Raw genomic sequence first — 144,179 nt, 5'->3', positions numbered from 1 at the left:
ATTTACAATCTTCAAGGTCTAGTCTTTGAGTCATCAATACAAATCTTTCAAACGCGGCTCATGCTGTAGTGGCCAGTGACCTAGCCTCATCCCATTTCTCTGAAAAAATGGTTAAGTACACGCCCTCACTGTGCATACTGAACACGATTTGTGTTAAAAATTAATGAATATTATCAATACATTATAATCGTACCTAATGTAATGGCTAATACCTATATATATTACACGTTAGTAAAATACAATCAATTATATTTAAAAAAACCATGGTAATAATATATAAGTATATATTATACAACCTTAACACTGAAACTTCATAACTGCTGAAGGGTCATGCAAGATTATTGAGTTTGGACCCACCCTAAAAATGTATTTAAATACTAATAATAATTTGAGATGTACATTATGTGCAGATGACAAAAAAAATTATTAAAAAAACACACAGCACATATCATTTAAAACTAATTACCTACTCAGTTTAAGATCTAAGATGAAAATTTTAACTTAAAATGTTTAACTAATCGGAAGGAGTGTTTCAAAATAAGTGGTTTCAAAAAATTGGTGTATTTATGGCGTTTAATGAAGTCAATGTTTGGTATGTTGTGAATCTAGACTAACTTCTAAAGTGAATAGGTACCTACGTTTACTCAAAGCATTAGTCATCAAGATTTTTTAAATGTTTTTGTACCTAGACATTCTATTGTAACTACCCAATAAAAGTATTTGTAAAAAGAAAAATTTTATTTTCAGCATTCTCGACGTTATAATTCTCACTCGATTGCAAAAATAAATCATTATAATAACATATACATTAAATACATATTTATTTTTTAGAAAACAAAAGATAAATTAGTATACCCCGTTCGACCAAAAATAGCCTTTCGCTTTTCGTCCATGTCACTTTTTGCCCAAATATTTTAAAACTATTTTCCTTTTTCGGTCAAGAATATCATAGTACTTTTTGATCGCTTTTTCTTAATACCCAATTTGGGAAACACTTATACTTGAAATTATTTATGTCCAGTAAATATGTCTACAATATGGTCTGTGTCTGGTTGAGTGTTATAAATGAAATTTAAGCTGAGGTCTACATTAAATTAAACAGTGTTCATTTACAAACTCGTCCCAAAGATAAAAAAATTTAGACCGACAGTGAAAAAATGAGCAAAAAATACAACAATATAAAACAGGAACAATCAATCGGTATGATTTTATTAAATCAATGGCATTTAATCATTATAAATTATAAATTTATTACTTACATTTTGACGATTTATATTTTTTATATTAATTTTTTCAGAGCTTAAAGTATTCTTAATACAAATCCATTCCCTTTTATTATTGACACAATTATAAATACAATATTATAATTTATAAGCAATTTTTTTAACGACCTTATAAATGTTATAAGAATTATTTTAATGTACATTTAAGTTAATTAAATGCACAAAATACATAATACATCTTTGGAAAGTAATAATAAAAGCCACCTCCTTGTGGTACTCTCTGGGTAATGCTAAATGGCTTCAAGTAAGGGTTTCCCAAATCGTGTGTTATAAAAAAGTGATAAAAAAGTGCTATAATATTCTTGGGCGAAAAGGGAAAGTAGTTTTAAAATATTTGGTAAAAAGCGACATGCGCAAAAAGCTAAAAATCATTTTTGGGCGAAAAGAGTCCCGCTCGACAATCGTTGGTCAGTTGACAGTTGACCAGTTGACGTCATACTGTCACGAGGGGCAGGCCGACTGGGTTTGCGCTCTGTGGAGTGTGGCGAAGTCGTGCAGGATGTCCATGCGTTCGCCTTAATTAATATTAAAGCAATAATATAAATTTGAGGTATTAATATTAGGTATAGTAAAGTGTATCGAGCATATTTTTTATAATACCTAGGTAGGTACCTCGAAAAGTTAACAAAACGATTTTTGCTTAGGTATATATCACCTGACAATTGAACACAAGTTCATCAAATGTTCAATTATGTAGATACCTATTTAAGTATTAAATTTTATTTTAAATAATTTACAGGAATGAATTTAAAATATTGTTTTAACTTTCAACTGACTTATGATGATTTATTGATTTATTTATACAACTACAAGTCTACAGCTACATACCTATAATATAATACAACTTATGAGTAGCCGAGTAGGCCTAGGCTACAAGTTAATGATAATTTTTAACTGAGTTAAGTTAAGTTAATATGAAACATTTTAAAAAGTTAAAAGTTAATTCTAAATAAAGTTAATCCTATTAATTTTTTTAACTTAGTTAAGTTAAAAGTTATATGGAAAATTAAGTAAGGTAAGTCATTTATTATAATTTTTTTTTTAATACATAATAGCGCCAGTATATATGGATTGTTTTAATAAAAAGTAAATACACAATATGCATTATCAATAGGTAATAGTTTTACTGTACCTATTTATTTTTAATCATTTATAAATTAACGTAACTTGGATTTGATTAAATGTAAGTAACTACTCGTGATGTACCTATTAAGTTTATATCTATAAAAATCAGTTAAGTTAAAAATTAAATTTATTAAAATTAAATTGAACAAGCTTTGTTAAAAAGTTGAAAATAAATTAACTATAACTTTTTTAACCATTTATGCCCAGATTTTGTTATAAATAGGTATTTGTATAGGTATCTACCTACTTAAAGTAGGTATATGCATACTGTTATTGAAAAGCTGTTTGCAGAACACGATGATTTACATTTTTAGATAAAAATTAAGACCCAAGATAATAATATACAGTGAACACTTTTTTTTATTCATCAACGACTGCACAATAAAAACGCCTGAAACGCCCCAATGATTTATAATTATTAATATTATATTGTTAATTAAATGCGCAACGATGTTTTCGTTTAATGCTATTCCCGGGTTAAAACTGAAAGTACTCCACTAACTGAACCTAGTGACAATAGTCTTTGGATTAGGTACGTATCTAACATAATATGATCGAACGTTCCCGCCATTTCAATTGTTATTTGTTTACCTCGGGCTATATAGGCTGACTGCGCGACGGCAAATGGCAATCCATTTTACACGAGTCGTGCAACAGGCGAACGACGTTACGTCGTATTTCCTTATGCCGAATAATTATTATACATTAATTTAATCATACATCGTATTTTGTTAATTTACGAATTAATTATTAAAAATTTTGCATTTCGTTCTGAACTATTTTTTCCATTTTTCGCTGTTGTTCTGTGACGACCATTCGGAGTATACTGTTGTAAAATGTCTGACGTAAGTACAGTTGATTTTTCGTATAAATATTATACTGTTTTAACAGCCTTCTTACTATAATCGTTGCGTCTCGATTTATAGAGAGATTTCAGCAGTCCGGAACCTTTTGAAGACTTAGGAGGTGCCGATGATACATCGCCGGTACGTAATTTCGAGGACGAAGTGTTAAGTGAAGCCGACGTACTAAGTTTAAGTCAATTTGATGACCCGGAGGAGGAAGATGGAGAAGAACTATTTGGCGATAACTTAGAACGGTAAGGTTACAACATTTTTATAATTTGTGGTCAAATAAATTAATCGATTTGTCTTAAAGGGACTATCGTCCAATACCGGCTCTTGATCGCTACGATGGTGGCGAATTGGATGAAGACGATTATGATTACATGAGTCCGGGTGCAAGAGCTGCAGCTGAAAGAGAGTTACAAAGACGTGACCGAGAAGAAGGAACTGGTCGGAGGGATGCTGATGACATACTTTATGGTGTGTATTTCCGTAACGCTACAATAGTTTTTTACATGATTTAATGTTATATTTTATTCAAGATGAACATGATGATGATGAGGCATCAAGAAAAAAAAGACGAATGGCTGAAAGAGCTGCTACTGGTTTCATTGTTGATGATGATGAAGACGAAGAAGTATGAATGTCATATACTTTTTTTTATGTTGATTTTATTTTTTATTTTTTTCTTAGATGATTGAGTCTATTGAAAATTTACAAGATACTAAAGGACATACAGTTTCTGAGTGGGTTTCCATGTTAGGTCCAAAGACCGAAATTGCAAACCGTTTCAAAAATTTTTTGCGTAATGATGTCACTTCTAATGGTGCTTATTTGTACAAAGATAAAATCAGAAGGATGTGTGAGAGTAATTTATGTAGCTTAGAAGTAGAATTTACCAATTTGGCCAATAAACAACATACACTGGCACTTTTTTTGCCAGAAGCACCTTTAGAAATGATAAGTATATTTAACGATGTAGCTAAAGACTTAGTTATATCCATGTATCCTCAATACGGCAGAGTTACCGCTGAAATATTTGTAAGGATCACGGATTTACCACTCATTGAAGAAATTCGTACTTTCAAGTAATTGATTAAAAATAAAAATTATCTCTAGTACAATTGCTAATTTTAAGTGTACTTTCAGAAAAATTCATTTGAATCAGTTGGTTAGAACTCGTGGTGTTGTAACGTCAACGACAGGTGTGTTTCCTCAACTTAGTATTATTAAATATGATTGTTCTAAATGTGGTCATGTTCTCGGGCCATTTACTCAGTCACAAAGTGAAGAAATTAAGCCTGGTTCGTGTCCTGAATGTCAAAGTACTGGTCCATTTATGGTAAGTTTTTAAAAGTTACAGTCTTAGTTTATTGTTGTATGTTAACAATCAATTTTGCATTAGGTTAACATGGAACAAACTTTATATCGTAATTACCAAAAGATAACAATACAAGAGTCTCCGGGCAGTATACCACCAGGCCGTATACCACGTAGTAAAGAGTGTATTCTTTTAGCTGATCTGTGTGATCAATGCAAGCCTGGTGATGAAATAGATGTAACGGGAATATATTCAAACAGTTATGAAGGGTCTTTAAATACAGGAAATGGATTTCCAGTATTTGCTACTGTTATTATGGCAAATTATTTAATTATAAAAGACAATAAACATATAGTCGAGTCTCTTACGGATGAAGATGTTTCACAAATATTGAAATTGGCCAAAGAACATAAAATTGGTGAACGTATTGCCGCATCTATCGCCCCTTCAATTTATGGGCATGATTACATCAAAAAAGGTTTGGCATTGGCATTGTTTGGCGGAGAACCAAAAAATCCAGGTTTGTTTAATGTGAATTCAAAATTTCTACTTTAACTTATTTATTACTTGCATTTTATTATAATGTCAATGAAATAAATATAATATGTTTTTTGTTTAAGTATATTATATATAAAAACTAATAACTTAACAACTGGTTTTATATTTTTGTCAAATTTTAATATTTAAAATCTTTTGAAGTTTAAATATAAATCTTAGTATTATAATGGGCAAAATTTTGTTTTTTTACAAATAACGCTTTTTTGTTTATTAATTAGTGAGGTGTAGCATAAACTACCGAGTACAATTATTATACCTAAATCACAGCTTCTAATGGATAGTTTAAATTAAATTAATTGAATTTAATGAATGATTAACTTAATCCGTAAAGTATACGTTATACAGTTACAGCTTGTATATTAAAAAACATTTAGGGTTAAATAGAATAAAATTGTACTGTTTTTATAAACAAAGCAAAAGAGGTGATAGAGAGACAATGACCTTATTATGGTGTGTGGGTGGCCAATGGTTAAATTTAGTATGAAGTAATATTTTTGTATTGAATATGATAGGTAGTTAAAAATATGACAGTTAATGTCTTCGTCAGGTATTGAGTGGGTGGGTGGATGGAATATTATACTTGCCTAATTGCTTCTGAACAATTTAAAGTCTGCTATGCCACTGATTCAGCTTAGGTAAATTATAACAAATTTAAAATTTAACATTAGGTATACTTAATAATTTAAAGTATGTTAGTTGTTTACTTGTTTATTAAAATAACAAATTAATTGTTTTGATTAGGTGACAAACATAAACTTCGTGGAGATATAAATATACTGTTGTGTGGTGATCCTGGAACAGCCAAATCCCAATTTTTAAAATATATTGAAAAAATAGCTCCACGTGCCGTTTTTACTACTGGACAAGGTGCTTCTGCTGTTGGTCTTACAGCCTATGTTAAACGTGATCATCAGACTAAGGAATGGACATTAGAAGCAGGAGCTTTGGTATTGGCTGATCAAGGTGTCTGTATTATTGATGAATTTGATAAGGTATGTAAAAGAAAGTAAATAAAAACATTGTTGGCTTTAATTAGTACAATCATTATTTACTTTTAGATGAATGATCAAGATAGAACTTCAATTCATGAGGCTATGGAACAACAAAGTATTTCAATATCGAAAGCTGGTATTGTGACCTCGTTACAAGCTAGATGTTCTGTTATGGCTGCAGCTAATCCAATTGGCGGACGTTATGATCCGGCAATGACTTTTTCTGAAAATGTACGTGTGAATTTTCTATTTTGTATGGTGATGTGCAAGACGTTGGCTTTGCAAGTCTAGTTAGGTAGAATTTTTATTTGGATACCTACTATCTTGTAGGTGTTGAGAGATAGTTGAAATAATTAACACACATTAAGTGACGAGAACAACACTTTATTAATTACAACAGTTGTTACGTTGACAATGTTCTTAGCTAGGCTGATTATTGACTGGTCATCGGACTTCAAAAAACACACCTCTGCTGTTGTGTTAATGACTGTGTTAACCCTTATTTTCTTTTTCTTCATAATATTGATATATAAAAACATATAAATATTACAAAAAATGTTTTCTCTCTAAACCTCGTTTGTTTATTATTTTCTGGACTCCAGTAGAAATTACTTGCTGACCCCTGCGCTAGACAATTGCCTACCCGGAGAAATATGCCGTCAGTGGCCAAGTTTGATTTGACAGTGGTGTGCGTCTGGACTATTGCTCTCGGCCACTGTATTCCTATATTAAAATTAAATTCAAGAAATCAAAATCAACTAATTGTTTATAAATCTTATTCTATTTTTTAGGTTAATTTATCAGAACCCATTATGTCAAGGTTTGACATTTTATGTGTTGTTCGAGATGAAGTTGACCAGGTCAAAGACAATCAGCTTGCAACATTTGTGGTACAGTCACATATGCGTAACCATCCTTTGAGCAAAGATAAAGAATGTGAATTGAGAAATCCTTTTTCTACTACTGATATGGAGCCAATACCTCAAGATTTGTTGAAAAAATATATTGTCTATTCTAAACAAAATATTCATCCAAAACTTCATCGTATGGACCAAGACAAAGTAGCTAAAATGTATAGTCAACTGAGACAAGAGTCTATGGTAAGTACAACAGTGATTACTAAATATATATATATTTAAATCCAATGACAAGTGCTGTCATACAATTTCTAAGATGATACCATACTACCGTACTTTTTATTCTAAAATCTGTTGGCTTAACTATCTGACTATTTACTGTAAAGATAAACTTAAATTAATCAAATGGAGTTGAAATACTTGTATATATGTATTTAAAAAAAGTAAACAAAAAATTTAAGCTTCACAAGTTAAATTTAGGTTTTATACTTTTATCATGAACAAATTTTAACATTATACTATAAGACTTTTTGTTTTGGTAAATTCCATTCTAACATTCTTATTTTTGCAAAAGATTTTTAGTTGTACTTGACACATACCTATTGTTGCAAAGCTTGTGTTATGTATAACATTTAATTCATTCAATTTATGAAGTCAAATGTTTTTAAGTCTAATCTTTATTATTTATATGAGTTATTGAGATGATTAACTAATCATCCCCTTTTATCCTTAAAATATAATGAATTTATTTAAATTATGATTTCTTGGGATTTTCAAATAGGGTGCACACTTATGAAAACTATATTTTTAATACTTTTTCTTTATACCTTTTTAAGAGTGGCGATACAAAATAACATTTTTCCAATGAGTATCATCATTTTGACGCTATTGTTAAGCAGATGATTTTTGTTTATGTTGATGTATCTACATGGGTATTCAAACAAGGGTACTTGTCTAATATCCTATCTACTGTAAATCTTTTATCTACCATAATTGTATGATAGTTTAATATGATATTTATCGTATGTCTGTATGCTGTATATTATATTATATACTTCATCATTTTGCAATTAAGATTAAGCTTTTTTCAAGACCCCAAATTATATTATATTTATACCTTAGTAGGTTAGGTAGGTTAGTAGGTGTACCTTCATATTATACCTGTTTGTGAGTCGTGTCGATTATATGTGGTTTTACTGTGATTTACTTATTATTGTTTATTAATTATTATTATGAGTTTGTCAACTCAGAGTTATTTATATCGACACATAAATCAAAATGAAGAGATGTACGAACATTTTTTAAACATACACGGTTTATTACCAATCGACCAAACATGTACAAAAATTAAAAACCAAACAATTTGTGGTGGTGTGTTGAAAAAAGTTCTAAAAAATAGTCAAAAACATGATTCGGAAGGTAATATTTTGAAAACAATTTATAATCGATTTACAAAAAAAGGGTGCTTAACATTTTACTCCATGCACAAAAACAATAACTTTTTTACGTATGTGGATTAAAATGGGAAGTGTAACAGTGGTTTAAATTGTACATTTGTAGATAGTAAGTACATGTTGATATCATACTTCACCAACATAAAATGACGGTAGGTAGCATACTAAACCATCAAATGTACAGTTAATAGCATATTGGACGAGTACCCGAACAGATTGTTTCAAAGTTGTTAACCTTTAAAAACAATATTAGTTACTTTAGCTTAGTATATAAATTAGTTGTAATGTTTAGTTAGTCTAATACATTTTGCAATCGAACAATTTTTTTAAATTACAGAATGTTAACAGATTAGTATCAGTTAACATAATTTTTGGATCATTGTATCACCCATTTTATTAAAACTAGTGACTTGTACTTATTTTTTTCTTTAAATGTATAGATATACCTGTTAAAATTTTTTTATATTCAATATAATCTTCAAAAAGTTCATCATCTTAACAAATTTTTGACAAACAAGGGTAGTTGATATTGAGAAAAAAAGTTTGTTTTACTATAAGGTATAAGAATTTTAATAAATGTAATATTAAAATATACAATTGCAGTGAGCTTGGTGAAACATCATGTATCTATTTTGAATTGGATGTTGAAAAACAGTGAAATAATTTTTTTTAAATAATCATACTCATAATTATAGTTTGAGTCTTATAAATGTAATGCTTTTGTTCCCCCAACTTAGATTTTAATTTTGATCAAATTCACTGACTTAGACATGAGATACTTAACTATAGTCTTAGAACTTAACTTGATTTACTTATTATTAATGCTGCTAATATTTTTTTTTTATACCACCTGTAACTATAACATTTTATATTTTACTGATTTGCCCACAAGTTGTTATATGTAGATAAATATAAATAAATACAACATTTAACAGTTTTAGGCACTCTTATATTGGTACTTATCCGTTATCTCGACTACCGTGTTATAATATAAAACATAAAATCATTATCTACAAACTATTTAAAAAAATAATCACAGGTTATAATAACAGATATTATCACAGCAGTTGAGAGTTAAATAATAATAACGGAATTGTGGCTAGCAGTAGTCATGACATTGAGGTGGTAGTCGAGACTCACGGTAGTACGGATAATCGATAAGTACCCTATTATGAAGTAAAATGTAAACTCTTATTTTAATTTAAACCTATTCAATATGTATTAAATATAGATGACTGGAAGTTTGCCCATTACAGTCAGACATATTGAAAGTATGATTCGTATGGCAGAAGCAAATGCTAAAATGCATTTAAGAGACTATGTTCAAGAAGATGATGTCAACATGGCTATTCGTATAATGTTAGAGTCATTTATCGAAACCCAAAAATACAGTGTTATGAAAACGATGAGAAAAGTAATTGATTTTTATGTTATACTTACTTGCTAGACAAAGAAGTGAAAAAACTAACCTAATTAATTTACTTGTATCAAAATTTGTAGACATTCCAAAAATACTTATCTTTCAAAAAAGATACCACAGAGCTTTTATACTTTATATTACATCAAATGGCAACTGATCAGTTGGCATACATTAGAGGTATACATGGTGTCACAGTTAACACAATTGAAATACACGAAAAAGATTTCAAAGACAGAGTAAGTAATTTAACATTGTCTTACAACATATTACTCTTTTATGATGAGTTTAAAATTGTCCAATAAATTTTTTATAGGTAAAACAGATAGATATTCACGACTTGAGACCATTCTTTGAAAGTAAATTGTTCAAAAATAACAATTTTGTGTATGATGAAAAGAGGCATATGATTATTCAAACTTTACTTCTCGGCGAATAGACACATGGTTAGTGTTTGTCCATTGATGGTAGTAAATACATTGTTAAACTAATTTAGTTTTACAAATTTAAAATTGAATTATTTATACTGTAATAATATTATCCATATTACCCATGTACCTGGTATTTAGGTATTTGCGTACCACTTATTTTATATACAGTTTTTTTTATTAGTAATAATGATCAGATATCAATAAGTTGTATATTGAAAATTATGTTATCAGCAATTGAGTGTTAATACTCACGTTCCAACCTACTAGACATTTGTCAAGATACCAGTTTGTGTTGAAAAATGTCTAGATAGTGTATGTATATTACCTTGTATTGCCCATGATTTTTTTCTACAGTTATGTTTATTTTAAAAGACTATTTTTTTAAATGTTTTAATTAGTGATTTTTTTTATTAGCATTTTCACATTATACCACTCAAAGTGTATTGTAAATAAATAATTCAAAATATAAATATATTTTTAACTGTAATTTGAATAAATTTAAGGTTTATTGATACATAATTTCCACTTGCAACATAAGATATATTAAATTAAAGTTGAGTCTCAACTTGTATCTCAAATAGCTCGATAACTCCAATTTTTTTCTTGTTCTCTGAAGTATTTTTAAGTTATGTTTAAGGTATAAAACTTGAAAAATACATAAGTTGAATTTATTTTTATTCCGCTTGAGATTGGAGTTATTGAGACTAATTGCCTGATACAAAATCAGAATTCAAATAAAGTGTTTTTGTTTTAAAAATGTTGATTTTAATTTCTGGGAGAGAAGATTATAATTATTCTTCTGTACTATACTATACTAATGTACTTAAATAATATTAATTTAATGATTTAGAATATTTCCAATTGATGAAGAAAATTGCCCTTGGTATCTTGATAGATCTATATATATATTGTTTGGCTTCAAACATGATTCATTGTATTATTTAAAATATTTTACAACTATCATAATCCAAACGAGTGTGTTCTAGAATTGGTAGATTTGTGAAACTTACACTGTTGTGAGTCCACTAGTTACACTGTAAATTTGTTCAATAATATAACTATTTACTAATTAAATAAAAAACTTGCAAGAATTTTTACATCGATCAATGAACAAAGGCCAACGTGTTTCTCTCAATGGCCTGATACAGCAGTTATTTTTGTTTTTTAGGCAGCAGACTCCCTATTTATTTATTTGGTTTCACTTTTCGTACATTGACCATTTATTTGAACATCAGCATGTACAAATGAACATAGAATTGTTTAATTTATATGGCTAATTGCCGAACCCATCATTTCAAACATTTTGTAAGCAATCAATCAATGTCCAATTTACTCCTAAATATTTAAGTTAAAAGTATCTAAAGACTTAGCAAATAAAAACAGTTTCAAGTATTGTTTATTTTGACAAAGTTATTCCACGGTTGATTAAATCTACTCCTAATATTGTATTGTTTGTAATTGAACAAACTAAAGACATATTTTATTGTCGTTTAAAGAAAAATATGACAATTTTAGGCTTTGCGCTTCTTGAAATTTCAGGAAAATGTAAACATATATATTTAGGGTTCTGTGATTGTGCAACATTAAAAGTGATAATGTATCAAAATGATATTGTAATTTGTGTGAAGGTTGTTGTAAAAGTAAATTTAATACATTGTGATTCACCTAGCATTCTCGCCCAACATTTTTCCTCTAGTTTTTTTTCAAATTCTAATTTTTGGAATTTTTAATTAGACCAAAAGACCATATTTTACTCCTTAAAGAGTGTCCTGTGGGCCGTAATGATACAAACTTCTGTTTTCCAAATGAGAACCACTTTTGCTGTAAATTATTTAGTGGATAACTTTTTGCTAATGTTGATCTACCTATTCAATTTAAAATTTGAATGAGTAGTTTCTTAGTTAATAAAATGTTTATACATAGGTAAATTGTCCTTAATAATGGTCGTTCAAAAATATAAAATAGATGTACTCAAAATTGGTTCTAGTATTTATTGAATTTCAACCATTTTTACAAATTATTAATTTTGTTAGATTAATGTTTTTTTAAAATTAAATTTAATATTTTAACTAAGTACATAGATACAAGTAGGTATATAAATTAATATTAAGTACTTAATACATATATTAACGGTTATTGATTAGTTTACTACATTTTTCATATCACCATAGCGGCATAGCCTCTATATCTTCGAAACGCATTGTCGTGGAACTAATTATCCTTAATACACAAAGTTAAATGACTACTATTCGTTTACTTCCCCCCTCTTCCTTAAAGGAACTTATTTAATTTTATTGTTTGGAGTATTGGGTACCTATTCAATTTATAAGCTTAATATGCATTCATAATTATTACTTATTATATCTCAAGCATTTGTCTTGCACACGTGTCCTTTGCAATGTGCTTTTATAATTCAGTATAACAATATTCGACTAAGTTAAAATACTATTTTACTTCAAAAATGAAAATGGCCGAATTCAATGCGAGATATCTATTAATACGATAATTACTGTTGACTTTTTTAAAATCAATTAAATAATCTATTACATCTACGACAATTTCTAGTGAGTATTAAAACTATGTAACCCAACCAAACTTTCAAAAAATAAGATTCTTTATTTATACCTCCACATAGGTATAAACTTTTGAAACATTTTAAAGATATGGACAGATTTTACATTATTGAAAAAATCATGTAATGAACATAATATTATGAATATGAATAGTAAATTAGACACTGTAATATCTCTTGAGAGCACGAGTCTTACATATTGTATCCTAATATTCCACTTATGAGAGTTCAAAAAAATGTCAAATTAAATAATAACAACATGGTCGAAGTAAACGCGTGCATACGTACACTTCCAATGTGGTGCTCCTTGAGGTGCATTCAATCTACATAATATGTATGTTATAATATTATGCAATAATTTTTTGAAACGATCTTCGACACAGCTACGTATTTAAATTGTCTATACATTATGCCGTGTTACATAAATTTATCATATTTCCATAATGTTATTTGTTGTAGCCGGAATGGGTGTATTTTTTAACTTTGAAAAGGAAATAGTTTTAATCCGTTCACGTCGATGTCTTAAACAAAGATAAACGTTTTTGGGTGTTACTTGGTCTTAAAACCAAATTTCAACAGTTTTTTTATTTTATTTTTGGCTTAACGTATTTTACCAATTTGATTACATTTGAAACAGAATTACATAGTTATTTATACTTTTCAGAATTATTTTACATTTATGTCTTAAGACATCTATGTTTGTTACTTACATGTGAATTATTACTATTATTAACTATACTTTATACTTTTTATAATTGCGTTTAGACAACTTTGTGTCTTTTTGTCTACCGAGTTGCAAGGATATTAGTTTTGTTCGTTTAACCGATACATCAAAGATCAAACGTTGAGCCTTCAATGAATTTTAAAAAAAAACGGTTCGTTTTCGACCACGCCCGAAGGAAATACGACGAGGAGAGGCAGGAGAGCCTCCAAAACTCTTTCAGATATGGTTAATATCAAATCCGTTATTTGCAGTAGGTATCTACGATTATCCACAGTTATGAACACTATAATTACCTAGCTACTATATGTCTATATAGTTAATATCAAATCCATTATTTACAATTAACAGTATCCACGTTTCAAGTCATTGTTCTTATAAATTAATAGATATAACAATTATTTAGGTGCACAAAAAGTTTGTTATTCTAAAGGTAAATATTTAAAAAAAATTGTTTTATTCTCTGCATGGTATTGGAAAGTTGTTATTAATTATTAATTAAGCAGGTCAATTTCCAAACATGCTCACCCTGATTTTTCCATTAACTTTGACTTTGTCCAAATTCTGATTTTTGGAATACTTAAATACTTAAATCAGATTTTGAATAATTTCAGCATTATTGAAGGTAAAAATGATATAAGCATGCTTGGTAAATCACCTTGTATCAGTCTGCTTCAAAGTTCAAAGTTGTACTATTTATTTTTTTAAATAAATTTCGGCAATGTAAAATATTTTTAAAAAAAGTGTCTACAAATAAATATTGTCTAGGAATTGTAACAAGTTGTACATAATTTCAGTTTTGATGATTGATAACATGGAACATAATTAATTGTATTAATTTTTTGTATAGACGTCCATACAAATTAACATACCTACAATAACAATATTATTTTATTTTACTTTTTGTTTTACTATTATTTGATATAGTTATGAGTCAACACATCAGATTGGACGCATGCAATAATATACCAAGCACACACAAAACCAATTAATACGCAAAAATATTATTTCGAGTTCTAACACGTTTAAATGTTTAAACAGTTCATTGTAATTGAAAAAGAGATTTACAAGTTTGTCATAAATTATTCATAATTATACATAATAATATGATGTTGTCGGCTGCTGATTTGTAAGTTAATATTATAAATTATATAATTATTCATATCTAATAATATAAAGATTATTATAGTTCATATAAAATGTACCGATATCTACTTATAAGTCTGTAAAGGCACTATAGGGATCGACAATTGTCTATTGTTATAAAAAAAAAGATTAAAATATAATACGTATTATGCATAACCATGCAATTCATATTATTATAACTTGAGACTTTTATACTTAAGTATATTAACACAATTTATACACGCAATGACCTTTTCAAATTACATTTTTTTAGAAAAAATTAATTCAGCTTACTGTATTATTACTTAGTCTAATTCTTAATAGTAAAATAAATTAATATCAATTATATCATAAGATATACTTAGTAATACAAGTTGATCGACCGTTTTCACTCGAACTCGTTTTTACTATTTCGTATACATTAATTTTATATCATTGAATTTTAATTTAAGTATTTAATTGACCATTGGCCATCGAACATTAAAGTGACTCTTTAGAGAGACCTACACCTAGGTACTGCACAGTAGAGGGGCACCCACTTAAACAACTTTTTTTAATGTTATAAGTTATAATGTAAGGTTTACCAACATTAGCTATCTATAAAAACACAGTGGCTGAAGTAAGTGGTGAAGACGTTGATTGATCCCCGGGAGTAATTTTTGTATGAGCCTGTGGTTAGTCTTAGGTGTTTGAAGTCAGAAATTAGAACACTGTTTTTACTTCATAAATTTTGAAGGAAAGAAAAAGAAACATAAAAATCATTTAAGTACAGCATAAAATAATTATCGTCGTTCTTTTATTAATTACTACACCATGTAGCGATAACAGTACAAATTACAACAGTGATAATGATAAATCATAAATATAATATTTAGTCTTTTGTTATTTATTTTGTATGACGTATAGGTGCCTATGGCGTTTGAATCTTATAATAAATACATCGTGATTATGCCAAATTCGTCATTTGGTTATCCGGGCATCAGTCAAAGTTTCAAAAACATTGAGTTCATGCATAAATTCACATATATACACACTATAATTTTTAAGGTTCAAAGCAAAGCAGTCATGTATTGATACAGTGTTTTCGTTAAAATGTTTGATTCACATTAACTTTTATGACATATTAAATATTCAAATATCAATCAACGTATCAATGGACGTACGAGTATAAACATATATATTAGTATATATACTTATTATTATTATTAAATATTCTTAAATATCCTTAAAATGTGAATTTTTTTCAATCTTTACGTAATGCACGATTAGAACATTAGCGGAATCACTATTCTAAAAAAATATGTAAGGACAGTTTTTATTTCAAACTTAAAGTTCATTCGTTTTGTCATTTTTGAGAAATATTGCGACAAGTAAGTAGTATTTGACTTTTATAAATGTTATAGATTAAAAGGACTAAGGAGTGTTGAAATAATGTGTTGAAAATGTACAATATAAATTATTTTACTGTTTATCAGTTTCTCAGTTATTAAAATATTAATATGAAGAACAATTATCCTTAAAATGGGTTTGGGCTAACTTAAGTTATCACAATAAATAAACAGAATTAGGTGTACTAGAAATAAATACTATCGCGATGTATCTTCAACTGATCATTTACTAATATTCCTCATGATTATAACATCGATGAAGATAGACAATGGCGTTATCGCTTCCATATATGGAACGATTGATATTTTGTAGGGATGAAAAATACTCAATATAATTACTAAAGCAATTATGAAAACAATATTTCTTGATATAATATTTTAATTTCCAAATGTACACAGTGACTCATACAATGTACTAATATATGCACTAAAAATTAATACAATTATCTTAAATGCCCTCAGCGCCCCCACTCTCCCATCCACCACTGGCATCGGGACATAGTTCTAGATTTTGTTGAGTTTTTTGGGGAATGAGAACTGAGAGATGGGACATTAGAGAGTGAAAAAATATCTGCCATGATGTGAAGAGTGGCCTAAAACTGGAGATCTAATCAGATAATATACGAAAGGTTAATGTGGCCATTGTTTAATACAAAACGGTTAAAAAATATAATATATTCGATCGTGGCTCTGACCCAACGTTAGGAAACAAAGAATTTAAATCATACTATTCGGTTTATAATAAGCCATGTAATAATAATATATCGTCCGTCTTATTGACAGTGTGTTATATGTAGCTGAGTAATCACGGACACATTGTAAAAGGTTAGTATTCCTCAATGAATTGACACTGCTTATTTAATAAAGAAATTAAAATTATATTGAAAATGTCACAAGTCACAAAGACTACAATAATAATATGTGTATAATATATTATGTGTAACGTACGTGATGTCTCAAGTTTCTCAGAATCATTCCAATCAACTGCAATTATAATAATCACCTAATTACAGAGTATACAATACAGATATAATAACGTTGAGTAAAAATAATTGTAAATTGCACTATTATTATTTTAATTATTACCTATTAATTTAACGCGATCGATGCTCACGAGCATAATATTATGTGGCGGACATACAATCTGAATTCCGAACGCATCAGACGGCGACTGTGATTCGTCCGAACAGTATTTTTTATAGCATTGTTGGTTTTTTACACTATTGTAATCGACTGCTGCAGAGATTACTGCCATCGCTGAATTTACGGATTTCAAAATGAAAACGACTGCGTTCAAAGTGAGTGCATTCCTATGATCTGATATAGGTACCCAGGCGCCTAGTTCAAAAGCGTGCGCATGGGGTACGTAGGATGTGTGCTAAAATCCTCTGTAAGTTGGGGGTTAGACCATTGGTTTAAAGGGCATAATATGAACAAAGTTCCAAAAATTACACATTTTAGAAAAAAAAAGTAACAACATATTTTGTACGTATAATCTATGTTCACAGCTTAATACTTTGTGACGAGTATGATTATGAAATTATTATGTGCTTTTCAATTAACACGTCTGTATAAAGTGTACTTATTTTTTAACATAGAAAAAACATTGTTTTGTAGTTAAGTAAGAATCAGTGATAATAAAAATGATTATCATAAATATTTTGAAGACAATACTGCATGCGCATTAGATTGGGGGGCATTTATGCTTTAGTGGAGCACATCTCGACATACCCTTGCGTCCAAAATCTACACATCTCTATAATCTAGATGTATACCTTTGCGTTTGGATATTTTAGTAATTATACCTATGCTGCTATGTATGTTGTATCTATCGTTTTTTATAGATCTTTGCATCATGCGTGGCGATCGTATGCCTGGCGTCGTCACCAGTGACAAGAGCTGCTCCAGCACTGAAATTGGTTTCGGGTACCTCCGAGAATCCGATCGTACAGAAACCGGGTATCAAAGATAAAAATGTCGTCGGGTGAGTGAAGTTATTTTATTTTTTCATTGACTTTTTTCAACTTAGTACAAAATAACTTGTAGAGGGCCGAGTATAAGGGGAGTTAAATTAACTATTATTACCCTGCAATGGAACCCAACTATTTAATCAAAACCATAATCACCTTCCCACCCAGGCACTAAAATTAATTTAAAAAGTACCTAATCCAATTTTAGGTAAGCAGCGATATTTTTAATTAATTTCTTCGTGACTAATCCCCCTTTACTATTTTCTGAAGAGGCAGAGTGACTGACGGTCCCGCAATAATTGCAATGTAGAACCTTTGCTCGCCACTGAACCTACCTGTTTAGACTCTATATATGCATAATCTTAATACGCATAATAAAGGTGTACAATACTTAAGCGAGTACACGAATAAAATTATATAACTCATAAGTCATACAGATTTCAGTACGCCCATTTTATTGTATCTCCAATATAGTCTAAAGTCTTATAATTATATACGCAGGGAAGTCTGGCCACGAGACACTTTGATGAGTTTTGGACAAGCAATAATCTGTTATTTTTAGGTTAAAACATTTTATTAGTAGATTGCATGACATTTCATTTTTATTATAACACGATGCACGACTTTTCATAAAGTTCGAGTGGTCGCACTTGAGCATATTGGTGAGCATATCGTTCAGAGTGGGAGTGCATTGTTTCCGCCCAAACATTTTTCTTACATAAATTATAATTTGAGATCCATTAGTCATAATTTTGGTTTTATGTTGTTATTGTTTATTGGTTCTCATTCATTGGAACATTATATTTCCGAGTATAGTACATATTTTCGCAAACAATGTGGTCCAATTTAAGTGATAGTTTATGCAGAACAACAAATATTTTCGAATCATTCCATGCACATTTCAACTAACATTTCTAAAAATCATCTCCTAATATTAATACATTTTTAAAAATGTTTATTAAATTAAATATCTAAAAATATTTATTCAAAACAGATCAACACACGTCAACTGCCATAACGAAGTATAATGTATAAATATAACAATTTTAACAATACAGCATTTTTGAAAACAGTAATTATTTAAGCCCAGATTTGGTGGAGATATCGAAAATCAAACATTTTTCACATTGGCTGGAGCGATAGTAGTTTTTCTGGTGGAAACGAATGTGTAGATAATACAGTCTTATCTCTTAATAATATGCATCATAGTACTTTTGTATAATAATCACAAAATTTGTTTAAAAAAAATGTTATTACCATAATATAATCAAATATTATAGGTAATTATATAATTATAGTTTTTTTTTTTGGTAATAAGCACAGATATTATTTTTAATCGTTATAATTAAAATAACTTTTATGTAACAGCGAATTATTTTAAAATAAACTTATTTCAGCAGTGTTATGTAAAATAATTATTAGTTATACTTTGTAAGGTGTTCATTAGTGTTCTTAATACCAAAAATTCATAGTTAGATAAATTTAATTTAGTTAAACATTTAAACTTAAATCTTTGAAGTGCCCAGTAATCACAATATGAGAATGAGTGCATAGATTATACCTAGGTACAATGGTACAGGTATCCAAGTTAGATTGCAAGATAATACTCTCCCCAAACGGTTTGTTTCATTTATAGTTAAATTTATAATGGTTACCTAACCTAACCGACATTATTGTCATTAATATATTGTTAATATACTACTGTATTGTTGTGTTTCTTATATAAAAAAAAGATCGATTGTAAACTCTCCCGATTTTAATGGCATGTAAACTCTCTCGATTGTAAACTCTCCCCGGCTTACTACAATACTACCTGACGGGAAAATGTAATCTCTCCCGGGCCTACTTCAGTACTTCCTGACGATAACATGTAAACTTTCCCTGATCCAAACCAGTACTACCTGACGAAACTATGTAAACTCTAACGAGTCTACAATACTTTAGTACTATTAAGCTAGGGGAGCATGGGGCATTATTCGTATTATGCAGTTGGTAAGGTTAGAAAACTTGGATGAACCATTAAAGTTTATATCGTTTTAAATCTTTTTGAAAATTAAAAATAGGTTGACGATAGTAAAATGTATAAATATTTAAATTACAAATATAGCATAACGTCAATACAATTTATAATAAATATTTAAAATGATAATCACAATTCCTGCACTATAGCCGATTCATAGTGTATCAATAACATTTGAACAACTCAAGAGAGTTTACACATTTACTTCAGGTAAACATAATATTGACCCTGGAGAGTTTACCATCGAGAGAGTATACTTGTTAATTGTTTTAAAAATCGGGAGAGTTTACCAGTGCCAAAAAATGTTGAATTATAAGTATGGAAAAATTGTTAGCCTATGATTCAGATGCTGAGGCTTATCTGTAAAACAATTATTAAAACGAATGAAGGTTGTTGCAATACAATTTCGATAGCATTTATGATGATGTACATCATATTATAATTTCGCAGTTATTAATTTTAAAAACTATGATGACAATCTGTTAAATAAAATCACAAAATATTTTCACGGTTTTGTGACTCAGATTTTTGATTACAACTTCTTCAATAATAATGGCAAGACTGATTACGATATAATATTATATAATATGATAATTTTCATTAAAAAATCATATGGAATCCGTCCATGATTATTTTATTTATTTGTTACTAGCTGTACCAATTTCGCTCTGATTATAACTAATTTTGTATTTTCCGTTTTTCGTTAGTTGAGCTATACAATAGTACAAACACAAATAAAATGATTAACTTTATGATTTTCCACTAGTTTTTGAATCTATAGAGGACAATCAAAAAACGGATCATTGATTTAAATGTATTATATATTTATATAGGTAGGTACACAAATCCACAAACATGTTCAGTAGGCCCATTATCTTATTGAAGAATAAAAAAAAAGTATAATAAATAAAATGTACACTAGCTGAACCACCCCACGTTACTCGTGTAAAAGATTTTTGGTTTTGATAAATATATTTGTAAAAAAATATTTCTACTAATTGTTATAGTAGGTACCTAATATAATATGTATTCAATAGCAATCATATACGAGTAAGTACTAATAATTATTTTATAATAATATAATAATTTCAGGGAGACCACCTTCGTGATGGAGGTATATACTATATACTGCGGTCAGTTTATGTGAATATGATTATGTTCAGAAGTAGTGCTACACTACTGATGCAGTATAGGTATATGCGTAATAATTCCATAATATATAGCCTTAACATCTAGGGCCCAGATTTATATGTACTAAAAATAATCAAAAAGTTCCTTAAAAAATAATCAGAATAAATGACCTATAAAATGCGTTTCCAACGAAATAATGGCCAAATAACATGACCCAAATTTTGTTGATAGACACAAGGCGCGAAAGCGAGATTAAACACCATGACTAAACTTTTGGAATTTTTAACACTTCCACATCTTAACGTAACTAACAATAACACAAAAAGTACCGAACCCGTAAGCGGCCGATAAAAAACAATTCACAATAAATCAACAGTCAACAGTATACTCAAAAATCGAAATAAACTCAATTGCGTTATAACTCCAATTGACCAATTAGTTGTTATTTGGTTGAGACAAACTTTACCTGGTAAGACACTGCCATCCAATAATCTCTATTAATATAGATAAATACGTTATGATATCATATCATTGTATACGAAAAACGATTCTGAGCGAAGACTGTATGTATCAGTCTAGGATATTTTATATTGTTTTTATTTATTATTAATATAGTAGCCGGTAGGTTGAATTAATATTATTCTTAAACTATCGGTGATGCTGGAAAAATATTAAAAATATCTATGTAAAATTGGGCCGTTTTTGGAACCGAATTATAGCAAAATGATAAACGTTATTCTTTGTATTAATATGCAATTTTGTCCAAATTCGAACTAAAAATATCTGTAAAAAATAACTGTATTTATATGTTTTTTAGATTTTTTAGTTACAGAAAACATTGCTTAAATGGAAACTTGTTCAAAGGTTTAATTTTTAGCTATAAACATTGAACATTTTATACATTTTAGACTACAAAATAGTTTTAAATTTTCAATTTGATACATATTGTCAAAATTTGAACTTTAAATCATTATAAACAAAAATCATGCATATGTATTTTTAATATTTTTCAACTGCTATGGTAAAAATATATCAAGAGTCTTGTATTAAATTTTCATAAGTTTTGACCCAACCAATACAAATTTATTGACATTCATTGAAAAAAAAATGAAAAAAATGAAAATTCAAAATGTCCGCTAACAGCAAAACAATTCAAAATATTTAAAAAAATTGATCAAGTATGTGAATTGATGGAATACATATATGATGTAAATTTCAAGTGTCTACAGTAATTCGTTTTTGAATTACAATAACAATGTAAGAAAATCGCAAAACATGAGAAATCGACTGAAAATACAATGTTGTAAAAGTTTTAACTTCAAATGGTCATAAAAATTTTAATTCGAGTTTTCAGTAGAAATTCTTTTTTTGATAAAAGGAGACAAACTTATAAGGAATCTTGTATTAAATATTTAAATCTTGGATATAAAAGGAAAATTTTTTATGAATTTCTTACTCAAAAAAATTGATAATTTTCGTGAATTTGGTTGAAATTCTAAGTTCAAACGCTCATCAAAAATTATTTTGGATTTAAGCTAACCTTTTTTTTAATTTTCATTAATAACTGATAAGGAACCTTGTATTACATTTACAAGTTTTTTGACGGAACGAAAGATTTTTTATCGACATTAGTTTAAAAAAAAACAAATAATAATTGAAAATTTCAAATGCCTATAATAGTTCAACACTAATCAAAATATTTTGGAACTTTATGGTGAATAGAAAATACTAACACAATCGTTCAGTGAAAATTTCATGTATGTGCAGTAATTTTTTTTAAAATTGCACTAAAAACTAAAGTAGACTTTTTTGAAAACTGGTTTAGCGTAAAAATTCTCGTTTTTCTTTAATTTTTTGTTGGTTTTTCCTGTCGATTTTGAAAACCATTGGACATTTTAAATGTCGACCTCCCGAATGCACCAATTAGCTAGATCCACTTTCCTACCAGAAATATTGCCGTTGAAGAAAATCAAAGCACTTTAACTGCTCCAACCCTTGATGACAGACACAAAAAAACGAATAAATAAATATAAAAACACACATCATTGTAAAGTAAATACATTCATCTCTAAGCTCAGAATCTAAAATTTGAAAATCATTTTTAATTTTAACTAGAAGGATTATTTTAAAATCAATTTAAAAGAGTCAAATCATTCCAACATTCGAATTAAACTAGTTAACTTTCTAAGTTAGTGAGAAAATTATGTGATTTTAAAATTTTTTAAAAAAACCGATCTAACTCAATTTGAACTTTTTAACTAGTCATTACTTACCTTTTATATTTACTACATTTTTGCTTTACAGACTGAATTTCGTTGAACTAAAACCTCACCATTCCAAGTTGACTGCAAACGAAGTGGTACAGAAACTTACGATGGCGGTATATGAGTCCATGGTGTCACAGAAAATGCACCGACAACGCAGGTCTTACGACCCCGAAGTGGAAAATCGGCTGAGAAAAGAACTGGAGGGCGAAAAAAGTAGTGTTTCTGTAGACTCAAAAGAAGCAGTCCCTGTATTGCCGGGTCCATTGAACGAACACTCCAAGCAGATCCATTACTCTCGGTCCAACGAGATCGAGGACTCTCAACAGTCGAACGAGGTCCAAAACCCTCAGTCCGACGAGGTCCAGAACTCTCAGTCCAACGAGGTTCAGAACTCTCAGTCTAACGAGGTCCAGAACTCTCAGTCCGACGAGGTCCAGAACTCTCAGTCCGACGAGGTCCAGAACTCTCAATCCAACGAGGTTCAGAACTCTCAGTCCGACGAGGTTCAGAACTCTCAGTCCGACGAGGTCCAGAACTCTCAGCTCGACGAGGACTATGAACAGTCTGATGATGTGTACAAGTATCGAAAACCCTTTGACTCCCAAGAATCCTACGAAAGCGAAGGGTCCAACGATCCTGATGAGAACTCCAACGATTCAGCATCCACTAACGATGACAAGGAGGAAAGAACTACACTTAAACCAATTCCATTACAACGAACAACTACATAATCCTTTATTAATCGTTGCCTACATATGTAATCATTTTATGAAACACTCATTTTTTGTGGACGTTCATCATCCTAATCTAAATTAATCGAGCCGTAATAATAACAATAAATACTTCAACATTAGTATTTATAATTTTTATTTTATATTAATAAATCTGTTGTTTTTATGTCAATATAATTTAATGGGTACTCTGTGACTTTCATATTATAATAAATTATTATATGCACTCGGATTAAATGTCTCGTAGCCTAAATTAAAAGTTACAATATAACCTGTAAATTGTTATTTACCGAATTCTGTTATAGGCAATATGGTTTCTCGATTTTACGGTATGGAAAATATTTATTAACTAATAGAGTAAAAACCTGCTGTTGCTTCTTTTTTTGTAACCCGTCATTCTGCACCTAAGTATCGCGTCTTGGTCCGTGTACTTAAAACTCATTTTGATATTTTGTCCTGATCTTTGACATGAATTCATCAAGGCATTTAAATATTATATTGTGTTGTACAAGGACGTTGGAAGTCAGAATTCAAAAATTATGCCCCATATGATATTATTATCGTATGGTAACCTGTACGCACGCCTGCACAAATGTTAGGTTACAAACATTTTGGCGAGCATTGTTTGTGCGTTTAAGAGAGTTAGACATCGTTTCCTGAAACTCTGAAACTGTTCCATTATTTTCAAGGGTGTACGACAAAGTGCCTGTTTTATTTTTGTGGTAGGGGAGGGATATAAGGCTATATAATCTTTTATATATCTTTCATATATATTTAGGTATACACAAAGAAGTTAGTATTGCATAGATAATTTCAAAAAAATGATTATTCTATTCTCATTTAAAGTTTCAATATAATATTATATAACATTCATTTTTTAGATTCTCGGTTAGGTTCATTCTGTGTGTGATTTCGTTCGTGTCTGAAGATACTTTTTACAGCAGGAAAATTTCTCCGATCTTCAACTTACTTTTAGGGAACTTTCTGACAGCAAAGTGGATATAGTTTGTACTTTGAAGTACGTCTCGAATAATCGGAAATAATAACAATAAAAATGGTGTGCAAGGGGGTATCACTCTGATGTACAATAGATGTCGAATGGGTCGCTTTCATAGATGTGTTAAATTTGAATTCAATGATATGTACACTGTACACCTTGTATACATTCAAAGAATGTTTTGGAAGCGAATCGGTGTTTCGTCCTTGGATATTTTATATTATAATATTAATATTGGTTTTTGTAACAATAGGTATAGGTAAATAATAAAAACTAAATATATCTGCTCGGGGCGTCTCTAGGTGAGGGGGTTCTCATATAATAGCTAAAAATACTTTCGTCATTAAGAGGATGCCCACGTCTTACAAACATACACGACGTACCAAATTTGTGTTCAGCAGTTCCCTGCAAGTTGGGCAGTAACTTTTAATATAAAATAGAGTGAATTTACCTACTATCAAACTTAAAAGTAAGAACATTCTCTGTGCTTTCGTTTGTTTTTTTACGATATTTCAATTTTCAAGCAAGTTATTACTATGTGAAATAAAAAATATCGTAAACGTTCTTATTTCTTACCTTTAAGTTCGTTTTAATAGCCAATAGGCGAATTCATTGTGAGATTAAAGGTTACTACACAAAATATTGGAACTGCTGAACACAAATTTGCATTGTTATAAGTTTGTAAGACTTAAGCAACATACTATGCGGAATGCGGATGTCTTCTGAACGCGAATTGAAATTATCAGTATTTGTTTTATTTAAATTCCCACAGGCTTTAAAAAGCGGAGTAAACGATAAACGAACTTCATATCTACTGTTTAAATACCAATAATAAATATGATGTAGAAATAATGTCCATCATACCTATATATTATATTGTGTAGTACCTAACTTAACCTTTAAACTTACCGACTTGTAATCTACACGAAATTTAAATGACGATGATGATAGTTACAATGTCACACAGTTATTATAAAACAAATGTGACCGGTGACCTGAACTACTTTTAACCATTCATACATACCCAGGGTGATTCATTAAACATAAGATAGACACTCATTATTAATTGAAAAAACACTTACATTTTTAAAAATATTTCTTTAATATATTAAATTTCAAGTCGATTTAACGAAAAAACATTTTTAGAAAAAATTATATTTTTTATCGTTTTAATTTGTTAAGGTTTTTACTATTTTGAATGGTAGCATAAACATTTTATCAGAATATTATTCAGAGTGTTTCGGAGATGTTCTATCTATAAAAATGCAATTTTGGAGCAGTAAAGTTTATTTATTGCAACTTACATAGTTACATGTACCTATCTAAAATGTATACTAGTATAGTAGTAAGACATTTTTTTAGGTACTCTCTTTGCTCTCAGCTCTGCTCGACTAAACTTGAAATACTTATAACTCGCATGAACTAAACAGGTCAAAAATTCAAATTTTATACATAGAATAAGGTACTCTTACAAATATTCTGCTTTGGAATAAGGAATTAAAAGTGCATGTTACTAATAACTATTATAAAAATTTAAAAATTTAAAATGATAAAAAATATATTTTAGCTTGTTTTTTAATATATAAAATTATGTATACACATTTTAGTACTGTTTTTTAAATAATAAGTGTAAGAAAGTAATTCATAATATTTTTTTAGTATTTAAAGTGTGTTTTGTAGTGATAAAAACTTCTGTTTTTCAAATGAGAATCCTCCTCTTTTACTGTAAATTATTTAGTAAATAACTTTTGTGAAAATGTTGAAGTAGGTATCTAAGTAAAAATTCAAACGAATAGTCTTTATTTATTTCACTTTGTGTACTAACGATAATAGGTTCACGATAATGGGTTTAGAACATAAAAAAAAGTTTGTATCTCAACAGGATACTTCATTAGTAGTACAAAAAAATCTCTATAATTTGAGAATATGATATTTAATGATACATTTAAAAATACAGAACTTGAATTAATTGATCATTATTAAAGGAAAAAAAGAGGATGAGCAATGCTCACCGAGCACACTTGGTGAATCGCCCTGTATATATTATGCATATAAACATTTTTTTAAATCAAATATTGATTGCGACTTGTGTATAACAAAGTATTCCTAGGTATGTAAGTATAAATAAGTATAGTTTAATGGTCATCATAATAGTGTTGACTCTAACCGTAAAGAAACCTATTATGACAACAACAGGTTGTATACACGATGATAAATGATAATATTATATGATGAACAGCGTGCACCTAACTATCAATCAGATTATCGTTGACCACAAATGTTCTCTTATTCTCTTATAGTTATGTGGTCCATGACAAAGTGATGATACAGTTATTGATGTATGACATATCGTGGTGAAAAGAAGGCCATTAAAATTTTTTGCAGAAATATTCGCAATATATACGCTGAAAACTATAAATAACTGATGTTCCAATTAATTAACACACTGTATATTACATTATTATTATTATTATTATTATTTGTCAACAAAATAATTATTATAATGATTTGATATTTTAAGAATTTAATAGGTACCTACCTAGCCGTCGAGTAGAACGCACCTGTATACGTTTGGGAGGTGTATCTGTAATAATATACATTTTCGTTTTCGGAAGTAAAATCTTTTAATTCCATTATTATTATTTGTAGAAGGAGTTTTAGTGTATTTCAACGAATTTTCAGTCAGTTTTTACGATTTATAACGAAAACATGAAGTCGACGGCTGCCGTAACGTTCTCCCAGGTGAGGTGCATTCTTGTTTTTATCATAATATTTACCCTACCACAGCTGATACCTAATGGCTAATAGTGACGGAAAATGTCCAAAAACTATCATTTATTCAAGCAGAAAAGGTACCCTTGAGATGGCCGATGGGAAGGAGCAAGTCTTCCTAAAAAAGCACCCGTTTTTTCATCAACTTAAGATGATTATGTCATACACCGGTTAGACACATCCTGCAGAAATATATAATAATTTTATAATGGAATTAATTAGGTATAAGTCCTCGAAAGTATTGTGACGTTTGAATGCGTATTTTGTGAGCTTTTAAGTTCAAATAGTTTTTATAGTAAAATAAGTACCTATTAATATATTATATATCTTTTTTTGCTTTGCCACATATCTGGCTGAATGAAAAATTTTAAAAGAAATAGTTTTATTTAATGGACATTTTGATAGCTATTTATTTATTTTAAATTTATTTTAGAACTCGTGTTTTAAAAATGATCTAAGCACCTATTTAGTATAATTAGTATTTTATAACTTTTAAATACAGGTATACATATAACTGTTTCAACTAACCTACGAATATTACAATATAATAATTGTTATTGAAGTTTTATAAAATATTTGTGTGTAAAGAAAATGAGTGCTAGTTTACATTTTTTTAACCCTACAATAATGTATATTTAGTACTCTTCTTATAATTAAAAGTACAGATCCCTAAACCTATTATTATCATATAGTCATAAACTATGTGAAACGCCCTCAAAACTAATATTCATATAATAATATAATATATATAGTACCACAGTATTGTAATTAATCTAAATAACTCTCTAAATATATAGGCACTTGACTTACTGTTCACCCACTTCTTCGCTCTTGTTAGCAGTATTTTTTATTGTAAAAATTCCTTTTAGATCTGTGCGTTGTACGTGGTACTCAGATGCAGTCCAGCGTCGACTGCACCACACATGAGCACGGCAGTAGTGCTGGACCAATACAGGTTGAATTCACACACGACCATCAAACCATATTATGCCTCTTATTCTTATAACAACATCCTGTAAGTGGAGACGTCGTTTTTTTATCAGTCACTCGCCTACCCATGTAAATACGAAAAATGTCGATATTTATTTTAATTTGTTCAATATTCAAAATTATTAGACCGTATATAGTTGGTGAACCCAGACAGCTGAAAACTCTCGACCAGAAAATTGAGGAAAATATTTCGGCCACGGCTTCGGATACGCCACCTGTTATTATCGGTGTAATTAACGATGATAAGACAAAGAACTACGATTACAATAATTGGTCTAAACAGGTGGACCTCGCATACGATCAGTTGCAATCATTGTTAGAAGCTTTGACTTCTGCGAAAAGTAAAATTAAAGCCATGTCGATGAGGACAAAGCAATCTTTCGGGGAAGAACTTACCACTAACTCGTTCAGCGATTTAGTCACGTGAGTGAACAAAATTTTTTTCCGTGTATAATACGCATAATAATATTAATACGATATATTTTATAATTTGCGTTCGTGTATATTATATTTATGTTAATGTTTATTCACGTAAACAGGACGATTCACCAAGTATGCTCACTACCATTTTTTCCTTTGGTATAATTTATTTAAATACAAATTTTGAAGTAAATGTATTTCTATAGGTACCTACTTAGTCTATACCTACTTATAATATTGATCATATTTGAAAATTAAAATACCTACTTAGATTTCTTGTACCATTTAAGGAGTGTCTTGTGCCGATAGAACTTATTTTTTCTCATTATTAGTATAATATCGATATAGGTACCAGTTGATCTATTTAACGAAAGACATTTATTATTTCAAAAACTATTTATGTTTTTGAAAATATTATTTTACTTCATTTTAAGTCGTTAAAAAACATTTCGCCATTTTTAATTTTTTCAATTATTGTTTATTGATAAAAATATTCATTTTTATTTCTTAGTTAAAAAGTTGAAAGCAGAATATTTTCTGGAGCACTTTGATATTATATAAAAATCGAATTTTGGACTAAATATTATACCTAGTTGTTCGAAATTTGGTTTTTATAGATAAAAATACTCTAAATAATATTCTGCTTCAGAATATGAGTTTAAAAATGTATGCGTTGTCAATCAAAAGAAAAATTTACTTAGAAACGATAGATAACAATAAAAAATTAAGAACAGTCTAGTCGTATGAAATTGGTCGCTTTCAAAATGATGTGTATTATGTACAAATAATAATTTTTCGTAATTTCTCTTGAAAATTATTAATAATACACGTGTTAAAATAACTATAAATTATGAAAAAAAAATATGCGTGAACATAATTATAAGTTACTAACTGATCCCGTGCACTCTGTTGCCCGTTAAAAATGTCAACTCTATATGAGACTCGATGGTGATAATGCGAGCAGTATATTATGCCTACCTGTTTTTGTATTATTGAAATAATATGTTTTATATTTATTTTGATTGCGGACACGCCGATGAGCGGCTAAAGTGCAACTCAGCCACCTTGGTAGGCAATGTGCGAAAATTCAATTGTATGCATGCTTATACCTGATCTGCCCGATAAACCACTGCAGGCAACAAATAAACAACAAAAATAACCATTTCTACTAAATATATTTATATTTCTCCTATAACCAATACCAACCGTATGTCTGCATATAAACAAATATTTTCTTCGTAAATCTTAAAATCTCCGTTTGAGCAACTCCCCGGGTCGGACCTATCGGGTCCAATTGTGAATCTAAACCATCCAAGATTGTGTCTTGATAGATTAGTAAAAAAAAAATTTTTACAGAAAATGGAAAACGAAGTTGTAATAATCGAATAACCATATTTCATATAGATAAAACCTAAATGTTATCTTTACTATCGACTATTGCGTTCTATGTAAAGAGAATATGACGGCTATAAATAAAATCGAACGGAATAAAAACGATGCGAAAATTATCACTTTACAAAATTTAAGCTTTATTTTATAATATATAGTGAAACATAATATCAATAGTTAATACCTAATATTCAATATTAAAATAATTTAAAATTATCATTTAATTTCAATAAACGTATTTCTCCGTGTTGATCCATTTTTTTGGTGTTGGCCGGGGGCCCCATTTTAACGATTAATTATGTCATATGCAATTGTATAAGCTAAAGCTTGCTGTTGCTTTTTTAATTCGAAAAAACATTCCGGAATTCAAAAAATAAATCATCGAAAAATTTTTTTAAAAAAAGCGTTTTTTTCGTAAAAACTGGCAATTACGAACAATTAAAAAAAAATTTGAAGAAAATCAACCCAGCCGTTCTCAATTGATGAATTTTTATACATATTTGGATCCATTTTTATACAGTGAAAACTGTCTAAAGCGGACCCTGAATAATACGGAAAACCATCCAATACGGAATTTTTCTATGGTCCCGGCACGTTCCTATAGTTTTATATAGACGCTCAATCTCAATAAAACGGAACCTTCATAACGCGGAAACGGAACGATTTTGTAAGTCCCAAGCAAGTCAACCTTGCATAAACCGGAAAAATGACATGCGCGTGTCAAATCTAAACCAAAAATAAGGTATAAAATATAGATATGTCGATATGCGTACAATGTACATCGTTAAATAATGATGGATAAAGAAGATAAAATTGTTACAAATGCCTCTTTACATCAAGATCTCAAAGTTCAATCCATCAACCAAACAGCAATTACATTCTACTCAAGACTTCACTGCAAAATGCTTGGCCACCCAAACAAATTAATATCCAATCTTCGCTCAAAACATCTTCCCGGCAACCCCACCCGTCGACTCAACAGAAATTGGTCCAGAGACCTTATCTAAAATACTTTTACATTTAATCAACTAGATTTAAGACTCATTAAAAGGTAGCTCAACTGTGAGCTTCCCTTCACTGCCCCATCATTGTCATTCCTCCCTCCAATTTACTCATTGTACATAACTTGTATAGATTGTAAATTTTTCAATAAACGCTATTTAAAAAAAAAAAAAAAAATTGTTCTATAGGTACATATTTGTACAATATATGTACATTGTACATACAATGCATTATAGCATAAATTGTATCTTAAACGATACGACATTTCTTCTTTGTAACTGTGAAACAGTCTTACATCGACAGCCGTATTTACACTTTTAATTTTATTTTATCTCCAGTCCATCGCATTAAAATATTAAAATGCCAAAATATAAATGTCTTTCATTAAATGAAAAATATATATATTATATAATATTATAATCCTCTATTATTATTTATATTGTCCATACTCCATTTGTACTTACATTAAGTTTTTAAACCAGTATTCACGTCTCGTACAGCTAATTGACGTTCTCATAAAAAATAATAAAAACATAATTTCTTTTTAAAAAAACTACTGTTCTAATAATCTAAATATTGAATAATGGTGACATCGAAAAATGTGTAAAATCCCAGCAGGGGCGGCTCCAGAGCCAAGGTTAGGGGGGGGGGGCAAGTTATAATTTCACAAAATCTTATAACAAAAAGAAAACAACAATTTTTACAACACAAATTCAAGACGTCTATTTTTTAAATTTGCGAAAATATCAATAATATTATCTATTTGATCTAGAATATTTATTTTATCCATACAGAAATATGTGCTACGCAATAATTCAACATTCATGTTTTGAACATAATAAAATAATAATATCATAGTATCATACCATAGTATATTTTATATTAATATAGTTTATTTATAGCCTTATTGGTTCTTCGTAAGAATAGATAGCAACCAGCGGGTACATCGTATACACCGTCGTAGGCTCTATGGCTTATTATAGTCCATATTATGACAATATTATAATATGCATTTTTTGTTAACAATATAATTTTTTTATAAATACGGGCTTGGGGGGGCGGCCCCTAGGCCCCCCCTGGAGCCGCCCCTGAATTCCAGTTGGCTGTATAAACTTTTTATTTACTTTTTCATGGTCTTTGCCTGCATTTATAAGGATTGTTTGTACTTTGTAATATCTCCAAAATAATTATTTTATTGTTGGTCAATAAATCATGATAATTTTTATAAAATTATCCATTGAGTACATGCAATTATTAGGATTATATTATAATCCAAGTCCTTCTTTTGTGAACAAATTAAAAAAAATTGTTTTGATATCACTCTCAGGGTAGTGACCATCGATGTTCATGTGACACCCGCAAGGGTTACGCAGTAGTTACTGGTTTACTGCGGCAGGAAAAAATAACCTAAAAGTAGTATAATTACTAATAAGTAATTCATTTGTCTTGGAGAATAAATTATGATGTATTAATATCCAAGTTACTTGGGCTTACTTGATAAGATCAAAGCGTATATATCATCATGGTATAGTTTATATAATATTTCGACAATATCTATAGAATATTATGTGTAAAAAAATTATATTGTGATGTTTGTGTGAACAAAACAGAACTGAAATTCCACATACAAGGCACCAGAGTACGACAAATATGACTGCAGTGTGGCTGCATTTCACAGCCGAATCTACGAATGTATCGACACCCTGGCCGCCAACGACAACTACCATCATGCCCTACACTACGACTACACAAATGCCGATCACCACGACTATGCAAAGCCCAAAACAGAATAAATTTATATGCACTTTATGTGTTATCATTGTAAATGAATAAAAAAAAATATAGGACATTAACATATTGTTCTGTGATATAATTGCAGTTACTACCACTGGTATGCATAATGTACAATATAATATTCTACTCAAAAAGTATAAAAAATATGTTTTTCTTTCATTGCCGACTAATTATAATAATCCTTCCCTAAAATACCTAATTATATCATAGAAATATACTACTTAGTACTTACACAAATAATATGTGTCTTCACATATTGTGTGATAATAAATAAAAGGGGCCGTGTGAGTAAAGCTTTATTGTATGTTAGGTTAGAGAAGTTACTGTATTGAATGTGTTAAATTCAATGGATTCAAAAATATAAGAACATGGTAGCCGGTAGATATGCGAAAAAATGATTCTGAGCGAAGCTGTCAGCCTAAAATATTGCGAAGTATAGGTATATTATGGTATTGCGATTAAAGTAATTTATTTAATTATTAGACATTAGAACTACAGTAGGTTAAATTCTTTTATTCCGAAAAAATTGCATTTTAAAATGACATTGCGTGTATAAAATATAATAATTCAAGTGCTTATCATAAACAATATTTTTAAAAAACTAGCTAATACCAACTGTTCCAAATCATTATTTTCTGATTAGATATATTCTAATTTCGTCCAAATTTGAATATAAAATGTCTATAAATAAAAACTGTGTTTATACATTTATCAAATTTTTTGTTCACAGTATGAATTATTTGCTTCGAACGGTTATTTTCAATACTTATTAGTTATACAAATTGAACATTTAATACATTTTTAACTACAAAATAATTTGCAAATTTTCAATTGGAATTTTTTTCGGGAGTCATTTTTTCGTCGAGGCGATTGGTCCCTTCGATCCAGGCGGACTGGTCTCCAGGATGCTAGAGAGTCCGGTAAATTGGGAGGTGGTGGCCAAATTCGGGATGGACGTGATGTCTAAGAAAGAGGAGGCTGAGCGTGAGAAGCAGTTCCGACAGGGTGTCGCTCTGTCCAGGCGTCGATGGTGACGGGGACTGCATCTAAAAAACTTAAATTTAGCAAAAATATTTATTTAAAAATAAATAATTAAAATTAAAAAAATAAATAAATCTTTATCTTTGTATTAGAAAACAAATTAACTTCACTTCCGAAAGATTTTATGGATTTTATGTATTTTCTGAAAAATAAAATATAAACGATATTTACAAATAATTAAAAAAAAAATTAGTTAATTAATTAAATACGTATATAAGATAAGAATTATTTTTTTTTTAATTCTATCAAAAACAAAAAAACACATGTAATAACACCATTTCCATACATTTCTAAAATCAAATAACTTACTTACATATTTTATTTTTTTAACTTTTTTGACATTTATTGAATGATCATCCTACTTGTGTTAAAAAAAGATTTTCTCTTAAAAGCACAAAAAAATAACTGTCCAGCAACTATGGTAGCTGTGAAATTTTTATATTTCCCTGATTACACTATTCAAGGAAGCTCATCAACTAATTGGAGATCTATAAAACAGGTACATGAAAACCCAAAATAGTTTACTAATTTAAAGAATTTAGCCTATTTAAAAATTATTTTAATATTAGTTTAAATGATAAAAGTATAAAACACAGGTAAATATAACTTTGTAATTTACAGATGATAAAAAAGTCTAAAAACGAGTTAAAATTAGAAAATTTACAAATAAATGCTAAAGAAAAATATTTAATACCTCTGTCACTTCCTTCCGTACACAATCATGCTATAGGAACATCTCTTTTAGATCTACCTATTGATAGTTAAATATTAAAAGAAATTTCCCGTTTGGTGAATAATGGATTTTCTAATATTAAGATTGTGTCATCTATGTTAAAGGATAATATTGAAAGAACATGTGCAACTGCACTTTCTTCAATATCACGAGCGTTTTATCCTGATATTATTATTTATATTTTTTTTTTAGTAAGTACAATTGACCAACATTTTTATCGAAAGACAATTTTAATTACACTATATAGGTATATATATTTAAATTAATTAATACTGTTTACAGTTTTGTACTGTTAATTTAAATCATTTGTATATTTTATCATTTTTATATATCTGTGGTATAGACAGACCCAGTTCACGACCGTGGTGGTAGTGACTACATCGTGGTTATGATAAAAAATACGCTTTGTAGAAGCTCTTTGGTCCCAGTGTCCCACTGATGGTAAGGTTGATGTCGGGAGGGAGTTAACCTTATACCTTATACCGCAAGATAAAACGAACGATGGGCCAACGAAATGAACAAACGTTGTTGAAATAATAAAATGTGCGTATCATTATTCATTATTATTTATTATTATTATTAAAATACTAATAACTCCTATCAGAAACGGTGTCTTATGTTTTAACTTCTGTGTTCGGTGATATAAAGCATTTATTATTATATTTCCAAATAATTTCATTTATTTGAAATTTTACAAAATATACATAAGTATTTTTTTTTCACCTATCGAGTTTACAGTTATTATTTGTTCAATCTTTCTGTTTCTTCATTAAAATCGATTACATATTAAGCTCAACGGTTTTTTGTAAGATATTCTCCGTAGTTATAAGCCACCAATAATAAGGTACGTATCTATTATACTAAGGTATATAATATATCTTTAAATGTTGATATTACACACGAAATTAAACTATACTAGGTTCACATTTGTAAAATACATTCGGCGTCATCGTCGGTTGTACCCTACTGTGTTGTCTGTGGTATCTTAGCTGGAAACATGATAAGTGAAGAGTCAGAGATTTCCTTGATTAACATAAAGTTATGTTTGGGTACTATGACTATGCACACTTTTTCGGTGTACATAGATCTGCAATCGCCCGTCAGCATATTGAGAAACAAAATGTATGAAAAGGATGACACTCTGAAGAAAGATAATTTTATATTGGTTTATTGTGGAAATATTATGGAAGACCATTCTCCTATTTATATGTACGATGTTATGAACGGAGCTACTGTGCATTTATTCAAAAAAATGAAGATCGATACTAGAGAATTTCCAAAATGTGGGGAATGGGATGGTCCAGGACTCGTGAAAGTGGGTGTAGCTTTACGTTCACTCTCATTGAATTGTTCATACAAATGTGCATTGATGAAAATTAGCAAGACAAAACTGATAAATGAGATAATCTTGCATATTCCTGAACTAAGAGAAGATCCTGTAGGAATTACTCTTCTTCAACATCCTGAGCTTTTAGTCAAACTCAATGATATTGATGCGGTGAAACGCCTTGCGGACAATCATAAAGGTTTGGCAATGGCTGCATTTCAATTGACTGCAGTTGTTCATGAGAGAGCTTTGCAGGTAACTTTATTGAACATCTTTAATGCCTGCTTTTATTTATACTAATGTGGACGTTTTTTCATTATGTGTTAGAACCACTTGGCATCAGATGTGTTGGCCAGATCTATGTCTGCTGGCAGTGATGATGAAATGGAAGATCTAGATGATTCATCCCCTGGATCGGACACTAACAATCAACCATTGAATAGAAACTTACCTTATGCCATCACTGCCGCACAGTTGGCAACAGCTATAGCAAATGTAACGACTCAACAACCACAGCCAAGCACTAGTGGTGCAAGTACATCAACTGCAAATACAGGAAATGTGCTTGTGACTCCAAATACCACACAAAGTCAACCGACTACGCCAGCAGTTGATTATACACATCAATTAGGAATAATGAGAGAAATGGGTCTGTACAATGAACCTTTAAACCTTCAAGGATTGCGACTAGGAGGTGGTAGCTTGGAAACTGCTATTGAATTAGTATTAAGTGGTTTTGATATTTTAGATACAGATGATTCAAACCCTCTATTTTAATATCATAAAACAATGATATGTATAATATTGTATTATAATGGTTTTATAAATAAGCAATAATTAACATTTAGTTATAATTCTTGTATTCAATTTTTATCTTTAATTTGTCAACATATATTTAAAGACAAATAAAATATTATTAAATTACATATTTATTACTTATTGAATTTAAGTATAAATATCATAACTTTGTAATGATTTAATTTAATATTTGGACAATTTAAACAAAATATTAATTTTCATTCAACTTATAAGACATGTTTCCAGCTAAGTTTACTGTGTTTTGTGTGTGATACCATGAACTACCTATACTATTATATTAATAATTTTATTTTGTATTTATTTATATAATATCTACATAATATGTTAAAGGGATGTTTTATTTATTATATTATTTATCAGAAAATAAAGATAAACAAAAATATATAAACGATAGCTGTAGGTATTCATAGAGCATTATGCTATTTTAGTATCGTTTTATATTGATGTAATTTGTGTATTAGAGATACATATGTTTCAAGTGGTTCAGCAAATAATAATGAAAAGACAGTTATATATTTAAAATAAAAATGAACAAAATATTGTATATACTTAATAGGTACTAACTTTATTTTTATGTGCATTAACTGAATAAATGATTGTGGCAGTAATTTAATTTTTAAGATCATATTTTACCAGGGTTATTGACGATAAGAAATCTATACTGAACATAATTAATAAATATCAAAAATATCAAATTGAGTTGTAAATACATTTAAGTTCATACATTTATGATGTATGTAACATAGTTTATCATTTTATTTTTCACTGTCTGTGTATTTTGTTTCCCTTAATAATAATTATAAAAATTGTCAGGTAAAACTAACATTTATCATTTATACATAAATTATAAATTTATACATCATTTATAATTTATGTATATTATAATATATAATACCAGTATTTTTTTTCTATATATTTAAGTGTTAATTTAGTACAGTAGTGCTAGTGTTATTGGTGTAAGTAAATAAAAAATAGGACATTTATGTTAAGTTCTTACACAACGTATTAAATATAGTGGTATAGATTTTAGATTATGATGAATATAATACAATTTATCATATACAGGCATACAGCTAAATTCAATTTTAATAATTGGGCAAGTTACTTCTTTCAAATGTACCTTATTATTGGTTAAGTCTTAGTTGTCTTCTAATGTATACCATGATTAATTATTGCACACAAATAACGATTCTGAACATTGCAGACTGTATGTTAGGCTCTTTTTCTATTATTTCCGCATACTATACTTATAATTCTATTAGTAATTTATTTTAATACATTAAGTTTTATTTGTTAGATTTAGCTAATTTTTGCCTGTAATATTACTTACCTAATATTAATTATAATAACATTTTATATTTTTATCACATATTATTGTTATAACTTATAAGAGAATACCAACCAACTACTAGAAGAACACTAGAACGGTTAGAACTAACTAAAAATTATAGTTATAGAAGTTATAATATGCATTTTAATAATGCACAATATTTGTTAGGTGTCTACCTATTTTTCTATCCCTTTTTAATGTAAAATGTAAATTCGGGCGTTGACTCGACCAGAAAAAGTTCCTGCCCCTCCCCCTCTAAATAGGTATTGGACATTAAATTAGTAGAATAGTATTATAATTATGGTAGCAACCAAAATATAATTTTAACATTTTTTTTGAAATGTGTCAAGTAAAATTGTTGACAAAATTACGAAATTTTTAATTTCTGATACATATAGCTAATATTGATGATTGGACATTTAATACAATAGGTTTCTTTAAGGGTTTTACTTACAGCAACCTAAAAATCTCAAAAATGCAATCAAACGTTTTTTTTTCTATAGACCTTTCAAGTTCAATAATTTGTCATATTAAATATTTATTGAAAAAATAACGATTTTAGTTGGGTATTTGGTTTTAAATCAATTAATACTATTTGGCGGGACCTAAATTTTTTGTTACTATGTGTATAATAGTATTATTATTTACTACGATGACATTTTCAAAATATTTAGATTGATTTTAAGCTATTTGATATTTCTACAATTATAAAAACACGAATGTACCTTTCAACGGTAAGCGTGTCGGTATTGATTTATAACTTGATATCAGTTATTGTAATATCAAGCATGAGATTTGTTTTTGTAAACAATTAGTCAACCAAATAACGAAAATAATAGTCTTTTGTTTTGAGAAATGAAAATATGTATACCTACACACCGTTGATTTAAAAAAAACTCATTATAATATGTGAAAGTAGAAAAAAATGCAGGTTTTGACTAATTTGTTATGCAACCGAGGGTCAGCTAAATGGTTAAAACTGGAATTTCTATAATATTTCATTATTAACATTTTTTGAAAACTTGCTTAGGTAGATATTAGTGTAGGATTTACCTTAAAATTATATCTTTAATAATTCGGAATTTGATTTTCTAAAAATTGCATTTTGTCTCAAATTTCTTTCCAGTGTAGCTTTTATTGTATTGGAGATTATTACAAGACTCGTAGGAGCAGCTTGTACACGAATGCAATGTATTTAACTAGGTGTCTAGGTATTATTAATATATTTATGAGTTATGTATTTAAGATTTTAATGAGTGAAGTGGTACAAGGGCCCTACGTCCCCGCAAAATGTTGGTCTACTATAGTCCGCCCATGGAGCATAAAGACTTTCCAAATATGTATTTATGTTCTAACTACTTACATACAATTTTAATCTTAATTGATAATGTAAATTGGCTTACTACTTGGTATACTATGAATTTCCACGACCATATTAAGCAAACATATTATTTGAAAAATTAAAGGTCTGTTTTCTGGTATTTGAACGGATAAGTACTGCTGTGTAGTGTAGTATTTTATACTTACCTGTTAACCGTCATAACTTTATAAGTAGGTATAGCCGGTAAGATGAAAAAATCGGTCAAGTGGCGTTCGTAGTTTAGATGGATTTTTAATCTTAAACACCTACACGCGACTGAACTGGTAAACTAATTTTTTTTAACTCATCAATATAGACAAATTTAAGTCAAGTTTTAAGTTAAACATCACTTAAATTTTTATTTTTAACTTGTACCTATAATTAGTTTTTTTGCAATTTTAGACCAAATCAACCCAATAAATGGTCAAAACTCAAATTTCTATAATATTTCATTATTTATTTAAATTTGCTATTCATTTGCTAATGTAATCATTACCTAATTTCAAGATGAATCCGAAACTTAACCAGCCGTAATTGATCAATGTTTACTTAATTTAAAAATTGGTGTTATGAAAGTGTGAACAACAATGAAAATGAACTGTATTATAAAGCACACATTAAATATAATAATAGGTCTTCCTAACGTAGTGCATGCCCGTACCACGATTTCGGAGAGGCTCCCTGAATATCTCCCCGTTTGGTTGTCTAAAATGTATTTAACATTTTGTTGACTCAGCTTATTTACTTCATTGATCTAAATGTATGTTGCCGCATACAACAAGGGTTATTTCAAGAAGAAAAATGTTTTGATTTTTTGATAGTTGTGAAATTGTTATAAAAATTAGAACTGTTTTAACTACCTAGCGTTACGGAATTTCGGTAATATATTATTATGATTTATAATAGATATATTATGACTAGAGCTTCAGCCTTCAGGTACAAACGTTATAATTTTAATCTGTGATTTTTCTGTCAATATTAGGTACCTTTTATAGATTCGTTATTCATAGACCTAGCATAACATATATATGAATAAACCAGAAACAACAAAATTGTCTCCACTCAAACAGCAGACATCATAATAATATAAAATAATATGTGTATGTTCACTGTAATATACAATATAATCTAATTTGTTAATTGTATACAGTCAGTTGTACATTTTTTTTGTGTATACCTACATTATTATATTTTATAAAGCGTATATTATTATTGTCGTCTGACCCCGCGGAGTTAGGTCAGAATATGATTATCCGCAATGTTGATATGTCTATGCACGTACTATGACGTAGGTATGCGATGAAAACGTTTAGAATGAGTAGTTTCCACGAAGAATTTTGCGGTCAACGAAATGCCCGGAATTTACTTTATCATCATAATAATAATTACTGTACAGGATTCCGTGTGGAGGACCGCTGTTATCGTTATACGCGTTCTTAACCATGCGGATTGATAATTCATATTAACTGGATGTACTACCTGTTGTACCTACTACCTAGACAGGTGCATAGACAGAAATTATAAACAATCTGTTTAATAATGCAAACAATTAAAATACATTGCAGTTGTTCAATATTATATTTAAGAAAGAATGAAGTGTAGTAAATGTCGAAAACTATAACGATAGGTATACTGTAGGTGTATAGCTCTAGCTAAAGCGGTGGTTAATTAGGGGGGTAGTTGTCCCCTTTGGGATTCTTATATACGGTTTTTTTGTGTTTCATGTCTTTGGTTACGAGTCAATCATAATAGTTTAATCTATATTATTATTGCAGTTGTTGTTTGCTGTTAGATTATTTAACATTTGTCATTTTTTCTAAAAACACACCGATGAGTTTCTGTCAAAAACTACCGAAGGAAAACTCTTCACACTCATTGTACTTGCACAGAATTTAAATGTGGCGCTGTGCTTAATGTATATATTTACCAAAACGTATAGGTTAGGTATCTATTTTCACTAGGTAAACCTTTTGGTGCCGTTATCGTCATTTCGAAAACGAATGTTGACTCACGGCATATAGGTATATGTACACAATTATTATGTTGTATTCAAAATATGTAATTATAAAAGAAAATGTGTTTGTTCGCAGATTTTTCGAGTTTAACCGCGTTTATCGATTAAACACCATATTCCGTATTGGATAATGGCACCACTTCATATTGCGAAAAAAAAACCGTAAGCATACCTACCGTTATATTACAGCATAATATTGTCTACAACTACACTGCGTTGAAATTCATTGTGACAGCTGTACATAAATATTAATCAAATTTATTTTCGCGTCTTTGTAGAACCTATGTACCTCCCCAAGGTGTCCGCTGCCAAAAGTGCCTGGAATTCGGTCATTGGACTTACGAGTGCAAAGGAAAGAGAAAATTTGCCGACCGCCCTACTCGCACGACGTTACTCAAAAGGAATTTGAACAAGGACAGGCCCGCCAATCAGTTCTTATCCAAGTACGTGGTTTAACACAATTTTATAATTATGTATCGATATGATATGGTTCTGATGTATATTTTATTGAAGAAACCGTTTGTGATTTTATTCGTATTCAAATATCGTGGTGGTTTTTGATTTTCGAACAAATAACAATCGATAAATCATGGGGCGTAGTCAGGATTTCGTTCTGGAGGGGGGGGCTGATAATTTGTTATTTAGGATACACTTAACTAGGATTCCTCACGTCCTCATAAGTTTGATATGCTGATGCCGTAATGGATATTGGCGTATAATATATTTTAGACTCTTAATATTTATACAAGTTATGATTTTTATACATGATTACGTTTATTTAATACGTTTACAGAACAATTAAAATGTGCTTATCTTTAAATTTTCGTAAGATTTCGGGGAGGGCTTCATCTTCCCCTAGACAATGGCGGTATATGTATGTATTTTATTTTTATTTTTTTATTTTATATTCATCGTTTTGCTTCAACAACAATGGTTATTACTTATTAGAGTAAAGTGTGTTTAATTTTTTTTTAATTACACATTTTTTCTTTATTATATTTCTAAATTAGTTTGAATAAATCTGATTTAAAAAAAAAAAATGTTGTTCAATTCTGCTTGAGTTCATAGGATTTCAACGAGGTGTCTGGTAAATTGCATTCTTTTCTTGTGTTTTCATATTTGAGACGATTTATTAGAATATGCTTAATAGTAATTTTGGTTTCACATGCGGTACATATTGGAGAGGCTTCTTTGGCCATTAAGAAACCATAGCTTTGGGTGGCCTATTCTTAGTCTGTTTAAGACTGATTCTTTGTATGTATTGTCTAATCGAATAACGACATTATTTGAAGGTCCTCAAAAGACGAGAAATCAAAGAAAAAACTGAAAGACGCCAAATGGAAAAAGAAAAATGTAAACTCTTCCGACTCAGGAAGCGACAGTGACGGTTCTTCGAGCAGCGACAGCAGCAGTAGCAGCAGCAGTGACGATAGCGACACTGATAGTGGCAGCAGTAGCAGTAGTAGCAGCAGCAGCAGCAGTAGCAGCAGCAGTGACGATAGCGACACTGATAGTGGCAGCAGTAGCAGTAGTAGCAGCAGCAGCAGCAGTAGCAGCAGCAGTAGTGGTGGCAGTAAAAGTAGCAGTAGCAATAGCAGCAGCAACAACCGCAAGAAGAGAAGCAAATCTGGAAAGAAAAAATAAACTTTAAACTATTATAACTAGCCTTACAATGCGATGTATGTATATGCATTATGCACGGTATGTGCTATTGTGCTCGTCCGCACTACGCACCACCGTTTATTATGCATATAGTATGTTTTTTACTATATTTTATACTTATAATTACGATAAAAAAATTAAATGATATTTTTGAAACGAAACTTAACTATTACAAAAAAAACTATGTTATTGCGACGAATCCGCAGACATGCCGATAATCTGTGACCTATCATCTTCGGATTCTGACATAGTGGTGTCGCCACTGCTGCAGGACGAGCAGGACGAAGTGCTACTTGATGATGACGACGACGACGACGACGACGACGAAGAGGAGCAGTCGTCGTCATCGTCTCCGTCCGATTCCTGCACACCACAGCCAATGGTCTTGTTTGATTCGTTGTTCGTCGTCGATAACGTCTGCTGATGCTGCAAACTTATCCTGCAGCAATATGGGTTTAGGAAACTCACGTTGGTTAAAAAAATAACGAAAAACAATTATCTAGTTAATTGTATGCATATAGATATAATTATATATTAATATACATGTATATTATATATATGGACGTTGATCAGTAGTAGTATAGTTATTGAAGTTCAGTGGTGTATTTAAGGTGTGGGCGATGTGTAGTGGTTATTTTTTAATTATCATTAAATCAAATAAAAAATAATATACACTTCGTTGATTGGTGGTGAATGTGCCACATTTGCTTTAGCCAATATACTCCACTGTAATATTATAAGACTACCTATAACGTATATAGAATATATATATATTATAAACCTACTCAATGTATTATAATATAGTTATAAACATATAGGACATGATGAGTTCTAAAATATTATTGTAGGTACAAATTATATTTAAAAAAAAATTGAAAACCCGAAAACCTTTGTTTGACGATTTAAAAATAAAGGATGAAATCGTTTGAAAGTTTGTCTTTATATGTAGTTATACTACAGAGTACAGGACAATATTATTGCAGAATATGCGAGCAAATAAACTAGGTTTTTAAAATTGGTTCTTTGCCTCTTTGGGAATGTTAACAATTCAAAAAACAATGATTTGATTAATCCACAATTCACCTAAGCTTAATTGGTGCCCACACAATGCCTCATAATAATATTATGCTGTATTGTCTCCGTCTTAACCACCACATTTTGTTGTTAGTTTTTAATGTTATAGTAAATTTACCTATATTATCAACATTAAAGATACGAATGTTATCCGTGTTCTTTTGTCAGATATTTTTCGTAAATTTAATTTCAAAACGAGATATAAGCATTTTAAAATTTTAAAATTTTACACGCACGTAACTGCTTTATAACTCAATTTAAAAAAACTGACAAGAGAACAGCTAAACCCAGATTAAGTTCTTACTTTTAAATTGTATAAGTCTGCAGGTGCCAGTTTTTCAACGAACTATGATTAGTAAAGTTACATTTTTTCATTCATATCTTGTATTATATTGTATTATGTATACATATTTTACAGTATGTGTCGACACGTTTTTTTAAATCTAATATGGGGGTACACCATACACGAAGTCAGTTTTTCGGATGGTCTGATAGAGCCGACTGGCAAATTCTCTCAAATTTTTGGCGTCTCCCTTAACTAGAGCGTGGGCTGGCAATTTCGTGAAAACATACGTACAGTCTACATGTTTTTTTATCATGATGAGGGATGAGGGATGAAATTGCAAGAATAAGAAAAAAACATATTATGGACGAAAGACGATAATATAAATGTATATAATATTATTATATTCAGGAGCAAACATTTAAACATATAAAAGAAAAGTAATTTGGATCGTAGGAATATTGATTGTATTGTCAATAAAAATTATAACTAATAAAATTTTTTCCTGTTTTTTTGATTTAAGTTTTTTTAATTATTTATTTATAAGAATAATTAAAATCCCTCCCCTCAAATGTAGTATGTAAGTTCTGGTGACAAAAATATGAATGTTCCATCATATTCAGTGTAAAACAATATACATATCTACGACTTCTAAAAAACAGATCAAAACAATACATCTACATAAATTATGTTATTATTGATATTTTTATTGACGCAACAACAATTTTTGAAAGCCCATTTTTTCCAGTTTTTAGTATAATTTTTAATGTAAAAAAAGAGTGGATTTTTTTCAAACACTTTCAGATTCAGTGCCTTAAAAGTTATAACATTTATAACAAACATAAAAAAAATTTAATGGGAATAGTAACCGCTAGGAAAAGTACTTAGGTACTGAGGTTACTAAAGATATTTTAATATTATTCTGTATTATTGTAAATTTTTAAATATATGTACTAAATAGATCTCCCCTGTTCCCCCTCAAATGAGGCCCTGCAGCAGTGTTCTTCACTTATTTTGTCCGTAAGAAAATCAAGTCAAATCAAACACGAATAGTATGAGAAAAAAGTGTTGTAAAACGATTACACTATTATCTACATTCAGACAAGCGGAACAAACTTTTTTTTCCTGAGGACCAACAGCTGCAGAGCGGCGGTCTTCTTGTTGTGAGGACACGTCTCGTCGTCGGGGCACGTGCACGCGTCCGCGTTGGACACGACCGCGATATGTCGGTCGCGGTCATACGACAGGCAACGGAGGCACAGCTGCGGTGCCAGACACTGTTCGTCTTGATCCATGATGATGATGCGCGACCACCCGTAGTACAATATATATTGTAATATAATAATATGTAATGCGAATATAATAATAATAATAACAATAATATGATAATAAATTGTTGTAATTAATAGTTCGTTATTTGTACACGATTATTAGATTAAGATCTTACGTCATAAGACTTGTTATATTTATAAAGTTTATCTGTTTAAATGTAGTATTATAGTATTGTACTGTGATTACTGTCGTACAACTAAGTACAGTGACGACGACGACGACGATGAGGCGCCGCGCCGTCGCCGACACGCGGCCGTCTGTCTTATGTAATATATATTATTGTACTAAAACGGCTTTTGGCTTTTATCAGGATGTTGCCGATCAACACTGGTGCGACGAGAGTATCCGACACATTTAGAATCCCAACCCTGTATCCCCACCACGACCCCGACCATGGGTCGATTTTTGGGCAAAATTTCAAAAAAAAAAACGTATAATGTACAATTTTAATAATAATAATAATAATAATGATAAATGTGTGAGTATACAACGGAAATCATGAAACATAATATATGCCATGCAGGCCTGGAAGAGGGGATGAGGTGCGTTTAGAATTGTTTGACATAACTTGTCGTGTATAAATGGTCTTTTTTACACCTCGACTTCATAATTTCTTGTTTATTTGACAATTTTAAATGCATAAAAAAAACTAGGCTCGTTTCCAAATGGGAGTGAGGAGGGGATTGTGCATACATGCCACACGGTCACTCTAATAAGGAGGAGCGATTTATATATAATATTTTATATAGTTATCATACCTATTCGTAGATAATAAATAATAATACATAGAAATGGATAGGAAATCACTCAATCTCAAAATTGCTGACCATTATTGGATTTTTAGAAGCTAATGTGTGTTAGTAATTAAATATGGTGCCATGGTGGGATGGGGCATCGCCCTCTCGTGGCACCAGAGTTAAAAACCAAAAATATGTACCAAATTATCTATATTTCAAGAGAATTTGTAGTTTTCAAAAACTTTAAATTTATCCAAGTACCTATTTAACTAATTTATTCCGTATTTTCCAGAATGGAAGTAAGTTGACGGTGTTCAAAAAATATTTCGGAAACCTGAAACAAAAATTATGATGTAAAAACAATGCCGCCGAGTGCAGATTGCAGCAATACTCATCTTAATACTACTATATGTAGTAGGGCTTAATAATTTACTTAATACTTAATTATTTAATAAGAGACTTTTTTTCAGGGTTTTTTTTTCCCGCATTCGCTTTGAGTGGGTCCCTCTGCACTCTCTCGGAAATAGCTGTTAGTAGAGGTGGTATTTTGTACACAAGTATAGATAATATATTGCTATCATATAGATATCATATACGTATAAATTATAGAAGTTGTGCAACGCGTGAAATAAAAAATGCAATTTCTGGGATTAAATATACAAAACTCGTTTCGTCCAACACGACTGTTTACTATACAGTGTATAGCTATACGAATAAAAAAGAAAGTATACACATTATAATAATATTTTTTATACAGGTATATCCTTTTTTTCGATTTATAAATATTATTAAATATATAACGCAATAATAAATACCGACAGTGTAAAATAATATCATTTAGCTGGGACTCGGGGTGACGTTAACTGCACCTGTTGCAGTCCTCGGCGAGTCGTGATAATCCACTCGCAGACTTGTCGGATAATATATATTACATATATTATATATACCTATAGTTCCTACTTACCTACCTATTAAAGCATTAATATGTTTCCGAATCGATTATTACAGAGTGTAAAATAAAACCTATATCCGATAATTATCGGTTCTCGCCGAATATATTTAAACGAGTGCATATAAATACACGCTTAATTAAATTTACTGGTAAATTATTATAGTTCCAACTGTGATTTGTTGAAGATAATATTTTATAACTACTATACCTAATATTGTACGCACGATTACACCTATATTTCCATACTTTATTGGTACACTCTTTCGCCTCGAATCGAACATATTAATATGTGCCACCCAATCATAAATCATAATATCATATATTTATCAAGTTCTGCAGTCATTTGACCGTGCCCGGTGCACAAACTCGAATAACTACTAATTTAACCTAATTAAATTTATTTTTTCTCCAAGATTGTTTTATGCGGTTTCTCAACTTACTGGTAATCGAAAATTCGACCCGACTGAAAATTTGGCCCCCATGTTTCTGCCATTTCTAGACATTTCAACTCCTCTGAAAAAAAATCTATACTTTTTATATGTTGAAAATCTATTTTATGTATGATAAGTTATTATTTTGAATTCAAATTAATAAAAGGAAATTATATTTTACTACCTAATATTTAGATCGCTCACAGTTATGTATTTATGCACCGACTTTTAAAACTAGGTAAATGTCTTGTTAGAAATGGGTAGTAGGGTCTTATTTATACAAAACGTACAATCAATATATTATAACTATGGAAGACATATAAACAAATCAAACATAGCATATAATATAATAGAAAATAAACATTTTTCTCTGAGGGCTTTAGTCCGGGATTTATGTCAAATATATTATTTGTTTACTTATAGGTAAGATGTAAAAGAAAAATATTGAAGAATAATCTGATCGACAGCGTGAGACAATAATTGTCTACGAGTTTACTGTATTCATAAAACGGAACCTAACTAGGCTGGTTTAAAACGATAAGCTACCATTATGTCTAAAACAACTCTTGAATATTCTGTTTAAAATAAACTGGGAACAAATCCAATTCGGGTGTACACCATCGAAAACCGATTATCGAACGTTATGTTAGTCTGCAACTGAAGCTAATTTTTCATCTGAATCGTGTGTATGGTTAAAATTTCTCTCATTTTACAAATATATTTGTTCGCCGAACTAATATGTTTTAACTATACAACAATGGTTGGAGAAAATATTCTTAAACATAGTGTAGTATTATATGTAATTAGTTTACTTTTAAAAATTGGTACTCGGCAAGCCTCAATGTTTTTTCTTTAGATCCTTAAAATAGTTTAGTGTTCAGATCTTCTATTATTTCATGGCATCTACTGGTTTTACTGATATTCTGCCAAAAAAAACCCCCGTGTAGCTACATATACTTAGCTGCTCCAGGTGCGTCGGAACTAAAATAAACAGTTTTTAATTTTATTAATATTATAATAACATGATATCGAATGTATAATTTTCCATTAGTCATTACTCATTACCTAACTATAAAATATATTTAACCATTCATCAAAGCCAAAATATTAATACATACAAAAAATATTTATACATTATACAATTATATGTAGTCAATTTATAATTAATAATAATAGAAATAATGAATATTATTTTTTTTTTAAAGTAATGACCTACATTTGAACAAAATCTGTGTTTTCCTCTTTCGTATTTCTATATTTTATTTCAAACACAGTTGTGTCCGACTAAAGTTTGTTTCCTGGTCTTCTGTGTACTTATGTTTCTAATTTTAATGTAAATATTTCATTGTACTTCCGATAAAACATTTAAAAAATTTTGAATACTCGGATGTGGAATTTAGAAGTTGTTTTTGAAACGTCATTGAAAAGATTCGACAGCATCATATTGTTATTCGTTCTATCGTTAGTCTCTATTATGAGCTATATTATGACGCATGTGTGGGAAATCTCACATCGTCACAAATATAATTGTCCAAAATGTAATCGGCAAAGTATGTTATATATTTACTGTGACATATTACTCAAAAAGTCACCAAGAAGTAGTTACCAACTTCGTCTAGATAATACTAGATTTAAACATAAAGGCCGAATGACGGATATTTTAAAAATATACTTATTACCTAGTCATTTTTAACAATTATTATGATATCTAAATAGTGATTAGTGACAATACACCTCACCGTAAGCTCTTATGCTCTACTATAAAGGAAGTTCATAAAAAATAGTTGAGTGGTGGCTCAGTTACCGGGTTACCTGCTGTAGGTACATTTTATAAATGTAAATTTTTAGTGACCCAGTTACCGTACTCCTTTTTGGCCCGATTCCCGGGCTCCCAATATTATAACAATTGTCATAAAAAATAGTATTCTCTAGAAGGTTTTGTTGCTGTTTTAATATTCTAAAACGATAATTATGAGCATTTTTAAACTATAATATTAATTATTGTACGTATGCATAAAAGTTATAACTCACTTTAAAATTAGAATATAAAAATAAAACGGACAAGAGATCAATAATATTCTTACTTTTAAATTTTAATTAATGTGAGCGATAGTTAATAGGTAAATGAACTGTAATGTTAGAACTAACCAGACAAATCGGACCCTGCTGACTGCTGAACGCAAAATTACGTGTTGTACGTCTGTAAGCCGGAGATAATCATACATCATGTTTTCTTAAACGGAATAGCCTTGCAATTTCGATGAAAAAATATGGCCAGTTTAAAGTTCATTAAAGTTTACGAAGAGTTCATATACATGACGTGTAGATTTTACTTTGAAACAGGCACTCCTTTATGTATTATCTGCTTAAAGAATTAATAATTATAAATAAATACATAAATGTAGGTATATAGGTATACGTTTTAACAAACCTCCTTCTTTGTTTTTAAATTTTGACATTCCGTAAATGGTAAATATTGTGTTATTATTGAATTTAAAGTATTTATTATTTAATCGTTAAAATTTTAAATATTGCCGTGTGGAAAAAAATCAAACGTGCTGTGATTCAGATTTCTACCAACAATTAATGACTGTTCTAGAAGTAAAATGCACGTATAGATATAAATAATATAAATATTATAAAGTGCATATTATAGGTACCAGAGGTACCTATATCAAATATTTTTTTAATTTTATGATTTATAATTATATCATGAATCATGATAAATATTTTAACTGCTCATTTAACATACATTTATTACACAGATCTATTAAATACTATTAGTTTGTTTTTAATAGGGAATTAATTAAAATAGTATTATAATGTGGGGTACTATGGACCTTTAACATAACATAATATTAAATGCTATTTAAATGACCCATAATTCATAAATATTAAACATTATATTGATAAAAGTTATTTAATCAAATTAATCAAATTATTATAACATAATTCAACATCGTTAAAACCTATATAGGTTCCTATAAATAAATATTGTTGCCTTTAGCTTAAAGGGGCTTGATTTTTAGACACCTATAGACGAAAACAAAAATAAATGTAGTTTTATTTCGATTTTGCTTCTCTTATAATTTATATCGTGATAATATTATTATCAGCCATTAGACTATTTTAGATTGTATTATAGGCAGTGGCGTAGCCAGGATTTTTTTTTCGGGGGGGAGGGGGGCTGATCATTTTTTTACACAGCGGTGGTTTAGTTTTTGATCGAATACCATAGACCATTAAATCATTTTTAAATTTTATTAACATTTCGGGGGGGGCTGCAGCCCTCTCAGCCTCCCCCCTGGCTACGCCACTAATTACAGGCCGTCGTAAACGAGTACCATTGGCCATTATATACTCAAGTAGTATACATAAAGTCAGATTTTAAACATAATTAAATATTTTTCTTTCTACAGTGGACGCCGCTTATAAGACTCACGGATATAATAAGGTTCAGTCGCTAATTAGACTCAAAATTGCCTGATACGGTCCGGACGCATCCAAATACGTTATAAAAAATTTGGTTATAAGACTCAACAATTCGTTTATAAGACTCAAGTTTTGTAAAAAAAAAATGGTAAAAAATAAACATTTTTGGTCAAAATTTAGAAATAAATTAATGTTTTTTGCTTTATTATGTGTGTATGTACAATAAATTGTATCGTCTTTCACATTTTCCAATATATTTCCGGAATATTAGTTTATAACTAAAAAAAAAAACAAAATCACAATTTTTTTCATAAATAATAAATAGGTACATTATACATCATACATCTTTCATAATTTTTTATTAATGCATATAATCATTTTTTACATGTATTGTAATTTAAATTTTTTTAACCATTAACTTTAATTAGCACCTATACTTTTGGTCGAACTGTAGATACTCCACAATTAATAACAATAATTGGTGCCCAATACTGTACCTATATTGTATGAAAGTCAGACATGTTTGTGTTTAGCGATCATCATTTATGAAGTTAAGAGGACAAAAACCCTCGACATAACTTTTTTATGGATGCTTGTCAGTTATGGATCTATTTGACGGAAATATAGAAAGATCTAGTAGATTCACATTACGCATATTATTATTCACCAACATAAGTGGAAATCCATTAAAATTTCAGAGGGGGCAACGTTTTTAACACCAGTGTGAGCCGGGGGCTTTGATTCCATGCAACTAAAAACTGTCTGTTTTTTTGGGGAGAGGCTAATTTGATATTTAGGGATGCTAAGCCCTCTCTCCTGATTTTCGTCTATTTATACAAGCATGTTAACCTCATACTATCCTTTAATAATGCATTTATTACAATTCTTAACTCTGGAATTCTTGTTATTTAGGCATATAATGATATATTAGAAGACCTTATTTTCAAATACTTAGATTGTTTTAACATTTAAAGACTGTACTGTGGCAGTAAGCACAAACTTTTATTAATTATTAAGCAGATGAAATCGTTGAAATATCTCAATTTAAATTCTAATAAGTATTTTTAGAGTTATTGAAGTCTCTTATTTATGTAGTAATAAGGATAATAGTTCTTAATAATAGGCAGCCAATAGGTTTACGTAAAATATGAAGTACTTGAATGTAATATTCAGTCTAGTAAAGTAGTAACTACCTACTTTATTATAACAGGTCCTCATACCATTTTTACAAATTATACAAATTCATAAATTAATATTATCAACTATACTTCTCAAACCATAATTCTTCACCCTCTACATATTCTAAGTATTTTTTTGGAGACTACTAACCTTAGATTAGTAATAGTTATTAGAGGAGAAATGGAGGATGTGATAATATTTGGCGAATAAAGCTAAATATTACATACATATTATGTAATATCGATATACATATAAATATTAAATGCTAACAAATAAGAGTACCTATATACCTATTGTGAGGTATAACGTGAAAAACAATATAAAAATGTATTTTGTGTCAATTTTTTTTATTATAAGAGTTATTATCTGAAATCTATAGGCTCGGCTATGATTGCAATTGCGAGTAAATTTTATGTTACTAAAAATTATTGTTATAACGATTTGGTACCGAAATCAATTACGCAAGCACATAGCAAAAGTATATTTTCTGTCAAACTTATAATATACTTAAACTATTCATTTACAAACGAACTTGTCTTGGTAAATAGAGCAATGTTTAAATTACGAAAATTGATGATTTATCGACGTTTATAATCACAGTGAGCTTATACTTTAATGGTGTGAATTACAGGAATGATGTTTACGAGGATAAATGTAATAATAATTATATAGGATAGAAGTATATCACGAAAATAATTGTATTATGTTTGATATTTAGACGTTATTCAGGAAAAAAAAGAAACCAGAGGCTACATATTATATTTATATAACATAGCTGGTGGTGTTATGCATTTATACCTGTCCATGGCACACCCCTATCGCCTAGTGAACGTCCCTGAAAAGTATGTAAATGCTCTATATATTGTCAAATATAAGATATGAGATATCGTGTGGTTAATGACTGTATATTGATATTTGTAATCGAACGGTAATTAGATTTAAAATCATTTTGGACATGTTGTACTGTCTGATGGTCAATTATTATTTAAATCTGTATAAACTGCAGAGCGAATATTATCACTTTTAATATATTCTGAGATTTTAATAATTAGTAATAATGTTTTGGTTCTGTGAAATTATAAGTGTTTTAAAATTCTTTTGTGATTGTGTACTTGGAATTTTGTCTTTAAAAAATTGTTTCTGAACTAAATATAAGATTCCAATCGGTTTATTGCTTTCAAACAACTCGTTTAAAATAATGATAAATGACAATTTTTAAAACAATAATGTCGTTTACTGTGTATCTATTAAATAATTTCTCTAATATAATATACTATTCTAGTATTATGTATAATTTGTAATTTATAAGACCATTACATTATTTTTAATATTTATTATTTACTCACTTTTTAATCAATAGATAATAGAAATGGATTTGTATTTAATTCAACATTTTTTTACTAAAATTGATATAAACATTTTTTGTCAACAGAAGTTGTAAGACTTTTGAAACGAACATATTAACTATTGTTATATTAACTAACAAATTAGTTCATTGGGATATTCAATTTATTATACATTATATCATATTTTATCATGGTATTGGTATAAATATAATTTTTTATGACTATAATTATTTATTATCAATTTTCTTCAAAATATTCAACTACTTGATTGCATTATTTTGCATCCAAGAACTTCTTAATATTTAAGTAAGTATAGAGTACCTATAAACTTCTAAAGAAATAGTTAACAATATATTGTTATAAAATATCAAGTACTTAGTTTTAATAATAATACTGATTCAAAAAAATGATGTTAGAAAAACCATGTGACAATATTTATGTATTTAATATAATTTCAATCAAATCTTTTTAGAAGTTTTATCGATGGGGCATAGAAGTAAGATTCGAAATAATGTCATGATATTATAATATTTTAATTTTAAAAAACACTTTAGTAGGCACTCTGCAGTAAACGTGATAATTTTTTACAAGTTCCTGGGAACCGGTCCGACAACCGTTATAATTTAAAGATCAAAAAATAGCAAGTTGCTTTTTTAATATACGACTACCTCGTTAGTTTTCATGTTTATTGCAGTTGGTTCCTTTGTAAGCCAAAATATTTTTCTTCGTTAAGATCGACGGCAGTAGATATAATAACATAATATATTAAGATATTAAATTTCAGGACAATATACTATTATAATATAATAACAACATGCATGGTACATTGGTACATATTATAATATACGTATGTATAGCGTATATTAACTAGAGCAGTATTATTGTATGAATGTTAAAATGTTAATTATTGCCTTGTGCGTGTATAATGAATAATAATAATTTGTATTATAATGTGGATGTTTTTTATATTGTATGACAGAGATTATTCGGGGGCCACCGTTCTAAATTGTAAAATGTAAAATGTAAATATTATGCCCTCGGCCGGATACGAATTTTTTATTCCGTATTGCAGGCACATATGCGATGTATTATGCTTTCCACGAATAAGAGCATATGAGATAGCTTATATCACGTACCTACAAGAGGGGGGCATACCCATAAAAAAAATATTGAAGGGGGAGGGGGGAATTTTTAAAATACCTCACTTTAAAAGCTTAAAACTATCAAAAGTCCAAAAGTAAAGCAAAATTAAATATGATTTTTTTTATGCTCAGCGAAAGAGGACTTATTTCAATGTTGCCCAATTAGATAATATGGTGAATGTGAACCACTAGTGTTATCAGTCGAAAGGCACTTGGCAGGTTTAATGCATCATTCAAATGTTCGAAGACATGCATGAATGCATTATGGGAGGTAGGGATGTAATACTTAAAAGTGCGTATGACACTATACGGCACATAGGTACCATAATATATTAATATATTATATAAATATAAAATATTGTTATCGTGGAAGTGGTGGCTATAATATTTCGAAAGAATCCCAATTTTCAAATTATACTTTCACGACGACGAAGTGAATATTTACCTAAACATGTTAAATTATGTTTCAAATACCTTCAATGGCAGGTGATTGGTCTAGAAACCAACAGCGGACAGATTAAAATGTCTACTGTAGAGTTAATTGTAATTGTTGGTATACTTACTTTGAGCATATAAAAATTAGTAATATTTCAATTAGGTAATAATAAAATATGTAAAAATCAGGAGTAGTAAAAGAATTCATTGTACAATTGTTCTTGTCATTAATTCAGGTTGTATGTGTATGAAACACATAAGTTTTATATAGTTTATCACTTTTACATTGCAAGTTCTAACAGTACAGCGCATATATATACAACAATTTTCAGATTCATGTGAACTTTCCAATGCATAAATTTCGCAATTAATAATAAATATCTGTCTTTGATTCTTATATAAATTCAACAATATTTTTATCATTACTTACACAAAATTAGAATTTTATTTTCTTATGAAACGTTAACACACAATATCGTCACTGTAAATACCACGCGCGATACTATACTTCAATTATTCGATATTTCTACAATACATTTACTGATAAACCAAATTAGGTGCGAGATACATAATATAGTATTATAGTCGAGTAATCTGTCTCATCTTACTCATTATTAGTAGAACACAATAATATTATATTGGACACGTGTCGGTATTATATAATTTAGCATAATATAACTGATGTGAGTAAGTAAAATTTATCAGGTAAATTCCAACAATAGAAATTGAAAGTGTGTCGCAGATTACGTTATATACTCGTATGAGTCGTATGCCATTCTGTTGTGGTGCGAATTACCAAAAAAAATTAGGTGTATTTTAGTGTTTAGATGTATGCCTCTAAGACTTTAATCACACAATACATTAGAATCTCAAGAAATCCATTCAAGAAGAATCAAAACCTTATTACAAGTCTCCACAGCAGTTTATAACCACCCACCCGAATCCACATATAAAAAAACTAGTAGTCCCTATGTGATTCCAGGTAATCCCCCAAGACATCTCAAAAAAAAAAAAATGGGGTCGTGATCTGTTAGATATGACTTGTCTACCAACAAAATAAGGCTAAAAGAAATTGTTAATCCAAACTAGGTATTAAAATAGATAGGTATAGCTTGTAAGCTTTGGTCTGGCCCAAAGGCAGGAAATCAATTTTTTAATTATTATTTTTGATGGTGAATTAAATGAGGGTTTCATTAATTTAAATTATTTTTTTATTTCGGCTTTACTTTCTCTGGATCAATAAGTACATTACATTTTATTGGCCATTGAACATTTCCTGACTTCCTAAAGAGCCCCCCCCCCAAAAAAAAAATTAATTAGTGACTCCTGATTAAACAAGTACCATATAATTTACCTGACTGGTTTATATTTTAATATATAAATATATAATTGCCCATATTACAATATATTAAATCTACGGAACCTTTTGAATCAATAAAAATATTATAATAATGGTCGTACATGTTATAACACATAATATAGAAAACGGAAATATGTTTATTTGTTTCGTTTATCGATACCTACAACAGATATAACACTATATAATATTAAGAGGCCGATTAAACGCGTGCAGCGCGTGGCACGCAATCGATCGAGCACACCACGGCTGATGTATGTATAAGAAATGCATTAATATAATAGAGATTTATTTAGGTCGTCGTGTTCTCGTGTGTGCCTAATTATAAAAACAATATTGTTTTATATTATACGAACAATAATTATTGTTAAATCGTATATTATAATAAACAGACGCTCGTTTAAAACGCGTGTAAAGTTACTCATTTATAATATACCAACGTCATAAAATATGCATATTATACAGGTGCAGATATTACGTTATTATATTATTAGATTGTGGTTCACTCGTCGCGTGCACGATTGACGGGTCTCGTCATTCATCGCTACGAGGCAGCCTAGCGCGAGCACGTTCGTCTTCGTGGCCGCTAATTAATCAATTATGTATAATATATCAAAATAATATCATAATATAATAATGTTACACGTCGTTTCGCGTCGCACTATATAGTCTGATACGTCCGTGTTGTATGCGCATTGCCGCCTACATATTATGTATAAATATACGTACCTATGTAGTGCAGTTGACGCTGTATACATTTCACTCTAGAATTAGGTAGGTATAGGTAGCAGTATCGTATTTGTAAGTTACCGCCTACAAAGTTGGCGTGGGCAGGAATGTCGGACGGAAGAGGATCAACGTGTTTATAGTGAAAAAAAAAATAATAATAATAAGAAAACAATAGTAATCCGCAACACTTGTGGTTTCATACTTTTATGACAATCGATAGGAATTGATCAATATAATCGTCGTTTGGTTTTTATAAACATATTATACAGCGTTGGTTAGAGTGTGCTGCAGTACGAAATTGGAAAGTATGTATGCGGTGGCTAGAGTGGCCTGCAGCGACTGTATAATGAAAATTAATTTTTATTTTCAAATTTTGTCGTGAGTTTTTGAAACTATTGTAAAAAAATCTAAAATTTACTTTTATTAAATTACTTACAAATTAAAAGATTTTTTGATTTCTAATTTGCAAGTAAGATATCAGAATCGATTTTATAATAATATTTTTTAACATATAATATAATTAACCGTCAACGAAATTTCCTATGTACCTACAGCTATAAATTATAATTTATAATACCATTAATTATATGAATAATTTATTATACAATCAATGGTATCAGTTAGGTGTAGTATCATAAAATGCAATACAAAACATTGAGGAAACAAAGTTTTTTTTGTGCCACTTATAAGACTTAAAGGGTAGACAAAAATTTGAGTGTTTAGAATGTACTAAATTCATTTTTCTAAAAATATTTAATTATATTACTTATTAACCTCATTTTTTAGGTTTAAGTGAATTATTTTTTTAATATTTAAATTTTAACGACACTGGGTGTTCTACAATATTTTTATAAATGAGACTATTTAATTTACCAAACTCTAAAAAAGTACGAAACGATTAATCAAAAATCAACGTCTTCAATAATTTGCGTAATAAATATTATAGGCATCTATCTTTAGTCAATCGTGTTCCAACGGTGTGACCTACTTTACTCTTATAAGCAACTTTACGAATAAAAAAAAAACTTGTTAGCCCAGGTCCAATGGTCCCTTTGATTCTTTTTCTCCGAAATGGTGATAAGTTCGTATCACATATCATGCTAATTTGGAATCATTGTTGCCAGAATTAATAGATAGAATCAGCGTTTTTTTTTGAAGAAGCAAACTTATTTAATTAAGTGATTTTTATTAATTTCCCATGGATCATTATACAAATTATACCTCCCCCCACCGATTAACCATCAGAAAAATGTAAAATATCCACGATCTGCAGACTGCAGTCGACGGTTTAGTATAATATAATGTATTATGTATGTATACAATATGCAAAAAAAAAAAAGAGACGACTATACAACATGATCGTCTTGCACGTAACAATAAACTTAACAATTATTGCACATACTTATAGTTTTAGACAGTGTTATTGTATATATTATATAAATCAAACGCGCGTGTGCCCTTGATCACCGGTGTGGCCGGTGTAGGTGTAGGACAAAACGTATATGCACATATTAATAAAATTATCATCACATCACTGGTATGTACAATATATATTAGGTTCGATATTTATTTAATGCAAAAGTGCAGTGTAAACATTTAGTACATGCGTACATTAGCGGAGGGTGAGATTAAACAGAACAGGTTATACTGTTGAGATTGATATTAAATGACAACAACTTCGTATGTATGTTAAAATATTGATGATACATCGTATCATAATATACTGTAAATTATGTATAAATAGTATTGTTTGGTAAAAATAAAAGATAAAACATTGTTGTTCGGAGCCAAGGTTGGTATTATATAGGTACGTACGATCTGCGTATATCGCGCGAATAACAAACGTATGTATAACGTTTTACTCTGTACATATATAGTCATAACAATGACGTAGGTAATATATATGATTCAATTGGTTCAATCGAGTCGGATAATGAGAATAATATATGGTCCAACAGAGAAAATACGGAGACAGACCTGAAGGAGATCGAATAATGAGTGCCTGTAAATAATGGCTGTGCGTATACAATACAATATTATACGTATATATAGAATACACGCACGCAGCCTACACAATATGGAATGCAATCGCTTGTACTATACGATCATTGTACTGCAGAAATATTGTTGTAATATTGTATGTGCCCGATAATGATATATATATATATTATTTAATATAACATTATTACGTGGTACACACTTGTGCGGTGTTGAGCTGTTATTGTTTTCACGCGCGCCGGCCATCGTCCGCCGCGATGTACACCTATAGATATATACCTATATACAAACCGCAGATATACCTATTATGTTATTATAATTATGTATACTATGCCTACGTGTGTGTGTGTGTGTGTGTGTGTGTGTGTGTGTGTGTGTGTGTGTGTGTGTGTTGCCTCCCGTATTATAAATACTACGCGTCACAATCGAAGTCCACGGCACTCGTTTTGAGTACCACTTACGTCGACCATATTATATGCGGCGGCGGCGGTGTTCCTCCGCGCGATTTTTTATTACATAATTTCAAGTTAATATATAAAATAATAATATCCGAAATCACAGGCTGCAGTGGTCGGCGGCGGCGCGGTGCAGTCGTAGTGTTGATGCGTTGTTCTAATAATTTGTAAATAAAAAAAATTTAATATTCCACAGGTAGAGTAGAGCTGCGGTGCCTATTCTAAAATACAATATACGTCGTGCTGACATTATTCTACACTCCCGCAGTATAAGTGCGTCTTCAGAACATATAAACCAGCCACGGTGGCCATATAAATTATAGTTCAAAATACGTAAAGTGCATCATCGGTAGATCGGCTGCATCGACCCGTTCATCAAATATGACCAAGGCGCAGGTCACGTCGTTGTCTCCGCGCGAGTCCTGCTGCAATAAGGGACACGGCACCAACGAAAACAATAATGGATACGTCGTAAGTCCGGCGAATGGTTGCCGGAAAATATCGGCTGTCGAAATGGTACGTACATAATACAGCACTGAACATAATCATGACAATTTGACGTAGTGTAATTACATTGTATTTTAATGCGTGTCGTTCGCACTGCCCCGACGATGTATCGGTGCATATATATGTACGTAATTAACGTATTATTGGTTTATAATAGCCGGTATTTTACTTGCATCGATCGTTGCGATAAGTACCATAAACTCTTACAGTGTCCGTGTGCATGTTATGGTAAACCATCACCGTTATTTATGTACGATGTGTCGATGAGTGATTATAATAGCTGTTACCTTGTCGAGCACACAGGTACCTTGATTATATTATATTGTTGTAAAGTACAAGTACGATTTAAACTTGTACAGATAGAGTGAATCACAGAGTTTACTCACCTCCCTTTAATCCTCATTAATCAAGCATTCATCCAAACACCTGCATGTAACTTTTTAGATACCTAGATTTTTTATGCCGTTGTAAGTGTGTCCCGTTGTGTTCTTTATTTTAAAATGAGAACCTCCTATTTTTTTACTAGATATATTTTATGTATCGAAATCGAAATGATACTAGTTCCTGCAGGCTTCCAAGTCCCTTCTTAAACTATATTTATAATAACTCATAAATAATTCTTAAATAATGATAATGAGTTTAGTCGGTTCAGAATATAATGTGGGGTTCGTAATCACCCCGTATAATATTTATCATGCCGAGTATAATTAGAATGAAATAATCGTTGTACTTATATTTACATAGATACAGCTGTTACCCCCATACAGGTGAATAATTTTAAAATTATTATTTCAATTCAAAACATTGTAATTTAGGATTAATATAATACGGTGTGCTTGTAAAAAACATTGTTCTTTTATTTTAGTCGTTCATTTAATCCAATTTTTCGGTAAAGGGATGATGAATTCTAATCGAAAACAGTAGACCGCAATAAATGCTGACGGTTTTTAATTTTTATCTAATGGCGGTTTCCATCTGTTTAATAATAATTTGATTATTGGATATACTGACTCAGTGACACTGCTATAATATTCCCTATGGTGAACGGGTGTACCTTACAAGTGACTACTACGCTATTCTGGTGTAGGACAAGGATAATGTAAAGTAGAACATGTTATCAATATTGAATATAATATCATTTGCGAAACAACATCATCAAAATGCACGCGTAGATAACATTTGCACTGTACCATCAGCATACATTTAAAAACAGTATATATATTATATATACGTGAATTGTACCAATGTACCATCATATGCAATGTATGTTATCTACTGCCCTAGTGACACTAATTATTATCATGCAAACCATGTACAACAGTGCAATCAGATGAAAAACGATGTTAAAACGGATTTGGATACCTATAGCTAATAAAGTTCTGTTTTACTTAGTATAATAATAACGAGGGGGGGGGGTGGGTTTAGCAGTGACCTATCCATGAATTTTTTTTTTAATTTACAAGTGGTAATGAGATAATTTATAAATATTTTAATGCAACACCGGCCATATGATGTTGAACCGATACATTGTATGTTCCACGATAATGCAAAAAATGACTATTTACCCCTAATAATATTATGACCATTAATCGTTTGACGCATAGGCGACTGTTGCGCTCAGCTTCTCCAATATATTATAAGTACTATAATAATTGATATTTTATTTTGATACATGAAAAGAAGATGTCTTAAAGCACTATGCACTATACAGTTTGAAGTTTGCACATAGATAGCACATTACAAGAACTTAACTAATTATTACCTTCGATATAAATATAAAAGATTTAAAAAATAGTCAAGTCCATTTAATTGTATATTCAGTCAGATAAGGTTAATTGGGTACCTTATTTTACATGGCATAATATTATACAAAATTATAATACAAGTATAAATATAACAACTGTTTGTATACATAACATTTGCCTACCAATCTATAATTACACAGAAATTCATAGTTAATATTTAAACGCAAATTCAACCAACACGTTTGACAATGTAGAATTACTTAAAATATTGTAATATTATATAGTGGATCACCTCTCACGAATTATTTGGAGAAATGTTTTCCTTTTTTTTCCTTGGTGTTACTCAGTTTACACACTTCTATAACTTAACCTCCTTTTTACGTGCTATTTTAAATTATAAAAAACACGACCATTAACCTATATACATATTTCAATAGAAGAATTTCAAAATGCATCCTAGGTTGAGACGTCGAATTTTGGCATTTAATATACAGGTGTTTTAAAATGTAATATAAATATTATTATAGAGTTTTAATATTATTCTCACGAATCTGCCGTCAAAACGCATATACAACTTGTGTGTGACGGAGTTAAAAAAAAAAATACTCACTCGGTCACGTGTGAGCTATACACATATAATAGTATACAATCCTCCTAGTTGCAATACCACAAGCATTATATATATATATATTTATAAAAACTTGTTTGTTTATTGATATTTTTATTCAACTGCATCAGCTTAGATTATTATACATAGTGGTCCGATCGTTGCTTATTTTCTGTTCACTACTCTCGTTCATCGCGACTTCTGTCATATACGTCATTTATTATATAATATTTAATAATTATTGTGTATAATATATATGTTAATTTAGTCAATATAATATGTTATTTAACAGACATGTTCGACGGCAGTCTGATTTCGCAATCTCACTGCACCGTCTTTGTGTTATAGGTACCTTAAGGAATAATATATTATACATTAGATATAACATATTTTACCGTCGGTTTGGTTTTAACATCATAACATATTATTGTTATTTATTAGGCTGGTAAACATTAAAGAAATTGGCATATTTTGAAATAGTTTTAAAAAAAATTAGCTTAGACGTGAGTGATATACAAATGTGTTTCATAGAGTTCATACTTGCATAGCAAAACAATTCATTCTGCACGTTTTACTGTTTTTAAAAATCATATTATTTTGAAATTTACTCATACTTAATTCCCTCAAAAATGGTTAAACATTGTACCTACATTGAAAATGATTTGCAACACTCTTTATAGACGATTATAAACTATGGTGTTCATAAGCACTTTAATATGCATGGCCACATGGGTATTAAATTTAACGATTTCCTATTTATTCTTGGGTGCGACCAATAACTTTTGTAGTTGCCTATAGACTGAGGGGCGCTGATGTCTTTTGAAACGCCTATGACATAATTATTTTTGAAGCTTAAACACCCACCTACCTACAAATAGGTACTAATGAAAAAATTTATGTAAGAAATTTGTCATAGGCAAAACCAACTTCTGCGCCTCTTCCTATAGTAATACATATACGAATCTAGGAAAAATATGTCTGAAAGAAAATTCAGGAGTAAAAAGTTATTTTGAATAGAATCAAAATACGGTAAATATAAAGATGAAATAGATTATTATACACATATATTTAACTAAAAATACATTTATAACATATAATTTACTCGTATTTAAAAAATAAAACTATTAATGCTTATTATTTTTTTTTTATGTCAGATAAAATTTTACCTATTAATAATTGTCTTTACATACTATAGGGACTTTATTATTTTATTTAAAATACAATTTCTGGTTTTCAAAAATCATCAATCTTATTGTTGCTACCACGACGATCGCATTTTTAACACAATTAGCAAGAAAAATGTGAGTTGGAAAATAATAAAGAAAAATAAACATACGTAATATAACCCATATTTTTTTGGTGAACATTGAGGTTTAACCAGTTTTTAAAATTTTTTTTTATTCGTTTATTTAAAGTATATTTGGTGATTTAAAAGCTATTAACTATACGCCTATACATACTCGTATATCAAGTTTATATCCACATAAATATCTGTTGATTGCCTAAATGACTAAACAGATCTATAGTAAAATATCAAAAACCTTCATGCTCATAAATATTTCATCAAACTTAGAGTGGGTTTTCAAAACACCATTGTCGACAATTCACTGGAATAAATTATCATAAAGAAATTTCAGGAACGAATTATAGTTTCCACGACATATGACTCGTAATGGTGTATCTCATTTCAATATTTAAGTTTAATTTCAATTTTAAAAAAACGCTCAAGTACTTAATTATTACCTAAAATGTAAAAAACACAAAGTATTAAATTTCAATTGAGATATGTGTAGGTACCTGTTCAGGAATCGATGCTGTATATTTTGTAGAGTCGATGGTTTCTATATTGGCCATTGGAAATTACAATATTCTCTGATTTTTTTTATTACATTAACATAAGTACAAACAAAAAAAATACACATTGTAGGCACCTACTAAATAACAATTTAATATAGTAAATCTCTTATAACTGTTTATAAAAATATAATATGAATAGGTCACATCAGAATAACTCATGGTTACCTAATGTCCCGAGAAGAGCCCCCCCCCCCCCATGTATGACGCGTGGGGTCGAACTCACAATAAAACACATCCTCACGGAATGTTTTGCATACCTCGATACAAGGAACCGCAACCATTTATTTGGTGACTTATATGACATACTTGAACCAAGCCTGTCGTCATCTAACATATTCGTGTTCCTCCTATAAGAGACAGGATTGGACAAACTCACAAACTCATTTAACCTTCTGAACAACACAACTTTAAAATTGAAACTCTTATAATAGTCTAGTCTAGTCTAGTCTAGACATTTGCTATTATTAAACCTTTTATATTATTATGTAATAGATATAAAAAAAAAATGTATCTTACCCAAAGGCCTAGTTACCGAGTGTTATTTCTTTAATAATAAAAAAAAAAATACTATATCTATAACAAAGGTAAATCAGCTTTTTTGTGTATTTCTTTGATATTTTGAACATTTGAAATCTCATTGTTAAATAAGTAGGTAGACGAGGTCCTACTGCAAAAAGGTAGTAACAATTATCAAATGATGTCTGATGAAAAACTAATTTAATATTCGTTATAAGTTATAACGAATTCAATTTCTTGGACATAGGTATCGAAATCCTGATACAGATTTCCGGGACTCCGTGAAAAACTTTTAAAAATCTGGATGTCTGGATACGCTAGCAACCTATAATATACGTAAATCGAGGTGAAATGTATAACTGTGCTTTGGTATTCATGATGGTAACAGAAATAGATAATAGATCGAATGATAAAATTGCGGAAGTTATCCTTTTGGACTATGTGTGTGCCATATGAATATTTTTATTCTTTATATTTTGGCCAACCCTGTGAGCTGCACCATACTTGTTATAGATTACGACTCAGGCCATATACATAGTAGTATTGTCTTATTCTGTGGTATAATTATTGTGATTTTCGATTTTTTTTGCATCATGAAATCTTAATAATAATAATAATCTTATTAAATAACAAAAATGGAATTTTCAAATTATTGATGGATGATAATATTACTTACAACGGAGAGAAGCTGATCTATCTATTATATGTTATTTCATGATGTTCTCCGTTATATGTATTTTAATCTTTAAACCCACTAATCAGTGATATTATATTGCTCAGCAACAAACATGTTTTTGTTATGAATGAATATGTTTATACCTTAAATAGTGGGTAATGATCGGTGAGTAAATGAAAGTAATTTTAAATCACCTGAATTAATATTTTTCTCAAATATCATTGGCTTGACCATTCTGTCACAACGGGCCGCGCATGCCTATGAGTATTATACAAGTGGAGTAAGATCGCCCACATGGCCTTGTAGACTGACGTATGGCATTAAAATGTTATGTTTTTTGTTTAATGATCATTTCATTTGTGTATTAAATTACGGGTGTGTACTTTTTATTATTTATTATTATAGTGCATACTGTATACTGTATACTGTATAGGTATAGCCGGTATAGGCGTATATAAGTATTTGTTATATCAGCTCAACAATCCGTATAGTTTATTTATAGAACGACTCAAACACAGAGGACTTTGTATTTTTGGGTCTTGAGCCCAACCTAAAACTATTTTTCGTACACTATAATAACCTTTTCTTATTATATATATATACCTTAAAAACCATTGAAACGCCAATTTTTGTTCTCGCAGCTGATTAGGTTTTTTCCCACCGATCTCCCTCTGTTTTCCACTCACACCAAAGGTGTTAAATATGTATAATATTCTACTACCGCACTGCGTGTTCTCATGCACAATAATAATAATAGAATATTATCGTCGACCATATTAAATTTTACACTCAAACGTTATATTTTTCCTTGCGTTGGTTTTTATCTGTACTATATATTTACCTACCATTCGTATTCTCGTGCAGTGATTGCTGTGTTTCGCACGTGCAAAAGATGATGAGCGATGGCACGAAATTCCATCACATCTAACGAATTCAGGTGTTTATTTTTAGCAGTAAAAATTCAGTTAAATGCGTCAATTAGTTCGATGACATATTGTCGACTTCTATTTCTACATCGTGACCTCAAAGCAAACAACAGACGATTCAGCGGCAGCTAGACATAATAATATTATATAATATTTGCAGTGGATAGGTATATGCGTCCAACTTGGTTATAATATTATAATACACTTTACTGACTTCTTTTTTTTTTTAATGTCCAACACACCAAAACTATTATTCATATCACAAAATATAATGACTTACCTATACGGCTATATGCCTAATATAGGCAGTGATATACTATACAAGCAGGCTTTCAAATCTGAAAACATAAGATATTATATTATTTATTTTCTTCTCAAAAGAACGTTTTTTAATGCACTTTTGTCACTTCGCAGAGGTTCCTTTTATGTTCATTTCGTGATTCTTATAATAGGTATAATACGACAGGTCTTGTATCTGTGTACATTGACAACGTTACTCTAAAACACTATTCGTAACTACACTGGTAAAAGTATGACATTCGAATATTCGATCACAATATTAATTTTGTGGCGGCACGTGTTTACGTACATTATTTCACATTTTGTCCTTTAAATAACTTCTGTAGAGTTATACTTATGCAATACGCGCACGTTACACTTAGTGATTGAAAAATCGAATTAAAAGTAATGTATATTATAATATGACACTTACTTTATATTTTGTTATATAATATTATAAAAAAGAACGACACGTAGGTATTTCTACATGAACATCTATGTACAGTGTACACGTTATAGTATGTAAATATATACATTTTTTCAATTATTTAAAAAACATTCTGTAATTTATAATACAATAAGTATGACGTATTTAAATCGTCATATTATAAACTCATAATCATATATTATACTATTTTACAAGGCTTACAAACCCTTATAAGTTCGTAAACAAAGCAAACAAATGGTTGTAAAAATAAATTATTATTATTGTACGAAAATACCTATATAATCACTCCGTTCTACGATTTAAATTGGATACTCGTAAAACTAATACACCTCACACGTGTACAGAATACAGATGACAATAACGTGTCTAAAAATCATTAAAAATATATAAGTACCTACTCATATATATATAAACAATAATCGTATTAATTTATTTTATCTTTTTTTGTTCTCCCACTTGTAACAGGTATTTTGTTATCGGTACCTACCTTAACACGTTATACTCATGAAAAAATCTGAAAGTGCCTTGTATGATTCGCGCTGTTCAAAATAAGCAATTATAGTTGTGTTTAGTGATATCGATCCCGATTTATCTTAATGCGTTTTAATATCTCATTATTACGTAACATTTTAATCGAATCGGTTTTTTCTAGTTGTTTTTTGGTCGAAATCGCGAATGTTTTTTTTTTCAATATCGCGGGTAGACAACATATACCTACTATTATATAGATAGTAACATGTCGTTCCGTTCACTGGCCTAAGACAATAAAAAACAATTTAACATATGTGGTTAAGCACCAAGGTGAGTGAAATCTACATCAAATAATCGCCAAACCGATTCGATCAGCCTCCCGTTACTGCAGCTCATAAGTGATCTCCAAAACGATAAGCTAATAGGGTCGTGCCATTTGATGTATCTATTTTCAAAGTACCCATGTTCGTGAACCTTTGATCGATTTCTGAACTTGTTCCAGCGGATGCACGTCCTGCACAATACATCGATGATATTACATATTATTATAGCAGTGCCAATCCATTTCACAATACAATTGTATTTTTTATATGGCATAAATCGAAGTTAATATTATTGTCAGGATTATTCATAAACCTACATATATAACACATATATATACACCGTATAAACGATCGCAAACGATGTCATGTATCAGGTAAAAACAAACATATTATGTTCAATATCTTTTTCAATTTTAATACTGTGTACAGTATTTACCTACTTAGTACTTACACTATTAGCTAACCACATATATAATATAAAAAATGTATTTAACAGTTGGCGTTATATGTTATAAATATAATGTTAATCATTATTGAATAATATACTTATAATATGAGTAGAATGATACAACATGTTAATATAATATTACGATTCATGATAATACTTAACTATTTAATTAGTTATATCTTATGTACCCACCTGAAGTAGTAAGTCATATATTTTACACTGTTCAATTGTTGACAAAAATAATGCTAGGAAAATTATTCTTATTCAATACCTAATCAATATGTTACTAAAGACCACCTCATTAACACACATGTAAATAAATTCCAAACGTTTTTGTTTACTTAACCTGACCTTAACAACATGTTGTTTTGCACATTTTTATTTTATATGTACAAAATTGTTTATATGTGCCGTCTGTAAAACTAATAAATAATGATTTTATATTCCATTATTTTTTATAACGTATAAAACTCGATTATCAAACTATAAACTATGGACATATCTATTGACTGCGAGATGAATAATAATTTTAATTAAGTTAATCGGATTCAGTAAAGTAGTATAGAACAAAATAAGAAATTAGGATGTCGACTTGAAATTTATGGAAAGTCTTTTTTATTTTTCATCATTAATTAAATTATTGGCTGTATTAGTAGCGCCTAATGATGTGTCAGTATTGTATTTAATTATTATTTCAACATTATCTTAAAATTCGCCATATATATATATGTAGGACATATGAGTATAGATGATATAAATACTAATTTATTTTTTCTTATTTACACATTGAGAATTGAAAGTTAATATTTGTATTTCATATGTGGATATACAAGGTGATTCATTTAATGTCTTCCCTCATATTATTTTGAGAAGTTTTAACGTTTTCTAAACTATTCATTTTACATACTGTCATTGCAAAACGAAGTTTTTGAAATAAAATTATATTTTTTACTTTTTTTGAATGATAACATACATTTTAAATTTAATATTAATATTAATATACAGTATATACTTATTACTATTTGGAGTATTTTTATGTATAAAAATTGAATTACCAACGTGTAGTTAATAAGTTATATGTATTAAATTGTATTAGATTATCTGAGTAGAGGACCAACGATTTACTGTTAGGCTACTCTCGTGTCACTCATTCCACTCGTTCCACTCGTTAGAAATTTGATTTTTATGTGCCGATATAGGTACTCTGAAAAATATTCTGCTTAGATATAAGAAATAAAATTGTAGGTTGTCATTCAAAAACCAAAGTTAAAAAATAATAACGATAAAAAATATAAAAAAATTAATTTTCAAATATGTGAAAAAAAAACATTTTCTAAAATGTAATTTTTAATAACATTAAAATATGTGAAGAAATATTTTCAAAAAAGTTATAACTTTTTGAATAATCAGTGGAGACACTTAAACGGATCACCTTGTATACCTACTGTGGACGGTCGATTTCCGGTTCCAAGTTCCAATTGAGATATAATTCAATAAACAACAAATAGATTTTCAATAATAATTAATTAAAAGTTATAATAGTTAAATAACTTACAAACGTAAACCGACTTTATTGTACCTGTATACAAATATACAATGTGTACTTTTCTAGCTTGATGAAAATTGATATTACTATCTCATTTTTAATTTTTCTCATAATTTTTCGATTCCTTAGTGTTATACCGAAATGGATGTCTATTAACAATGGCTGTTCTACACTTGAATGTCTACAGACTTAAGTTTGAATGTAGTTAAACTTAATCGTTTATGATTATGATATGAAATTAATTGTACCTATTCAGATCGGCCATTAAACAAACATTATTGGTTTGTAATATAACTTTTAAACAAATGGTATTTACTCGTTTTAATTATAGTAATAAAATGCTGCTAATTTTTTATAAATTCCATGAATATCTCGCTAGTAATTGAAAAAATAATTTATTGGAATTGCACAAATGTAAACACTTTTCTCACAAAAAACATTTCTATATTTAGTTTTTTTTTAATGTATTAATGACAAAAATAACGTCCATCGCATTAATTTGTATCTATATTTATTAGTTTTAGATATATTTAAAATGGCCATTTTTTAAGTTAAGACAATTGTTGAATAATTATATGTATATACAAAAGTATATATATAATGGACAGTAATTAAGTTACAGAGCCTATGCTGAATTATAGTCGTTAATTAATATTCTATTTGAATAAAGTATAATATGATTGTTTAATGTTTATACCATAAACAGTTTCTATGTTTCAAGGTTCAATACTTGCCGAAAAAAATCAATTCATTATTGGCATAATATTGAAAGTTTATGAGGTCACAAGAATTAATTAATATTATGTATTATATCAATCATTATGTAGTAAATGTATCGCGGTGTAATTGTTGCATGCAATTATTATTAAATTTCTAGTAAGAAAAAATAAAAAATCTAAAACCATGGTTAAAACTATTAAACGTCTCCCACAGAGGCGCTAACAGCAATCTTGAACAGTTTAAATTATCAACACTGATATTGACTATGGACATACGCTAAGCAGTCTCGTTAGTGTTATGGTAACCAGTTAGCTCGACTGCGAATGTGGTAGCTCGTGTGCTTCACAAGACTCTCGACCAGTTCATCCTAAGCAATTAGAGGTAATATAATAATTATCACTAGTAATATTTTTGATACATCATTTTTTATTAGTTGTATGTATTGTACTATTATTGTAATATTATACTATAATATATTATATTATACTGTAGACAAATTTTTTAACGTCTGCCGCTCAAAAAACAATTTGAATACGTTCATGAATATTCATAGGTACCTGTATTGATAGATGGTGCACATTAAAGTATACGTTATTTATACATTTATAATACCAATATGTCGTTATGAATTCGATCGCATGTAATATTATAGTCTAAAATATTCGAATAAACTCGCACCGGGCAATAAAACATTTGTTAAACGCACATTAGGTAGGTACTAGGTTGGTTTGTTCAGAATAACTTAATTTATGGTGAGTTAATAACGCTCGATGTTTTTCATCAAGAATAAAAAATTGATATTTTCGAATACACTATAGTTTTTGATAATGTTTATTATGATTAACTCACATTATAATATTAAACGTGAATTTAAAATGTGATTTATCACTGTTTGTGAATTGTGATTATCTATATTTTAGAGTAATTTGTACATATTATTAACTATATACGTAAACCGAAACCTGCAACAGATATTACATATTTTATTTCGATGTATTTTGCCTAGGCATGTATAATTACCTACATATGCATACAAATATTATAAACAACGGTCGAAATCGAGATTGTATAACATTAATATGTTATAATGATTTAAATTTGAAGTATAATAAATTTAATATACAAATTATTGTCAACCATTTATATATAATATTACAGATCGACCCTTACGGTGACGATCGGATCGCGTTATAAATTCTTAATTTCGGATTCGTGTTGCGAAACAATTCGAATAGTTGTTGTGTACATGATTATTACCTACCTACCTGTGTTACGCGGATACAAACCGCCGCTGTGCCGGTCTATAATATTGGTAAGCCAATAATAATAATTGTGCAAATCGTAATTATTTTTGCCTGGCATAGGTACTTACAAAATATTTAAATAATATAATACCCACGAGTGTCGTATTATTATAAGATATTATGCTAAATAGGTTTACAATGCACGTGTGCACATAACCAAACAGGGGTCTCGTGGTGCAGCATTTAAACACAGCTCTGCAGAATCGGACTCGTCACGATAATCATTACCTGCTTATACCCACCTACTTAATATTGCGTTTGTCTTACATTTTAGTCCTGGCTACTTTATGTTCTGAGAATTCCTAGTAATTGTTTTTTCCCCGTCCGTATACAGGTAAAAAAAATATATAGGTGCACGCACAATAAAACTTATAAAACAGTACCCATACGTATACTATCGTATTGTGCATCGCGTATAAGACGATGGCTATCTAGACGACCGTCATTATTGTTGTTATTATTACGATTTTAATTTAATAACATATAATGCAGACGTGTGTTCGACAGATCTAATAAAATATCTACACATAATAATATAAAGTATTGTGCAGCGCGTCTACGCCTACAGAGATTTATTTCTATGTTCATTTACATTGTGTGTTATAATATTAAACAGTTTGGTTGTGCCGCGGCCAATGTTATTATTACAAGGCGTAATGTGCTCGTATGACATAAACTGTCGATAAAGTGTACTGCCGGAAGCCGTTCAAAGTTAATTTATCATGTACGACAATATATTATTATTATTACATTTTCTTGGTTTAGATATTTGTTAGCGTAATATCGTCGTTAAAATGCGTGTTGGAATTGCTTATTATTTAAGTAGTATAATGATATTATATTATATAATAAACTGCTGTCGGTATGTTATTGTCATTACAACTAACACTGAAAAGGGTAATTATTGCTTTACTGCCACCCACCACCCGCATGCAGTGATAATTTTCGTGATCCCTTCTAAAATATATATTATATGTGTGAAACCTGTAGAGATTAAAGTCGGTTTTTAAGTTTTTTGTTCATACTACCTTGCATTAGGTCTTTGCTGAATAGCCGCATAATGTTTTGATACCGAATTTGTCTATGTTGTATAATGTTTACATTCAATTTTTATCTCGTTCACGGAGGTATTCGAATACTTAATTTTTCTTCACTTCACTTTCTTGTTCATATCATCATTGTTATAGTGCCTAAAAATAATGACTATACTATAGTATAATATGCATTATAATTCATAATAATATATATATTAAACAATTGTGCTTTACGTCAAGACCGAACCTTGTTTCATAATACAACGTAAATGTTTTTGTATTCTATTAATATTTGTTGGGTGGATGACTAAAACAATTAATGTAAATTAAATGTTGGTTTGTCTTGTTAAAATTATAAAATACTTCTCTAGCGACTTGACATTTACATAGCTTATAGACTTAGTATGTTACAGAAGCTGTTGACTCAATAATATAATACTCTGAAATGAAAATAATGCATAAACCTTTTACTGTTTTATTAGTTATTGATTATTTTAGTTTAAAAGATGATTTTGATTTAATATTATAACTAAAACACAGCAGTTTAAACGGTCTAGTTATCGTTTTTTTTCATAAGCATCTATTTGATTTAAATCACGGACAAATGTATTAGTTTTATGAATTAATATGATGATTTTTTTTTTTTTTTTTAATAAAGTTTTAGTTTTGAATATTAAGTCATAAAATGAAACGTTAACTTACTCAAATTCCTTAAATATAGAAAAGTTTTCTAAATGTAAGTATTTATCATTGCTTTCAAATTAAATACAAAGTATTGTGATAATATATTTATAGTGTTTTTTTATAATTTTTCTCCAATGACTTCAAAACTCTTAATAGTTCGTAGTTACCAGTTACTATAATAGTCAATAGGTATATTATCGTAATCGAGACGATTTCAATCGAAAACAAAATATTGCAATAATAATCGTTAGAAAAATAACATTTTCCATGAGGAAATTTTCTTGACTTCGTACACATTATATGTATCCAAAATTCCTCACATTATACTATATATGATTTATTTACTATATAGCTATTCTACTGCGATTTTAAACAAATCAAAAAGTTTAACACCGCAGCGGTACAACAGTCAAATGTCAAACGACTGTTATTATAATCTCGAATGACTTGTTTTTCGCAAACATCAACGGTTTTACGCACACAACAGAATTATACACATTATGCTATATATATATATATATTATATATATTATATACAGGGTGATTCACCAATGAATATAGGCAGTGAATTTAATTGAATTCTAGTTCTTGGGTACTTAATTGTACTCAAAGACCATGTTTTCAGATTCTTAAGTTTTTTTTGTACACTTTAATGTTATAGGTCTCCAATTCAAAGTTCGAAAGAGTAGTTTTTCAGTTAGATATTAAAATGTTTATACTAAGGATAGTATCCTTAAAAATGGTTTTACAAAAAAATAAATGTCATATTAGATCTACTTTTTTATTAAACTAGGACCATTTTCACAAATTATAAATGTTAATAGAAAAGTATAAATTACTAAAATTTACAAATTTACAATTACCATAGAACCATTAATATCTTCTTAACCCATTATTATAGACCTATAATCATCATTAGTTCACCAAGTTCAATAACTCAAAACTGCTAGTTTGTATTTTGATCTTGATGCGTCGACATTTTCAGAAAATTTGTTCACTGAACTACATAATAATCAATAGTAGAAGAAAGGGTTTGAAGACAGTATTTGAAAAATAAAAATTGTTATCTCTATATTACCCTCTGTATTAAATATTGGCACATGGTTCAAAAAAATCTCTAGTATTTGAAAATATGGTCTTTGAATATCACATTTAAAAACTCCAAAAAATCAAATTTTGAATAACCGTAATTGAAAATAAGCGGGAGTGTCCGTAATTATTGGTGAATCACTCTGTATATTACTGCAGATCATATTAAACGTCCGTGCTTATTACATATCAGTAGACGTGCTTGTTTTTGTTTACTGTATTCGTTTATTATATAATATCCTCATGCGAATTCACAAGGATTTAATTAAATTAATATTAGTACAATATAGGTGTATCTATAATTTTGTCCTATTATAATGGTTATAGATTATTAAATACCGTATTGTGTTTTAATCAAATGTACGTCAGTATGTTTACAAACCGGCCGGCAGCAGGCCCGATCACGTCTACATAAGACGGCATAATACGATTTTTTTAATTATTATTGGGGACAAAGGTCAACGGAAGTTCTTATAGATATTTCATATGTACACGGATGTATTGAGTTCGACAGTTTCGGATTAAAATAAATAACACTACGGCCTACGTATCTTATCACATCACGTGCTTTGTTACAAATGACATACTATTTATGTAGGTATGTTATTAAGCTTCTTCGTTTTTTTTTTTCAAACGGTTTGTCTATAATCGGAGTAGGATAGGACAGAAATTCCATAATAATTCTATAATTCTATAATAATTACAAAATAATATTTTATTACATGAAACCTAGACAAGTTTTTTGAGTGTAGTTTCGAACTGATTGCATTTTAATAAACACGATTTAGGCGCTTAACAATATCAGTGTACATAATGCACTCCAATATATTTTATTATTCATTATTCCATATTGTTCTGTTCATGTTTAGAGTCATAAATCAAACTGTCTACTAAATGATTAGATAGACGATAAATAATAATAATTACAATACCTAGAAATTCAAATGAGAATTTTTTTCTGTTTTATCAAGATATAATTTTTGTCTGTAATAGGTAATTCAATCTGGACAATTAATTATTTCCCGAAGTTTTAACTCATAAAATCATTTTTATGAATAATACATTAAAAAAATGTATTTAGGAGCGTATAGATATAATTAAGTATTTTATTATCTATCATTACTATCATCATTTTGTATGTTATCGCAGAAATATTACTGACTTCCAATTGCTTAGAAGTAATATCAAAGTCACTTTCCATTTTTTTTCTTATCTATTTAAATTTTACTATGAAAATTAAATATTATTAAAGTATCTATTTAATATTTTTAAGCTACCCAATAAAACAACTATGACAATAATATACTTTTTACATAGAAATATTTTAATTTTAAATAATTTTAAACAGTGTTCATCACTTATATATCTTATTTTGTTACCAATTAAAAATGGTTTTATTTATCTCGTAACGAAAAATATATTAGTTATTATGTAAAACATTTACCATACATTTTAAAAGACTTTCATAGCAGTTCATTATATTAAATCTCAAAAAGATTCTCATAGTTTATTTGAATAACTAAATATAATGACAAAAATACGTTATATTTTATTTAATTGTCACAAAAACCTACCTATTTGATAACGTTTTACACGAGGCGTGCAGAATATTTATTATAATATATTATTTCCTAATATTATGTTCCTTATTTAATATTTTTAATCCAACATTCCAACACTTAAAATGTTTTAGAATGTAAAATTAATTTAAATAATACTGTTTTATGAGTAGAATTATAGATAATCAGTTTTTTTAATTCCTTATTAAAATATACTCTGACCACTACGGTGCTGCACTATGCAGATATATCATAATATATTAATATATAATATGTGGACGGTGCTGGTTTGCTGTAAAGAACTACAGGCCATCAGGCCTATAATAGCATTAACTAAATATTTCTTTCTAACAGTTTTGTCGTAACACTTTTAGTGTTTTTTGATTTTTCAAAAACCTGTTATAATTTTGGTATAGGACGTATTGTGCAGTAAGCGTGAATATAACAGAATACATTTTGGACAACCAAGTACCTGCCTATTTACAATTTCTATTCCTCGTAATTGTTGATGGAAAAAACTTAGATGCAGTCAAATATTAGACTACATCTCTGTGAAGTGATATTTTTCAATAATATCTAGTAAAGTCAAAGGGTGTTTTTTCCGTTGTTGGAAAACGAAAGTGTATTTTAATTTATGACCAAATGTTCGCGTTAGTTTACCGTAAAATAGTGTATCCAAAACAAATACGAGTTTATTGTTTAGCCATTAGATTTTTTTTCTTTGGTTGTTTGTCTTCTTGACGCGTGACGTGGTCTACAAACATAATATGGGTCTCCGTTATAATCGATGATCGCTGCGTAATAACATAAGAATATTACATATTATACATCAGGGGTCACCAAATGCGTGGTGGCTTGTGGATGAACTTTATCTGGCTCTCAGTCAAGAAAAGTTTTTTAAAAATTATATCATTTTCGATGTTGAATTAATTGAATAGGGTTTCTTTTATACTTCGATTTCGACTCTACTTTCTTCAGACAAACTTGTATACGTTACGTTTTGATGGCCACTGAAAACTTCCGGAATTCCTAAACTGGTCCTCCAGAAATATTAATTAGTGTTCCCCGATATAAATATGCGTTTCAATTGAGTAGTTTTATATATATATATTTATCAATATGACAGTACATAATGCGTGCGTGCGCATAGATCATTATTGTAACACAATACATCATTGATTATTTTAACCGTACCCTTGAAATTTAGTCTTATAATAATCTATATTGATTGGTCGTTTCACTTTTTCGCCATGCAACCGACCCAGAAGTGCTGCCTGCTGCAGTTGATCCTATATAATGATATGATACTATGATGTAATTGTTAATTACTAATTATCGAATAATAAAAAGCTTTGTCGCGTCAATTATAATGTACGCGAATTTGACAGTTACAAAAAAAAACCTCTCAAACTATATACCTACTATACGTAATAATATAATTATAATCATAATTGTACTTTACACGCTCACGTGTCGGACTTACACTTATAATAAATATTAATAATATACTCGTATAAGGTATAGGTAGGTGTATTCGTGTTATAATCCGCCAGCCGTCGAATTACATTTTCTAATACTTCATGTCTAATTTACACATGAAATGTTGTTGGCATATAATACAACGATTAATTATATCGATCAGAAGAATATTCCAATATCGCCTGTAGGCGCAAAGAGTAAAAAAATGTTGCACGTTCCTATATGGCTCGTCAACTTATAGGGCGAAGAAAATATAAATCAGTAAAAGACGTTCAGTACTAGTTGTTGTTAAAATAGCTTAATTTTGACCCAATTATCCAGTGCGCAATAATAACTCGAAGTATGTATACAGTTAACAATAATTATTATTGTTATATATCATGGAGTTATTATGTAACGCCGAGTTCCCTTTATTTTATTATCGTGATTGATTTATTAATTATTGTTTCGAAAAAACATCGTTTGTTTTTGACAATAATTGAGGCGATAACACTGTTATAACAATTATGATATTGTATTGATGTGCATGCGTGTGTTATTAAGCAATTACCGTTTTGTACACTTTACGCAAACAAATAAACAATAAATTAGGTATTATGTCTTTGGTAATTTATATCTTGTACACATTTGAATATTTGATTATTCTTTACAACCGTCTCACGTCTGTGGCAGAGCACGACATCGTGACACATATATTAATATGCAATATAATATTATTTTGTTTATTGGAATTAACGATATTAAGATTTAGGTACGAAAATCATTCGATTTGTTTTGGGTTATGGACATTTGTCTTTATTAAAGGAGTGACCTACTGGTAGTTTAAATGATTCCTGAAGCCTGGACGTCGCATATAATTTAGAAGACATGTTCTGAGTCGTTTTAAAAAACTGAGTGAAATAGATAATGTTAAAATGTTTAGTTTATAAATTTAGTTTTTTGTAATTTATAATAATTACTACCTTATTATTATAATTAATATTGTGTTCTTATTCTATAATCGGTATTGTAACCGTGTATATAATATGTTGAAGGCAATTAGTACATTTGGTTGAGTGTAACAGGTGAATTTTTTAAATACCTGTAGCAGCCATTGAAGGCGACTGGTCAACACCCAATCACTGTTCACAAAAACAAAAACAACTGGAGATCTCATGGCGTTCAGATAAAGTGTTTTATTATTAAAATACGATACGTAGCAGAATAGATTAATAGACTTGATTTCATTGTTTATCTATCGAAACTTGAAGGTGTCTTACATTTTGAATTTCAATTATACTTCCGATTTCGTTATAATTCACATGAATAAAAATATTATCATATTTCAATATAATCAACTGTAATCAAAATCGTTTCACACGTGAACAATGTTGACGTTTTACGAAAATCAGTGTCTATATTATAGCCATTACATTTTTCGTTCGGCATATACGATATTAGATGTTTTCGCTGCACTTCGAGTACATGAGTACCCTACCTAGCTGGACATTTTTATTCAGACGTATTTCTGACAATTTGGAAAAGTCATATTATTGTTGTACTCTACCTATACCTGTTCCGAAACAGTAAAACAGTCGTCTTGGTAGTGTAAAACTCGCACCACCGACAACACATTATATTAGGTATTCGTGTTTAGACGATTATTATCGATTTATAATAAATTGGTGTGCAATATACAATATAGGTTTTATCCTGTAATTCGTCGAATAATATAATCATATTTATACTGTAATATTATATGGAGCTGAAAATCTAATGTGATCGTGCAATTATTTAACTGCGTCGCAGAAAACGGTCCGCTCTGCTTATTGACCATATACATATTATATGTACCCTATACCCGAGAATATACATATAAATAGGTACCTACTCCAGAAATATTTTTGACTATTTATAAATCTGTTATTTCAATGTCATACAATCATTGTACAAGTGCCATAATACCTTTTACAAGTAAATTATAACGACAAAAAAATATAGTTCACTTCACAAATCATCATCGTTTTAAGACCACCATCAATCCACCGCGGATGTATATAAAATCGAGTCAATTTAATGAGTGCGTCGTGTGTGTGCAATAAATCACTTCAGAATAAACCCAGGTACCTATTATGATGCATATTAAGAGCTTGCATTTTATGGATTATAGGTACAGGTTTTAATAATAATATTGTAAATAAATAACTGTTATAATATAGTACTTATTTATTTAAGTAGTTATGAGGTTGTTACAGAAAACAAATATTATATAACACAGGTACCTATATTTAAATATTTATTGGCTGTGAATAATTTAAATATGTATAAACATTGATTGAATGCTGCATAATATTAATATTAATCATAATAATTATTTTTAATAATATTAATCTGTTAACGCGCATTCTATTATAAACGTTATTCGCCTAACATTAAACCATTATACATATTATTATTATTATTATTATCACCTATATTTTTTTATGCGTTATCATGATTGTATCTCTAAAAACATTTTTATTTGTTATGTATTATCGAGTATAAAATCTCAAGAACCACACGACGCCGTTAACACCCACGATCTTTTGTCTGATAAATCTGGATTTCGCTGAAATAGTTATTTTGTCAGAAATTATTAGTTTTTCTATTGCTATTAATTGTTTAAAAAAAAAATATTCTGATCGTCTAAAAAAAAATACACATATATATAATATATAATACTTTGTTAAGCCGGTCATGCCACCGATAATCTCAAGTGGTTTTCGTTCGTTAAATAAAAAATCAATTTGATATTTGCTTAATTGTTTGTCGGCTATACCTTACAACATTCTAATTTATAATGAACACAAAATTGATATGCTTTAACGTTGTTATTATTATTGTATTTTTTATTTTCAGATGAAAAAAGGAGCCGGAGGATCGTTGGCGATCGTAGTCGCTCCCGATGGCGGCTGGGGATGGGTAGTAGTTTTCGCTGCGTTTTACTGCAATGTCGTTGTAGACGGAATAATTTATTCATTTGGCATGCTCATGAATGACATGGTGAACACATTTCACGAGCCGGAGTCTAAGATCACAATAGTCGGATCACTATTAAACGGATTTTATTTGATAGCGGGTAAAATTATTATATTATTTTGATTTCACGACACAAATATGTGAATACAGCGCGGTGACTATTTCCGGGTTGCATGAACAATCACTATAAACATTTAACGAATCAACAGTGAACTAATGTTCCCTTCAACATAATTTTGGTGGCCATGATTGGTCCATTAAATTGCATTGAACCATGAAATACATTTTTTCATGCAACCCGACATATTATATTATGTTCAAAATTACATACATATATAAGAGAACTAATTTTCAAAAAAAATCCCATTAAAGGTCCGTTTGTAAGTGCACTTTTGAATAGTGTGGATTTTCGATCAGTCACAATAATTGGAAGTGTAATTTCCTGCATTGCATTCGTTTCTGCCGCTTATGTAGAATCATTGTACCAATTGATGTTCTGCTATGGCTTCATTGGAGGTAAGTCATACTTGTTTGCTTTCATTCAATACTGCGTAGTGTATATGTAATCAATCATAAAATAGGTGGTGACATTTTTAAAAAAATGTACTAATATAATAACGACATTTGAAATATTCAAATATGCACTTTTTCTAAAATATGACAAAACATACAAAATACAAAGTACAAATACTTATAATAATAATTGTAATAATTATTGTGCGTGTGCGGTAATTACTATTTTATTTTACATAATTATGACCACATTTTAACAAAAATTACACTATGTAAAAATAAAGTGACCATTTCATGAAATATTTTAATGTTAAAAAGCTGTTTCCATTTCTTGAATTGAAAACTGTTCTCAAAAAGATGAATTATAAGAAATGGCTACTACATACACAGATACTTTAATATTAAACAATTTTTAACTTTTATTAATATATTTTATTTACCAATTTATTACATCGTCCGTGTATCGTGTATGTGACAGATTGTGTAATAACAACTTCGTATCTGCAATAGATAATTAGTAACTTAAAAATTACATTGTCAATAGGTAGGTCCCTGCATTCAAACGGTTTTCTCAATTTATAAGGGTCGATTATGCATAATATCATTTCAATGATATAATAAACCATATATTTTACTGTTAAACAACCTGAGGCATTCGAATATAAAACTCATTGACATTTAGACGACGTATTCAAACTATTGAAAACATGCCAATACATTTTACTTATTAGTTATTTGTTCTAGATTATAATCACGTTGTTTGATTATAATTTATTAGACGTGATACGATTATAATATTATTATTATAGCTTGAGGTCCCAATGTTCATTAGGTCAAGTACAAAATTAAACTTTCAACGATTGTAGATTGTATACTTATTTTATGGTTTCAAATTATTTTCAATTATTGCTTACTTGTATTCATTGTTGTATCAATAAAATAAAACGGTTTCCGATAGTTAATATTATTCCATTGTTTCTTTATTGATCATCCTTATTTTAAAATACACAGGTATCTACAAAATTAAATGCATACTCTTCTATCATTATTACAGGTATCGGATTCAGTATGATATATGTGTCTGCAGTATTAATACCAGGATTTTATTTCGACAAGTGGAGAGCACTTGCAACTGGTATAGCTGTATGCGGATCCGGAATAGGAACGTTTGTACTTGCACCATTAAATGCGCTTTTGGTAGAAAACTATGGTTGGAGAGTTACCATCATGGTCCAAGCAGGTAAATAATTATTTTAAAAAAAAATATTTTTATACTTTTAACTTTTAAGTATGTTTATAGTTATGTAAGTTATATTTGTTTATAATTAATGTCATAAACTTGTTTTCTAAGTATTATATGATTTGTATTACTTTCACGATCGATGAAATATCATAAACCTTTTATAATATAAGCTAATTGAAAATTCATATTTTATTTCTTATTACATGTCGCATGTTCAAAACTCTTTAGTGATTTTGACCTCTGAGTAAAAATTCCACCTTAAATTATAATCCATAGTCAAAAATAAACACAATCATTCTTTTTTAAATCATTTAACGTATAAAGATTTTAAATAATATTATATAGGAGATGAACAAAATATGCCTATCGAAAAACATACAAGAGAGTAGAGTTCGTAGGAAGGATAAATTAAAAAATCTCAATATGATTTTGTTTCTTAGGTCTTGCATTGAGCTGCGCGGCCGCTGGGATACTTTTCCGCCCATTGAAGCCAACCATTGTCGAAGTGCCGACTATCAATCCGGTTGTTATGGAACCGAAGTTACCCGAAGACGAGCCTCTGTTAACAAAAAGCATCACTGCCGAAAGAAAGATGTCCCTGGACAGCAAACACAACGCTGTCAAAATCGGAGCTCCGACGGCCGAAGAAATTTACAACCACCTGTCGGGTCGTCTGACACCCGAACCTCGGCCCACAAGCATATCATGTCATTCGCTCAACACCCACAATCAGTACCTGAAGGATAAATTGTCACCTGACTTACCGGAAAAGAAATTATCCGCCGTCAGCCTGAGGAGACCGTCAGTATCAGCGCATTTGATGGACAGGGACGACCGATTTTTCGGTGGAAGTCTGTCGAGACTGCCGCAGTATTCGTCGCAGGTATGTTTTTTTCGAGAGGTCCCAAACAACAAATTTCTCCGTCGCTTTTTCAATCTCATCGCCTGAAAGTATGATACATATATATAGGTACCCCGTAACGTGCGTCAATCCAAAACTTTATTGTAATATCTATTACGGTCAACTATAATAATACCTATCTATAGGTAGTTGTCAAAAAAAGTTACACAATTACACGCTACGCCCGCGCCGTAGGGTAGACTTATTTATTTCTTTCAGGCATTCTTTTAGGTGAGCTCTTTGAACTACGCAATGTCAGTGACGAGAATACCAGCCTGGAACGACGCTGAGGAGGGGGATAACGAAGAGCCTTGTTCGAAGAATAATTCAATTCGGAGAAACATGAAGAAGTATTACAAATCAGCTATGCACACGCTCACGACGATGTTGGACTTTTCCATTCTGTCCTCTCCGTCCTTTTTCGTGTTGACGTGCAGCGGTTTTTTGACGTTGTTGGGATTCTTTGTTCCGTTCATGTACATTAGCGGTAATTAAAAGTCACCTTATATTATGCTTATACCGCATACCTACATAGTATATATAAATAAATGCAAATCCACGAGATGTACCATCAATTACCAAAAAAAAAAATAATATATATATTTTAATTTTGAATTTAGCGAATTAAAAGTCATACATATCCGTTCGTACGTACTTCCATCTGTATAAGTACCAATATATATTTTTAAATGTTTGAAATATTCAATTACAATTCGATACAAGCATAAAAAATTAATTAAAATTAAAAATAATCAAACCATTTTACTATTCAAACAGCACAATTGATTTTATAATATAATTAAAAATATAATCATAATATACAACCCTTATGAATATAAAACAGTAAAATACATTTTTACAGTTAATTATAAATTGCATTTTTATAGTTTCACCCGAAACAAAAATGTAGGTATCCATCTTTTTTGGCTGATATGATAAATCATAAATGTCCATCATCAATATTAAACTAATATGTATAAAGTGAGTCTGCAAACACATTGTATCTATTTCCTACCTAGATTAAGTTTCAGTTTTCTTTTATGTCATGATTTATGTAAAATTAATTTTAAATTATACTAATTTGTATTTCTGCGAGACTTTAAAAATTTCATACATGATTATAATTTGTAAACGCCCGCTTCGGTGTTCCTAAGCATGTGTGGGAAGATATTCCACTAGAGCTGGTGAAGGCCAATCTCAAATATTTTTTACGTATCTACTCGTATCGATTTATTGATTTTGACTATTGACAATTTTTCTACAGAAAAAGCCATCAGTATGGGCATGGACAAAAATGTAGCAGTATGGCTGGTGTCCACGACAGGTCTGACGAACACGTTCGGGAGAGTGATTTGTGGTTGGATATCCAGTTATGAATCCATCGATCCGATCCTGGTGAACAACGTGTCTCTCACGTTTGGAGGTCTCTACACTGTATTGCTGCCGTTTCTCCCTTACTCGGTGTTCTCATACTACTTGTACGCGTCGCTGTTCGGATTTTCTATGGGTGAGCACTGCGGTTTTATGCACATCAATTACGATCACTTATACACCCAGTTATTGTGCAACAGTTAAATGCATTTATCTAGATACCTGCCTTATCCTGATCTTATCGAAATTAGTTACAAAATTGGCATCTATAAGCTTCTATTTACGATGGAAGTGATAGCCATCTAAATACAGTATGACATCTTGTATGATCATTTAAATTGTTTAACGCTTTTATCCATAATAATTTATTATTACTATCTTCTTAAACTAATATCCATTAAGAATTTCTGTTTTATAGGTAGCAAAAAAAAAATATGAGACTCAATCATTTCTTAAGATTATAAGATGTAAAAAAAATATCTGATTTCTAATTTTTATCTATATATACTTATCTCGTAATGTTTTATTATCTATATTCAGAAAATTGTTGAGTTTAGATATCTTATCTAGGTACATATATCTAGATGATATAAATGATCTGAACACAACACTGCTTGCTAACAGGGCGCACTTCATGGCATGTTTATCCTCAGGGCACCCGTTCAAACTTTAAGCACCATTCGTGGTCTGATTAAGAGTTTTAGCACTTTAGGGCTTTTTTTCACTATGATGTCCCTACGTTTTCTCTGTGTTTACTTTAATTCTACTCAGAATTAATATTTTTGTTTTAAAATCATGAATATATATATTGAAATACATATGAACATTTTTTTTGGAATTGAAAAGATAATAGCTTTTTGCATTAACATTCTTAATACTAGGTCATGGGCTACTTAGGTTATAACTTATAGGTAATAGGAATATACCATGCATACGTTGGTAGTTTTTGAAGTTTATGAAATATTGAACTTGAATAATATTATTGTTATAAGCACTTTTATTCACGTTTTAGTATGTTAAGAATTCGTTACGTGAATAAATTTGAAAGTAAATTCTACCAAGCCACTGCAACTAAAAAAAATTGTTTAGGATTTGTATTGGAGCATGTGTGTATGCGGTTTACCATGTGGTATTGATAATTTGAACTATAAAATACTCTCATACTCATATTTAATTATTATATTTATTTTACTTTTAACTCCATATAATATATTGGCAGTCTTCGATTATTAAGTAATACGAAAATAAAAATTAAAAAACATTTTTTTTTTAGCTTGTTTTGCGTCTTTGAGATCAACCATGATAGTCGAGCTGACAGGTCTCGAATTACTTACGAACGCTTTCGGCGTCTTGTTGATGTTCCAAGGAGTTGCAGCTGCCGTCGGATCTCCGTTTTTGGGCAAGTGCAGTCATATAATCAAACTTATCAATAAATACACTCTGTAACATATAGACAAGAAATTGTTGAGAGCTCACGTGGCTAACAATAAAAGTTCTCATCCATCTTCTTAGGTCAGTCCAGGATAGGTTTAATTCTGAGATGCAGCAGAGGTGTAGATTTCGCCCCTTATTTCCCCTTTTCCCAGATATTTAGTTTTAATTTTTCATAAAAGCTACAGCAGTTATTCACTTATTCTTAGTTTTCAAATACATCAACTATTCCATTTTTCATAAAAAATGATCAACAATATAGGTTACCTATACCAACCAAGTCATCTATTACTATAATAGACACTAATGACAAAAGGCTTTTGTCAAAACAAATGGTTTTCACAAAACAAAGGACTCAGATCATGATTATATTATATGGAAATTATCAAATGTATCTGAAGTATGAAAATTCTTCTAATATGCCATCATATTTAATTGGTTTTTGATGTCTCGACATTTTTAAGAATTTGAATTTTTTCTCCCACTTGAACTTGGATTTTCTGTTAAATAATAATCTGCTGTATTTAAATAAACCAGTAAATCACTATCGACAGAAACTAATAGGAAAAACGATACCTTTCAATCTCGTAAAAATGTTGAGAATGGAGGTTGGCCAGTCCCACAATTACGCCATTGAATTAATATCAATCTAATTTGCTAATAAATACTCGATTATTAATACCCTTACCTTTTATACATGTTTGTGCGCGCAGGGCTGTTCAAAGACTGGACTGGAACTTACGACATGTCGTTCTATTTGTCCGGAATAATATTGACCATGTCGGCAGTCATCTGCTACCCTCTGAGAAGAGTCAAAAAGTGGGAAGACGGCCGAAAACTGAGACGACCCAATAGCGTTTGATCGCGACAGCGCCTATACATTCCCTCGAGGAGAAAAATCAAATCTGACTCTTACCTGCCATATAGTTTTTAATTGTCGATCGTGAAGACACTTTATATAATATTATGATATCCGTCGAGGATGTTTTATGTGCTCATTATTATATAATATTAAGACGAATAGAAACGTGTATACATTGTGTCCTCGATTTACAATATGTTGTGTATACGCGCTACCGTTCGAATAGATTTATTCGAGACGATATATCATAGTATAATATTATGTGTATTGTTGTCTCATACAATTTAACTTTATATTATTGTAATTGTTATGCGTTATGAATCATTATTATAATATATTATTGTATGTTTAAAATGTATATTATGTTGAATGTGAAGAGTAAAATAAAATAAAAATTGTATTCCTTTTTAACTGACCTCGTGATTGATTTTCGAAATGTACCTATACATCAGCTAGCTTTATGCAAAACTATCTTGACTGCAACTATTTATTAATAATATACTATTAATCGATAGAAGAGAGTGTTTATTGTAAGACTGATGACAGTTATAATGTCTGTGTAACGATTCTGGTCTATTGGTCGTAGCTGACTCTGGAGGTGTACCGGCCCACAAAATTAGTAGAAAAACCTAATCAGTGGATACGTGATTCACTTAATTGTCTAATACATAATCAGAAAAATCTAAGTTATTGATAGGAGTATTTTTAAATTAAATATGAAAAGACGTCTCCACCTAAATGTTAACATTTTAACCAAATACCTATTTGTGATTTTGAATTGTATTATTTTAATATGTTATTGTTGCTTTAAATTTTTCTATCCAAACGTCTATTCATAAACTTTTTTTTGTGCACAATAGTGTTGTATTTGGGATAGGTAAAAATGTAAAAGCGAGCATTCGCAGCACGCACCAACAATTTTAACGCTCCCTAACATGTCGGTCTAGTTTCGTCTGTATATTGTACCTACTGACCTTTATTCCATTACTTAAGGGGCATCCGGAAGTCACACAGCCCTGCCCAGTTCACCCCCTGAGTAATATGGGATAAGAAATATAGAGCATGTTTCTCAAAAAAGAATGGCACTGCAGCACACATATAAGTAGGTGGTGCTTAGCTTTTGTGTATACACGAGTGCCATTGGCGACAATATCGATTTAACTTGACCAACATGCCAAGGTAGGTTTATAGGTATGAATGCAAACGCATAATATTTTGAAATAACACAATATCTAGTTAGTGCGCTTTGTGGCTTGTATAGTAATAGTTGTCTCGATCTGATTCCGATAAAATATACCATCTACCTGTATACTCTTGTCAATGGAAAGGTTGAGAAAATATTCAACGAGTGAAGCGAAAACATTGCAATACATATATGAAGTACGTACCTATATATTATACTATTTATTTATTTAATACCAATGGGGATTAGCCCTAGTAACAAAAGTGGTATAAGATAACAAAACAACACGCAATAAAAACAATATAGAACGATGATTAATTGAACCTTAGATTTTGAAGAAGAAATCACGGATCATCATTGGCTATAACTTCATCATACGAATGTTACGCTCATTTATTTAATAACATTTTTTGTGCAATGCTGAATGAAAAATGTAGAAGTTAGTTGAACTTCCTGTTAACCCTCAGGTTACTTAGTGCATGGAGAGAAGGGGAGTCAACAGAATATGAGAGGAGCTTATAGAGAAAGGGAAGATAAAGAAAGGATAATTATATTTTCGTTGTCATTATTGTGTTGATACATATTGTATTAATTTATTATATCATAAAAATCCGCACGTACCTACATAAAAAATATAATACATATAAATAATAGAGTATTATAATTGTTTTAATAATTTTTGACGAATTATAGTACTCATTAAGAGCGTGGCAGAAAATATTAAAGTCACTTAGCCCCGACGCGATGGTGTAATAATAGTCAGTTTTTGAATTGAGAAAAATCAGATGGGGGATTCAAAAGTGTAAAAAAAAATGCACGTCCCTGAATATTTAAATGTTTTATTAATCAATATATAATTAGAAGGAATAAGTATGCACAAAATTGTTTTTAAAAGATCAAGGACTCCATTCCCTACGTCCTCTTTAAATGCAAGCATTGATAATAGCTATAAGCTATAGGTAGGTACTGCGGATGATATAAAATAGTAATTTTATTGTTATTATGATGATTCCCCGAAAAGCTAGAGATTCATCAGTAGTGGGTTGTCGAAGTCAATTTTTACCACTACATATTTTATATTAATGGATTTACAGTATACAACGAACGAATTTTTCAAAAAATTTAATTCAATTTTAAACTATTAACATACGTCATACATATAAGTATATAACTTACCTACTTACACCGTTTAATGGCATGTTGCCATGTCGGTATTGATTAATAAGTTATAAAACTATATAATATATTATAATAATGGCTTTTTTTTAATTTTTACTTATGACCCAGTTTGACAAACTAGACCAAATAATGTACTACCAGAAACCAACATAAATAGTCGGTGGCCGGTGCATTTTTTTACTAAAAAAATTATCCCCAGACACGAAAAAAACAAATTAAATGATTAATGCATGAAAGATGTAATTTTGACAATGGTATCAACTATCAATCCATTTGTGAAAAAGATTAATTTCAAATTTATTATAGGTAAAGGGATGGAATATTTAAATTTATTTTCGAGAGTATTTTTTGATAGTCTACATTATTATTAAGTAATTTATAAATATATATATAAATATAGAATCATAATGACAATACTAGTTTGAATATTAATTCTTATTCGTCAAAATATTCAGAAAAATTTGACACCAAATAATTTACGGTAGAAAAAGGAATTCACATTTGAAAAAAAGAAGTTTGTATCTCCACAGGACACTATTTGAGTAGTACAAAAAATCTCAAGTATTGGAAAGTATTAAGTCTTTATAAGCATAACTTTTCCAACATTTTGATTTTAAATAACTGCATTATTGAAGAAAAAAGAGCTGGGTTAATCACCCTGTAAATAGCTGGTAGAATAAACTAAAGACCAAAACAACAGTACTTTCACTAGTGCATATTGGGATTGAACCAGTAGCGCGCAAGGGTAGTTTTTCAGCTTATGCAGTTAAAAAAAGTTACCGAATTTTAAAATAATATTCTTACTGAATTCCACAATTATACTCAATTTACTAAATAGTTAATATTATAAATTTATAAAATTCAAGTTATTTACACCCTCCCCTCTCGGGAGGACATGCAGTTGCAGTATTTGCTATCCTCTCTGGACGCCACTGCCATTGAACGATTGAATATTATAATATAACATTGCCATTGTTATTATTATTATTATATATAATATTGACCAAGTGCGTCATTTGATTGTTTTCCAGTTCTTATTGTCCAATAACATGACGAAGACTTCGGCTTGTTTCATCGAAGAATGTCACAAATTGAATATGCCAGTACCGTCTGTTGCTGCCGAATCGACCGAAACTTGTAGTAACAATCCGGTCCACCTGTCCAAAGATCGAGCTGCGACCATTATTCAGTCTTTTAAATCTGCGTCTAGGTCAACGTTTATGAAGGTAATAATATTATTATCGGTTATCACTACTTACCTAAGGAGTTATGATTTATATGCAATATCAAATAGTAAAGTATTTTTTTGTTAAATTATATAATATACTCCTTCATACTGGAACTATAAAATCTGAAAATTATGTGAACAAAAGAGTTTAGTTCAAAATATTTTTTTTTACAGACATTGCAGGAAGTTCAGATTCGGATAAAATTAGATATTAAACAAAGGATGATGATTTTCGTTATCTTTTCGTACCTTAATCTCAAACATATCATTAGTAGTGAATTGAAACCTTTATGACATTTGCAAATAATTCAGAAAAAAAAGTTCAACCCACCATATTACTTCCTCTTTTTTGTGTCTGTCATCGTCTCTTGGAGCAGTACAATGCTAAGATTTTCAACTTCAATATCTTTTCTAGTAAAAAAGCTAACTAGTTGGTACTCTGAGTGGATTAAAATATTTGAAGATTGTACAAAAATGAATAAAATATAGTTTATAATACTGCATGGTTGAAATAGATGATTTCGATGCCGGTGATAGCTAAGGTACCGTTTTAGCCTTTGGAGACGCGTGTGGTTACTCTAATCTATATTTTTAATAGACTATCAATACTATGTGAATATTCTACGCTCCATTGAGTAATGTTATTTTTTATAACTTTTATATTGTACCTACAACTATAAAAATTTCAAAATATAATTTTCTATTTGTTTACTTAATACAAAAATTAAAAATTAATTAATTCATATGGAACGATTAATATACTTACATATATTGAGAACAAGAATTCTTTAATAATTTCTAATATAATAAAAAACACTTAGTATGTAATTAATGCAATTTTGTAAAAAATATTATTATTTAAACGAAAAAAAAATACCCAAACAACTATGTGCAATTGTGTGGTCTGATACCATGTGCGTCACTAAAGGTTAAATCAATGCCCAGGCTTACGTTTATGAAGGTGAAAATTATTATCACCACCTTGGGCTAGGATTTATATGTACATGTAATATAAAATAGTGAAATATTGATTTAATTTAGTTGTTAAAATATGTAAAAATATGCAATAAAAATATAATAAAAATAAAATGCAAGGCTGGGTAAGTTAACTATTATGTCGATATTAAAAAATGTAAGTTAATGTTTAAGTTACTTTTTTTCTGTTTAATTCGTAAAAGTTACTAGTTAAATAGAAAAAATATAATTTACTTAACAGTTATAAAATTATCAGTTAATTTTTTTAATGTCAATATTTACAATTTACGATTTAAGAGCAGTATAAGCAAATTAGATAAAAATAAATACACGAAATAATAGTTTATAAAATTAAAAAAATATATTAATCATAAATCTACAATAACATTTTTATTTCTTTTTAAGAAATCAACACTATAATCATTATAAAGCTGAAAACTTTAAACATCATCCAAATAAGATCATATTGAATATTATACTATTTTCTATTACGGCATGGACCTCTGACTGTCTTCCGTTGACCTTAGACTTTCGGTCACCTTAGTCAAATACTGACATCGTTTTTTTTTTGGGGGGGGGGGGGTATACTATTATACACTAGGTGCATATATTATATACCCTTCTATCTATATAATAGTATTATATGGTGTATATTTCTATATAGAAACTAAATAATTAGGTCGTGGAGTTGAGTCATTCACCTAAATCGTCACCCTCAAGCTGACCACTGGGTCACCTCAATATTGTGGTTTTTTTCCAATTAATGAATATCTATATACCCATATAACCATGCACGACTATCATCAATTTTGACCAAGGTTTTTGAATAATTGCTCTTTTGACGATAATATGTAAATTTGTAATAAAAATCAACAAATTAAAAGTACCTATCCTAAACTATTCAAAATACTTTTCAAATGTATTTGTGTTTTTATTTTAAATATGAAATGTTTTTGAAAAGTTATTGAAATAATAACGCTATATGAAAATGTGGTTATATATAATTCAATATTTTCAGACATGGGGTGATTTAGCCGACGAGATAAAACAGATCGACGAGTATCGAAAACTGACGTTTTACCTTCACGTCTACTACACCATACTGGAATGTAAAAAACGTGTCAACAAATCGGAAAACTGCAGTGATGATAGATGTGATGAGAACGACGAAAGTTCGATGGCCGCTTTTCGCACTTTTCTGCTCCAGAGAGGTGCTGAGTTCAGTACTGAAAACGAATTTTTACCGTATTTTGCATTGCCATACGTGTTCGAACCGATGCAACACCCTTCGTTTAAAAATTTGTTCAAAGTACGACACATTTTTTACTTATTACAGTATGAGTGTATATCGTATATTATTAGTACTATGCACTACAGCGTATTTCAAAAACGTAAAAAATTCGAATGGTTTTTAAACATTTGTTCTTCTCAAGGAAAATCGATGGTGTGATTCGCTAAAAAAAAGATTGGAGGACTTTATTTTGGACATCGCTATTAGCACATCGGTTATATTAGTACCAAGCAAAGAAGCGGGAAAGCGAAAATTTACAAAAAAAAAATTTAAAACGTTGTACAAGGAATACAAACCGCTGAATGGTTTGTTAAAATTCTACTACGCCTTTACATTTTGTATCAACAAAAGTTTGATGAAAAACGGTGTGTAATTTATTATTATTATATTAGCTTTGGCCGCTGAACTTTTAAATGCTTTGGAAAATTCGATTCGGGGACAGTCGATTAATTTGGAAATTATTTTAAAAAATTGTAATGCTGTGGTGGAAAACAACGACAACAGTGAAGTTAGTGTTGTTTTTGTTTTTTATTGTATGTACCAATAATATACAATTTTAAATAGTTACTCATCATTATATTTCTATCCTATTATTCTTCTTTTTGATGATATAATATATCTTAGAAAAATTTAGAAATTGCTGACGACCAATTCGATTTGTCCATTTTTAAAATCAAACTCGAACTCCGGGACGGTAACAGCACCAAGAACAAATTACTTATCTTACAAGCCTTGCGTTGGGTAAGTACGAAGCCATATTATAATGTATTATAGGTATTATATCTATTAGTCATATTACTAGGTAATTCATTATATTTTCTAAAAAACTGTATCTTAATTATAACACTAGTTAGTTCATAAAGTACCTATGTACTTACTTAGTAACAACTTGGTTTTTTAAAATTAATTTGAATTTTTTTTTGTTTAATCACTATATTATATTCAATAATTTTAAATACTTTTTTTTTTTTTTTATTTTAACATATATTTACAATCTATTTTACAATAATCAGTAAGTATGATGACAAAGTTTATATGACATTATGAAATATTCGAATAGGAAGACCCTCAGTAGTGTCACCTGACCAGAGATTATTTTTTTAATTTTAAATACTTACAAACAAATAAACAACTATTCCTTGATTTAATAGTTTTATTGACACGTATAAATATACATGCAATGCCCTAAATCCAGTTCTGCAATAATATAATATAAAACGCAATATTTGGTTATTATTTAAAAAAAATTGAAAATTGCACATTCTCTTTAATATGTGTGGCCCAAGTTATAATTAAATAAAATGAATTAGCTTCTTTTCAACCTGAAATAGTATTTAACTTTAAGTTTTTAAAGAAATGCATTGTTTGTTAATAATTAATTTGCTGCTTTATGTTATTATTAACATTGGTTTAACTTAATCAACTCAGGTTAATTTTTTTTTTTTAACTTTCCCAACTTAAATTATTTTTATTTTTTATTAACACATACTCAAATATTATGATCAATTTATATTTTATTGTAAATCAAACATTTACAAGGATCGAATATCTACGCTTAAGCATTATGATAACGTCCAATTTTGTTATGAATTTTTTTGGAAGAGGTTGACAAAATCGGAAAACAGAACTGACACGGTAGTGATGATAAAAAAATACGACTTACTGGATTTGTGCAAATCGAAAGCCGAACAAGGACTGATGAAATGGCTGATGATGACAAACGGGCCACATCCGCTACAACAAATGATATCAAGACTGCTGAATGCCCTGGCGTCATTCAATAGAGGCCGCAGGTATTTGGCAGGCTCTCCGTTTTTACTCCGTCTAATCATATCTCAGCTCATATCTTCACAACACTTTTGGGACACGATCACGAGCAACATGCTGTTGGGAACGTTGCAGAAGCTGAGTATGGGGTATGTCTATGTGCGTGAAGTTGCCCCCCCTCCCCCGCCATGACCAATTTTTTTGAAAGTGATGTTAACATTTTACAAATAATATGCAAATTGGTTTTCAGAATTTGCAAATAAATTCCCTGCCAGGAATAAAAAAAATAAGACAGGGGGCCAACTTAACGCAGCCCTCCTATATGTAGCTAGCGGTATCAAAATACTACAAATAATTTGCAAATTGGTTTTCAGAGTTTGAAAATTAATTAACCACGTGGTATGAAAAATATAAGATGGGGAGGGGGGGCAACTTCACGCTACACCCTCTTGAGCCATGAATTGAAAAATGCTGCTAACATTTTGCAAATAGCCGCTACCTTATTTATAATTTCGAGTCTAAAAATCATACCAATCATTGATGTTTATACGTAGGTATAGTTTATAGTATAATTTAAAATTATATTATGTAATTCACAATTGAAGTATTCTACTTACAGAAATATTTTACATAATATATCGGGCTACTATTTAATATAAGTTTAATATAAAATAATTGTTTCTTACCCTTATGTCTTAATACATGATAATATTACAATAAACATAAATTAAAAATTTATTATTTTAAATTTATTTATTAATTCTTTTTACACTATATTTGTAGGAACATAACATAGATTATTGAATATTATAAGCTCGTGGCCATCAAATAAGAGCTCACATTAATTAATAACAATTTCTATTTTGTTTTGCTAATAAATTGATTATGTTTTTCGGATCTTAAAATTGTATTAATTTTAAATTTACTTTAGTAATTTTTAATTATTAATGTTAGAGATCGTGTTTCGTGGTTAAATGGTTCTCGTCATTTATTATAAAACGTCAGGTCGATACATCTAAAACATTGATTTCAATTGAAAAAAAACAACATCTCTTATTACTATAGTTGACTAGGTATGAATTTTGGACTCGAAATTATAAATAAGGTAGCGGCTATTTGCAAAATGTTAGCAGCATTTTTCAATTCATAGCTCAAAAGGGTGTGTAGCGTGAAGTCCCCCCCCCCCCATCTTATATTTTCCATACCATGTGGGTAATTTATTTGCAAACTCTGAAAACCAATTGCAAATATTTGCAAATTATTTGCAAAATGATAACATCACTTTCAAAAAAATTGGTCATGGGGGGGAGGCAACTTCACGTTTATGGTATGTCTGCACATATCGCATTCTATATGTTAGACATATTATAATTAAATTGTCAATTAATTTATTATTATTACTCTCGATGTAAGAGTGTAAGTTACGATACTTATATTTATATAATATTTACAATATATTGATCAATTCATCCATAATTCCTGTATGTTTTACCCATAGGGAAGAGTGGTGTAAATTGATTTACTTTTAAAAATATGTATCAAAGGAGCACACACAACACAAAAAAATGTATCTTTAAATTATTGTTAAAGATGAAAATACGATATGGGTGAAGTCATATTGGGCCGACCTCGCCACAATTGGCCAATCTAACACCTGTAGTACAAGTTGCCAGTACAATAATTTACACGCCTACATAATATTATGAACTAGGTCTCAATAAAAACTTTTAGATCAAATAAGGTAGGTACCAGGTACCTGATTGTTTTTAGGTAAATACTAATTGAGTTCCATGCAATTTCAAACATAATACATAAAATTGAGTCCATGTTTATATACATATTAACTGAGTCATATAAAATTTTTAAAAAATCACCTTCTTTACATATTTATGGACTTCTTTAATAAAAAATTCTGCAGGTGTGCTAACAAATTTCATTTTAAAAAATGCGTGTGTAATATATTATTATGTATAATTTAGTTGGACTTCGTAAACTATAGGCTAGAGTGTATAATATAATATCTGTAATTGTAACTATCGACTGACAAATAAAAACCAAAATTCCCAACCTACAATGTTATGATATCATTATTGTTTTTAAAATTACAAAACAATTTATATTGCGTAATTGTCTTCGTATGTCACTATAATGTGGTTGATTATTATTTTACTTTAAATAATCCTTGGACTCAATTAGCATATTATTTTTCTCCGTTCAGTTATATGTGGTAAATAATATTTTTGATCCTTAATCTATTTGAGAAAAGATGATTAAAAATCGTTTGTGTAAACAATCGAAAGAAGAAACAGAATTTCAGTGTAGTGTTTAGTTTTTGTTTTAGTATTAAAAATACTTTCCGTACACAGGTGTTCTCCTTTAAGACATCTAGTGGTTGTAGATCATAAAAACATCATTTGTAACTAACGAAAAATAAAAATATATTTATTTTTTAAAGAAACACTTAGGGTGTTTACAAAATTTAAAATTCACCTCTTCCGCCATAGTTATGGTAATAGTTTTAAGTGCCGTGTAATGGTGGGCGTTAACTATAGTTTACTGCGTTTCTTGAGCGCAATATTGTAACATTTTTATGGTGTTAAAGATCTCGAGCACGAAAGCGGATGATTGGAAACGGTCTGACCACTTGGCTGGCCGACCAGCTCGTTCGTAAAAGCGAATTCACCGGAGATCGAAACAAATACGAGATGTACGATCTGGAATATAGTCTAGGGCTGTTTATGAACCTTTGCCAGTGCCAGGCGGCCGTCAGAGCTTGTGGCTCGCGTTCCCGCAACCTGTTCAAGAGCTTGGGAGTTTTCATGACGACGTTGGACGTGGATGTAAGTGAAAAAAATATATACGACACGAGAACCAATAAAAAATAAAACTACTTTTATTATTCGTATGACATGAGTGTGTATAGAGCCAATATTTTGAAGCAGAAAAAATTATTTATCAGGTATTCTACGTTTGTACATTTTTTTTAGTACAAACGGCAGTTTTTTATTATCGGTGAAATGCCATGAGTACGATTGCATTTAAATTTAACGTATGATGCTTAAAATAACATTTATCATCAATTATTACACAAGTACGTCTTGTACTCAACGTCAAGTCACGTAGGTTTACTAATTTACCGACAACTATTAACATACTATAAGGTCTTAGCGATAACCTATAGGCCATATACTTAAATTATTTAGCACCTATATACATGATATATTTAATTTAATGTTTTAATTTTTTAATGCATCTTAAAAGTAATAACACTAAGGCAAGAAAATGTATTTTTAAAACTTTTCGACACATTTTTTTTTTCATGTCTAAGTTTTAATTATTTTAAAACGTTATATTATATGAGATGCCGGAAAACGGACTACATTATAGCAGTTATGTACCTAAAAAGCCTATCCATAACGCCGTGTGTTCATATTATTATATTAATATTAAGTATGGGTCGTTCAGTTGATGTGTGTGAAATAACGCACCCCCCCCCCTCCTCTATCAAATTTTCAAATTATATCAGACAAATTTTTACGTTATATTGATTAAGTTGGCTTTATAAATTCGTGAGTTTATCGATTTAAAGCTCTCGAGGAAGAGCTAACCTATAATTACTTCCAAATTGAGACTTAAACTTACAGTATTAATTTCCAGTGCAATTTGAACAAAGTAGGAAGAAATGAGGCTAACTTAACATACGTGTTGAGGGTTGTACTTATCTACTTAATCGAATATTGTACACACTTTTCATTGGTGTTTAGATCATGCCGTGCATATCTGGCGTATTGTACAATATGTTCAAAAACCCGGAGATGATGGCGGTAGCCATAGAAGAAGGGATGACTGGCGTCGTTGAAAAAACGATCGAGAGAAATATCAACGCCTACCCTTCAGCGATCGAGCGATTAGTAGACGTGAGGAACATGTTGTTGCAAAATGAGCATCCGGCTTTCGATCAGTCGTCGTCAGAAGACGAATACGATTATTACAACGACGACAGTGGTGAAGATGAGGATGACAGCAGTAATTCCGACGAAGATGACGTACATATTAATGTTATAATAATTATATAATATAATAGATTTACGTACAGTTAAGGTAGAAGCTTAGGATTTTTGCGATGGGAGAGGGGGATTACAATATTCATACATTTATAATAATCGTGATGAAATCGAATTTAATTTTAAATTAAAAATATAATTATCTAGGCAAAGTTAAACCTCATTTGTAGCTATGTGTGTACTTATTTATTTTTCTCGGTGGCATGAAAACAAGGCCAGCCCATGTCTCAAATAATATTAAGTCCATAACAAAAACAAAAAAGGAGAAACAATGGATAGATGTAAGTTCATTGGTTAATGTGAAAAATATGGGCCTTCATTGACAAGCATCAATATATAGACGGGTAAACGGAGAATTGGATAGATATAGTAAGTGAATGATAGAGGGATATTAAAATTGAGAAGTGTTTCTGATTGGACGTTTGAAGCTCGAAAGCTGACTTAAGGCTGGTGAAGAAGGGGAATCAGTGAAGAATTAGAAAGTAGTTTCGAGAGAAATTTTCGATTGACTTGAGACGGGGATCCGCAAGATTACTTTTAGATAATTCAAACAATTGACTAACTGACGCAAATCAAGGTAAAAAGTAAAAAGTCCTAAAAAAAATTAGTTGTTTTTAAGTCAGTGGGTAAAAAATAGTCCAGTATTCTTATAGTAAAATTAGTAAAGATTATTTGTTAAAAAAAAAAAAGAAATAAGTACAATAACTATAATAACTACTTAGGTTTTGTTCTATAAAAAAAATCGAAAAGTACAAATAGAATATTACTGGAAAAACAAGACTCGACAAACAAGATAATGCAATTTAGATATTATAAGGGAGTAACTAGAAATTTCATCAGGGGGGAGGGGCAACCAAGTGTATTTTCTAATTTTTACCCGAATTTAAAATTTTCTTACATATTTGAGACTATAGTTGTAGGTATTTATAATATTTGATGGTGTTGTCTTATGTGTAGGATGACATCGACAATTTGGAGGCGGAACTGGACGAAGACGATCCACTAAAAATTCAGCCCAACGGTGAAGATTTTCTCGCTAACTACAAAACATGTGACATCTCAAAGCATACTACTTCAGATCGTTGCAATAATAATAATATATTGTTATGATAATTAATAATGTGTTAGTCGGTCAAAACGCCGCGCGCTGTCACGTGATGAACATACAGGCAACTCAATATATTTTCAATACACATACATAATAATATTTATGTATTATAATGTTATAATAAACTTACTAATAAGTATATTTCTTTATTTTAGCTCAGTACGATATTATATATAATGAATTATATTATAAACTTTTTTACTACCGACATAGGACCGAACACGAAAAATATCAAATCAGATTTTTGTTTTATAAATATGATACATTTTTTATATAAACACTAGAAATTATATTTTTGTTACATTGTAGATATCTATATTATAAATGTTATGATGAATATGAATAAATAAATAGGTGATTATTTCATAATTTATGAAGGCTTACATCTTATTCAGAATTTTACAATATGCACTTACAGGCATATATAGAATTTGATTTAACTTTAATTTGAACCTTTGAGGGCATTGTAATATTAGAATGTAAGTTAAACACTTAAATGGTCGCACAAATTGAGTAGCAATATAGTGACGTATGTCATATAATCATATGTCATATTGGCAATATTGTAAAAACTACTTTTAATACTGTATTTAAATGAAGGTATAAATACGTACATTCAGAAAGTATTTCAAATATATTTCAAATACCTTTCATAAAAAGTATTTAAGAACAAATACAAATACTTGGCATGAATTTAAATACTTTTTAATTTTACAAATAGATAAGTAAACAAAATAATTTTTGATAAGTAATTATTAATTACATATTTGAAACTGTAGTCTCATACATAAGTATCATTAGAATTTAGAAATTTGTACTATCTACCTACTTTATTTTGAACTGAAAATGAAAAACATTTACATATCAATTCTGATAAATATTTCCTATATTATGATATTAATTAATCAATAGAAAGTTGTCAATGAAATATAAAATATATGAATACCTATTCAAATAAATGTTTAATAATTGTATTTTAGCTTATTATCAAATAATGCGACGAATAATTCCTTTTAATCTTGAAAAGTAATTGATTTTCAAATATAAATATGGCCAAGGCAGTATTGAAAATACTTTCCAAATATACTTAGTTAAAAAGCTTTAAAAATATTCTAAACGCTATAAAAATATTTAAATACGGGTGCCGAAATGCTTTACTAGTCAATATAAATATTGATTATATATATGTATAATGTACACATTCATCGTATGTAGGTGCCTACACATTGGTTGCAGTATACATATTTTAATTTTACACTTATTTCGGTGGTATATATAGTGAGCATAATTTTTTTTTTTTATAAAAAATAACGATTTATTCACAATAAGCATTTTTGGTCATTTGTGGCGGGAAGGCAATCTCAGTAGTGCCGCTTGTATATAATATAATTTAATACATTTCTTCATACTTATGTGACTTCCCGAATTGTATTATTTCATTTTTCTTTAGATGGTTTTTTGGTGTCTTACAGTTATGCAAAGTACAATATAAATATTATTTAAAATAATTTCTGTGATAAGACAATACATACGAATTTGATTTTAATTCAATTTTAAATTTGATATTAGCCGAATAAATAATATATTTGTTCTAAATGCATATGTTTTAATGTGTGGCTATACAAAATACTAAATTACTGGAGATGAGGTGGGTACACAGGCAGCTTTTTTATTATTGGATTCAACTTGTACTTCTACCTGCTGTATAGGTATATAGTTGAAAAGATGAGTCTATCAGAGAAAATGTTTGCGAGAAGCGGACAGAGGCGCAATTTTAATGAATTTAGTAAAATAACTAAGGTGTCCTATTATTTTTTTCGATAGCTCATATAATAATGTACATGAATTAAAAGATTAAAAATTTTTTAATTTTATTGAATTAGGTTATCGCAACTGACGATGTGGAGGAAAGTCCTAGTGTTCATCAGCAAGTTTAATCTTTAACTTAGTGTTTACTCCTTAATATTATTTATTTAATTTACATGTAAATTTCAAATTTTTACCACCATTATTATTTTAATTCGAGAACTAGCGTTTATTTCTCCAGAATTTAAGCCATGTTAATTCATTGACGTAAATAGTGGGAAGCTTTAATAGTATTTTTCTAAATTCTGCAATGTCCCCAAAACAAGTCCTCGTCAAATAAGCCATATACTAAGTAAATATAACTTTTTCCATAATTTTGAAATTAATTTCGTGGGCACATTTTGTTTATAAGCGTTTAAGTCCAAATATTGACAAAAATTCTCTAAATTACGAACATTTGCAAATTTTAAATAGCGCTTTAGACCGCATCCAGAATTGTGATGACGAGCCCCCTCCTCCCTAATATATGCATACGAAGTGTACTTGTTAATATTGTTACAATAATGTATGTCTCAACATAAAAGTAATACGAGACCCTGTAAGGTTATTATTCTGCAGTATTGTAATATCGTCGACACGAGAGCGCTTTCGAATCAAATAATATACCAGACTTTCTACTGGAAATAACATAATAGGTACTCACGCTTGCGAAAAAAATAGTTCCTTTTCTGGGCGCACATAAGATTATAATTATAATAACGATATTAGTATAAAAGACTCCTACTGGGCACGGTTGTCAACGCCGCAGCCGTGGCATTATATTAATATTCAAATACGTCGAGCGTACATACTATAATATAATATATTTATATATATATATATATGCTCGGAGGTACTTTAAACCGCATATTTGATAAATATATATGTGAATCTATACCTATAGTCTTTTCGCGTGAATGTATAATGAAGTTCGACCGGTTTAGGTAGGTACATAGTCGTTTATTATTATTATTCCGTTTTTTGTTTTCGTTTTTCCATACCGATAGAAAAAGATCATTGATCTCGGTCTCGTTCTCGTCGAAACAACATCACAGTTTTGCTACGTTTATGCACAGTTAGCTGTATCTGCGAATAGCACAACTTTGTCCAACAATAGTAATAATATGACGTCTGCCGTCCGCGTCTCGTTGGCCGCCGCCACCATCGGCCTGTGTGTGATGGCCATCACTGTTTCCGGTCAACTGCTACCGGAAAATGACATATCAAAAACCACGGAAATCATGACCGATATTCTGCTGAAGGTATGTTGATCTGCAGAACGCAGTATACGCGAGAAGTCATTCTTCTTTAATAGAATCAAAATGTATCACCTCAATTCTATGTTCCACTCTTTCAATAATATGTATATTCACCAAGCATGATCACCCCATTGTTTTTTGGATAATGCAATGAGCAGTTATTTAAAAATCCAATTTTCGGAATTTTCACATTTTAAAATTCTTAAGATTTGTTGGAATCCTACGGAGGTCAACAAACTTCTGTTTTTCAAATCAGAACCCCTCTTTTCTACGTTGTATCGTTTATAGCGAATAATTTTTCTGAAAATATCTTCGTAGATTCAAAATTACAATTCGAACTAGTAGTTTTTGAGTTATTTCATGTTGTATCCGAAGGATAACAGCAGGTCTATGATAATAGATTTGGAAGATACTGGAGACTAGGCGGGCTGTGATGATTTGAAAATTGTAGTAATTAGTATTAATTTGTCAACATTTATAATTTTTAAAAATAATTTATGTATAATAAACACTAGATCTACCATCTAACATATACCTTACATTTAGTACAAAGTGCAACCATTTTAATCACTGAGAAACTACTAGTTTACTAGTTTAAACTTTGAATTAGGTTCATCAAAATTTCCAATGACTTATTTGTTCTTATTTGAAAACAGAACTTTGTATCATTAAAGCACACTTCTTAAGTAGTAAGAATAATCTTAAGAATTTTAAAATATGGTTTTAAGTGTATTTTAAAATTTCAAAACTCAGAATTTGAATAAATTTATTATTAAAGGATAACATGGGGGGAAACATGCTTGTTGAAACGCCCCGTATACCAGGTATACCACACCTATTGAACCCAGGCAGTATTAGAGAAAACAAAAACGGTTTTATAAATTTGACTTAACTCTTTGCAGGCCACATCTGATGATAATTTCAATTATGTGGTGTCCCCGTTCGCGAGTTCAGTGATTTTGGCACTAGCAGCTGAGGGAGCTGACTCGGAAACCAAGAGTGAACTTGTGGCGACCATGGGCGGTGAGCTACCAGACAAGAATTCCTACAAAGAAGTGCTCACGACCATCAAGGTATGTAGACATCTTAAAGTTAATACTGAACACATCCAACAACACGTCGTGATAGGTAAATAATAAGTAAATCATCACATAAGGCACAAAATATGGGTAGGTACCTACAGCTAAATAACAATACCTGTCTATAAATAGTTATGAGGACAATAAAAGTGTATACCTATACAATTATAATATTGTATGGTATATCAGCAAAAAGCTGAGGTGCTCAAACTGTGGTAAGCGAAAGGCCACGGGCTGTAGTATGGAAAAATAATGAATAAATATTCTTACTATAATGTATATACCTAACGTATCTTATATTACTTTAAGTTTTCAGTTAATACTAAATAATGTAAAATGTACCGGAATTCTGAATAGTTAACTAGTTTTAGTCATTAGTGGAACATGATTGATTCCTAGTACACATGGGAGGTATACGAGAAAAAAAATTTGAGATCCCCTGGACTATATCAGAGTTCTAAATCGTATAGGTAGTTATGGTGTGCTGCACAGCTCGACAAGACTAAAATATTATAGACTAAAACATGGTCTAATTATTTTATTCCAAGAATTTATCCATGTTTCCCTTATAGTATCAGTCCTGAGATAAAGTCTGATAGGATAGTAGACAACGTGTTCACAATATTTTATGTTTGTATTTTATAATAAAGGATTGAGATTAAATGAAAATCTTCGACATTAAAATAAAATAATCGTTTTGTTACTGTAGCACATTTAATATTTCCTGCTGCAATTATTGTCCCGAAGACAATTTTATAAAACTTTTTTTAATATAAAAGTATTTTCATGGCTCAGGGATATTCGTTGGACGGGTTCGCGCAGAACAAAGTAGTGCTGAAGAACTTCTTGTACGTGTACAAGAACTACAGCGTTCACGAATCATACGCCCAACTCGCCCGTGAGTATTATCTGACGGATGTGAGGAGCGTCGCGAGACCAGACCTGGAAATGAAGCGAGCAGCAACCAACAGCAACGCTGCCGATGACGATTACACAGCCGGTAACTTTTTATGATAGTATACTTAAGCTCATAAATCCCTGGGGTTAGCTAGTAAAAACAAAATCATTTAAATAAATAAAGAAAAATCGTATAATTATTCAATAGTTTCGTTGGAAATACAATATGTGCCCTAACTTCCCTAAGAATAAAGGGCGCTGCAGAGAGGACACTCGAGGGGATATATGGAACAATTTCATGAAAAAAATAGTGAAAAAGTATAGTAATCAGATGATGGTAATATTAAAATAGTACGCACTTCAAAACTCTGTTATTATACGTATATAAGGATTACGTGATTTTAATTAGAACGGTAATCAATGTATGTGAAATCTGGACGTTCATAATACATTATTGACCTTTCCAAAGTACACCCCCCCCCCCAAATATAATATTACCATGAATACTGAAATACTTAAAAATATACTGATTATAATAGACTTAAATAAATAAAATTAATAATAATTTTAATAGATTATACATAATTCTTCGTTTTTAAAAGAGCCCCCTTTTGACAAATATAAATTTAGTGAATATTATAAACTATAATACACCCACAAAATCTATTTTTAAATGAAAATAATAATATATTATCTATAATCCTTATAAATATACAAAGAATTATTTTCTCTGACGTTGTACCTACCTAAACGCGAAGATACTGAAGAACCTGTTTTGCAACATACTTTTGGTGTAGCCTCCATGTCTTTATTTCGCACATAGCCGAGAAACTAAGACTGAGCTAATTATTGGCAATGTTATAATGTGGACACTTGGTATCTAATAGAGTTTAAATAAAATAGAAAATATTATTTTATTTTTTTAAATCGTCACAATTTATTTCATTTTTGGACGTTCCCAAATTGTACAACGTTTTGTAAATTTATTTGTACACTAAAATAGTGTAGTCGGATACTAGAGTAGTAGTGTATCAGTAAACAAGTCAAAGGCGTTCACATGTATTTTTTCATTCGAGGAGGTTATCAATTTTCAATTATACTTAACTATACCTATTTAATATCATCATTTTTTTTGGATAAATGTATAGGTATTCTTATTAATAAGCAAATAAAATACAAGAACAATAATTTGAAATTGATTGATGGCTCATTTATTACTTAGCATACTTTGGTCTCATTACTGTATTAAATTGTTACAATAATGAACAAACTTGTTAACAACTTGATTAGGTAGGTCGTACTTGGCCTTAGTTCACAAATTAAAACTTCTATATAATGGGCAACCATTAGTCGAAAAAAAGTATTTCTGGCCACAAGTTTTACCTCTATGTATAGAGTAATAAAAGTTCTTTCTGTGAACTGCTGGATACAAACGAGTTTTAGTGGCTTATTGATGAGGCGTGATCGTACGCTCAATCTGCAGCAACGCTCTGAGCGTACGTACCGGCCGTCGTTGCAAGCACTCGGATGGGTGACCATCCGGGTTTTTAGCAACACATCCTTACCACGCATACAAACGTGTTCCAACCAACCGTTCTCCCACACAGTACCAGGCTAATGACCTGAGTAGTTGAAGACTTAATTTAAAAAAAAAAACGATTTTTATCTGATAAACTTATTATGACAAATTGAAAACAATATTTTTAATTTCAGTTCTACTGATAGGAATTTCTACCTCCTAGTATGGAAAAAATGTATGTTTGTGAATCATCTATCAGCTCTGTCGTACAAATAAATCGGAATGTCTCTCCTTGAATAATATAATAATAATAGTCTTTATAATTTATGATTTATCCCGTTTTGCGAATATTGAAACCGGGTTTTAGCGAACGGCTGCTGCCGAACAAATCCGCCTACGATCACGATGAGGCGAGTGGTCTCGTCGAACTGGATTCGACAAGCATTTTCGAGCCAAGTCGTGAATCGTGACACTGCACAATAGACATGTTGTACATGCACATAAATCGTATTCAAAATGGGTGTAAATAAAATATATAAATTACAAACATCATATTATTATAATTTATAATCACTCTGGTCGGGAATTAAACGGATTAAGTGCAGCATAGACCCCCTCCGTATATATTTTAGTCGACAACACTGGAGCTGTTTGATGTCGACTCGCATATTTTTTACTGTAATACAATCAATATAATTTTACTCGATGTTTGAAAGTGACTTTACCTGACTGGCTAACCCACGATATAGGTGCGCATATAAAATATTTCTAATTTGTTTATGCTAATATCAAATCGAGTTCATATTTTCTCATCCCGTTAAATTTACTTCGAGTTTTAACTGAATAATTTTACACCGTTATAATTCATATTATATTATATTATCAACCGGTTTAAATAATTGTTGAAAACTACGAAGTCGATGGCGCCAGTTGATTTGTAATTACTACGGTATGGCATGACTTATGCAAAAAACATTATCGAACGAATATTTATTATCTATAGGTAGCATTGATTATTTTGGGAAAATTTTTCCGAGACTACTATAGACACTTCTGCAGTAAATATAAATACATCGTTATTTACTGTCAGTCCCAAAATAAATGTATGCCTTTTTTCTAAAACACACGTAGAACGTACACGTATGAACAGTTTATAGTCGGCCAACTCACAATAGTTAAAATTTTCCAAAATATTGTACTGTTATTGTTATGCTTTATTATGTTTTCTATAATTCAACTAATTTTCATGTTCATAATCAATTTTATTGATGTTAACAATAGTTATAGATTTTATTTTAACATGGAATGTAAACGAATTAATCACGTGATGAAATGTTATTTTCACTGTTTCTTAACAACTTAAAATTATGAACAAAAACGTTGAAAGTTTTTGAAATAATTATGGAGTGTTATTCGATTAAATAATATGTTATATTTTTTACTTATAAATTGTTTTGCGTAAATTATAGATTTCAAAGAGCACGCTCTGTTGATCTTCAACGGTTTGTCATTGGAAATGACTTGGCCGACAAGCACGTGGCACAAGACGTCAATGTCGTGGAACGGCAACGTGGTCAAAGCGTTCGGCGCAGCAGGCAATTTTGCCATTGCACAAATACCTTCCCTCGAATGTACAGCATTGAAATTGCCCTACAAGGTACGTAACCTAACCTAACATAACATAACCCTTAATTAAATAGTTTAGAAACAATAATCGATATTATGAGCTAAAATTGTTCACTTGTCAGTCATTCATTTATTTATTCCTGTTCCAATGATGATGTAAATTTTTTTCAGTTCTATTGAACCTTATATAAATTATATAACTAAATTGAAATTAGTATTAGCCAACGTTTTGGTTTTGCTATAAGTATTGATAACCGAAACCGAAAAAATTAGTTACCAGTCATTGTATGAGTGCATTATTAGAAGAGGGAGGGAATTCAGTGTTCATTTGGCTAGGTAATTTGAGTTATAAGCTATAATTGTATATTTGTATAAGTCATATCGAACTAATTTATTTATACAAAAAATTTACACACGAAAACATTATTAAAATATCTTTTGTATTAAAATTTAATTTGTCAGCTACAGTGCGTACAATGTGCATGTATGCCGAAAATAATTTGCACAAACTGAGATGTATGAACAATATAATATATATAATAATATTATTATTGTGAATACTCAGTAACAAGTGAACCAAATTGTTCCCAGTTTTGATCTTGATACTGTTATAGTTAAAAATTAAGAGATTCAGTTGAAAAAACTTTCAAGTTTTATTTTTTTTATGCTAAGTGTTAATTATATTTTTAAGTTAAATGCAGTAAAGTATCCAGGCTCATTATAAATTGTTTACCCAATATTGAATATATTATGTGTTTTATGACACTAGGCTAAAAGTGTTTGGAAAAAATGTTCGCTCTTTTTACATGTTCCAAGACACTGAGAATCCATTGATTTTTTTTTTAAATCATAGTAACTGATAGGTATGTTCAAAAAGTTGTTAGATTGATTTTCTTTATTGGTTTATGTTTTTACAATGAATAATGAATATGATAGAACAATTAAATATTATAACCAGCATACTTACTTACTTTTAAAATTATAGGTAGATACTTACATAATTGTAAGTTAAATTGCTTTTGCCATTAATTAAATAGGAGTAGGTACTGTTGTCAATCACCTCCTCCTCCTCTTCGTGGAGTTTTTTTTTAGTTACACTTTGTATTCCTACACATTAAATAATCAGACAACTTGACCAAACATTTTCAGGTTCGTAGCCTATGCCCGATATAAAATGTGTAAAAACAAACATTTTGAAAAAAAAATTAAAAATAAGCATAAGTACTAAACTGCATAATATTTTGTTTTTTATATTTTGGACCGACTGGAGTTATTTTCTGCTGGCACCCTTGCCTTATACTACATTAATATACCACATATAATTATAATTTTTGTTTATCCAACTACAATAATTATTATTTTTGCTCACGTTTCAGAACACTGAATACGCCCTGCTAGTGCTTTTGCCGAAAAACAAAGACGTCTTGCTGAATGATGTACTGAAAAAACTTAAGCCAGAAAACGGTATCGAAAAACTAACCAAAGCGATGACAATAAAGCCCGGTTTCGTAACTATGCCGTGTTTCCAAAGCAGTAACATCACCCACCTGAAAGCGGTTTTGCAACAGGTAATTACAACTTATAATAGTCATCATTATGGTAGGTAACAATATTTATACCATAACAATAAATAACAATAGCTAGTTTTGATGCTATGAAGGGAGGATAAAATATTTATTGATGTGCCATGCACATTATATTACATATTATTAGAGTTGATATGTTATCCAAACATTCTGATATCTAATATATTTTTTCTTTAGACCCTTGAGCGCATTCAATTTATATTATAACAAATAAATATACGTCTCAAAAGTTATGCCATGGGTAGCGTTTTACTACGTTTTTACCACCATTGTTTCTTATGTATTTTGTAGGGTGTTTATCTTATATGTGAACCAACGTATTTATTATATAGTTGTTTAGGACTTAGGTACTTGTTTAAAAAATATGGTGATAAAAATGAGACGTATATACATGTTACGGGAAAAAGTCGGTATCGCGCAACTTCAGAGATGCCCGGGTACAAGCTTTACGTGCATGCAGCATAGTGGACAGTCGTTACATGAATTGTTTTTGCTTAACGATTGTTATTTGTGTTCATTGGGGTGTTTTGATATTACTTATTTATTCAGTGAATAATTATTATTTTATCATCATCAATTATTTGTAATATCACCTGCAGGGAACCAAAACGAATGCCGTGTTCACCGAATCGGCGGACCTGTCGAAATTGTCGTCGGACAAGCTGTATCTGGACGACGTGGTCCAGCAGGCCAACATCCGAGTGTGTGTCGACGGCTCCTCCTCCTCCTCGCTGACCAGTATGTCTTACCGCGATACGTCGCTGGCTAAACAAGCGGACCGGGACGACCGCCGTCGTGTCATCGCTAACGGTTTACCAAACGTTTCAGGTTCCGCATTCACGTCACAGAGAGTCATCAAGGAGTCGGTGGTCGTGGACCGTCCGTTCGCGTATGCGCTGTACAACGTGGCCAACGGGATCGTGTACGCAGCCGGCAAGGTGGAGCGACCTGTCTGGGAGGATACCGACGACGATGGAAATGGTTCCGACATCGAGATGATCGACATTTAGACAGCACCAAAGCGATTATGTACATTATAATAATTTACTGGAGTTCGGATCGTGTTGTAGGCCTAAAAAAAAATAGTAAATACGTTACCTACAAACTCCTCAAAAAAAAGCAAAATACGCGAAATTGTGCGTATTTATAATGCGAGTAGCTAGACTGAATGAGTTTTTCTGATTTCTGGAATTTTTTCCAATACAAAATTACACAATAAACCCGAATCGTTTAAAATATACTCTGTGATGAGTGGTGACACAGTGGGACGGTTAACGTACGACTGAATATTTTTGTAACGTGTGTCTATTGCCACACGTAATTTCTTATCCGTATCATAATATTACTATCAAAAAATTAAATATTACTATATGGAATTAACATGGTGCATTTTCGCTGACATTATATTACAATGTGGTGTAAAAATAAATGTTAACCTTTCAATAAACAATACAAATTTGTGGATAAAATATAAAATGTAGGTAAAATGTAGGTATAATGAAAAAATAATTAAAATAAAATAACATGCATATTAATTCTGATTCTGAGTACATAATGTACTATGAAACAAAATATGTACTTATATAGCCGACCTAATTTCGAATACTAGACCAATGGCAAAATAAAACAAATGCTTAGGTATTCTACGACACCCGAACTCCGTAATTATAAATTATAATATAATGATAATCCGTATATCCATCCCTCATGATTTGGTGGACGTATATAATCATCGTAATAAGTTATGATCTACAAACATTTGATGACGACTAAAATAATTGTGATTTTATAATGTCAGTCGGACATTTTAAATAATATTATATAATTCCTATATTTCGATGTCGACGTTACGTTTACATGATATTTATTATTAAATTATTAAAAATATTTTATTTATTTCTCTGAGTATAATAAATTACATTGTATTATTTTAATATAAATTATAATATATATGAAACATTGAATTTGTTATTATTTTACCACTGCAATTTTGGTTATGCGTATATAAACAGGGTGTACCCGGAAAACCTTTAATTGTATAAACATTTATTCAAGTCATGCAGCTTATATTTTAGAATTTTTTTGAAATATTATTATTTTTGTTGAATGGTTCAATCGTAAAAAACATTTTGAATTTTTTAAATATTTTATAAGAATTTTCATGTGGTGAAGAATTAGAATAAATTGTCACGATCAATAATTATAATCTTCAATAATAAGCAATTTAAATGGCAATAAACAATTAATGTTAATGACTTCAACAATAGCACATTACTCCAAAAGAATTCAATTAGTACAATTAAAACAATTTATTAATTTAATATAAAATACAATCACCAAAGCATGTGTTTTTATACGCCTCATCAGGAAATATTAAAACATATTAAACAAATATATTATTTTTTTATACTATAGTAACGTATTGTTATAATGTAAATACCTAATATTAACTTCCGAATTAAATTAATTTGTGACATGTCTGATTTTTGTTTTCTATCATAAATGGAAATATCCATATATGTTTTCTGTACATAGTCAACGCGAATTATTCTATACTTAATTAAATGTTTTCTAATTGTAAACGAAAATCGAACTAACTAAAATTATGATTTCAAGTAATACACTAGCGATGTTCCGAGCCATGTCTGCACTGGCATTGCTGCTACTGCTGATCGTCGGTGGCCTGCCAATTCCGATAAATAGTAATGCTTCTAAAACACTTAATATTCATTTTGACATAATATAACTTATAACTTTTATAGCATTTATTTTTACTAAGTTTGGTATGCCGCACAAAAAGTATTACACAATATTTATGCACAATATGGTTTAGATACATATGTTCGTTCGGTTATATTTTCAGGCGAAGAAAATGAAGATACGAAAAAAAATAACGTGAACGAATTTCGCAGTGCACCGCCTACTGGTGATGGAAATTTCAGGGACCCACTCGAGATCTTGGGTTCGTTATACGTACCTACGCGTATTTAATATTTTAACTTCGGTTTTTTATAAGACATCATAGTGAGCTTGTCTGTGCGTAGGTAAAATTTAAGTGTAAAATTGCATAAAATACTTACTGAAATTTAGGTAGTGCCCTAGAAGCAGCCCCAGCCCCCAGGATCAAAATTTAATATAGACCCGGTTAGGTTATACTTAATTTGTTTATAATTGATACTTATAACTTGTAAACAGATTATTTTTTTAATTTATTTTATAGTCTAGTTGATTTTAGAAAAAATTTATAAAATTGACTAGTAATTTTGTTTTTCATTTTATTAATTTGACATATAATACATTGTTATAAATTAAATGAAATTAACAATAAATACACAAGAATATAAATTTCATAATATTCATCGATGTGTATTGTGTATCACAAAAAAACAAAGACACAAAATTCAAAACAACCGTTTGGCGGGTCACTCACATAATCCCGTCTTTCTGTATCAACCGTTTCAAATTAATTGGTAGTAGGTAAGATTTAAAAGGTACTAAACCATTATTTCTAAAGTCGTAATTATACGCCGATCACTTCAATGTACACAATGAACGAGCAAATAATATAAACACATTTAATAAACACTGTGGTTTGGTGGTAATCGAGTCACACAATCACCACCATTGACCCCCCATTTGTCTCATTTGGTAAGACTTACCAGTTAAGACTTAATACTAAATATTGTTACATACATGTTTACTTAATCTAGTTAATATTTGTAATATTAATAATTTGCATATTTATGCATTTACAACACTAACAGTATCGTTTTATTAAAATGTATTGACGACGAATGCCTAAGGTTAAGTGTTCGGCCTAAATATACAAAAATATATTTTGTTCCAATTGGTTTTACTTCGATATAAGTAGATTAATAAAGTCGTGTTATAACATAATAGATATACCATATACCTAGCGTTTTTTTTTTTAAATGTAATTACATAACGGCATAATTAAAATGATTATAATGACTATAAACCGTATTAGTTTAGAAAACAGGGTAGGGCACTGGCCGAGTGTAGTGCTCCATTTTTGGAGTGGTTATAAATGTTTTTAATTGAGAAAAACTGGGTTAAATTATGCACTCACACAGTTTGGCCGGATTTTTTATTTTCTCCGAAATTTGTTTTATCCTACTCCCGACCCGGACAAATTTGTGAGGACCGGTGAGAACACTACATAGAATTGGCAAATATCATTCACTAGGTAGGTGTACTCGAATAACAACGTATCGCATATGCGATGTATGCCTAATAGTTGTAAATAGTAAATAATATAATCGTAGTCTCTCCGCTCAGTTTTTTAATAACACGATCGTTACACCTTGTCTTACAGGCGTGAAATTCCCGGAGTCGAAAATTATACATTTGTGCAAGGCAAATGTGTACATGTACGCCGATTTCGTTTCGGACGTGACTTTTCCGACGGACGCCAGCAAACTTTGCGGGTCCGTTTGCAAAAGTTACCGAGAATCGATGTACACTGAACAGGGGGTAACGGTGTCTCTGATAAATTCAAACTGTGATTATACCGGTGACACGATCATCGTGGAACATAATGCGAACGAAACTCACCCGGCCACGTGTCCCGACCTGAGCACCGCGTGTGTGTGCGCGTACAACGTTCGTTGCAACAGGAAAACGAAACTTATGAAGTACACGTTGACGCCGAACGAAAAAGGATACCTCAGGGTGTTGGCGGCAGACTGTGGGTCGTCCGGTTACGTCACTTGAACCCTCCCCGGCATTGTGTTCGACAAAACAACAGGGGTAATACTAAAACCCTCGACAGGACTAGACCGAGGGGGGTCCATGACCACTATCTACTGAAGCGCTATTTGAGCCGTTACAGTGTGACTAATTATAGAAATATTTTTAACAAGTATTTTTTTTTACAATAATACTAGAATAGTAAATAGAAAAAAAATACGATGTGAATAGATAATAAATTGTTGTTGACGAACACCATGTATGAATTATACGTGGTATTAATATTATAATAGTAAAACAATACAGTTTTAATTGTCACAAATTAGGTACCCATACCACAGAATAGATTTGATCTATTCTGTGCCTATAGAAACAGAAAAAGTATTAATATAATAATAATTACTGTCCCTAAAAACCAGCGACGGATTGGGCCATAGGGAAATCGGGAAATCCCCGATGGGCCGCGTACTAAGTAAATAGCAGAAAAGTAGACTTAAATATAACCTAATAAATATTACCGTTGATTTTAAATTATTCATTCTATAATCAATGTTATTAGTGATATTACGTAATAACAGTCTATAATATTATAACGTAAAGCGTTGTAAATTGTAATAATATAATGTCTACAACCGAACTGAATAATAATATTAATTATCAATAAGAAATATTAGAAATAACAATAACTATACAAAAAATCAACCTCCGTGGACAGTAAAATAATTGGTTATTCGAGTTGTCGTCGATCAGATGGGCCGGCGGGTTGCGGGTAATCACGGCTTTGAATGATGCAAGTCGTTAAATAGGAATATTTTTATTTTTTATTTATAAATTATATTATTTATATAAAATATCAATCGTCATTCAAAACCTCAGCACTTATCAGCACTCGGCAGTCAGCAGTTCACAATTTGGTTAATTTTACAATTTAATTACTAAGTACTTAACTAGGAATATTTGATAAAATATTTTATATTACAATAGTACCTAATAGTTGTGAATTATAAAATAAAATGGAAATGGATGGATCAGACTGCAATAAAAAAGGAGGAGTTGAAAAAATTCGGTAAAAAAAAACTTCTTTTAGAAGCAAAGGCTTCTAAGAGCCTTACATCATTTTTTTTATTTCATTTTTAGCACACAAATATGTACTCACTCTACCATCAACCCAAATATCATATGAAAGATCTTTTTCTTTCTTAAAAAACATTAAGTCAAGACTTCGTAGTCAACTTTTGGATTCAAAACTAGAAGCTTTCATGTTAATGAATAATGGCCATGGAAAAATAGAAATTAACACTATTAGATTCAGATAAAATTATAGAAGAATTGCAAAAAGAGAGTTCTCTTTTAAAAAAAAGGAAAAGTGATTTTCATTTATAAATTACATCTGATAACAACTAGGTATCTTATATCTGCCTATACAAACCTCACTAAATCACCCCCCCCCCCCCCCAATCACCCAACAAATAGTGGGCCGGTAAAATGGTATATTCCCGGGCTGGTCCGAAGTTCCAATCCGTCCCTGCTAAAAACAGTATAAGTTGATTGTACCATTGAGGCACTGGCTAATTGATACATTTTCACTTTGCTTTTTATGTAAATATTTTATTTTAATATAAAAATATAAAGAAATCATAGTTTTAATTAAAAATATTAAATGATTCGATAATGGGTCATTGTCATACTGAAATTGAATGGTAATTTATTTATAAAACAATGTAGACGTTTTCGTTTGAATCAATAACTTATTTATTTTTGAATGTTTATGAAACTGTTTAATATATTTATGCTTGATATAAATTGAAATACATCATTACTATGATAAGTAAGACCCTCAATATCTTTATAACTAACAAAATAATTGCATAGATTTTCTTTTGAACCTATAAGAGCAGATTTACAAGAATTACATTTGACTTTATTACTTATTTTACGTAACTACTGCAAACCCAGCAATATAAATTAAACACTAACTAGAAATTACTAAAATTTGAATCATTAAATAATATATAATCATGATATTTTAGGAATGGTTCATCACCTTCCAAGACATCAAAATTACCATCATAAGTTACATTTAGTACATCAATAGGACTTTTAGGCTTTGAGCTAGAATAATTTAAGATACCTATGTCTTCTACTCTTCTAATGAAGGCGTTAAATAAACAAATAAATAAAAATAATGAAATACAATTACCAAGACCTTAATAGCGGAATTCTACATGAATTAGGATTTTTTTGAATACTGATTTGAATTTTGAACTGTCTTGCTGTAGGATTGTTTTTAAAACTACCTTGTGACCTAATAGCACCAAAGAAAAATTCTAAATGATCTTGACTCATTTTATATATTGGAATAAATGATACATAATTTATTGGTATCAATAGGCTGAGTTTTAAAATCTATTGAGCTATTAAAGCATATTAAAAGTCCTAAAAGTCATGTTCGAGAGCTCATCACTAAATTACCAACTAAGAACTTAAGCTGTTTAACATATTTCGTAAAATCATTTATAAAAATATTGATTGATGGAATGTTTAAAGAATGCAATGGTTTTTTATTTCTATAAGCATAAAGATTGCTTGACCTATGAATATCAAAAGCATCATTAAATTATCGTACAAAGCGTATTGTAGCATCACAATGTTGAAATGTAAGCAAAAATAATGTATAGATAGATAGGTGCATGAAAATTTCACTAATGTTTGTATCCAAATTTTCTTTACACAATAAAATGTTCAAAATATTTTGGCTCATGTTGAACAATTCATAGGCATTTGCAAGTTTCGATTATTATTTGTTGTTTTGTAACTAATGTCGATAAAAAAAGGTTCGCACGCTCAAAAAATTTGAAAATGTAATACAAGGTTCTTCGTAAGTAGTTAATTCTGTAACCAAAGAATCTAAAAATATAGGTAGGTATATAAACACATTTTTTTATTGTTTTTATGTTCAGTATTTAGACGCAATTTGGACGCAATTACATATTAAATAACCAAGAATAATGATTCAAGTTATTTTGTTGTGTAATATTATTCGTGGGTACTTGAAACTTTTAGACAGGGGCGCCATTTCAGTTTTTTTTAGGGGTGTGCAAACAATTAAAGAGGCCAATTTTTCCCACCGCCCGCGCCAGACCAATCCTTAAAAAAACGTTTCTCGTGTTTTTAATTTTTCAATATAGAATTTTAGGAATATAGAAACCTAGGATTTGCACGCCTGTGGATAAAGAGATACTGATATCAAATTATCAACTATCTAATTATAGGACCCAATAATATTATAATTTTATTTATGATTAGCCGTGAATAGCGGTGCATACATAATTAAAGATTGGCAAATTGAAGGCCATAGTATAAATGATGCCTAGGCCAGGCCAATAGTAGACAACTAAATTACAGGCACCCCCCCCCCCCAAATGGCGCCCCTGATTTTAGAGTATATTAAATTTTACACACGACTTTCCAAACGTAATTTCTTTGGAAAAAATGAATTTAACCTACTGTAGTAACTACTAATGTGTAATAGTAACGCAATTACGCAAATTACTTTAATCACAATAATTTCATGAAATATACTAAATTACTACGTAACATTATGGGCTAACAGACTGTTTTTCGTATACAATGATTTTATATTATAGAATTCAAATTTAACACCATCCATTACAATGACCAACTTGTAACCTACTGTACAGCAGAGCGACATTAATTTATCCTCTTTTATATAATATTACAGCATAAGAAACGTTATATATATGTTTTTATTATTATATTATGTATTATGTAATCAATACTGCTCCGGAAGACTGAGTTTGTCAACTAATTATATTATTATCCACCTAAATACTATTAAGTTATTTTAATTACACAATTGAAAATGTTCTTATCGATGTCACCCTATAATACAATTTATATTATAACTCAAAAACTAGCTGACCAAATTAAAATTGGGCAAAATTGATAGGTTTCATACTATTACCATTAGTTTATCATACAAAAAAATGAGGGTATCAAAGTCACCCCAAATGCTGTACGACTGATCACTACTTAAAAAAAATAATGTACAAAAACTGTCCATTTGAAAAAAAAATAAAAGTTCAGAATGTTGGTAAAATAGTACTTGAGGCAATAACATTATTTTGAGATCTGTAACATGAGTATTAAAAAACTACGAGTAAAAGAACAAAAAAAAATCAATACAATATATTAAATTTGCCTTATTTAAGGTAGATAATTTCATGAACAAGCTGGATATATTTAAAATCTATTTAATAAATTTTAGTAATATTTTAAACTACGTTAACAAGACCTCAAATTATAAATATTATGTATGAACTATTTTTTTTTTCTCATAACACACTCAAACATACAATAATGAATTGTAATCCAGTTTCTTTTTAATCATAATTACCTTTTGTATAAAGTAAAATTAACATGAGATAATATATTTTTTATATAAGTATGTAATTGAGTGTTTTGGTTGTACTTTATACATCAATTATTTCTTATTACTATAAGATATGAATCAACAATTATACCTAAATAAAACAAAAGTTCAATTAATATTTATTATTCTATCAAATCCCTTAACATATAAACAAAAAATTTGTATAATACATAAGAATACACATTTACATTTACATCCCAACCAACAAAATAAAAATGTATAACACTAAAACTAAAATAACAAATAATTGATTTACAAAAATGATTATAATATAGTTGATACATATAATATTTTGCGAAATATAATAATTCACTAACATAAATTTAAAGACCCATAATTTAAATCCATTAAAAGTTATGTAAATGTATAATAGCTGATAAAACTTTTGAAGTTATAAGTAAAACTTACAAAACTCAATTTGGGTCAACAATTATGATTGGAAATAGGAATTTAGAAAAAATATATAAAAAATACTGTAAACAAATTAAAAATAAATAAAGCTTTAGAAAATCCAAATTCCCTGATATTTTAATTAATAGAATAATAACTGTAGTAATAAATGTTTTTATTTTATTATTATTATTACTATAATTTACTGTTTCCTTGAATTCAAATACACATAAGTAAATTATATGTATATTTATTATTGAGACGGATTATAAATAGTAGTAGGCGTTTGATTTGTTTGGAATATTGGATCTGGAGATAATGCATTTTCTGATGGTTTACTGTTGCTCATTACATTAACATACATATCCTTAACACCTGAATCAATGAGAGATTACATTACAAGTTAATTAAATGATAAGGAAATTAATCATCAAGTATATATATTTGTTAGTTCATAATAATGAAATAATAGAACATATTTTCTTAAGCAGGCTGCTGCCTACTCTTAGTTGATATGTACCTCGCTTTCTTTGAATTTTAAATTGGTTATGATTTTGATTGGCGGGCGAACTATTAGCCACCGGATTGAATTGTAATTCTGAATCCAAAGGAGGGGCAGCTTGTTGAACTGGTTCTTCAGCACCAAAATTTTCCCCAATAGACTAAACAAACAGTTTAATGTCATTATAGTGTCTGGTAAAATAATTATACATTTTTAATAATATTTACATCTATATTATTTGAAGGCTTCCAAAATTTAGTTAACCCTCCAAGCCAGGAGTTCTTTTCTTTTTGCTGGCGTTTATCGTCTGCATAATTTTTTTTTTGTGATTTTTTTTCAACTGTACCAGTCACCTGTAGCAAACAAATTTAAACATTTTTTATGATTATTAATTTTTGGTGAACCTTAAATATATATTGACACACTTTAGGTTCTAGTTCAGCCATTTGACGATCAAAAAATCCAAATTTTGGTTCTGTTGATATTGTCTTTTCTGGTTCAGCCATTAAAGTGAGATCTGGAGCAATGGTAGATATTTCTGAAGTCATTTCATTTGGATTATTATGGCTAGCTATTTCTCCAGTCATAATCATAGATGTAGGATCATAGTATTGTGAATATTCTAAAAAAAATACAAATGTTTTAATTATTGTAATTATATACAATGTATATATTGGTATAATGCTGTATTCTTCAAGAATTAACTTATATATAGTACAAATTCCATTGTCCTACCACTTTAAATTTTTGTGAAAATACAAGAATAAATACATAACATTTTAGTACATAAAGTAAGTAATCAAACTTTACTGTTCAGTTATTTTCTATGTAATAAATTATTATACGTTTTTCAGTAACATAGAAACAGTCATTAAATATTTAACACATTAATGATCAATACTTATGTAATATATTATTATCTAGGACTTTTAAGTTTTCAACACAGTGAAATGCTAACATTAATCAACAATATTATGTAACTAAAACTGTAAATTAAATATCATGATCAGTAACTTAAATTTTTTTTAATTGATCCACAGTATCAATACACTTTCTAGTCAATTTGAATAATGTATAGACAATTTGTTTACAGAAAAAAATTTATCATATTAATACAAGTTGGTAAAACAACTCATTAATGTGTAAAATAATACAGCATAATATTAGACTATGAATTTTCTTTAAGCCAGAGAAAGCAATGAGGCAACAATAAAATGTACCTGTATTTAGTTCAATAGTTTGATATTCATAGAGCTATACATTTAAAAATTATTATCATTTGTATAAGGAACTTTAAAAAAATAAATAAATAAAATAACTTCTCACTTTTTAAATTACTTTCTTTGTATTTACTATGCACATAACATAATATACAGTAGTCTTAATAACTCAAATCTCAAAGGATATAAAAATAAACATGTTTTTAAAGTTAAATACCTCAATCACAATATTTCAGGGGGCAAGAAAAAATGTTAGTTATTAAGGTTTTTCAGTTATTGCAACTTGACTGTAAATTCAATTATTAAATCTTTTAATTTTATATGATTATAAAATTAAAATTTGTTTTTTAAATTAACAAATGAAAATTATTTTTACAATATTGCTTTTATCATTTCTCTTGTAATATTTTTGTCATTTAAGATTGATTTTTGTTTATAAATTGTTTATGATTGATAAAGTTACTTCATTATTTTATAAACAATCCAAACAGTGCAGATATTGTTTTAAGTAGACTAATAAACAAAGCAAGGAAAGTATTCTTTAACCATGTTATGGCTTCTTTTCAACTATTTCAACTATTTGGTTGGTTTTAAAATAGCCTAAAGTTTCATAAAGCACTAAATATTATCTTCATGGCGAATTTCTCAATAATTTCCTACAGTGTAAAAAAAAAATTAGATCTACAAAAAAAACATTTGAACAAAATTTTTATTAAATGAGCTAAGCTCGGAATTGCTGTTGAATTAATATTATTTTACATTTAATTAATTTAGAATAGAATTTATAATAATAAATCACTTCCCTGTGTCGAGGTGAACGGAGGAAGACGAGTTCTCAAAATTTGGTTTCTGTCTCTCGATTTTTAATACATTCATTCAACTAAATACTAAATACTAATTATAGAATATGCTATAATTATTCTTCTTTGACTATGAATATATTTTATGTATAAAAATATGAGATGCTAAACAACTAAATAATAACTTACTGCAGAATTGTCTACAGTGTGTATGAACCTAATTTTGTAAGGATTGAAATATTTAAAGTTGTCACTGAATGCACTGCTAAACACCAAGAAAGATTCATTTATGTATAATATACTCTTGAAGGCCTTTTTTCATAAATAACTCATTAATAATACATTAAAAATTTCATCAACAAAAAATAGTTTTGGAAGATGGAAATAGATATTTAAAGTTTTAAAAAAGTTCAAAACACCATAAGTATTTTTTTTTTTTAAAGTTGCTAACAAATATTATATTTTAATAACAATAGTTTGTGATTTCAATACAGCAAGTATTTTTGTTTATATTAGGGAATGGCCCAATTTTTTGTTTTACAGAACCTGTCAAGTTACCAAGTGACAATTGACAAGGTTAATTATAATGTGCACATATATTATAGAATGGAAAGTAAAAATTTAATAAGACATACAATAATATATAAATATAGTCTAAATTAACCATTGATTTACTATTAATTAAACCATTTATTTTCTAATTTGACAAATACCCTAGCATTAATCTAATTGTTTCTATATATTGTCTATAAACCATATTTTCTACAAATTTATAAAATATTAACTGTTAAAAACATGAATTTTTAATATATTTATAGACTTTTTTTTAATAAAACAAATATAAGCATTATTGTTATACGTTTAAAATTGTAAATAAGAAAATTGAATTCTACTAAAAAAAAAATGTATATATTTTTTTGTAATTGTACTATGTTAAGAAATAGAATTTAAAGAATACAACTATAAGAACATTATATAGTAAAATATTCAATAAAAAAAAATTACAACTCTAATTTAATTAATAGTTTAAAATTTAAAATAAATTAGTTACAAATTTAAAATTTACCATTTTGAGGTGGCGGTGGAAGTTCAGTTGATTGTGAAATTACATTTGGCTGCCAATAAGGGTTTGCTGGAGAAGAAACTGGCTGTTGAACAATTTGTAAGGGTGCTTGAATAGGTGGCGCTTGGAAAGTTGGAGCTTGAATAGGCAGGGCTTGAACAGGTGGTGCTTGAATAGGCGGTGCTTGAATAAGAGGTGCTTGGTAATTAATAGAATAATCAATACTTGAATCTGGAACCTATATATTCATATTAAGATTATTTCTTCAATTCAAATTACTTTAAATCTTACAGTTTGCTGTTCATTAGGTACAACAGAATGTTCAATTTGATGTGATTGATAATTGTCTGTTTGTTGTATTGGTGATACGTGTTCTACAGAGTTATAATTCTAAAAAGTTTAAAGATAATAGATATACATACACATAATTCAGAATGATATTTAAAACATAATAATAAAATATTTTATTATTTTTTACTTACATTTTGGGTACTCATTAAAATACGTTTTAATTCTTCTAACCAATCCAATGCATCAATACATCCAGATAAATTATTATTTGATATTTGTGTGTAATGCAAATCTGTACTTAATTCCACAACATTGGCAACAAATCCCAAATTCACCAGTTCAGGTGATGATATCAACTGTGTTGCAATAGCTTCCAAATGATGTAAAGCATTTTCACACTCTCCAAACTCAGCCAAGCGAACGGCCAGTAAATATTTATAAGGCTAAGAGTAATTCAAACAATAAGCTTTGTGTTTAAATACAAAAATAATTTAAAATGTATAAAACTTTAAATTACCAAAAGACTAGAAATATGAAAATTGCTCAGATTTAATCGCATAGAAAACTCATAAGCACTGGTTAATAATATGGCACGATTAGTAACCATAGTATCGAATACTTTATCAGAAGATGTACCCAAAAGAGTAAACTTAGAAGATAATCCAATTGACTCTAATGGTATCTGTATAGCCAAATAACAAAAGTGAGCACCAAACACATCACCTTTAGCATCTATAATGTAACAATGAGACAAATTTACAAAATGTTATTTTTTAGAAAGTTAAATTCACATACTTAAAGTGTCCCCAAGTTGAATTGTGGCATTACGAGCATTATTTAAATTGACTTGTTGATTACTCAAAATCATCGCTAAATGTTCTCTCCAATCTCCCCAACTGTTATCTGTACAACACTTTTATAAAAATATCTGTGTCAATTATGTGTTATATGTGTATATTTTGAATATTTCTTTTTTTTAGACAATATATTTAACAATATAAAGAATATTCTAAATGTATACACTCTACCTATCACACTTTTAAAAGTACCATACATATTCTTCTATTGTTATATCTGTTTTTGAACTTTCAATAATTTTACGTTTAAAATCATCAAGGGGATTAGGTAACAATATTTGCTATATTTGTATTTTATGTGTGCTGCATAGTAGGTACCGTGATGAAAAAGATTAGAATGATCACATAAAATGTAAAAATATTTTTAGTTAGAGCATCTCCTCCATACCCGGCATTGTTGCAAGCTGAATATTAATTTATTTTTATAATATTTATTGTTTCACTACATCGCCATACAAATAGGACTCAAAATGGTTATTTTTTACTACAATACAAGTGAAAGACAGAGGCAACAAATGTTAGCACCAATCCCCTCAAATAAATAAGTAAAATCATAATTTTTTGAATAAATTTAAGTATTTATTGTGTCTGTCAGAACGGTACTAACCCCTCAAAGGTTAAGACTAACCTCTTAACTTCCTAATCTAAATAATTAAAATACTTTTTTTTATTAATTATTAATGTCTGTTTTTAATATTATTTCATTTGTTTGGTTGGAAAAAAAATTCTCATTTATCACATTTACCAACAGACAACTGTGAACAAGAATAGCACAGCGGTTCTAAACCTTTTAGAGGCCATGAAACTCTATTATATTCAAGGCCGTAGCCAGAAAAATATTTAGGGGGGTTAAAGTATAAATATGTTATATTATATATGAAAATATAAAAATATTATTTAAATTAAATTAATCTTTATTTCAAAAATAATTAAATCTAATTTCAAAAAAAATTCAAAAAAATTCAGAGGGGGCAATTGGTTTATGAATAAATATAAATTGTTAAGGCAAACATCACCATTTCAATTTAATATTATATGGCAAAACTTAGTATATGTGTACACACTAATTTTTTTTAAATTTAAAATACAATCTAAACGTAGAAATATTTGATGTTTCAATATAATAAGTAATACGTATTTTTTCCTACATTTTAACTACAGTTAAAAATTACTTACAGTTGTACATGATGGTATATTGCCACTACTAAGTTGGAAGAATGTTTGTAAAGTGTCATTTAGTGGAATCGTTTGAAAATATTTAGATCTTACATAATTCAATGTCTTTGAATCCATATATAATGCTAATATAAATGCAAATCCCCAGTCTTGATTTAATACAGCAAATTCTATAAAACATTATAACATACAATAATAATTAATCATTAATAATATAAATAATAAACTATTTTACATGTGTTCTGTGATAATAAAAAAATCATTACACATTTGCAAATTTGAAGTATGAAATAATGTGCAGTAAATATATTGGAGAAGATTAGAATAAATGTACTAGTTTCTAATATATTTAATTAAATTTGTTTTGTTTGAAAAAAAAACTATTGAAATAAGAATGTTTGTGAATAACTAGATTTTAGTTTAAAAAATGTAGGATCATATAAATTAGTTGACATAAAATTCTTAACACTTGACACAATGGCTGTGGCCGGTCTTGGGAGAGATATCGAGAATAAAATGAAAAAATATGCAAGGTACGGGATTTGAACCTGAAACTCAAGCGCCTAACTGCTGGACACGTAACAATGAGTCACCGCAATCTTATCATATTAACTTTGATATTTTTCCACTCAGGCTGGAGTGGCAGTGTGATCAGTTGAGGAAAGTGTAGATTAATCGCTATGGTCGGTATACTTGATACTTGCTCAATGCATACAGCATCACACTCATTAATTCTTAAATGTTTTTATTTTTTTTTTCTAATTCTTGTACTTGGTAAATAAGTGTTATACATTATTAGTGTTATTTCATTCCAGACTTGATAACTTTAGTATTATTTGGATAAATTGAAATAGGTACAAAAATAAAATATTACATAAAATAATAATATAACCACTATAAAATGGACTTGGTTTGTAGGATAAATATGTTTTTAGGCTGGCTAAAACTAGTTTTTTTCTGGCTGATTTTCATAACCTTTATAACATTTATTATTGTTACCGTGGTAATCCCTTTCTCTCTCCAAAAAAAAATATTTTATGTCATAGATTTTCCTTGCTGAGAAAAAATATTAAGTTGTGTGCTATCAACCAATTTTCTATAAATATCTATAAAAATGTATATAATAAGTACTAATTAGCATAGATGTGATAATAGATGAACCAAGTATGCACTACTTTCCCCGGCTTCTCCCATAAATACAATATAAATATATGTATTACCATGATAAAATATAAACCATTTAGTTTAAATGTATTTTAATTGTTACCTGTAAAAATTTAGTGGGTACAGAAAATGCGTGTTACACCCATATAGTCTGATGTAATCTAAACTATTGATCTTAAAAATGTGGTCTCAAACTATGACAAACTCACGATTAAATCAAATGATTTTTAACTTGAGGTCACAACAAATATTTAGGAAAGTATATAATTTCAAACTAACTACTAAAATATGCGCTAAGACATCAAAGCATACTCTTAAAATCAAAACTTTGTAAATAGAACCCAAATTAGTTTTTACAACTAAAAATGTAGGTTATGTTGTGAATATTATAATGTTGTTTAGGTCGTAAAACAAATTTCCTACTTACATAGCATACAATAAGATAAACCAGGAAAATTATGCAAATGCATGAAGGCTTTAATAAAAAAATTTCCCTGCATATGCTAATTAATCATTATTAATTAATTAAATTATGTTTCTTATAATTCATTGTTACTATTCAATTAATAAAAATATGCACATACCTAAAGCTTCAGACTTATTTCCTTGTAATAGCAATTCTCTGAAATTATTTAATGGTTTGGCTGACATTCCCTTAGAATCTTTTAAGCTCATACTATCAAATAATATACAGTCAACTGGGAATTTAGCCACGTTTTCCATTAAAAGTTCTGATATATCAGTTCCATCAACAATCTATTAACAAAATATATTATGTACAAACTAATACTTTTAATTATTCAAATTATACTTTTACTTACTCCATTGCGCTTAGTTATCATACAAATTAATTCATACAACAGCCTTTCTGAATTATTTGATGCCTCATCTGCTAGTTTATTCAAATACTGAGCTACAGCATTTTTATGTGTCTTACCTCTATAAAATAATTATAGTAGTTAGAAATTCATTGAATCATAAACTTTATTAATGGTTGATATAAAATTGTTTTATACTAACAATACAAAAGGAGTGGGAAATCTGAAAAGTTCTGCTGTATCAACATCATCCAATCCTGGCATTGCTTTAAAAATATCTATAGTTGCATTTGAAGAGTCCAACACATATAATTTTCCAAAACCCATATTCATTTTTGCTGAAAAAACATTAAATTCTTATAATTGGAGGACATAACTTATACTTGGCACACACAAAAAAAGTAAAAAATCATTACTCTTTGCAAGCACTAGTAAAAGTTACGCATTTAAAAAACACATTAATTATATACACATTATTCTTATAAGTTGAACTAAAATTAAACTTAGGATTCAATTTATACTAAAAAATTTAGTTTATTTTAAATTACCATTTACATGATACTTCTGATATCTAGGAGGAGTAGTTCGATGACTTTCTTTTTCAATTCTAGCCATATGATTTAAAGATGCTCTAAACATAACAAACATTATTTATTATTATAATATTATATGTACAATAAAATAAAGGTTTATTGATAACTTACATGTCATGTGAAGTAGTTGATACTGGTGTACTACACTCTGAACCATTTTTAGTCCTTGATATTAATTTTTGCATTTCAACTTTAGCTTTATAATTTGTGTACCATTCAGTATATGCTTTAGGGTTATTTTCTCTGAATTTTAAAAGGAAACTTCGTCCTAAAATAACAATATGCATGAACAATAAATTTATATAAAATAAAACGGCTTAGGTATCATTAGTGTAACATACTTTCTAATGGGTCAAGCATTTCAATATGAGCTGAATAATCTTGAAACGGTACAGGTGAATATCTTCTATGGTAATCTGAATCTGTTCTACTTGAAGGTCTGTTACGATAATTGACATCTTCTCTTCGGTAATACTGACCACTAAAATAAAATGTTGATAAATATATTTAAAAAGGTTATATACAATTATTAAATAATACCTCATTTCATCTTGGTATCTTCTATCACGATAACTTCTGGGATGTCTTCTATATCGATCAGACTCTGGACTCCTGAAAATAATATAATGAAATTAACTATTTTATAAAGAGTACTAAAGTACTAAGATCATAAACAGAATTTTATGACAATAATTGAATGTAGTGTAATTCTTTAAAGACCAGTCTAATTGGTATTTTTTAAAGTAAAAAACGAATAAGTAAAATAAACAGATATTTATAAATACAATCTGAGTTAGATTTTAAATTTATAGTTGTTTTGCCTAGGATTCAGTAATTTTTGAAAATAAATATATATAATTGCAAGAACAAACTATGTAACATAGCTCAGAATAAAAAGTGAATAAAACAGTGCATATTTTCAAGATTATTATTAATATTCTAATAATCAGTCTTCAATAAAAAAACCACTCCAAAATTAAAGTAATATTAATGTGTAATGAATCAATCACAAAAAACAATCACTCATTGCATATTATAAACGATAAATATTGGTACCAAAACAATTAATTTACATAAATAAGCAATTTGGTGCAGAAAAAATCTCCATCTACCTAAAGAAAGACTTAGTACATAGTAAAATGGTTTAAGGCAATAATACTTATTATTTTATGAATAAAAATATAGAATATTAAGATAGTTAATAAATGTTTGTAAAATGTACACAGTAAATGTACTGGTAAGTAATTATATTCAAATACATGAACTGGGAAAATAATTTTTTACATGATAAAACGTATAACTAATAGTTAGGTTCCAAAATAATTAATCTTCAAACAGAGCTTAATATATTAAACTGTAAATTTTTTTCAACTAAATTTAAAAAAAAATATTTTTCTTAAATGATGAAAATATAATTTCTGATTAATTTAGTTTAATTAAAATGTTTACCTATATCGCCTTCGCCTTTCATATTCATCATATTCACTCTGATATTCTGTGTCCGAGTGGTCGTAGCTGTGCAAAGCAGGACAAAAACATGCCAGTTTGGTATGTAAGTATTAAAATATTTAAAGGAAGAGTAAAATTGGTTAGTTGCAAATTCAAAAATATTCAATGAACAAACAAAATTCACTTAATAATTATAATTAAAATCGAAAACATTAAATACTTTTCATTAGGCATTCTTTGTCTGTATCGCTTGGGTGGATGATTTCGAGAGCGGTGTGATCGATATTCCGGTTCTACTTCAGGACTTAATGAAGCATTTTCTTCCTCCTCTTCATAAAAATAATCTTCTTCACTTCTATTAAAATAAAATACATTATGTTTAAATTTTTTTTTTTTAGATATAACTTATAAGTAATATATTAACACTGCTGTTTTCAAATTATTAGAATTATCATGGTGAGTGAGATAACAATGTTTCTACTTACTCTCTAGGATGTCGATAATGCCTTCGATCTCGGTTGTGATAATGCTCCACATTTTTATTGTATTTTTTTTGTTGAGGTCCTCTTCGCATACTCTTAAGACCTTCTTCTGACACAGGATTGGTTAATGGAACTGATGAATCTGAATCAATTGAATGTCGTCGCTGTCGTTCATCATTTTTTTGGTTAGTTTTTGGCATCCTGTTCAACTTTTGAACAGAATCTTCTCCAATATTACCTTCAACCATTCTACAAAACCCAGGCGGAGGTGGTGAATGTTTTTTCTCTACTCGCTTTTCATTTCTATCATAATCTTGAAACTTTTCATTGCTTTCTGATTGAGTAGAAGTTGTCAATTTTAGACTATTATCTTGTTGGGAATCTACTATAGGTTTTATTTGGTTTTGAGTGGTTGATCGTAAGTATGGGCTTGATTCATTCATATACCCATCTGGTCCAGTTCGTTCATCACGATCATTTTTTGGGCGACTTTTCTTTATAACTGTAGTAGGTTCCTTCATTTCTGATTTTGAATCATTTCTAGTTGATATATAACTATCAACACCAGAAACGTTTCTAGCTGAATCATCCAGTTTTTGACTATCATTAGCTTGGTTAACAAAATCTTCAACGTCCCTATGTAAGACTTGTCGAGAATGACCTTCAAACTGATTTTGAAATTGTTCCAATGATGGAAGCTTTTTTAAAGTAACTGAATTGTTATCAATACTTTGAAAATTTGAGTTATTATCTATTGGTCTGGCTCCATTTCGGGAACCTATGATATGTCGTTTAACAGGAATATCATCATCACTTAATTGGCCAGGTACTGTTCGAACATCAAATGGTTGTGGACCACATGGTTCAGGATTGGAATAATCTTCAAATGATTTTGTTTGCCCAGTAACTAATCGATCAAGTCCAACTGGTGGCCTATCTAAAATAGTTGCAAATAAAAACTCATAACATAAACCAAATTTAAATAATGTAAATTATTTTCTGAATCATATAATATAATAAATGTATTCATTTATAATATGCAACTAATAATATTGATTAATTGTATATTTTTTTGTTTATCTCTTGTATAGAAATGTTTCAAAAATAAAATTCTTATTGTCCTTATCACTGTTTTTTGTTGTAGTAATATACTTAATTAAAATTCAACCATGTAGAGTATTTATTATGTTACACCCAACAATAGAAATAACATACTTTGGGGGGACGAGGTGACCGAGTGGTCTGACGTGTCCGCTGCGACGCAGCCGGTCTCGGTTCGATCTTCGGCCACCGGACGGCATTTTTCTCCGGATAAGTCAAGGTGACCGGAGAACAAGTGCCGCCATCCCCCAACCAAGCATGGCAGAAACCTACGGGTGCCCAATAGAAATCCTGCCAAAACAAAAACCCACACGTGTTCCCCCCTACAGTCCCAAACCCTACAGTACCACACAACCTAAAGCTAATGGCCTCAGTTGCCGAAGCTTAAAAATAAAAAAATAAAAGAAATAACATAATTTATGAAATGGACAAATTTAAATTCTTAAATTCTTATAATTATGTTTATTAAGGTTATATGTAAAGCAGTGTTTTTAAGAAAACGCTTTCTTTTTAGCTTATTAAAAACACAACTTTCTTAGAACAAAGTTTGAATTAGGTACCACTAAATCCAATTTTGAGACTTTTATTTTGAAATTGTTTGCATCGTTTAACTCAGAATTAAGATCATTTTTTTCTTTTTATTACTAATTTTTTCGATTTTTTAATAATAATTATCCTTGACAAATAAATGTTTTACATTTAAAGCATATTCTATCATTTTTGTCTAATAAACGTTGTAAAATAATTTAATGTATAGTTTTTTTTTTTTAGGAACAATAAAATTTAATAGAAATTAAAAATGTAGGTTTTAAAGTGCATTTTTAAGGTTTTTTAGTATATTAAATTCACAGTCCTAGTCATAGATAACAATAATCTTAGTTACTAACCTCACAAATTGGAATATATTATATTTAAGACATGTCATATAAATATGAACTTAGGCATATGTTAAATGTAATATTAATTAAAAACATACCATCATCATTTTCTGCAGAATTCATTTTTGTTATTTCAGTGTCTTTATGTGTCACATTGTTATCATATATATTGGAGTGTAACTAAAATAGTATATAAAATATGTATTACTACTTCAACTGTAATTAATATAATTGATTTCATACAACATTTACATGTTATAGTATGATGTAAAAAGAACCAATTTAATCTATGTAACAAATTATGAATTAGGTATAAGTTTAGTGGTCAGTACTAATAATATACAAGTCAATATAATTAAATTATTAAAATATAAACACATACGGACATGATTTTTTCAAGCTTATTTAAATAGAGGTTACAATTGTGTGTCAACACGGATTAATCAAGAATAATTGGAAACCAAACTCAATGCCAAAAAAGTATATTTTTGGTATAAAATAATTGTTGTTAATTATTTTTAGAAATATGAATTAACCACATTAAAAATTTAGTACTATCACAATCTAAAAAAAATTGAGATAATTCTTTGTTTAAATACTGGAGTGAAGAATCATAGTTGGGGTGTGGCGATTGCACAGTTTAGGATAGGGAAATGCCATACATAAAACTTGGGGGAAAAGCACAAATATGCCCTAAAATGGAAATAAGCCCAACTAAAATATAGAATGATTTCAATTTTCCAGATAACTTGATAAAATTTTTTTTTTCTTTAATTAGTAATTGGGAATGTGCCGTTTTAAGAACTACAAAAATAGTATATGATAAATTACATTCATACTTAATTAATAATTTATAAATGTTTTTTAAAAATTTTAAGCTAAATTAATAAATCATAATTCACTCACCTCATTACTTAGTTGTAAATTATTCATTGCAAGTTGAAGTGATTCATTCTGGAATGATTCTGGTGGAAGAATTTCACTATTTTCAACATCCGCCCAGAAATTGTCTTCGGTTTCAATAATATTGTCACTTTTCTTATTATCAGTATGTTGATTAACAAATGTATGTTGGACATTATTTATTTGTTCAAATTGATTTTCAGGTTTATGGAACCAATTATTAACAACAGGAAAGGTTTGTTGTTCATTTTCAATTCCGTTTTTATAATTATATGTCGGCCTACTTGAATTAACTAAAGAATGAGTCGTTCCATTATGAGTGTCCGGGACAGAATAGCTATTCAGAGTTAAATCTGAATTTATAGTAGAATTGAATTTCTGTAGATTAGCGTTTTTATTAGTTGATGACTGATCAATATAATTCCAATCATCTGTACTGCAGCTCCATTCGTCATTTGGTTGTGAAGTTTCAGCCTATAGAAGTCAAAATTTTAAATTCATTTCATCAAACAAACAACGAAGAATGAAAATAGAAAACAACACTTACTGGTTGCTGTTGCAAGTTTGAATACGAATCCAAATTACCCCAAAAGTTATTGTTTGACATATTCTATACTCGAAGTCTACGCTCTAATTTCAAATAGATTTTCATTAAAATTTTAGCTTATCTATTGGAAAATAATCGAGAGGTTGATACCATTATAAATGATATTTAGATTTCAAAAACGATTTCGACTAATCTTACCCTTTGAGTTGAAGATTTCTATTTTCACTGTACAATGTATACTTTAATCCATAATATACACGATTACAAACTACCTAAAGTAGAAATATTCAAAATACTCCATTACTTTCACAAATCTATAAAAAGTTGAATCGTTCACGTCACTGAAAAAATTGATATGCAAAGTACAATATTAGGCCATTAGGGTTAGATGAAGACCAAGGGCCAAGACGCAGTGCAACCATACCTGTATTAAATATAACATTGTAATATTGTACCCAACTATAGTATAATATGGCGGCTATTTCTGAATGGCCAAACGTCCTGTCATAGTCCTATATACTTAATACGATATTATACAATAATATTATATTCAATGGCTTTTATAATACATATACCTAGCTCATAATAAATTATGATCTATAATATATAACTATGTACAAGACAGAAGTTTTAGAAATCTATGAGTATACTGTACAGTGTACATATGGCTTTGATTTTTATAAAATTATATTTGAACGGTCATTTTAGCCCTTTTTAAATTTAATACTTTTGTCCACAGCTGTAGCTGTAAAGTTACTGAACAAACATTAAAAGGAATATTTTGTTAGCAATACTAACTTAATATTATTGTTAATATGAATATATTAACAATTAACATAATAAAACTGCCGATTTTTGGGTGGCGTTAACCAAATAACTTGCAATGGTTGGTGAGTGGTGATAAATCTCTAATCAATCACTGATACTATATTGTATATTTGTATATTAGGAAGCTAAAACTTTAACATGAATAAATTATTATTCAGGGGTCATTGAAATTTCCAAATTACAATCTCGCGGGTGACAAAAAAATTCATACCTACCTGTTACATAGAATTTCGTTAAATGGAATTATATAAAATAGGTTCTCAAAAATGTTCCGTTAAACAAAAATTTTTGTTAAATTGACGTTTTGCTGTTCCTTATTCATATTTTGATTTACTATAAAGTCTAAAAAGTTATACAAGTAGGTAATAGTATATTATATGTATAATATAGGGTGTAGGTATCACGAAGTTCAGACATATGTATAGGTACCATATGGACACATTATGGACCATATGTCATAATTTCGTGATACATCCTATATAATATTTATATATACCTAATAACTCCGTAATCAGCTTGACGTTTTTTTATTAAATTCCGTAAATGATGTTTGAATTATTATTATTAATAATTAGTTAGGTATATAGACACAATATTTCAGATCCCCCAGTATTATAATTTTTAAATTACAATTTAGTAATTTAACGTGCATCGTACATGCGAAATACGAATGAAATGTAGGAATAAAGAAAAAATAAGTCTGTACTTATTTCGGCCATTTTATGTTATTGTATACAGGGACAAGAGACCGAATTACAATATTAAACTTAACTGCTAAAACGTAATTGAATCATTTTAAATAGGTACTTTCTATCAAAAGGTTTTTTTTCAAAGTCATTGACTAAAATTTAAAAGTGATCGTTTTGTTTTTAGAATTTCTTAAGGTAGTATAAGCGTCTATGTATATTATTTTAAACTTTAAAACTATGAATATTAACAACCTGTTATCTAGAAAATAGTTTACTAGTGTCTAGTGCTCATACACCTTACACAATATTATTATATTTCCTACGAATTAGAAAAATTATAGAAGTAATGTTACCTATTTCAGCAATAACTAGTCCAACAATTGTACTTCTTTTACAATCATGAATCAGACAGGATCATCCTCATCCCCACAAATGTCGTCACTGGTTATAATAGGTCTATTATTGGTACAATAATATGTACGTCGCTGAACGAAATCTGTACACCTACTAAGGCTTTATAATATGTAAATGATAATATAAATAAAAAAAATCTATAATATGCTCTATTAGATATAATATTTATTATATAGGTCTCTAATTCCCGCTACTTAGAATATACCATATACCTAAAAGGTATATGATCATAGATTTATAAAATATGAGAACAATGGATGTTTGAAAATTGTAATAAATAATAATCTATCAACATATTTTGTAATTTATAAAAAATGGTCAAAGGTATATGTAATAAATAGGTAGGTGCCTACTTATATAGATTTAATATTACATATTTATTATTTACATATAATTTATATTCGTGTAAAATTACGAAAACCATTAAACCATTTTAATAACTGAGAAACTATATCTACTAGTACGAATACCTGCTGATTTAGCTAAACCAACATTTTCAAAAAAAAATATATATACCCAATTATAATAATATACAGGTACAGGAAAAGGGGGAATCTTCTCATTTGGTAAACAGAAGTTGGTATCGTCACAAGGCATTCCTGAAATAGAACACAAGTTCTCAAGAATTTTGAAAATATAGTTTTTAAATAGTTATAGCGGTATTAAATATAATAGGTAGGGGGGGTAACAGACATGACGATGCTTACTTTTTACTACATTACTCTATGACACGTACCTACCTATACTGTGTATACTATAAACAGGAATATTAAGTAGGAACCTACTTAAATGCGTGTGTAATTGTTACAGATTTTATTTTATTATTTACAAATTATAGGTAAACCCAGTGCCGTATTTCCCAGTAATCACTATAAACTAGTGCTTAGGGCGGCAAATAATTTTTAATATTACATTTTTACTATATGTAACTAGAACTAAAATAAAATGAAACTAATTATAAAATATTTTTAGACCAACGGGATTGTGGTAATATTTATATTTTATGTTTTCCAATTTCATACCTAATCGTAGAGTTGTATGTTTTTATTTTTCATCATTAAAATTTTAAGCAAAAAATAAAAAACTATAATTGTATGCTTTAATAACATTTTTTAGACTAGAAAAATATTTATATTAAAAGGCGGCAAATTATTTAGTGCTTAAAGCGGTACAATGGTTAAATCCGGCACTGGGTAAACCTATTTAATATCAGTTTTAAATTGTAATACCATTTTATCTGGGCATGCAAGTACCACGCCTATACAAATTTTTAATATTGAATAATAATAATTTATTTTGAATAACATACATCATAAGTGTAACGTATTCATAACAAGATGGTAAAATAACCATTCTTCATCTGATTAATCGTAAATTAATTATTTAAGTATTCTCAACAAGACTGGGTATATAGCAGCTTTAGTGTTATGTTGTATCTAGGATTTTTCAGAGGGGGGAGGGGAACTACAATATTTTATTGTCAGGGCTAGGGTACACCGGATTTTTACATTAAAATAAGTTTGATGCTACGAATATATGGTGTTTCAGTACCCCTAGCTACGACACAGGTATATAGTAACTATATAGATGGTAAATCTCTTTTCTATGCACCTATATCCAATTTTAGTCTTTACTGAATCTGTAAGATGACATCAGATGTGTGTTTAATACTTTAATAGTGCAGTCTATAAAATATACATCTGTCTAGACCCTACAGTTCTATATAGACCGAACAATTTATGAATGGAAGTATGGAATCACTAATCAGTAACCTTATTAGTTGTACTTAGTACAACTCGAAAAATTTAGAAGTTAGAACTATTTTTTTTTTGTTTTGTATATTACAAGGTCTACGCCACTATGCCTGATATATGGTATTGGCTATGTATATATTTATCTTAGTTCATTGCTGAGTAATAAGAAATAACATTAAAATGGTAATATTATTATTATTATACTCAATGGTAATAATAACCATAAATCAGAATATTATTATTAATATTATTCTTATAATATAGTTATCTCTATGGGTACAAATCAATTATTATGTTCATGGTACAAAATATGTACAATATTTTTTGTACCGTACCGAATGAATGAGATAACACTAACAAAGATACGTGTCAATGGGTATTATGATTATCGTGAAATCGACGATGATAACACCGATTGGATAACAAATAATTCCAACACGTACCTACATTTCATATTTTCATTCTTTTTAAACATTTTAAATACATTTATTGTACCAATAGTAGTATAAATACCCTTGGAATTTACATTGTGCTTACATTCTTCGAGTGATTATTTTGCTTCTAAATATGGTTTTGTTAACTATGATAGCTAGAATTCCTGACGGATTACCATTAGCTGCATCTATGCAAGATGACGAACAGGTATTTTTTTGAGAACTGTTTAAAATATATTATTATGAATTAGTTTGGTTAATAGTTTGTTGAAAATAAATAATGTTACAATTTTTAATCAATTTCATTTCTCATATAGGTCGGAAGAAAATTAATTGAATATCAAAATCAAGCAAAACTTCTTTTCAAAAAATTAAACTTTCAGTCTCCAAAACAGTGCACAATTGAATCTGTACCTTACTACTTTCAGTAAGTATTATGCAAATATAATTTATCAATTTTCAAATCTCAATACTATGATATGAAATATTTTAGCTATTTAATTGAAAGAGATGTTTGTTACTTGGTATTGTGTGAAAAAAACTTCTCAAAACGTTCTGCATTCAGTTTTCTGGAAGACATAGCAGCTGAATTCAATAAGCTGTATGGACGACAAGTATCAACAGTTTCACGGCCTTACACTCTTATTGAATTTGGTAATTTATTGTGATTTTATGTATCCAAGTACTGTCAACTCTTTGTAACTTTTAAATTTAATGCAGATTAAAGAAATTTAAATTATTTGGAGTTGATTACTTGACTTTACTTATATTATTATCTTTATTGAAATCTTACAATTTTTTTTAAATACCCATATTAATATGTTATAACCTGTTAATAAAAATATTAGTTAAACATTTTGATCATTTTAGATAATTATATTCAAAAAGCAAAGAAAAATTATATAGATTCTAGAGTACGAAGAAATCTAAATTCATTAAATAATGAACTTCAAGATGTACAAAGAATAATGGTTCAAAATATTGATGATGTATTACAAAGAGGCACTGTCTTATCAGGTAATATATTTTTAGTCTACTTTTTCTTACAATTAGATGAATTAGGTATATGTCTGATAATAAATAATAAAAATTAATTCAAAAGATGGTTTTGATTAGTGAATATTGGCAGGGGTTTGAAGTAAGTATTGTGAAAAGAAAAAAAAATTTTTTTCAAAAAGGAAATATAATTAAAAATATGTATAAATTAAACTTAAATTTTTTCCATAATAATGTCATATTGAAACATATTTTATCAATTTAATATTGTGAAAGCATATAATCAATGTACATAATATAATAATAATAATATAATTATATCAATTATATACTCATGACAATTTTACAAGAATCTGCATTTAAAAATTTTAAACTGTTGTATCCTGAACTACATTACAATTAATTTGGCATTTGATTTATGTTTTTTATTAACTCTGTATATTCGAGTAATTATTTGTGTTTGTCTGTTTAAATCCAATGTTCAGCACTTCTTATCTTGATTTGATTTATATAAAAAATGTAGACTGTAGAATTCTGTTCATTAATTTCATTATTGCAATCTATATAACAAACCATTGTTTTTAAATTAGTTTATAGTCCATAGAAATAAATAGTAACAGTAACTTAATTTAAAAATAATTTAAATTTATATATTGTAGGAATAATAAATTAATATTAATAAATGCATGTTATACTTTATTCAAAAATAAACATGAAATATTTGTATTTTTTTTTTCAGAACTTGATACAAAAGCCCAAAACTTATCAATATTATCAAAAAAATATAAAAAAGAAGCTACCAATCTCAACCTAAAGTCAATGTATATAAAACTTACCGCTGCAGCAGTTTTTGTTATTTTATTATTTTTATATTTTTATGTTCTATAAATAATAACTCATAAGTAATTTATTAAATACTAAATAGTGTAATGGCTGAGGGGGGAAAACTTTATACCTATTACAATAAATAAATAACAATTTTAAGAACCTACTCTTTATTTATAATTTGATGTATAATATTCTTCTTCGAGTTCATACAATTCTGTTGACATATCATCAACTAGACTTGTTAGTTTGCGATCGCATTCCACTTGTTTGGTGCGAAAAAGTTTTGAATTTTGAGCAATAGCTTCATTGACTGATGGGAAATCATTTAATATAAGATATTGCTTCATATCTGAAACTAGTTTCAAAAGCGACTCCCCAGCACGAACAATGTTGGCTGCTCTGACTTCCATTTCAAATGCTATTAATTCGCTTCGGGTAGCTTTAGAAATTTGTGTTTGATCATCATCAGTCTTGCACAGTTTTACAATACCTAAAAATATGAAATAAATTCTATAAATTATATTGTATTTGGTTTTATATTTCTAAAAAGCAGTTACTTTATAGATACAACACTAAAATAAATAAAATAATACACACAAATAATTCAAGGTGAAGCAGAAGGTTGATCAGTCTATTACTATACTCTGTTCAAAAAAAGATAATTACCCGGAGGCGACCAATTTCCATTGGGCAGCGCTCAGGCGCATGTTAGACACTTTCCCTACCAATTTGAAGCCCAAGACCAATGCTTTGGAACAAAGCCATGCCCATGAACACAATTTGGCTGCCGGGTAATGATCTTATTTTGACCAGAGTATACTTAAAATATGTACTTATTAAAAAAGTTATCCCGCGAGGATTTACACATTGTGATATATCCTGAGATAATAAATATATTTTATTTTTTCATTTCTGAAACAGTTGAAGATAATATCCGTTTTGCAGAGTTTATTTTTCATTAATTTCATGAATTTTAATCATTTTTTTAGTTTATACTTTTATAGGTATAATGGCAAAAAAATGGTTTTTGTAAGGGCGGCGAGTTCCTCTCTAATGCTAATGAGTATATCTTCACGGAATACCCTCTATTACACATAAATTATTATTAATTGCTTTTAAATTTGATTGATTAAACTAATTTTTGGCAAAAACTAATGCATATTTGCATATAAGTCAGTATCATAGAATGATAATTATTAAAAATAAACTTTTTGGTTTAACAATTTTAAAATGCAATTGATACTCAATTGTTAGTATGTAATGGTGGAAGTCTGCAATAAGCTCGTAAACTCTGAATAAGAGCAACAACATTTCGAAAATTATATCATGTTTAAAAACAGCTTATAGTTAGCAGTTATCCCAATTATTAAGAATGATGCATTGTATAAAATCCTATAAGTAATTGGTTAAAAAGTCCAAGCACATTTTTAGGTTCGAAAAACAAAATATTTTACTAAATTTTCATTAAAAAAATGTAATTAATTATCTTATTCAATATTAATATATTATGTTTAATTACTTATTCCTTATACTTATTATACAAAATAATAGTCAGTATAAAAGTAAGATAACATAAACCTTTTAGCTTTTATAAATATAGTAAAATTATTAAAATTATAATAATACTGAAAAATATTTAAAAGCCAAAATGTTTTGATAATTATTAATAAAAATGAAATAGAATATTTTGTCTTACAATAAAACAAATGAGTCTGGACTTATTGTTTAACTTTTTACAAAGTGGACTTCTTGTCAGAGATTTCGCCTGAGTACAATGCTAAAAGAAACCACATCATTATTGAAAATAGGAGGAGCAAGTCTTCTGGACCAAAATATCATTTAACCAATATTTAAAATAACCATAAATAATAAAATGTCCTTCTCCATGATATTATCTGTATTAAGATAAATTATAGTTATACAATCAATTTGCAGCAAACAATAAAAAGAAATATAGATAATAATATCGACTTTTAATTGAAGATTTTTTATCAAACTAAAATGGATTTTTAGTTGCGCATATAACTTACCTTCAAAATTTTCCAGCATACATTTCACATCACTTTTTAACCGGTTTGTATAAGACTTGGTGACAGACATTGCATATATATTTATTTATTTATATTATATTGACATATATTTTTAATTAAACACCTACAACAGATAACATACAATTATAACTAATTAATTAAGCTTTTAAGGAACAAAACTAAAACAAATTTAACATATTTGGGAACTAATAATACAAATGAATAATGTCAATAATTTTAAAATTTATAAAATCTAATTACAATGTATCTCCTATAGTATTAATATTTAATACAGCATAACAATAAATTGTAATGTCTGATGTCTAAATTAAAGAGTGTAAATTATTAAAGATTTAATTTATTTGGTTTATTAATTATTGGATGATTAATAAAATTTAATATAGTAATCAATAATCATTATTATAATATTAAATGCATTGCTTGTAATTAATCATAACAATGTGTTGATAATATTATCACAAGTATTATCAGAGAATTTGAAGCGTTAGGGTCTATTCGTCCATGATAATAAATTGTTACTTTACTTTTTCTTCTATGAGTTAAGAGCACACACAACACACTACACAGCGCTGTCTGGAGTTTTGGAGGTATGTCAATATAACCTATAATTTACAAATGTTCTTCTTGAACCGAAGTGTCTACAAGGTTCGTCCATTCATTTTCTTTTGCGATTATTCGCATTTATATCCTCGTTTATCTGGTTGATCGTTTGGTTTTTTGTCATCATGGCTCCAAAGAAGGTAGTTGTACTATATTTTAAGTATAAATATACCCTCGTAGTTTTAAACTATTTATCATTGCTTTTATTTCATATGTACATGATCTAAGACCCGAATCTGCGTCCAGAACATTTATTATTTAGATTACTAAACAGCTTCACTACTCTGATATTCATATCATTTTTATTCAACTTTTATATTTCAAATATAAATAACAATCTGATACTTTGTAAATTATTAGTACACTAACATGACTTTTCATTCCAGCCGAGCTCCAGTAAAAAGGTCGGAAAGAAAGCGAAGATCGCCCCAGCACCTCTCGTCAGTGAGAAACCAAAAAAGGTTCTTAAACAGAAGGTTGTTAACCCTTTGTTTGAAAAAAGACCCAGGAACTTCGGAATTGGTAAGTTTATTTTATTTTTGATTATTTATTATTTATTTTAAGGCCCCTAAATTATCCAGACAGGTATAAAATATAAATATTTGAGTACCAATGAAAAAATATTTAATCGCAATGATGCTTGAATTTCTTCACCTGAATAAAATGAATTCTACTTGGTAGTTTTATTTAAAGTAATGCTGTAACTGACATACTGAGCGAAATTGGATTTTAACTTTATATATTATTCATTATAACTCAACTCTAATGTACCCATTGTTTCTATTAGAATATAGTTTGTTTAGATAATTGTATTGGGATAAGTGGAGGAACCCGTCTTATTTTGTTATGCTTTAAATTTGTATTTTTACTTGGAGAAACTGAAAATTATTATGGTAGGGTTTAAGTTCAATATTTTAAATATCTATACAATTATGTTAAAATAAGTTAATTTATAAAATACATTAACTTTGGCCATGATGCTTGAATTTCTTCAACGGAACTTTTCATACAATTAAAGTATGTTTAGAGTAATGTTGAAAATGACATTCTGAGCTTGTATGTATTTAAATTTTTGAATGATGAGTTTTATTGATTGATTTACAATGATAATCAAATACACATTACGAGCTTTTTAACTCTGACAAATTGTTTGTTTTTTTGGTAATGGCTATTATTGATCAAAGATTTAAAATTAATTTTCTAATGTTGACAAGTTAACTGCTGGTCGATATTGAATACAGATGTGTTTATGCGGTAGGACTTAAAAATATGTTTTTATGAAATAATAGGTACGTTTTAAAGTGAT

The 144,179-nt window shown here is 29.3% G+C and overlaps 14 protein-coding genes across 20 annotated transcripts; 11 read left to right on the top strand and 3 right to left on the bottom strand.

Moving 5' to 3' along the window:
* The first annotated feature begins 3,012 nt into the window (after nucleotides 1-3,012).
* On the top strand, nucleotides 3,013-14,878 carry LOC111042864 (DNA replication licensing factor Mcm2). 3 transcript variants are annotated; one of them, XR_002605510.1, is made up of 15 exons: nucleotides 3,013-3,253; nucleotides 3,335-3,507; nucleotides 3,567-3,733; nucleotides 3,796-3,890; nucleotides 3,947-4,341; nucleotides 4,403-4,595; nucleotides 4,659-5,094; nucleotides 5,874-6,124; nucleotides 6,191-6,355; nucleotides 6,916-7,224; nucleotides 9,667-9,849; nucleotides 9,936-10,091; nucleotides 10,169-10,298; nucleotides 13,621-13,829; nucleotides 14,504-14,878. XR_002605510.1 is itself a non-coding variant. In XM_022327573.1 (14 exons), exons 1-13 carry the CDS (start codon nucleotides 3,245-3,247, stop codon nucleotides 10,289-10,291), a joined length of 2,655 nt encoding a protein of 884 aa, XP_022183265.1. In that variant the 5' UTR covers nucleotides 3,013-3,244; the 3' UTR covers nucleotides 10,292-10,298; nucleotides 14,504-14,878. The 3 variants fall into 3 exon arrangements, 2 of the variants coding, with proteins under 2 accessions (XP_022183265.1, XP_022183264.1); XM_022327573.1 differs by lacking the exon at nucleotides 13,621-13,829; XM_022327572.1 differs by lacking the exons at nucleotides 13,621-13,829; nucleotides 14,504-14,878 and having other exon boundaries at nucleotides 10,169-11,040.
* Nucleotides 14,879-17,199: 2,321 nt separating this feature from the next.
* LOC111042865 (protein starmaker-like) lies at nucleotides 17,200-24,493 on the top strand. Its single transcript, XM_022327574.1, has 3 exons — nucleotides 17,200-17,387; nucleotides 17,934-18,073; nucleotides 23,515-24,493. Exons 1-3 carry the CDS (start codon nucleotides 17,367-17,369, stop codon nucleotides 24,206-24,208), a joined length of 855 nt encoding a protein of 284 aa, XP_022183266.1. The 5' UTR covers nucleotides 17,200-17,366; the 3' UTR covers nucleotides 24,209-24,493.
* Nucleotides 24,494-27,538: 3,045 nt separating this feature from the next.
* On the top strand, nucleotides 27,539-33,707 carry LOC111042880. 2 transcript variants are annotated; one of them, XM_022327598.1, is made up of 6 exons: nucleotides 27,539-27,653; nucleotides 27,727-27,791; nucleotides 27,855-27,947; nucleotides 28,847-28,992; nucleotides 29,094-29,390; nucleotides 33,389-33,707. In XM_022327598.1, exons 3-6 carry the CDS (start codon nucleotides 27,915-27,917, stop codon nucleotides 33,609-33,611), a joined length of 699 nt encoding a protein of 232 aa, XP_022183290.1. In that variant the 5' UTR covers nucleotides 27,539-27,653; nucleotides 27,727-27,791; nucleotides 27,855-27,914; the 3' UTR covers nucleotides 33,612-33,707. The 2 variants fall into 2 exon arrangements, with proteins under 2 accessions (XP_022183290.1, XP_022183289.1); XM_022327597.1 differs by having other exon boundaries at nucleotides 27,727-27,947.
* A 2,218-nt stretch (nucleotides 33,708-35,925) lies between these two features.
* Nucleotides 35,926-37,532, top strand: LOC111042862 (ubiquitin-like protein 7). The gene is made up of 3 exons (XM_022327570.1): nucleotides 35,926-36,190; nucleotides 36,266-36,928; nucleotides 37,001-37,532. Exons 2-3 carry the CDS (start codon nucleotides 36,344-36,346, stop codon nucleotides 37,448-37,450), a joined length of 1,035 nt encoding a protein of 344 aa, XP_022183262.1. The 5' UTR covers nucleotides 35,926-36,190; nucleotides 36,266-36,343; the 3' UTR covers nucleotides 37,451-37,532.
* Nucleotides 37,533-42,326: 4,794 nt separating this feature from the next.
* Nucleotides 42,327-43,840, top strand: LOC111042861 (zinc finger CCHC domain-containing protein 10-like). The gene is made up of 3 exons (XM_022327569.1): nucleotides 42,327-42,358; nucleotides 42,475-42,639; nucleotides 43,489-43,840. Exons 1-3 carry the CDS (start codon nucleotides 42,327-42,329, stop codon nucleotides 43,838-43,840), a joined length of 549 nt encoding a protein of 182 aa, XP_022183261.1.
* LOC111042863 (suppressor protein SRP40-like) lies at nucleotides 43,707-47,352 on the bottom strand. The gene is made up of 3 exons (XM_022327571.1): nucleotides 46,332-47,352; nucleotides 44,026-44,297; nucleotides 43,707-43,823 (listed from the first exon to the last, which is right to left on the bottom strand). Exons 1-2 carry the CDS (start codon nucleotides 46,508-46,510, stop codon nucleotides 44,045-44,047), a joined length of 432 nt encoding a protein of 143 aa, XP_022183263.1. The 5' UTR covers nucleotides 46,511-47,352; the 3' UTR covers nucleotides 43,707-43,823; nucleotides 44,026-44,044.
* A 13,394-nt stretch (nucleotides 47,353-60,746) lies between these two features.
* On the top strand, nucleotides 60,747-88,514 carry LOC111042858 (monocarboxylate transporter 7-like). Of its 2 annotated transcripts, none has more exons than XM_022327564.1 (9): nucleotides 60,747-61,256; nucleotides 81,836-82,055; nucleotides 82,328-82,471; nucleotides 83,523-83,708; nucleotides 84,152-84,594; nucleotides 84,844-85,099; nucleotides 85,877-86,119; nucleotides 87,257-87,382; nucleotides 88,128-88,514. In XM_022327564.1, the coding sequence occupies exons 1-9, from the start codon at nucleotides 61,122-61,124 to the stop codon at nucleotides 88,274-88,276; spliced, it is 1,902 nt and encodes a 633-aa protein (XP_022183256.1). In that variant the 5' UTR covers nucleotides 60,747-61,121; the 3' UTR covers nucleotides 88,277-88,514. The 2 variants fall into 2 exon arrangements, with proteins under 2 accessions (XP_022183256.1, XP_022183257.1); XM_022327565.1 differs by lacking the exon at nucleotides 60,747-61,256 and adding an exon at nucleotides 72,050-72,190.
* Nucleotides 88,515-89,495: 981 nt separating this feature from the next.
* Nucleotides 89,496-101,374, top strand: LOC111042879 (lisH domain-containing protein ARMC9-like). Of its 2 annotated transcripts, none has more exons than XM_022327595.1 (10): nucleotides 89,496-89,656; nucleotides 91,670-91,864; nucleotides 93,860-94,150; nucleotides 94,275-94,437; nucleotides 94,525-94,640; nucleotides 94,757-94,873; nucleotides 95,735-96,048; nucleotides 98,502-98,739; nucleotides 99,664-99,957; nucleotides 100,921-101,374. In XM_022327595.1, exons 1-10 carry the CDS (start codon nucleotides 89,597-89,599, stop codon nucleotides 101,071-101,073), a joined length of 1,941 nt encoding a protein of 646 aa, XP_022183287.1. In that variant the 5' UTR covers nucleotides 89,496-89,596; the 3' UTR covers nucleotides 101,074-101,374. The 2 variants fall into 2 exon arrangements, with proteins under 2 accessions (XP_022183287.1, XP_022183288.1); XM_022327596.1 differs by having other exon boundaries at nucleotides 99,664-99,945; nucleotides 100,921-101,373.
* A 2,666-nt stretch (nucleotides 101,375-104,040) lies between these two features.
* LOC111042871 (antitrypsin-like) lies at nucleotides 104,041-112,001 on the top strand. The gene is made up of 7 exons (XM_022327584.1): nucleotides 104,041-104,178; nucleotides 105,078-105,248; nucleotides 106,050-106,254; nucleotides 109,140-109,327; nucleotides 110,673-110,864; nucleotides 111,482-111,620; nucleotides 111,711-112,001. The coding sequence occupies exons 1-7, from the start codon at nucleotides 104,041-104,043 to the stop codon at nucleotides 111,890-111,892; spliced, it is 1,215 nt and encodes a 404-aa protein (XP_022183276.1). The 3' UTR covers nucleotides 111,893-112,001.
* Nucleotides 112,002-112,901: 900 nt separating this feature from the next.
* LOC111042872 lies at nucleotides 112,902-115,616 on the top strand. Its single transcript, XM_022327585.1, has 3 exons — nucleotides 112,902-113,584; nucleotides 113,746-113,844; nucleotides 115,219-115,616. Exons 1-3 carry the CDS (start codon nucleotides 113,488-113,490, stop codon nucleotides 115,614-115,616), a joined length of 594 nt encoding a protein of 197 aa, XP_022183277.1. The 5' UTR covers nucleotides 112,902-113,487.
* A 5,015-nt stretch (nucleotides 115,617-120,631) lies between these two features.
* Nucleotides 120,632-134,658, bottom strand: LOC111042859 (protein transport protein Sec16A). Of its 2 annotated transcripts, none has more exons than XM_022327567.1 (24): nucleotides 134,478-134,658; nucleotides 134,280-134,400; nucleotides 133,736-134,206; nucleotides 132,928-133,009; nucleotides 130,854-131,787; nucleotides 130,589-130,723; nucleotides 130,369-130,434; nucleotides 129,460-129,531; nucleotides 129,261-129,400; nucleotides 129,031-129,187; nucleotides 128,875-128,957; nucleotides 128,529-128,664; nucleotides 128,330-128,447; nucleotides 128,093-128,264; nucleotides 126,345-126,514; nucleotides 125,107-125,224; nucleotides 124,829-125,043; nucleotides 124,503-124,754; nucleotides 124,312-124,410; nucleotides 124,024-124,258; nucleotides 121,363-121,559; nucleotides 121,165-121,290; nucleotides 120,956-121,097; nucleotides 120,632-120,810 (listed from the first exon to the last, which is right to left on the bottom strand). In XM_022327567.1, exons 2-24 carry the CDS (start codon nucleotides 134,337-134,339, stop codon nucleotides 120,689-120,691), a joined length of 4,302 nt encoding a protein of 1,433 aa, XP_022183259.1. In that variant the 5' UTR covers nucleotides 134,340-134,400; nucleotides 134,478-134,658; the 3' UTR covers nucleotides 120,632-120,688. The 2 variants fall into 2 exon arrangements, with proteins under 2 accessions (XP_022183259.1, XP_022183258.1); XM_022327566.1 differs by having other exon boundaries at nucleotides 134,280-134,362.
* Nucleotides 134,659-138,364: 3,706 nt separating this feature from the next.
* On the top strand, nucleotides 138,365-140,385 carry LOC111042875 (vesicle-trafficking protein SEC22b-like). The gene is made up of 5 exons (XM_022327589.1): nucleotides 138,365-138,606; nucleotides 138,716-138,825; nucleotides 138,892-139,052; nucleotides 139,269-139,415; nucleotides 140,134-140,385. Exons 1-5 carry the CDS (start codon nucleotides 138,532-138,534, stop codon nucleotides 140,280-140,282), a joined length of 642 nt encoding a protein of 213 aa, XP_022183281.1. The 5' UTR covers nucleotides 138,365-138,531; the 3' UTR covers nucleotides 140,283-140,385.
* On the bottom strand, nucleotides 139,688-142,644 carry LOC111042876 (mediator of RNA polymerase II transcription subunit 22-like). Its single transcript, XM_022327590.1, has 4 exons — nucleotides 142,514-142,644; nucleotides 142,253-142,376; nucleotides 140,387-140,712; nucleotides 139,688-139,954 (listed from the first exon to the last, which is right to left on the bottom strand). The coding sequence occupies exons 2-3, from the start codon at nucleotides 142,320-142,322 to the stop codon at nucleotides 140,390-140,392; spliced, it is 393 nt and encodes a 130-aa protein (XP_022183282.1). The 5' UTR covers nucleotides 142,323-142,376; nucleotides 142,514-142,644; the 3' UTR covers nucleotides 139,688-139,954; nucleotides 140,387-140,389.
* A 228-nt stretch (nucleotides 142,645-142,872) lies between these two features.
* On the top strand, nucleotides 142,873-144,031 carry LOC111042877 (60S ribosomal protein L7a-like). The gene is made up of 2 exons (XM_022327592.1): nucleotides 142,873-143,013; nucleotides 143,260-144,031. The coding sequence occupies exons 1-2, from the start codon at nucleotides 142,999-143,001 to the stop codon at nucleotides 143,434-143,436; spliced, it is 192 nt and encodes a 63-aa protein (XP_022183284.1). The 5' UTR covers nucleotides 142,873-142,998; the 3' UTR covers nucleotides 143,437-144,031.
* Nucleotides 144,032-144,179: the final 148 nt, after the last annotated feature.

The sequence above is a fragment of the Myzus persicae genome, unplaced genomic scaffold (genome assembly GCF_001856785.1).
Source record: "Myzus persicae strain clone G006 unplaced genomic scaffold, MPER_G0061.0, whole genome shotgun sequence".
Taxonomy (NCBI): Eukaryota; Metazoa; Arthropoda; class Insecta; order Hemiptera; family Aphididae; genus Myzus; species Myzus persicae.
Note: the sequence above shows the minus strand (reverse complement) of the source record. Positions and strands in the feature narration are given on the sequence as shown.

Bases quoted from the DNA above. Each gene is read 5' to 3' on its own strand.
- LOC111042862 (XM_022327570.1), top strand. From the start codon at position 36,344: ATGATAAGTGAAGAGTCAGAGATTTCCTTGATTAACATAAAGTTATGT. The intron at 36,929-37,000 runs GTAACTTTATTG...ATTATGTGTTAG, and splicing joins TTCATGAGAGAGCTTTGCAG to AACCACTTGGCATCAGATGT.
- LOC111042875 (XM_022327589.1), top strand. From the start codon at position 138,532: ATGGTTTTGTTAACTATGATAGCTAGAATTCCTGACGGATTACCATTA. The intron at 138,826-138,891 runs GTAAGTATTATG...GAAATATTTTAG, and splicing joins TCTGTACCTTACTACTTTCA to CTATTTAATTGAAAGAGATG. The intron at 139,416-140,133 runs GTAATATATTTT...TTTTTTTTTCAG, and splicing joins AAGAGGCACTGTCTTATCAG to AACTTGATACAAAAGCCCAA.
- LOC111042861 (XM_022327569.1), top strand. From the start codon at position 42,327: ATGGCACCACTTCATATTGCGAAAAAAAAACC. The intron at 42,359-42,474 runs GTAAGCATACCT...GCGTCTTTGTAG, and splicing joins CATATTGCGAAAAAAAAACC to AACCTATGTACCTCCCCAAG. The intron at 42,640-43,488 runs GTACGTGGTTTA...CATTATTTGAAG, and splicing joins GCCAATCAGTTCTTATCCAA to GTCCTCAAAAGACGAGAAAT.
- LOC111042876 (XM_022327590.1), bottom strand. From the start codon at position 142,322: ATGTCTGTCACCAAGTCTTATACAAACCGGTTAAAAAGTGATGTGAAA. The intron at 140,713-142,252 runs GTAAGTTATATG...TCATATTTTTAG, and splicing joins TATGCTGGAAAATTTTGAAG to GTATTGTAAAACTGTGCAAG.
- LOC111042865 (XM_022327574.1), top strand. From the start codon at position 17,367: ATGAAAACGACTGCGTTCAAA. The intron at 17,388-17,933 runs GTGAGTGCATTC...CGTTTTTTATAG, and splicing joins TGAAAACGACTGCGTTCAAA to ATCTTTGCATCATGCGTGGC. The intron at 18,074-23,514 runs GTGAGTGAAGTT...TTTGCTTTACAG, and splicing joins AAAGATAAAAATGTCGTCGG to ACTGAATTTCGTTGAACTAA.
- LOC111042863 (XM_022327571.1), bottom strand. From the start codon at position 46,510: ATGGATCAAGACGAACAGTGTCTGGCACCGCAGCTGTGCCTCCGTTGC. The intron at 44,298-46,331 runs GTTTGTTCCGCT...ATATTGCTGCAG, and splicing joins TTGGTCCTCAGGAAAAAAAA to GATAAGTTTGCAGCATCAGC.
- LOC111042872 (XM_022327585.1), top strand. From the start codon at position 113,488: ATGATTTCAAGTAATACACTAGCGATGTTCCGAGCCATGTCTGCACTG. The intron at 113,585-113,745 runs GTAATGCTTCTA...TTATATTTTCAG, and splicing joins CCTGCCAATTCCGATAAATA to GCGAAGAAAATGAAGATACG. The intron at 113,845-115,218 runs GTTCGTTATACG...CTTGTCTTACAG, and splicing joins GGACCCACTCGAGATCTTGG to GCGTGAAATTCCCGGAGTCG.
- LOC111042858 (XM_022327564.1), top strand. From the start codon at position 61,122: ATGACCAAGGCGCAGGTCACGTCGTTGTCTCCGCGCGAGTCCTGCTGC. The intron at 82,056-82,327 runs GTAAAATTATTA...ATCCCATTAAAG, and splicing joins CGGATTTTATTTGATAGCGG to GTCCGTTTGTAAGTGCACTT. The intron at 83,709-84,151 runs GTAAATAATTAT...TTTGTTTCTTAG, and splicing joins TACCATCATGGTCCAAGCAG to GTCTTGCATTGAGCTGCGCG.
- LOC111042871 (XM_022327584.1), top strand. From the start codon at position 104,041: ATGACGTCTGCCGTCCGCGTCTCGTTGGCCGCCGCCACCATCGGCCTG. The intron at 109,328-110,672 runs GTACGTAACCTA...CTCACGTTTCAG, and splicing joins CATTGAAATTGCCCTACAAG to AACACTGAATACGCCCTGCT. The intron at 111,621-111,710 runs GTATGTCTTACC...CAAACGTTTCAG, and splicing joins CTCCTCCTCCTCGCTGACCA to GTTCCGCATTCACGTCACAG.
- LOC111042864 (XM_022327573.1), top strand. The intron at 9,850-9,935 runs GTAATTGATTTT...CAAAATTTGTAG, and splicing joins TTATGAAAACGATGAGAAAA to ACATTCCAAAAATACTTATC. The intron at 10,092-10,168 runs GTAAGTAATTTA...AATTTTTTATAG, and splicing joins AAAAAGATTTCAAAGACAGA to GTAAAACAGATAGATATTCA.
- LOC111042879 (XM_022327595.1), top strand. From the start codon at position 89,597: ATGGAAAGGTTGAGAAAATATTCAACGAGTGAAGCGAAAACATTGCAA. The intron at 94,641-94,756 runs GTTAGTGTTGTT...AATATATCTTAG, and splicing joins AAAACAACGACAACAGTGAA to AAAAATTTAGAAATTGCTGA. The intron at 99,958-100,920 runs GTTATAATAATT...TCTTATGTGTAG, and splicing joins AAGATGACGTACATATTAAT to GATGACATCGACAATTTGGA.
- LOC111042880 (XM_022327598.1), top strand. From the start codon at position 27,915: ATGAAGTCGACGGCTGCCGTAACGTTCTCCCAG. The intron at 28,993-29,093 runs GTAAGTGGAGAC...CAAAATTATTAG, and splicing joins TATTCTTATAACAACATCCT to ACCGTATATAGTTGGTGAAC. The intron at 29,391-33,388 runs GTGAGTGAACAA...TGAACAAAACAG, and splicing joins TCGTTCAGCGATTTAGTCAC to AACTGAAATTCCACATACAA.
- LOC111042859 (XM_022327567.1), bottom strand. From the start codon at position 134,339: ATGTCAAACAATAACTTTTGGGGTAATTTGGATTCGTATTCAAACTTG. The intron at 130,435-130,588 runs GTATTTAATGTT...TGCTTTGCACAG, and splicing joins CAAAGAATGCCTAATGAAAA to CTACGACCACTCGGACACAG. The intron at 124,411-124,502 runs GTAAGTAAAAAA...TAAACTTTTTAG, and splicing joins TTTTAATGAGTACCCAAAAT to AATTATAACTCTGTAGAACA.